This window comes from Oryx dammah, unplaced genomic scaffold (assembly GCF_014754425.2).
Source record: "Oryx dammah isolate SB20612 unplaced genomic scaffold, SCBI_Odam_1.1 HiC_scaffold_2, whole genome shotgun sequence".
Classification (NCBI taxonomy): Eukaryota; Metazoa; Chordata; class Mammalia; order Artiodactyla; family Bovidae; genus Oryx; species Oryx dammah.
Window position 1 is genome coordinate 55,520,627 of NW_024070186.1, and position 144,179 is coordinate 55,664,805.

Here is a 144,179-nt window from a genome sequence, read left to right on the forward strand (position 1 = left end):
TGTGACCCCGTAGACTGCAGCACACCAGGCTTCCCTGTCCATCACCAACTCCCAGAGCCTGTTCAGACTCATATCCATTGAGTCAGTGATGTCATCCAACCATCTCATCCTCTGGTATCCCATTCTCCTCCTGCCTTCAATCATTCTCAGCATCAGGGTATTTTCAAATGAGTCAGTTCTTCACTTCAGGTGGCCAAAGTACTGGAGTTTCAGCTTCAGCATCAGTCCTCCCAATGAATATTCAAGATTGATTTTCTTTAGGATGGACTGGTTGGATCTCCTTACAGTCCAAGGGACTCTCAAGACTCTTTTCCAACATCACAGTTCAAAAGCATCAATTCTTTGGCACTCAGCTTTCTTTATAGTCCAATACTCATGTTGATACATGACTACTGGAAAAACCATAGTTTGACTAGATGGATTTTGGTGGTAAAGTAATGTCTCTGCTATTTAACATGCTGTCTAGGTTGGTCATAAATTTTCTTTCAAGGAGCAAGCATCTTAATTTCATGGATATAGTAACCATCTGCAGTGATTTTGGAGCCCCAAAAATAAAGTCTGTCACTGTTTCCATTGTTTCCCCATCTATTTGCCATGAAGTGATGGGACCAGAGCTGTGATCTTAATTTTCTGTAATGTTGAGTTTTAAGCCAACATTTCCACTCTCCTCTTTCACTTTCATCAAGAGGCTCTTTATTTCTTCTTCACTTTTTACCATAAGGATGGTGTCATCTGCATATCTGAGGTTATTGATTTCTCCCACCAATCTTGATTACAGTTTGTGCTTCATCCAGCCTGGCATTTCACATGATGTACTCTGCTTATGAGTTAAATAAGCATGGTGACAATATTCAGCCTTGATGTACTCCTTCCCCTATTTGGAACCAGTCTGTTGTTCCATGTCCAGTTCTAACTGTTGTTTCTTGACCTGCATACAGATTTCTCAGGAGGCAGGTCAGGTGGTCTGGTATTTCCATGTCTTTAACAATTTTCCACAGTTTGTTGTGATTCATACAGTCAAAGGCTTTGGCATAGTTAATAAAGCAGATGTAGATGTTTTTCTGGAACTCTTGCTTTTTCGATGATCCATTGGATGTTGGCAGTTTGATCTCTGGCTCCTCTACCTTTTCTAAATCCATCTTGAACATCTGGAAGCTCACAGTTCATGTGCTGTTGAAGCCTCCGTTGGAGAATTTTGAGCATTACTTTACTAGCGTGTGAGATGTGTGCAATTGTGCGGTAGTGTGAACATTCTTTGGCTTTGCCTTTCTTTGGGACTGGAATGAAAACTGCCATTTTCTAATCCTGTGACCACTGCTGAGTTTTCCAAATTTGCTGGCATATTGAGTATAACACTTTCACAACATCATCTTTTAGGATTTGAAATAGCTCAACTGGTATTCCATCACCTCCTCTAGCTTTGTTTATAGTGATGCTTTCTAAAGCCCACTTGGCTTTGCATTTCAGGATGTCTGGCTCTAGGTGAATGATCACACCATTATATTATCTGGGTCATGGAGACCTTTTTTGTATAGTTCTTCTGTGTATTGTTGCCACCTCTTCTTAGTATCTTCTGTTTCTCTTAGGTCCATACCATTTCTGTTCTTTATTGTGCCCATGTTTGCATGAAATGTTCCCTTGGTATCTATAATTTTCTTGAAGAGATCTGTGATCTTTTCCTTTCTATTGTTTTCCTCTATTTCTTTGCATTTATCACTGTGGAAGGCTAAATGACTTGCTAAATGACGTGTTAAAAATAGTACATCATTAAATCATAGATGTTCATGGAATGTTCTCAGTTCTAACTCCTCACAAATCTAAACTCACAAAGAAAATATGAAGGCATTAAAGATCGATTAATTTAAACAATAGAGTAAAGAAAACAGATATTGCCTTAGGGTAGACAAATATTGATCAATAACTCCTTATTAACTGTCTACATTATCATTTCTTTATTTTAGTGCTTACTTCTTATCCTTTGGTCTGGTAATTACTTTCTACACTCTGGACCCTTATGTTATTTTCTGGCAAGCAAACTGATCTAGTAAAGATTCAACATAGTTCATTCACACTTAAAGGTTTTCACTAAATCTTTATTAATACTGAATTTTAAAGGTTAAAACAATTTTTCAGTGGTTTTCAAAATATGACTCTGATGTGCTTTGCTTTATATTTATGCTGATAGAGTTTATTTAACTCTTTCTATCTTTAGATTCACAGTTAGAATTCAAATTAAATATTTCTTGATCATTATCTCTTCAAATATTTTTTCTTCCACCTTCAGGTCTGATTCCCTCTGTGCTCCACTCTATTACTGTGTTTTCAAGTGCACTGATCTTTCTTCTGTGGCATCTAATCTGCTGTTCATATCATCCAGTGTACTGTTTATTTCAAATATTGTTTAACAACTCTAAAATTTTACCATCTTCTTTCTTAAAGTTTTGCTCTTTTTTGCTGTCTTCTAGTTCTCTCCTCCTCATATTCATAGTTTTGTTTTATTCTGAGCATTCAGGACATATACATTAGCTATTTTAATACAATGTCATCTTTGCCATTTCTGTATCTCTTTCTTTTGATTCATTTTCCTGCTGGTTATAGATCTTATTTTTCCTGCTTATTTACATATGTAGTAATTTTGTATTGAATTTTAGAAATTATGATATTTATGTTGGGTGAATAGATTTTATTTCTTTAATGAGCTTGGAGGTTTCTCTAGCATGTAGCTAAGCTGCTTAAAAGAAATTTGATCCTTTGGGGATGGCTATTAAGCCTTGTGAAGGAAAGCTCAGAGAAATCTTTAGTCTGTAGTTGATTTGGCTCAACTTCTAAAGTCGTGAACTATCCCTAAGGCCTCGTAAAGTATTTGACTTTGTATTTCTGCTTTTGGTATTTTTGAGCTCTAGGATTTGTTTAGACTGGTGTTACCCCAAGCGCTTCATGGAATGCTTCCCTATTCATGTACAGATAAATAATAAGGTAAATATTCAAGAAGACCTCGTTATAGTTATCTGACCTCTGTCTCTGTGCTGTCTTCTCCCCAGTCTCTTTTCCAACACATTGATCCTTCTCTACCTCCTTCCACCTGACTCTGGCTCTTCAGCTGGTTGAGATTACTCAGCTTTGTTTGGTTTCTCTTTCCCTGCACCATAACCCAGAAAACTAACTTCAGAAAGTAACGCATATCAAGCATAAGTCTGACTTACTTGTGTTCTTTCTCTCAAGAATCACAGTCCTATTCTGGCTGTTTTCTAATGTCTGGAACCTGTTGAGGTATATATAGTTTTTTAGTTGTTTATAGCAGCAGGGTCATTCTAAGAGCAGTGCTTTATGTCAGAAGTAGAAATACCCTTAAATTTATTAACTTTTTTTCCTATTTCTTTCCCTGAAAAGGGCCCAGAAAGAACGATGCATCATCAATACAAGTATATCCAGATCTTTGTTTTAAAATACTATTAGTAACTGAAATGAAACAAAGCTCCTTATGGCTGATTTCCAATTTCCCATTGACTGATTATAGATGTGGTACAGGGAAAAGAAGAGATGAGCCTGGAAATTCTTGTTATACTAGAAAGTAAAAGCGTACTTAAAAAAAAAAAAAGATGAATGTATATCAAAAATTTTAAAGTGTCTGAACAGCTCATATATCAAACAATTCAAGAATTCCAGTGAAATATAGATGGGCCAATGTTTTAGGAGTAAAAGTCTTTCTCAAAATATGGAGCTACATTTGTATAGGAAAAACTGAGTAAATGTAGATTCACCCTGCATGTGTGCATGCAATGTCAATTCTCACGTCCAACTCTTTGCAACCCTGTGGACTGTAGCCTGCCAGGCTCCTCTCTTCATGGGGCTCTCCAGTCAAGAATGCTGGAGTATGTTGTCATGCCCTCTTCCAGGGGATCTTCCAGACCCAGGGATCAAGCTGTGTCTCTTATGTCTATTGCATTGGCTGGTGGGTTCTTTACCACTAGTACTACCTGGGAAGCCCATAGATTCATCCTAATAAAGCCTAAAACAAGAGCCTTCACAAGATAAAGAGATTCACCAATAATGTAACTGCCAGGTAGAGAAAATTCAATAGTCTGATGAAGGTAACAAAGTCAAGATTTTCTTCAATATATCATCAATAGTGTTTTACATAGAGTTAAAACTTTTTTGACATATGAAGAGGCAAGAAAATTAAATTTATAATCAAAGTAGAAAGCAAGTGGATTGAAAAAGATACTCAGATGGTACATTTGTTTGAATTAGCAGCCAAATACATCAAAATTACTGTTGGAGATATGTTAAATAATTTATAGCCAAAGATGAATAGAATGTTAAAGAGATAAGGAGTTTCAGAACTGATTAAAATCTCTCTTAAAAGTACCAAATATAAATCTTAGAACTAAAAAGATACAATATTTGAAATAAAATTATTGGAGGGGAATAATGACAATATAGAGAAAGAATATGTACTTGAAGATCAGTAAATAGAAATTAATCTAATCTGAAGCACAGATATAAAAAGGAAAGCTTGAAAAAATAGAGCCATAGAGACTTAGGTGATGATAATAACAGTCTAAATACAAACCTCAACATATGAACCTTCTTGAAGTTGTGAGCACGCATCTTGTTCCAGCAAGGAACCAGAATCTGTGCCATCAGTGTCAGGCATAAGTGAAACTGCAGATTGTCCTCCATTTCCTATTGCTGAAAATCCTTCAGCTCTACCTTAGCACACCACCTCTCCCTCTTCCAGTCAATAACTCCTCTTGCCTATTCACTGGATGCCAGCTCTTGTAGTATACTTCTATGCTTTTCAAGGTACCATAGTGTAAGATTAAAAATGCTTTCTTTATTTTTTTATGTTTATTTTTGTGTATTATTTATGGGAAAATTATTACAAACCCTATTACAGTGCAATATTATAGCCAATAGTGGGGTACCTAGACTAATTTTGTTGGACTTAACCAATAAATTGGACTTACAAACGTCCTCTTGGAACAGAAGTGTTTGCATGCAGGGAACCTACTATACATGTAATTGGTGTCCCAGGAGAAGAAGCAAAAATGGGAAAGAAAAAATATTAACCCCAAATAAAATTTTTAAGCTTTTAAAAACATCAGTCCACAGAGCCAAGAAGAAAGAAATCCCAAGCAGGATAAATACAATAAAAACTACACCAGGTCTCAGCCAGGTGAAAATACTACTAATGACATATAAAGCAAATATCTCAAAAGCATCCAGTAAGAAAGAAAGAAGAGAGGTAGAAAAAAAGAAAAAAGAGAGAGAAGGAGAGAGAACAAGCAATGTATACAGTAGAAGATGAACAGGACAGCTAGTGGAAGAGAGATAGTGATGAAATGGTATCTTTAAAGTGCTTAACAAAATAAAGTACATTTGCCTGGAATGCTATATACAGTGAAGATATTCTTCAAAAAAGAAGGTAAAGTAAAGAAACTTTCAGGAAAACAAAACTTAAGAGAATCGGGGACTAACAGAGCAGAGTTGCAAGGGTCATCACAGGAAGTGGATCCAACAGAAGAAAATGAGACTAAAAATAATTCTTGCCTTGTGTGAATTAATTAGATATCAATTTCAGGGAGATGAAAAGTTAAGGGAGCATATCGTCATCTCTAAATTAACCAGTAGAAAACTAATTGAAATAGTGAAAAACAAAATTCTGCATAGGAGGTAGAGTGGAATAGTAAAAACAACCTATTACTATATTTTCATTAATTTAACAGAAAGTAAGGGAGGAGAGATGCAAGCTAGGGGCTTGAGGGTTCCTGGCTCCATCTTCTGCCTCCTTGACCTTGCTGGCCTCTTGCCAGGAAACTATGAAAGAAATAAATGGCATTCTACAGAAATTGAGGCAGAAGATCAAAATCTGAGTAATAGGTGGGTTGACTTTTGATGAAGTGCAAGAGAAGCTGGAAAATGATGTGGTTAAAAAGATACGATTATGTGTTTCCAGGAAATGGCTTGGTGGCATACAAAGATAGGTAATTCTCATACAAACAGAATATTCAAGGTCACCAGGGTGAGGCCCTAATCCAAGATTTAATCGACTGTCTGAGCTACATTGCAGAAGTGAAACTCCTGAAGAAAAGGGGTATTTTTAATGAAATTCTAAATGAGATGTGAATGTGTCCTCTATTGAAGCCCCAAAGAACACACAGAATTCTTTGTACACTATTAATGAAGAAAAGTTAAGACAAAAAACATGTAGCAGATCTGGAGAAAGAGTTTGCAAATAAAAACCTCATGTTTTCTGTTAGGAGGCCAGATCAGCTTTCATGTCTTTCCTGATAGCTAGAACAAGAGATGTTTCCTGGGATGTGTGGAAAATCATGATTATAAGACTGTTTCTCTCTTTGGAGAAATAACCGTGGCAAGTAGGAAATACCATGAGATATTCCAGATCTGAGAAACAAAGGCTACACCAAGTCTGCGCCTGAGGACACATGCAAGATCCTTAAAGAGTTCTTGTCCTAATGATCCTTTTCCCCATGGGAAGAAAAGGGTCATTCAGGGCTAACCCTGAGGTTTTCTCTTATGCTTATATGCCCCAGTCCAGGCCAGGCCCTCCACAGGGTCAGTCATCCCATGAGTCCTGATAGTGGTATCCCCAGTCAGCCAGGAGAACACTCTGTATCCTGAAACACATGATGCCCTCCATCTCCAAGGCGAGACAAGAGAAGAAAAGACTTGTCAAGAATGGAGCAAAGGAATAACCCCACTCATAGACTTTATCCCTCAATTCCATATTTTCAATCACAGTATACATGGGTTTGGGAGAAACTTCCTATCCTTCTAGAGGGAGAAAGAAGAAATATGCCTCTACCTTGCCTCTTCATTGGCCATACAATAAATGTAACAGATGTTCATGTTTGGACATTGTACATCAATAACAGAAAGGGGGATGTGACATGAGGAGGAAAGGACAGGACACTTCAAACAATCCAAGCCTTGGACAAAAGTGTAAAAACACTTTTTAAAATGGATCATCCTCCTGATTGTCAGCTAAATGAGGCTATGAAACTGAAACCACTCTGATCACAGGGGTAATATTAAGCTCAAGATTGCATGCAGTCTTTGTTTTTTGATCCTGCAAGCGGTTTGTGAGATGTAGACCTCAACATGGACTGGTGACAGAGGACACACCAAGTGACCACTGACCCCAACTAGTCTGCACTCAGCTCTCCTAGAAGGTGGATCAGTTCTATATTCACCACACCTTGAATAACCCGTCTGGATCTCGGTAACCATGGGAATGGGAGGAAATCCAAACCAACAACCTCTGCTAGAGAACTGGCACCAGCAGAATGGTCTTTCCCTTGGATGTACATTCTGATCCCAGGTCCAGAGAAACTACCTTGGAGTGCTAAATTTCACCAAAAGTGTCTTCTTATTGGACCTGGCTGGCTTCCCAAAATCATTATTCACCTCTGGCTTCTCAGATAAGAGTCTGAATAATCCACAACAATAGGAACTGCAATTTACCTCACTGAAGATTTTTCAAAAAAAGGTGTTCATCCAGGCCCTTGTTGTTGTTGTTGTTCAGTTGCTAACCCGTGTCTGACTCTTTGCAACCCTGTGGATTGCAACGCACCAGGTATCCCTGTCCTTCACTATCTCCTGGAGTTTGCTCAAACTCAAGTTCATTGAGTTCATTGATGGTATCCAACCATCTCATCCTCCGTCACCCTCTTCTCCTCTTGCCCTCAATCTTTCCCAGCATCAGGGTCTTTTCCAGTGAATTGGCTCTTCACATCAGGTGGCCAAAGTTTTGGAGCTTCAGCTTCAGCAGGCCCTCACTAGATTTTTCCTTAAGGGGTGAGAGCTGCTGTGATTGGGACCCTCTCTCTTTCCTTCCACATTCTACAAGTTCTTTGTGAGACTGGAAGGCAGTACAAGGTCCCAGTCTAGAAGACAGCTGAAGAGAACATTCAAGGTCATTGTTCACACATCACTTTTCAGTATTTGGAACAACTGAGACCCACTAACCATCTACAAATAGGTACTGAGGGCCAGCCTCAGTCCTTAGAGTAGACTCTTCTGGGGATCACCTACCTGAATCCTGGTCTGGGGGAGCCTGTGCTCTGTATCTTCTGCCTCCCAGGCCCCAGTCAGTTGCTTTATTGTGGATTAAACTGGTTCCTTCCAAACTTTCTGGCAACTCAGTCTTCTCTTAGCTTGGATTGGGTTGGGGGAAAGAAAGAAGACACATCGGACTGTGAAGTCTGCCTGGCTCAGCCACTCTGTTTACTCTACACGGGATTGTTGTTTCTCAGTGATTCCTAGGCACAACCATCCAGAGGCAACTTTCCTCATAGAATTTAGTAAATGATACTGCAATGACCCTTCAAAATGAAAAAAAGTGAAATGGAAAGCAGCAAACTAAAGGGATCCTAAAAACCAAAACAAACAAACAAAAAAAGGCAATGATGGCTAAACAGTGGACAAAGGACAGATGACAAAAAATAGGACAAATAGTAAAAAGGTACAATTGAACCCCCAAATATCACTAATTATACTAAATATAACTGTACTTAGTTCTCTTAAGAGTCAAAGATTGTCAAATTGGATAAATAAAGAAAATTCTGTCTATATACAGTATGTGTGTCTGCATTCTCAGTCATGTCTGACTGTTTATGACCCTATGAACTGTAGCCTGCCAGTTTCTCCTGTCTATGGAATTTTCCAGGCAAGAATACTGGAGTGGATTGCCATTTTCTCCTCTGGGGGATCTTCCCAAACCAGGGATTGAAAGCAGGTCTCCTGCATTGGCAGGCAGATTCTTTACCACTGAGCCACCTGGGAAGACTTCATATGCAGTATACATGAGATGAATTTTTAATATAGGAAAGTTGAAAGTGAAAACATCAGAAAAGATATACTATGTAAGCACAGTAAAATAAAATTGACATGATCATATTTTATCAGATAAAGTAGATGTTAGGACACAGGGTATTTCCAGGTATAATGAATATTTTTAATTGTAAGAGAATCAATTTAACAAAAGGATCTAAAAATATTAAATTGCTTGTACCTAATAACAGAGCTCAACAAATCATAAGTAATAACTGTTGGAGCTAAAGAGAGAACTAGACAAATCCATCATTATTATTGGGCATACATTAGAATTTTATTTACATACACAAAACACTAATTTAATTTGAGGCAAATCTCAGTAATGGTTGATCTTGGTGAACGCTTGATTGTAAAGGGGCAAATTATATTTTCTCAGGGTAATGAGATACCTTTTTTCTTGACTAGGATGGTGGTTTCACAGGAGTACATATTTGTCAGACTTCTCAAACTATACACCTGTGGTTTTTACTTCATGCAAATTCTTTTTCAAAAAACCTCAAATCAGTTCCCAGTATTTTCCATAATACCCCTTTTTCACTTACCACATTTAATATTGGATTTTCTACACATTTAAATGCATTATTTCTCCTTTTGGAAGTAATACATATATAGAGTCCAGCTTGAGTTATTTTGGGGGCTTCCCTCGTAGCTAAACTGGTGAAGAATCTGCCTGCAATGCAGGAGACCCTGGTTTGATTACTGGATTGGGAAGATACCCTGGAGAAGTGTTATTTATTTATCTTTGCAACTTTGCAGCACTTTTCCCAATTTGAATTGGGAAATCAATAAATACCAAATGATCAAATAAAAATGAACTCTGAATATTGAATCCAACATTGTAGACAGGATTAAATTTATTCTGTATTGTAGAGAAAGGAATGCCAAGTGATGCTAAATTTGGCACACTGCTTATTTTTGTATGGCCCTCAAGCTAGGAATGGGTTTTCCATTGTAACTGGATCAAAAGAAGAAAATATGTGAAAAAATGATATGAAATTCAAATGTTAGAAAGCAGAAATGAAGTTTTATTATAACATGGAAAGGTAAAAAGATGAGAAAAGACATACCATACAAACACTGAGGGTGATAAAACTGATATGGTACTAGTATCATGTAAAGGAGGCTTTGAGGGTACAGGGATTTCCAAATATAACTGAGGCAAATTCATGAAGATGAAATAGAAAGTTTTAACTGGGCTGATATAGAGCTCAGGAATCTGAATTGTCTTCCCTGATGGCTCAGCTGTAAAGAATTTGCCTGCCAATGATGTTCGATCTCTGGGTTGGGAAGATCCCCTGGAGAAGGGGATGGCAACCTGCTCCAGTATCTTGCCTGGAAAATCCCATGGACAGAGAAGCCTGGAAGGCTACAGTCCTTGAGGTCACAAAGAGTTGTACGCGATTTAGCGACTAAACATCAACAACGACAACAACAAATCTGAAATTGTACCATACCCTCTGTAAAAAAAAAAAAAAAAAAAATCCTGCTGTAGAGTAATTGGAATGACAAAACAATTCTTAGTTATAAGCCATGCAAATAATTAGCTACTTCACAAGATACAAAGTAACAGATGGGGGTCACACAGATTTAGTGAGAGGAGTGCAAGTGATTATGTAGGCTACAGAAGATACAATTTGGAAGGCTGTGAGATAAGGAGATAACTGGTTTCTGCCTACACAGTTTCAGCAGCTTTGCAAAAATGAGATTTATAAATACTTTATAAATTAAAGAAATTAACTACAGCACCACTAAACTGAAAGTACCACCTACACTACTTGCACAGTTTTCTATTAATAGTGACTGAAACATTAGCTGCCAAGGCCTTGGAATAAATTATTATGAAATTAGAGCTTGCAGAGATGAGTTATCGCCTCTCATATGCACATTACTTGCAGCAAGAAAATACCATATTTGGAGTCAATCTCTTGGAGTGTCCAAAAGCTACACTTAGTTACAATGACATAAGAGCTCAGACATACAGCCTTATTAATGTTTTATAGAAATGGGGTGGAGAAGATAAAACGGATAGTAATTTAAATGAAGATGAGATGGTTCTTTAATACTTCTCAATCCTTTTGCTCTCTCAGCTACTTCTAAGGGTACAAGAACGAATTCCCTGTTTTAAAAGAAACTCGTCATTCTATCGTGTCATTTATTAAGGAGGCAATAAATTCAGTATTAATTACATGTAAGGTTATAGTTAGAAATATTGAGTTCCACATTTAATAAATTGTCATATAACTGCAATGTGGGTGTAAAGGAGTTTCCTGATCAAAATTGTCTACCTATAGTTAATATGATTATTATAACTCTTACTGGCAAATAACAAGCTTGTTGGGAATTGTTCAATCAAAAAGAAAAAAAAATATTAGCAGAATAGAACATAAGGGTAACTTACAGGTCACAAGGGCCTCATGTGTCTAAACCTCAGAAAAAGAACTGGAACCACCAAAATGACTGTCATTAGAGCTTTTTTGTCATTAGTCACTTGGACTGTTTCCTGGTTCAGTCCTGCTGCTGAAACAACCTCTTCTCAGGCTGAAAAAGGCTGCTATTAGCTTTCGTTTTAGAATCCTTATAATAGATGTTGTCATAAAGGTTAAATGTTTGGATGCCTCATTAAAGAGCTGTTTGTTGTTAGCTGGTGTCAGTAAGTACTTCTCCTAGTCTAACCACAATGGGTCCTGCTACTGTGTCCAGAGGAAGTGATTTCACTGTTCCAATATAACAAATATTCACTAATCAAACCAGAAAATGTAATAGGGCCAAGTTGACAAAATATCATTTATCTAAAAAATTCCCTCATCCATAAAAACAATGATTTTCATTTATTACCCTCAACCCACCAATCTGGGAAGATATTGAGAAAATAACAAGAAAGAGAAGAGCTTAATATGAGCCCACACCCTTTTAAAATTATTAGCTAGATACATTTGTCAAAATTGAAAGAATACTAAGGGTTTAGGAATTCAACTGTATATAAATATATACCTCAACAACAATAACAAAAAAAACATTGTAAATAAATATTGAACTCTGATTAATAATGTGCATGTTAAAGTTTTTGTGAGGCTGTACTGTGTCTGTAATTTTGCTTGAAATGCATCAAAAAATAATATACATGAATCAATGGTTAGAGGGATGTGTAGATGGATATAGACAAACAGATATGTGATAAAACAAATAGAGTGAAATATCAATTTCTGCACTGATATAGTACATATATGCATTTTAACAGAAAAATTCTTTCAACTTATTTTTGTCTTGGAAATTATCCCAATGAAATATTGGAAAAAAATAAAAACCAAATCAAACAGAACTTGCTCACATTAAGCATGCATTCTCAGTTAGTATTTCTATGCACTTGAGAGTCTAGAAGAATCTCTATTCCTAGTATACTTCAGATAGTATTTTACATTGCTTTAAATTCATTCACCTTTCAACTTCTAAGTTCAATGTGTACCTTTCTCACTGATTACAATTGGTCATCTCAAACATTTCTTTGAAGTTTTCAATTTCATAATAAATAGCTATCCATTTTTAAATACAAAAGAGCAAAATCTGAAAATATAAATTATCTATATTCTTACTACTCAGAGATACTTGGTGTGTGTTCTTTAGAATTTGCTTTAATAAATGCCCTTTTAAAAGTGAGAGTGAGTAAAGCAAATAGATGGGAAGCACGTATTATCTTTGTCATCTAACAGATTTGGCCAGAAACCCTGCTTCTTAAAATTCGAATTTATCATTTCCCACCTGAATCTTATCATGACAAATATTGTTTTTATCCTTCGGATTTCTCATTGACCTATCCCATGGATATTTTATGTTCTATTGATTTTCTCAGCTAGTACAGTCTTCTACATGTACTTCATAATACAGTATTATCGGATTGTACTGTCTCAATAGCTTAAGGACTGAGATGTTTGTCAAGTACTGCGTAATAGGCACCACTATGAATTGTGCCACAAAATAATATAAAGGAAGTAAAACTATTTTAGAGAATATTAAACAGGTTATTTTGTTGAATGGTTAAGACAGGTAACTACTCTGAGCCCCAGTTATAGAACTTTAACAGCTTCAAGAGAAGCAAAATAAGATGCTTGTAGCGTTTCATCCAGTGCACATCACATGCTCAGGGTATATAAGTGTGAATTGATATTAGTATGTAACTTTAAATTTGCATATTATTCACATATTCACAGATCAAAATACGCTAAACATGTCTGTACTTAAAAGAGGTTTCAATATTTTTCCATAGATATTTTTTGCATTATTGATATTTTTAGTAAGACTGCTCCAATAATGCAGCCCAACTTCAGCTTAGACAAGATCTACTATCACAAAGTCTGAATTTTTTGAGTCTCAGCCATTGAGATTTTGTTATTTAAGAATCTAAGATAATGAACTTCACGAAATGTTTTAGATTCTTTGGGAAGACATCATTCTTTTATCTCTATACTGGACTATGACTCTGATACTTCATCTGTGTGTTTTTGTTGTTGTTGTTTAGTCACTAAGTCGTGTCCTGCTCTTTTAAGACCCCATGGACTATAGCATGCCAGGCTCCTCTGTCCATGAGAATTCCCAGGCAAGAATACTGGAGTGACTTGTCATTTCCTCCCCTAGGAGATCTTCCTGATCCAGGGATGGAACACCCATCTCCTGCTTGGCAGGATGATTCTTTGCCACCGAGCTACCAGAGAAGTCCTCATTTGTGTGTCTGTATTAGTTGCTCAGTCATATTCCAGTCTCTTGTGACCCCATGGACTGGGGCCTGCCAGGCTCCTCTGTCTATGGAACTCTCCAGGCAAGAATACTGGAGTGGGCTGCCATTCCCTTCTCCAGGGGATCTTACTGATCCAGGGATTGAACACGGGTATCCTGCATTGAAGGCTGATTCTTTACTATCTGAGCCACCAGGTGTGTGATATGAGGTATGTAATACATAAAGTAAAAGCTTTGTCCTCAAATGATACAATATTATTTATTTTTGCCTTTCAAATTGAAGTTTTTCCATTTGCCACGAAATAGCCATTACTAATCTCTTCCAATCATTTGTATAATTTCACTTTCCATCAATGTTCACTATATATTTTCAATCAAAAAGAATAAATGATTTATTAATTTTGCTGTCCTCCATATCTAATGGAAGTTCCCTTCCAACTCACCTCATATGAGTCAACTGAAATGTGGCAAATAATCATCCTCACAGATGGATTGGTAATGGCAATCACACAATTGCTGATTTTTGCAACACAGGTGCTTGGATTGGCTCTGCTTGCCTGCCAGCAATCTACAGATTTTTGGCTGTGCCCCGACAGTTGTAAAAAGAAGCAGAGGGAGAGCACATACTCATTCAGCTGGCACTCATCCTTTGCTGCACTGGGGCCCAAAGTTGAGCCAGATTCACTGCTTTCATTGCCTCTCAGCCCCTGAATCACTGTCAGATTCTTGACCCAAATCTGTGACTTGCAAGAAAACCATTTTGGTCTAATTACAAATGCACAAATTTAATATGAAAATAATGTGTTCCTTCATGTAATATTTACTACCAACGAAGGAGTAGGAATTGAGAAACTTGAAAATAATATTTTTCTTCCTAGTACAGAATAGAATGTTTCTGCAATAATAAAAAAACTGTTTAAGATGAGGTTTTCTTTAATAAAAAAGAGATCTTCTATCTGCTATTAGTTTTTAAATTAAACCTTTGATGTTCCAAACATACATACATACTTGAAGATGTATGTAGAGAGAGGGATTGCTATTTAGATATGTGCTGTGCTTAGTTACTCAGTCATGTCTGACTATTTGAGATATCATGGACAGTAGCCCACCAGGCCCCTCTGTCCATGGGGATTCTCCAGGCAAGAATACTGGAGTGGGTTGCCATGCCCTCCTCCAGGGGATCTTCCCAACCCAGGGACTGAACTCAGTTCTCCCACATTGAAGGCAGATGCTTTACCGTCTGAGCCACCACGGAAGTCCAAGAATACTAGAGTTAGATATGTGGGTGGATCTGAAATATTGTGAGCTATTTTTCAGCATTAAGTGTGTAAGAAAATTTGTCTGGAGTGAGAATTTATGCACTGGGCAAGTTTCCAGGAATCTTAATATGATTTAGAGATAGATTCATCATTGAATAACTCATAGTAGAGTTGATGGAAATGTCAATGCGATCCCTTCTCCTAAAAGGTCCAAATAAAATGAAGTGATAGTACTCAGGGGGAGGCAGTGTGCCTGATGAGGATCAAGGAAAACAATAGAAAGAAATTGACATATACTTGAGATTTATAGGATGTGTAATACTTCATTAGGAAAGTATCTGGATGTAGGTAGTTTGGACAAAGAAATATGGAACAGTAGGTTTGTTTTGGAAAGTGGAATTTACATATGTTTGTTAGGATCAACTAGAGATGTGGCTGGAGAGATTGTCTTGGATCAAAAATGAAGCTCTGCTACAAGTATTTTCTCATTTTCCTTGTTATGGCTTCTTATATCCACCCCTCATTTAAAAGTGGACATTTAATTTCCAAATACATGGGGTTTTTAAAATATGTTTGATGTTGATCTCTCATTTTGATATTAATTTTTCATTTAAATGCTTTCTTCTCTGCAATCACACTCTGTGTTTTTTGTCTTTTAACTTTATTGAGGCTTTAAAAAGCTAAATCAAGGATCTCTCTTGGTAAATGTCACATTGAGTTTGAAAATATGTGGATTATTTTCAAATATCTTTCGATATTGATTTCCAATGTAATTCCTAGATATGTTTCAGAGTCTCCTAGTTTACAGTCTATGGGAACTTAAAATGGAATTTATATTCTACTGTTGTGTGAAAATTGTATAAAGCTTAATTATGTTGAATTGGTTCATAGTGTTTTTCAGGTCTACTATATCCTTCTACTTTTCTATTTATGTTATTAATTTTTGAGAGTTTGATATTGAAACTCCAATGAAAAATCTTAATTTATATACTTTAAAATATTTGTAATATATAGTGGAACTATATGTAACTTTGTTCTGTTTTTTTTTTAAGTCTCCTGTAAATATGTCATCATACCTTCCCCTAATTTAAAAAATGAAAAGAAAAAAATTTTTAAATGAAGATCTAATAATTTTTCCTAAGGAGTATGAGATTTACTAAGTATAGGCAATGTGAATTGTGTGTCTTATTTGAGGGAACATTTGATTTACACCTTCAACTAATGAACTTGTTCCTCTTTCTGAGTTTCCTGATCTCAGCTGCCCCACCTCACTGCACCACAACACACTGAGTTAATCAAAACAAAAATTTTGGAGTCACTCTCAAGTCTTTCTTTCCTTCATACCCCATACTCAATCCATTAAAAAGCTCTGATGATTTCACTTTCAAAGCATATTCCACCTCCTCCATATTCCAAATTCAAACCTTTCAAGCCTTTATCTGCACTATTTTAATAGCTTCCTTATTGGTCTCCCTGCTTTGCTTGGACCACCTATCCTAAGAATCTTTGCACAGACATGTCAGAGTGACCTTTCAGTTTCTAAATTGGATCATGTCATTCCTTCACTTATTAACCTTCTAACTCTCTATTGAATTTATAATAAAATGAAAAATCCTAGAGCTCTTATAATTCAACTTTATCTCCTATGGCTCATGCTATTCTTTCTAAATTCTAGTCTTTTCCTCAAACACACAAAGCTTATTTTCACTTGGGGTCTTTGCACTAATATAGAATGCTCTTCCTCAGCCATCTATGTAATGTTATCATTCTTGTCATTTTCATCTCAGATTTACAACACGGACTTGGGGAATCATTTGTGACCATATCCCAGGCATATACTATCACCGTTCTCAAATAAGACCTTCTGAGTAGTTGGAAATATAAATAAGGAACTTGCAACAGAATGTAAATTAATGCACTGCTTTCTTTACTTGAGAAACTTGCTATGTAGCAAAAAATTGTCAACTATAGTATTTTATATGTAAGTGTCATAATTGCTTTTTTCAGAAACTACAGAAACCAGTATGGTGAACAGTCTAAGGAAAATCGTCTTTATCTTGATCAGAAAACAGACATGATATATGACAAAGAACCTACCTGGGCATGGAATTATGACTTTATGCCTTTGTTAACCTCCTCTTGTATCTTATCAACAAAGAGACAAAGGGAATGTGTATGGGTAATATGAAGATCCAAAGAAATTTTATGTGGGTGTGGTTGATACTCAAATCTAAGGGCTCATTCTCCTTTATCATATAAGAAGACAAAATGGCCTGGGTTTGGGGTAAGTCCTCATATCCATTTCATCTGTTCAAAAACCCAGGCTATATTAATAGATACATTTGATACTGATTGAAGCATACAGTAAGTACTCATTTTAACAGTTAATTGTGGAAATTAAGAACTGTAAATTGTATTTTCATTTAAAGAGTTCTATTGACTTTTTTTTGTTTTTCCTGTAAAAGAATCAATGCTTTGGTTGAGATCCCAGAGTTCCATACCACGGAGGATGGGAGAGCAATTTTGGCCTGGAAATGTTGAGGGCAGATGTTCCCAGCTATCCATAGACATTGGAGGACATTAGTAAATCTCTTTGCCAAACGTATAATTTTGAATAGCACTGCTTTCATGGATCTTCCAGGATGAACTGGCAGCAAAATACCATTCTACTTAGTTGAAAGTATTCACGTTGGATGGAATTGCATCATCTATTGTATTGTAGAACAATGCCTGTCGAAAACAATAGTGTGGGTATTCAGTTCTTATTGTTCTTATTGTATAATTTTTCTTTGCAAATAATTAAACAGGTTTCCCTGCTTTTTTACAATTACATGTTATTATTTGTTTTGAGTAGGTAATATATGCCCATGCTACAGTAAAAGGCACTTAAAGACAAAACATGAGCAATAACTCTTAGTCTGACATTTCTATCACAGGCCATCTAGTTCCTTCCCCAGAGGTATTCACTGCTATAGTTTTAAAACGTGTTTTCAGAGAGCATCTACATACATTAAAGCATAGGTACAAAACATAATGTTTTTAAATAGAAATCATAACTCATCTTTAATTTTATTCACATTATTTTCTTTCAAATTTGGTGAAAAAAAAAATCATGGCGATCTTTCTATATCAACTCATAAGGAGTTAGTTACCTCATCCAATAGCTACACAGTATTGTATCTTCTGAATAAACCAAATTAGCTTTAACACCTCCCTATTAGTGGACATTTATGTATCATTCTAACAAAGAATTTTTTTAAAGTCTTGGATAAGTCCTAAGATTTTGTACTACTCTGACATATTTTCCACCCTGAGAAATAGTGTCATTTTTCAATTTACAGATGAAAAGTTATATTTAACATTCTGAGTTACATCATCAATTCTGTTTTGACCTCCTATTTCAGTTTTCACTGTTAGCAAGCTGATTGTGTTGTATATCCTTTTGCAATTTCTTCTATTTTTTTACTCCTGCTTTTATTTTATCTTATTTATTTTTCAATCCTGTCACATCATCAGTGTCTTCTCAAACAGTATCATTCTCTTTTATGATGTTCTTAGTGTAAGCAGCATACCTGAGAGTTTATTTTTTCCTCCTTCTGTTTTGTCCTTTGCTAACTCATGTATTGTATATCTGTTACCTACCATTTCTTTCCTGAATTCTTTTATCTGTGCTTTGAATTATTGATTCTATAATTACTTGGTTTTTTTTTATTTAATGGTAATATATTTGCCTACAATTATTATCTGTTCCACGAATTTTTTTTCTGAATTAGGTCATTATTTCCTTCATTCATTATTGACAAATATTGTTATATTTAAAATACATTTTGATATTTAATTATGGCACCTACAATCTCTTAGCTTAGTGGTCCCTACTTGTTCATCTTGAGTGCTACGTTAAAGCAAGAAAAGGAAGAAGCATTTGGTGAATTTACTATACCTGAGTCCTGAGTTGATTTATTCCAACTCCGAGTTAGCAGCACAATGCCTCTTGACTCTTAATTGAAAATATCTCAGTGAAAAATGAAAGGAGTCTTCAAATGCTGCTGCATATTATAGAAGGTATATCTGACAGTTTTTGAGCTTCTATTACAAGCAAATAAAATTATTGGTGGAAGTGCTACTCAAAAAGAAAACTGTAGTACTCTGATCCAGTAAAAATAATTTTATAGTTCTTATGACTATTATTTGATACATTTTCAGTTGTCTTTTGTACAGAACAATTAATACCCAATATTGTGATTATCAGTTGATATCACTATAGCAGAGTTACTTGTTCTTGGATAATATATCTCTTTGAGTTTCTAATGAAAGATTTCTGACATACTGATTTACCAACAGATTTTAAGGATAAAGTTTTTTTCTTCTTCTTCTTCTTTTTCTACCATATGAATTTCTGCACAGATGTCACTCATAATTCCAGCCTATACCCTTTTATGGGCTTTCCTGGTGGCTCAAATGGTAAAGAATCTCTGCCAGCAATTTGGGAGCTCTAGATTCATTCCCTGCTTTGGGAAGATCCCCTGGAGAAGGGGAATAGCTGCCCTCTCCAGTATTCTTGGCTGGAGAATCCCATGCAGAGAGGAGCCTGGCAAGCTACAGTTCATGGGGTCACAAAGAGTTGGACATGACTGAGCATGACTGATACACACTATACACCTTTAATCTTTTAGGATCTTGAAAACTTTAAAAATACAGAGCAGCAGAATTTAGGCTCTTAACATTTTAATTAATCATATTTCTATTACTGACAACTGAGCCAGACAAAGACCAAAAGGACCTCTGAAGGTGAATTCTGGTATTTCCCATTACCAAGCAAAGCTGAAAAAAAATGTGAAATAAAGCCAACAAGAAAAGTGAAAAAATAGGACACCACTAAGTTGCTATCACACTTATCTTGGAGTAGAACCCAAGAAATATCCCTTCTGTGGCACGGCCCTCCACTAGAATTACCTCTTAGGTGGTTATAGATATTGGATTTACTCACTGATAAATAAAAATAATATTAAATATAAAGCCTCCTTTTCCTTTGCCTGTATCTGAAGGACTAGACCAGGAATCCCCACCTACTTCTGTCAAAATTTATTTCAATATTTATATCACATAGTACTATATTAGACCTATGAAAAGATGACTCATTTGAAAGGAATAACTATATCTAAATCTATACTGCTTTTGAAATTCTGCTAGTACAAAACTAAAGGAAATTTTCAGAAAATTTATGAATATATAAAAATTATTTTTGAAAGATTAAGGGAATTTTTACACTTATGAAATCATAACAATGGATGATGAGAGAAAAGGTTTAAATAAGTAAAAATATATGAGATGCAAAAAATTGTAACATTTAATAATAATAATTATGGTAATAAAAATAATGGATGAGTTATAGAAGACAAATCTTGGAGGAGGAGCAAACACTTGGAAATTTTCCCAAATTATAGTATTTCTAAGGAAAGGAATAAAGTAAAATTAAAATGAAGCTAAGGTGAGACAGATTCAGGTAATATGACTTGTATATAGTAGGACTACAAGTGGTGAGAACGAAGCATCCAGACCAGAAATAACAAATAGATACACATAAGAACTTTCACCAAATTAAGATACATATTAACTTGCAGCTTGAAAACATCTTTGAAAATCTAGGGGAAGTTATGTTAGATAAACGATATTTAGGTTCATCTTGGTGAAATTTAATCTCATGTATCAGTTTCTTATGGCTGCCATAATACACTAACACAAACTTGATGGTTTAAACTATGGAAATTAATTTTTTCCCAGTTCTGGAGGTTAGAAATTTGATGTTGGTTTCATTGTGTCAAAACCAAGTAGTAGGCAGAGCCACACTTCCCTCCATGGGTGCCAAGGAAGAATTTGTTCTTTGTCTCTTCTACCTCTGGTGGCTGCGGGCATTCTGTGGCTTGTGGCTGTGTCCCTCAGAACTCTCCCTCGGTGGTCACATTGCCTTCTCTTCTGTGTGTCACATCTCCCTCTGCGTCTCTCTTGTAAGAATATATGTGATTGCATTTATTGCTCACCTAGATAATACAACATTATCTGCCTCTCTCAAGGTCTTCAACTTGATCACTTCTACAAAATTATTTTATGAAATATAAGGCCACCTTTACAAATTCCAGGAATTAGGAAGTGGCTGTCATTTGTGGGGTCCATTATATAGCTTATGAATTAGATGTATGTTTGCATGCACATGCAAGTCTTGCAAAATACACAAACAGAAGAGACAGATTATAAGCATTAAAATAAGAATCTAGTTGCTCATAGACTTTCATTTTGTAGAGAATTCTATGGAGTTGAGGAAAATATATTTAAATGGTGATATTATAAATTCAACCAAATATTCATTTATTTTTGAGGACACCAAAAGATTTTCTCATCTATAAAAAGTCTTGGTTTACTTCTCCTGAAGAAAAAAATTTGTTGAACTACAGATGAATGGGAGATGAATCAAGGTTAGAAACTTAAGGATAGGGAAAGGTCTCGTAATAAGCAGAGAACTTTATAAAACTGACAGATTTGAACATCAAATTAAGTCTCAGTGCTGGAGTGCTGACTTGACTCAGTTCATATTTGCACTCAATTTCTAGGTAATCTTGAGTTCCATGGCTTTATATACCATCTTTATGCTAGAAACAACTTTACTCATGTCTCTAACTTAGACATCTCCCTTCTACTCTCCTTCAACAAAGTGTTTTCTCTTTTTCTTTCTTAGATACCTCATAAGCATCTGAAAGCCAGCATGCCCTGAAATGAACTGTTGTTTCTCTATTTAGACCTGTAGGACCTACAACTTTCCCAGTCTCAGAATATGATAGATTCACTCTACCAGTTACTTAAGCAGAAAATCTTATATTTATTGTTTACTCCTCTCTGTCTTTTGGTGAATCTTGTTGGCTATTGCTTACAAATATTATAAATATTTTACTTCTCAGTAGCTACTAACTACTACAAGCCATTCTTTTCTCTTATCTGGATAGTTAAACAGCTTCCTTTATGCCCACTCTTGCCTTTTTATAGTTTAGCCTGCAAAGAATGAGAGTGCTCCTTCTAAAAAAAAAGAATGATCATGACTGTGTTACTCAATCTGCTCAATGCCCTGTGATGACTTGTCATCTGCCTTTCTCATCAGTTCCCACCTCATTTCCTATCACCCTCCCTTATTTCTTTCAGCAGCTTAGACCTCCTACCTGTTCCCTAAACACAGTATGTGATATCTCCATAGGACCTTCTCATTTGTTCCCTCTGTCTGAACTTCAATGGGACGATGTCCTCAAATATTCTATTACTCCATTTCTTTAAATGGGATCCAAGACAGACTTATTTTACTGAAATTGACATGCCTTGGAGTGATAATGTAATATGATAAATAAAATATTTTTTATTAAGACATTAGCATATAATAGTTGAAATAATGGTTCTTCTGAGGGATAGTGATGGTCAAAAAGGTTGAAAAGATGATTGAAAGACATCCTAGAAAAAGTTTTTTTCAGGCATTGAAAAATATGCATTCATATGTAGAATTCTGTACAGCCGTGTCAACCATTAATCAAGAACCATGGATGCTCTGGAATTTAAGGCATTTTTTTTGTAGGCTTCAATCTACTCTAAGTAAATTGCTGCCTCTCACAACTGACTGTAACTCCAGGTGAGCTGAGAGGAAGGACATGGTATTCACTCTCTGTCTTTGAAAACTTCAATAATCTTATAAGAAAGAACTAGTGTTCAGTTCTTCTTCTCACTTAATATTTTGCACATGACTTCAAAGAGAAAACTCCAAGGGAGATTATTAAAATTTTATCTTTCATGGTTATGTGAAAATGTTAATTCACTTACCAAAGAGAATATTATACACACATTTGGTTTAAAATTGAAATGCCACAGCAGATGTTACCATTTGAGTTTTTACTCACTTATTACCTTGCACAAAGATAGTAACTTCAAAATTAGCATATTACAATGTTGTAAAACAATGATAGCACATTTCAACTAAAGAAAATTGGTGGAATGTCTTTAAAGGCAGTGGAGGGAGGCAGAGTCCTCTTGGACTAAAAATGTTGTTTTGTGCCTGAGGCTATAGACTAAAAACTCATTTCCATTGATGCAGTGAAAAACAGAAACTAAAGTTTTGCTCTTCCTGAAACTCCTGTATTTCTGGAAACTGTCTTTAGCAAAAATAAAATTACACACAGTGTCTTCAAAGGGGTCCTTGCAAGTATGATTCTTGAAGTTCATTATTCTTCATGATATCTTTTTTCTTGGAAAATATTACTTTTCATCCCAAAGGCCTAACAGTATAAGGAAAATTTGTATTAAAAATATATACACCGTCCTTTATGTCACCTGTGATTTCTAGACCACAACACAAGAATCTGTATCTGTTTTCTGCATTCATGGAAGAGACAAAAAAGATGAGAGGAAAGAAGAAAAAAGAAAGCCCACATGCAAAATGAGTGAATCCATATGTCCTCAGCCATTCTATGAGGAGATGAATAAAACCAAGAAAACTTAAATTTGATGTCAAGGAGAAAAAATGACCTATCATGAAACATTAAGAAATGCTAAAAACAAAAAATGCCAAAATATCAAGATTAACATGAGAATGAAAATTATCATATGTGACTAAAGTCTAAAAGATATCAGAAAAATTTAGTAAAAAGTAGATAGTCAAAACCTCATAAATTCAAATTTTACTCCCCTCTTCATTAGAGAATCACCCTTTCTGAAGAATATCTGCTGCAAGAAAATACTTGTATTTTCTAATATGGTAGTAGAATATTAATATAGATATGAATGTGCCCTAGGCACTTTAAGAAGTGTTGAATTTTGGTTTAGGCTGTGAAAGTAAATACTGCACTGAACAAAGTTTAACAGTCAATAAAAACTTCATTCAAGGTTTTTGCCATTGGAGAATTAAGATTGCTGGGAGAAATATCAATAACCTCAGATATGCAGATAACACCACCATTATGGCAGAAAGCAAAGAGGAACTGAACTAAAGAGCTTCTTGATGAAGGTCAAAGAGGAGAGTGGAAAAGCTGGCCTAAAACTCAACATTCGCAAAATAAAGTTCACCGACATCTTGTCCCATCACTTCATGACAAACAGATGAGGAAAGAATGGATACAGTGACAGATTTTATTTTCTTGGGCTTCAAAATCACTGTGGACAATGACTGCTGCCTTGAAATTAAAAGACGATTGTTCCTTGGAAGAAAAGTTATGACTAACCTAGACAGCATATTAAAAAGCAGAGGCATCATTTTGTCAACAAAGGTATATATAGGCAAAGTAATGGTTTTTCCAGTATTCATGTATGGATGTGAGAGTTGGACTATACAGGAAGCTGAGCACTGAAGAACTGATGCTTTTAAACTGTCGTGTTGGAGAAGACTCTTGAGAGTCCCTTGAACTGCAAGGAGATCCAACCAGTCCATCCTAAAGGAAATCAGTCCTGAATGTTCATTGGAAGGACTGATGCTGAAGCTGAAGCTTCAACACTTTGGCTACCTGATGCAAAAAGATGAACCATTGGAAAGACCCTGATGCTGGGAATGACTGAAGGTAGGAAAGGGGGGCAACAGAGGATGAGATGGTTGGATGGCATCATCAACTCAATGGATATGAGTTGAGCAAACTTCGGGAGATGGTGATGGACAGGGAAGACTGGCCTGCTGCAGTCCATGGTGTTGCAAAGACTCAGACTTGACTGAGCAACTGAACAACAATAACAACAGTTGCAAATGGGGAGAGAGACTGAACTCAACTTCTCTGAAATAAAAGATGTGAAGGTTTTTTCATGTTGAGGTGAGATAGTAGAAAAGTACTGGAAGACTTTGGGGGAGGGTTGACCAAAGGGATATGTTGAACGCATAGAGTTATTCTTGAGTTTGCAATGTTTTCTTCTGGGTTTAAGCCATCAGTGTTTGGTAATTGGCTCCCAAAGAAGTTAGGCTCCTGTCTTCCCATTAAGACTGAGTGATGGAGGCACTATCTCTTTTAATGTTTAGTTTCAAAGTAATAGTTCCCAGGTCCTTGAGAAAGAGATTTCATGGGTAGTAAAACTGACAAGAGGCTGAGAGATTTATATACATTTCAAAGGTACAGAGAAAGAATTTACAATGGCAAGATTTCTGAAGCAAATTCTCTAAGAAACTGGAAGTCAGAGGCCCACAGCCAGGAGGAAATTTGTCTAAAACTTTGTCAAGCTGAGGGGAACAGTAAGGCTATCTTGGTCAAGGCAATGATTTTGAATTTATATTTCAGGTTGTATTAGGTATACTAGTAATATTTCTCTGGCTTTTATCCCTCTCTTTGACTAAAATTGGGAGCGGTTATCCTTAATAGATGATAGATAGATAATAGATAGTTTGATACATCATTCTATCTCTCTTATTTTTAGATTATTCTCTTGATATATTTACTTCAAGGATTCTAGAAAGTTGTTTAACACTGTTAAATACATTTTTATAGTTTATTATCCAGAGACTTCTTTGATAAATCCCCTCTGCTCCTGCTTTTTCTTCCTAACCATTGAAGGAAATCAAAGCTAATTAGAATGTCTAACTCAGAAAAGCAAGGTAATATAGTAATTGCCTCAAGCAAAAGATTTCTGCAAATGCTTCTGAGGAGAAAAGCAAGTCTTTGTATTCACCTACCTAGTTTAATAATTGTTATGTAATTAATCCTAGTAGCATCTCTTTCTGAACCTGGCAAGAATGATTACTTGTCCATATTTTTGAGAGTTCACAAAACAGTCAATACTTTTAAAATGAAAAGTACAATGGGAAATAGAAATTAAAAGTCTGATTAGTCATCTTGCATCTGAATTGTTATTATTACTTAGTGTCAAGTAACAAATTATGTGTGTCGTGTTAGTCACTCAGTCATGTCAGACTTTGCGATGCCACAGACTGTATCCTGCCAAACTCCTCTATCTATGGAATTCTTCAGGTAAGAATACTAGAATGGGTCACCATTCCTTTCTCCAGGGGATCTTCCCGACCCAGGAATTGAACCTGGGTCTCCTGAATTGCAGGCAGATTCTTTACCCATTTGAGCCACCAGGGAAATGGAAGCAAATTTTGGGTTAGCTCAAACAAAAAGATGATCTTCAGTAATAACTGCAGTTAACGAACTGTAAAATATTCTATGTATTTCATGTACTCTTTCTTATTTTTCAGACATCCTCTCAGAGTATATATTTATAATAAAAATGACATCCTGAAAGGATACCTTTCTGGTGTGGAGGTCATTGAAAAAACTGTGTGTGCCAAATTTATTTTATGCATTCAGTAATATCTGCTATAGTTCCTTGTTCAGAGGGAAACAATTAGGTCCTCAGATATCAATAATAAATACATTTCTTTCTCATGTTAAATTCCAAGTTTTTATAGTTATCTGCTTGTGAGTACTAAAACAGTATGAATATTGCCCCTCCCCCCCTCCCCGCCCCCCCCACTTGCTGAAATCAGAATCACCTGAGAAACTTAAAAATACTGATGCGGAGATTCCACTCCAAGATTCTCAAATGTAGTCAAGGTTGAAATTTGAGAATCATTTAATTAAATACCCAAATATCAATGTGAGATTACCTACTATACATATCCACAATTCTATCTCATCACCTCTTCTGTGCTAAAACTCTCAAGTACATCAGTCCTGTTCAGTCACTCAGTCGTGTCTGACTCCTTGCGACCCCATGAGCCACACAGCACGCCAGGCCTCTCTGTCCATCACCAACTCCTGGAGTCCACCCAAACCCATGTCCATTGAGTCAGTGACGCCATCCAACCATCTCATCCTCTGTCATCCCCTTCTCCTGCCCTCAATCTTTCCCAGCATCAGAGTCTTTTCAGATGAGTCAGCTCTTCGCTTCAGGTGGCCAAAGGATATGAGTTTCAGCCTCAGCATCAGTCCTTCCAATGAACACCCAGGACTGATCTCCTTTAGGATGGGCTGGTTGGATCTCCTTGCAGTTCAAGGGACTCTCAAGAGTCTTCTCCAACACCATAGTTCAAAAGCATCAATTCTTCGGCAATCAGCTTTCTTCAGTCCAACTCTCACATCCATACATGACCACTGGAAAAACCATAGCCTTGACTAGATGGACTTTTTTTTTTTTTTAGATGGACTTTTGTTGACAAAGTAATGTCTCTGCTTTTTAATATCCTGTCTATGTTGGTCATAACTTTTCTTCCAAGGAGTAAGCGTCTTTTAATTTCATGGCTGCAATCACCATCTGCAGTGATTTTAGAGCCCAGAAAAATAAAGTCAGCCACTGTTTACACTGTTTCCCCATCTATTTCCCATGAAGTGATGGGACCAGATACCATGATCTTAGTTTTCTGAATGTTGAGCTTTAAGCCAACTTTTTCACTCTCCTCTTTCACTTTCATCAACAGGCTCTTTAGTTCCTCTTCACTTTCTGCCATAAGGGTGGTGTCATCTGCATATCTGAGGTTATTGATATTTCTCCCAGCAATCTTGATTCCAGCTTGTGCTTCCTCCAGCCCAACGTTTCTCATGATATACTCTGCATATAAATTAAATAAGCAGGGTGACAATATACAGCCTTGACGTACTCCTTTTCCTATTTGGAACCTGTCTGTTGTTCCATGTCCAGTTCTAACTGATGCTTCTTGACCTGCATACATAGGATAGTTTATTTGGATAAAGTCAGTGAAGGGTCTCCTCCTACACACACCTCCCTCAATCTTTTTCTTCTACTTTTGTCATGTTTCTTCCTGGGTATCAGAGGACTCACAATGTAATTTTCCTGCTACACAATGGAACTAAGCTTAGCTGTATCTCATCCTCCCATCCATTCACTCAGTCAGCAAGCATCCACCCAATGTAATGGTACTTGGCAAACAGTTCCCAGCTGGGAATCTAGAGATGGATCTGATAATATCAAGGCACTGGTAGTTAATTGCCATAGAAACTTGGATTTTTTCACCTTTCAGGGTAACCATAAAGAATTAAACTAGGCTAAGAAAATGGGTAATGTCTGGAAAATAAACCAGTCTTTTGTGGGCGGAGTTTTATGTGGTGTGTGCATGCATGGTTATTTGTGTTAACATTCACTTCTCAAATCATTCTTTCACTCCTGCTGCTTTATTATCTCATCAGTTGGTGACTCTAATGATGAGATTTTGCATCAGGTAAAAGACAGAGCAAGGCAAACTAAACTCATGGATAAAAGCTTCTGAATAAGTCAAGTGATATTCTAGGTAAAATTCAAGAATCAAGCAGTTGGTTGTCCAAGGTAAGACAAAGTGGACCATGGTATCTTTTCTTGACTGAGACAAGTCATATAAGAAATTACAGGTATTCTACAAATATCAGTTATGTTTTATTCATTGTTACTCTCATCAAGAGAACATTATTACTCTCCTCACTGCTGTTGAACAGGCATCATTTAGTTATTTCATAAATAAGAGGGTTCTACAACAAAATGACACTCAACTGATTCAGAAAAACATAATAGATCCTAGGAGAATGGCACCTGAAACCAAGATGATGGTCATATAATGGAAAACCAGGATACTTGGCTATCTTATGTGTGGCTTTTTTATTCATCTCAAGATGAGGGAAGGAATGTAAAATAAAACGTCCATTTATAGCACCACTGAAACGAATTAACTTGGCATGTATAACAACTCTTTTTGATCAGCTGAAGTTGATAAAATACCATGATCTTTGAGTGACACACTGAGTGAGGACTGCAGATCTATATTTATTGGATCTAACTATATACTTATGACCAATGAATAATGAGATTTGCTTCTGCTGACAGTCTACAGACTGATAGACTCACTTTATACTGAGTACTAGTTTTCGGTTCTTAATTAGCATAATCAACGATACTGCCCTGGGCTTCCCTGATAGTTCAGTGGTAAAGAATCCACCTGCCAATGCAGGAGATACGGGCCTGATCCAGGAATAACTCACATGCCTAAGAGCAACTAAGCCTGTGTACCACGACTACTGAGCCTGTGCTCCAGAGCCTGGGAACCACAACCACTGAGCCCATGTGCCACAACTACGGAAGTGCATGTGCCCTAGAGCCTCTGTTCCACAGGAGAAGCCATGACAATGAGAGGCCTGTGCACTGCAAAGAAGGGTAGCCCCCATATGCCATAACTAGAGGAAAGCCTGCACAGCAACGAAGACCCAGCACAGCTTGGAAAACAAATAAAATTGTAAAGAAAAAAAGAAAAAAGAGATAATGGCCACTTAAGATGAGGAAAACAACAAAACAAAACAAAAACAGTGCTGCTCTTTCCTGGGATTTAAAATCCCCTGACATCTTCCCTTTAATGAAAGACAATGAATTTATTCATGAGATGTGTTCCCTTATCATGAAAGTCAGTAAGTGCAAATTTGTAATTTTTTAAATTAGTAAAACAATATAATTTACCTGAAATATATAATCACTTCTTTTTTGAAACTGAACAATTTCTTTACTAAAATCCTGATATATCTGGGTCCAGTCAAGGGATATTTCCAATAGTACATAATTTTTGAATTACAGGAGTTTACATGTGGACATGTTTGGGAGAGTTGAGGAGTGAGGATGTGAGAAAGAAAAAAGTTGAAAGAACAGGAGTATAATTTGACGACTATAAACATATACATCTTTAAAAAATTCAAAATATATGTAATTATATTTTTTTACATTTTGTCTTTTGGTTGTGACATTTGGTTTCTATCATTAGGTGATTCCAACTGACCAAGCCTCTTATTTTAAGATTCTCTTAAATAAATTCTCTTGCCTTCATATAAAAGAAAAACCAAAGAAGCCAATTACTTTGTTTGTTTTAATATACCTTATTAATATTAAATGCATAAATTAGTTAAAAGGAAATAATATTGTAAATCACAGTATGTAATGTTTCAAGACCTCCCACCCATTTTTTAAAAATATCTTTTATCAGTGGTAATAAAAATAAATTGGAGATAGGAAACAGAACTCAGATACATTTTAGGGAAATAATTTCTTAAAGTTATTCAGGAAAGAAAGAGTTTGAAGCTGCAAATTGTTTTAATATGCATATAATTAATTGTCATACTTTATAATGTGAACTTTAATTAAACTTGTTCTAACCATTTGGGTTTTGAAATGCTAGGTACAATACTAAGTGAAAGAAAAGAGGAATCGATTTTATCCTTTTGACATTTTTGCTTTATACATAATAGCTTTCTTACCAGGAGTGTAAGAGAGCCAATGATAGTTTTGCCTTGATCTACAGGAAAACGAACGTTCTATAAAAGGTAAATCTATTAATTAGAGACCTGCACAGCTTTCTTTCTTGCTAGTGTAGTCGTTAAATTGATTTTTCCAATCCATCATGTAATTGTTCCAGCGATGGAATCCTGCTTTCCATTCTCGTTCTACTTCATCAATATTTCCTGTAAAACATGGAGTGAGTTGTGTTAATCTACATTTCAATTTCTGTTTATGTTAATTAAAGAATAATTTTGATTGCAGATACTATTTTCTCCTAGCACACTGCACAGTGATCTTTTAATTTATTATTTATTATCAACTTCCTTCACTACATGAAAAAACTGTAATACAATTTTAAATATATTATATGAAAATGAAAATAATATATACTTACAAGATGTATTCAACATAAAATGCAACACACATGAGTTTGTATATTATGTCAAATTATATTACATATTTTTTCTTTAGTTTCTGAGAAGATACATAAATATTATTTTCTAGACTCCCCTAAGCATAGCAAAAATCTTATTTAATGCATCTATTTTACATATATAATTATATAGCAGATTCTTATTTTTGATGAAAATATTTATATATAAATACTTATTATTAATGCTTTAGGAGAACTTTGTAGTCGGCATTCTACATAGATTTTACATTCTTTCTGTATCAATATATTTTAATTACACACAAAGCCTGATCATTGAAAAGAGTTTATTAAAAATAGTGTAATATGGAAGTTTATTTACTGCTTTGAAAATTAGAAAGATGACCAAGAAAATCTCTGTTTTCCAGCAGTCTGCAAAGTGTATGTATTTGTCAGGGGAGAGGAGTGTTTCTACCAGAAATAATATGAGACAATGAACCAAAAAGGAATTATGTAATACAAAAAACTTGAAATCTTGATTTATTTGAAAAGTATATTAAAGAATAAAGATTGTAAACAATATAAGCTCTTAAATTACAAGCTTTTAAAATCAAGTATTTAAGTTCCTAATATAAATAGATGTAATAAAGCCAAAAGATGGTTTATTCAAATCTATGGGTATTTAATATATTTGTAGTACTCTCATGTTTTAAGTTTTTAGGAGGTTTTGTCAGGAGAGAGCACTGGTGGTCATAGCAAACAACCTCTTCCAATAACACAAGAGAACATTCTACAAATGGACATCACCAGACAGTCAATACCAAAATCAGATTGATTATTTTCTTTGTAGCCATAAATGGAGAAGCTCCATATAATCTGCAAAAACAAGACTGTGAGCTGACTGGGGCTTAGACCATGAACTCCTTATTACCAAATTAAGACTTAAATTGAAGAAAGTAGGGGAAACCACTAAGCCATTCAAGTATGACTTAAATCAAATACCTTATGATTATACAGTGGAAGTGACAAAAAGATCCAAGGGATTAGATCTGATAGACAGAATGCCTGAAAAACTATGGACAGAGGTTCATGACTTTGTATAGGAGGCAGTGATCAAGACCATCTCCAAGAAAAAAAAATGCAAAAGGCAAAATATTTGTCTGAGGAGGGCTTACCAATAGGTGAGAAAAGAAGAGAAGTGAAAAGCAAAAGAGAAAAGGAAAGGTATACCCATTTGAATGCAGAGTTCCAAAGAATAGCAAGGAGAGACAAGAAAGCCTTCTTCAGTGATCAATGCAAAGAAATAGAGGAAAACAAAAGAATGAGAAAGACTAGAAATCTTTTCAAGAAAATTTGAGATACCAATAGAACATTTCATGAGAAGATAGGCACATAAAAAAGACAGAAATGATATGGACCTAACAGAAGCAGAACGTATTAAGAAAGGGTGGCAAGAATACACAGAACTATATAAAAAATATCTTCATGACCCAGATAACCACGATGGTGTGATCACTCACCTAGAGCCAGACATCCTGGAATGTGAAGTCAATTGGGCTTTAGGAAGCATCATTACAAGCAAAGCTAGTGAAGGTGATGGAATCCCAGTTGAGCTATTTCAAATCCTAAAAGATGATGCTATGAAATGGTTGCACTAAATATGTTAGCAAACTGGAAAGCTCAACAGTAGTCACAAGACTAGAAAAGGTCAGGTTTCATTCCAATCCCAAAGAAAGGCAATGCCAAAGACTGTTCAAACTATCGCACAATTGCACTCTTCTCACAGGCTAGCAAAGTAATGCTAAAAATTCTCCAAGTCAAGCTTCAACTGTATGTGAACTGTGATATTCCAGATGTTCAAGCTGGATTTAGAAAAGGCAGAGGAACCAATATCAAATTGCCCACATCTGTTGGATCATTGAAAAAACAAGACAGTTCCAGAAAAACATCAACTTCTGCTTTATTGACTATACTAAAGCCTTTGACTGTGTAGATCACAACAACCTGTGGAAAATTCTTAAAGAGATGGGAATACCAGACCACCTGATTTGCCTCCTGAGAAATCTGTATGCAAATCAAGAGGCAACAGTTAGGACTGGACATAGAACAACAGACTGGTTCCAAATAGGGAAAGGAGTACGTCAAGACTGAATATTGTCACCCTGCTTATTTAACTTATATGCATATCATGAGAAATGCTGGGCTGGATGAAGCACTAACTGGAATCAAGACTACCAGGAGAAATATCAATAACCTCAGATATGCAGATGACACTACCCTTATAGCAGAAAGTGAAAAGTGACTAAAGAGCCTCTTGATGAAAGTGAAAGAGGGGAATAAAGAAGTTGGCTTAAAACTCAACATTCAAAAAACTAAGATCATGGCATCTGGATCTATGGCAAACAGATGGAGAAACAATGCAAACAGTTACAGACTTTATTTTCTTGGGCTCCAAAATCACTGCAGATGGTGACTGTAGCCATGAAAGGAAAAGATGCTTACTCCTTAGAAAAAAAGCTGTGACCAACCCAGACAGCATATTAAAAACAGAAAACATTATTGTGCTGTCATAAGTCCATCCAGTCAAAGCTATGGTTTTCCAGTAGTCATGTATGGATGTGAGAACTGGACTATACAGAAAGCTGAGTGTAAAAGAATTGATGCTTTTGAACTGTGGTGTTTGAGAAGACCCTTGAGAGTCCCTTGAACTGCAAAGATATCCAACCAGTCCATCCTAAAGGAAATCAGTCCTGAATGTTCATTGAAAGGACTGATGCTGAATCTGAAACTCCAATACTTTGGGCACCTGAAACAAAGAACTGACTCATTGGAAAAGACACTGATACTTGGAAAGACTGAAGGCAGGAGGAGAAGGGGATGACAGAGGATGAGATGGTTGGATGGCATCACCGACTCGATGGACATGAGTTTGAGCAAGCTCTAGCGGTTGGTGATGGACAGAGAAACCTGGCGTACTGCAGTCCATGGGGTCACAAAGAGTCGGACATGACTGAGCAACTGAACTGAACTGAATAAAGCTAGAAGATGGTTTATTTAATTCTATAGGTATTTTATATATTTGTAGTTCTGTCACTTTTTAAGTCTTTAGGATGATGAGCTACAGTCATTAAATTAAAAACAAAATTTTAAGTTATTTCACCTATTGTGAAAATAAAAACTGACAATTTTTATTATATATTTTTCAGATAGGAATTTTTGAAATTAATTATAACTTTGTAAGGTGTTAATTAGGAGAAGAATGTTCATGTGATCTCATACTACATTATAATGTATACATAAAAACGTCTTCATATTATTAACAATGGAGCACATTCAGTGATTTGTTTTTTTGTTAAATGAAAATCAAAATATTTAATGCCATTAAGAGATCCCCTGTAATTTAAGATATATTTAGGTTTGAAATGTTCACAGTGCTTGGACATTGGACAAATATTTGTGAGTTTATATTTGAGTTTATAGGACAAAAATGTCCTATTTTATGTAAAATGCCTTTGAAAAGGTCAATGACTATAATTTTTTTGTGAATAAAAGAACTTTTCTAAAGAATCAAAAAACAGTAAATGTGGAAGAAAGATATTAAATATCCTACCAAATGATTCACTCTTCTGTTCTTTTTTATGATAATTAAATGCTGTTTTAAAATTATTTACACAAAATAAGGTTAGAAACAACAAAACTTTTCCTATAACAAATAAATGACTGGTTTAGAAATGACAAAACTTTTGGTATAACAAATAAATGACTGGTAATTTAGCATTTAGATGATGAATTTTAATGTTTATAGAAAAGGTCTTATATCTGATTTTCTTCATGGAATTATATAAAATCCATTGATTCATATAAATATAAATTTATTTCTTCTTGTGTCATAATCAAATATCTATACAATTTACTTACTAAAAGTTTACTTTCTAATGTCAAAATGCTCTATAAATCTGATTACATTTTCCCTTTAGAATTACTGAATATTGATTGAGACAACACAGTACAAAACATTTAATTATTTTCTAACAGAATTTAAAGGAACTGAACACACTCTAATGAAAAGACAATAAAAAAAAAAAAACAACCTTAGTCTTATGTCATAAATCGTAATGAAAATTAGAACTTCTTTCTCCTCTCCTCCTTCTTTTTCCTCCCAAACTGGAATGTTTGTACTTAAGTGGCTATAGATTTATCATCATCATTGTGATGTAGTTCTATCTGTTTTGCAGTTAACAGGGTACTGCACTGTGAAATAACAAAAAGAACATCAATATAGGCTTTGGAGTGACATGTGTTGAAATTCCAACTTGACCAATTATGATATTAGTATAAAATAAATTAACTTTTCAAATTAATTTTCCAACTGTAAATGGAGTTGGTAATCCCTATTTTGCAGTGTTGCCATGAGGGATAATTGAGATGGTGTGTACATTTTGAAATTAAACTATACACATCTTTGCGGAGCTCTGGAAATGAACTTACTGCCTTTGTTACAAAAATTCATTCCTAACTTTCTCTTTATTGAATCAGTGTAGAACTAGATTAATACCAGTAATTTTAAAACACACTTATACAACTTTTTCAGGATTTTTATGATCTTTGTTTTGCCCACATTGTGTTTCATTTGGGAGAAAGTCAGCAGTCTTCCCTACAGAAAGAAGGATAATAATTAAACTATTTTTTTGTCTTGTCAGTTAAAGAAGGGTGAACTAAGTCTAACTAGCCAAGTCTGAGGAGTTAGGACAGAACATAAGAGAAGTTACTGTTATTATTAACCCAGATGAAGGTAGAAGACATTAATTATATTGATACTGAATGATACTGAACATTAAAATAAAAAATAACATATTTCCTGTGCTTTAAGAGATCATAAAAATATCTTCTGTTCCCTTTACTTGCTTATCTTCCAGTTTTTCAATCAGTTATTAAAATTGCAAAGGAATTCATAATTCTTTATGGAGTAAATCATAAACTTACTAATTTCCCTGTTATAATTTGAGGTGTATATTGAGATAGAGTGAACTAAGATAAACTCGTGAGGAAGATCTACTGGAGAAGGGATAGGTACCCACTCTGGTATTCTTGGACATCCCTGGTGGCTCAGCTGGTAAAGAATTTATCTGCAGTGGGGGAGACCAGGGTTCAATCCGTGGGTTGGAAAAGCTATTCTGGCCTGGAGAATTCCATGTAGATTGTACAGTCTATGGAGTCACTAAGTGTCAGACACATTGAGCAATTTTCAGTTTCATGATGACTCAGGCTGGGTTTTGTGAAGACTTCTTATGCTATTACAGTGAAATAAATAGAATAGTTACTTTGATCATCAAATAACTCAAAGTCTTAAGAGGAGACTCTACACATGGACATCACCAGATGGTCAACACTGAAATCAGATTGATTATATTCTTTGCAGCCAAAGATGGAGAAGCTCTATACAGTCAGCAAAAACAAGACCAGGAGTTGACTGTGGCTTGGATCATGAACTCCTTATTGCCATATTCAAGACTGAAATTGAAGAAAGTGGAGAAACCCACTAGATCATTCAGGTATGACATAAATCAAATCCCTTATGATTATACAGTGGAAGTGAGAAATAGATTTAAGGGTCTAGATCTGAGAGACAGAGTGTCTGATGAACTGTGGATGGAGGTATGTGACATTATACAGGAGACAGAAATCAAAACCATCCTTAAGAAAAAGAAATGCAAAAAAAGCAAAATGGCTATCTGAGCCATTTTGAGGAGGCCTTACAAATAGCTGTAAAAAGAAAAGTCATGAAAAGCAAAGGAGAAAAGGAAAGATATACCCATCTGAATGCAGAGTTCCAAAGAATAGCAAGGAGAGATAAGAAAGACTTCCTCAGCAAACAATGCAAAGAAATAGAGGAAAACAATAGAATGGGAAAGACTAGAGATCTCTTCAAGAAAATTAGAGATACCAAGGGAACATTTCATGCAAAGATGGGCTCAATAAAGGACAGAAATTGTAGAGACCTAACAGAAGCAGAAGATATTAAGAAGAGGTGGCAAGAATACACAGAGAACTGTACAAAAAAGATCTTCACGACCCGGATAATCATTATGGTGTGATCACTCATCTAGAACCAGACATCCTAGAATGTGAAGTCAAGTGGGCCTTAGAAAGCATCACTATGAACAAAGCTAGTGGAGGTGATGGAATTACAGTTGAGCTATTTCAAATCCTGGAAGATGTTGCTGTGAAAGTGCAGGACTCAATATGCCAGCAAATTTGGAAAACTCAGCAGTGGCCACAGGACTGGAAAAGGGCAGTTTTCATTCCAATCCCAAAGAAAAGCAATGCCAAAGAATGCTCAAACTACCGCACAATTGCACTCATCTCACATGCTAGTAAAGTAAAAATTCTTTGCTCAAAATTCTCCAAGCCAGGCTTCAGCAATACGTGAACTGTGAACTTCCAGACATTCAAGCTGGTTTTAGATAAGGCAGAGAAACCAGAGATTAAATTGCCAACATCCGCTGAATCATCGAAAAAGCAAGAGAGTTCCAGAAAAACATCTTTTTTCTGCTTTATTGACTATGCCAAAGCCTTTTGACTGTGTGGATCACAGTAAACTGTGGAAAATTCTGAAAGAGATGGGAATACCAGACCACCTGACCTGCCACTTGAGAAACCTGCATGCAGGTCAGGAAGCAACAGTTAGAACTGGACATGAAACAACAGACTAGTTCCAATTAGGAAAAGGAGTATGTCAAGGCTGTATATTGTCACCCTGCTTATTTAACTTATATGCAGAGTACATCATGAGAAATGCTGGGCTGGAGGAAGCACATGCTGGAATCAAGATTGCCGGGGGAAATATCAATAACCTCAGATATGCAGATGACACCACCCTTATGGCAGAAAGTGAAGAAGAACTAAAGAGCCTGTTGATGAAAGTGAAAGAGGAGAGTGAAAAAGTTGGCTTAAAGCTCAACATTCAGAAAACGAAGATCATGGCATCTGGTCCCATCACTTCATGGGAAATAGATGGGGAAACAGTGGAAACCAGTGTCAGACTTTATTTTTCTGGGCTCCAAAATCACTGCAGATGGTGATTGCAGCCATGAAATTAAAAGACACTTGCTCCTTGGAAGGAAAGTTAGGACCAACCTAGACAGCATATTAAAAAGCAGAGGCGTTGCTTTGCCAGTAAAGGTGCATTTAGTCAAGGCTATGGTTTTTCCAGTGGTCATGTATGGATGTGAGAGTTGGACTGTGAAGAAAGCTGATTGCCGAAGAATTGATGCTTTTGAACTGTGGTGTTGGAGAAGACTCTTGAGAGTCCCTTGGACTGCAAGGAGATCCAACCAGTCCATCCTAAAGGAGATCAGTCCTGGGTGTTCATTGAAAGGACTGATGCTGAGGCTGAAACTCCAATCCTTTGGCCACCTGATGTGAAGAGTTGACTCATGGAAAAAGACCCTGATGCTGGGAAAGATTGAGGGCAGGAGGAGACGGGGATGATAGAAGATGAGCTGATTGGATGGCATCACCAACTTGATGGACGTGGGTTTGGTTAGACTCTGGGAGTTGGTGATGGACAGGGAGGCCTGGCGTGATGCGGTTCATGGGGCCACAAAGAGTTGGACACAACTGAGAGACTGAACTGAACTGAACTTGCTTTGTTTTGCTTTTAACAAGGCATGGAAAAGTCAAATATGAAAAATTGCTTGATATTTTTCCTTCAAACTACCTTTTCACTGTACCATTTTTGTTTGCATTCTTGCTAACTAATTAGCCAGTAGCAGAATATGAGATTCCAGTGTGACCAATCAGAATTTTTTTAGTTGTATCAAGCAATATTTCATGATTTATTCAAAGGCAAAAGGAGGAATAAATGAATCTGATATTTTTTTTTTAATCTGAGAAGATGCGAAGGTCAATTTTTTCCCTATGTATGAATTTATTTCCTCAATTTTAATGAAAAATATTGATATTTCATCAACATTGAATGGGTCATTTCTCTACTTCCATTTCTTGTGATTATGATATGTTGTAGTTATATTCTTAGCAAAAAAAAACTGAATTTGTTAACAGTTGAAACAAATAGTGTATTTTATTTCTTGCAGGTACTTGCAATAAGAGCATACGTGTGTGGTGAAATATAGTCTGAAGTTAAGTGTTAGAATTTGTGTGTTGAACATATCTTAAGGATCGTTTTTTGAGCATATTTACTACTCAGATGTAAATACCTGCTCAGAAGGTACTTATGCTTATTGTACTTCCATTGTGAGTGAAATAAACATTTCTTCTCTTAAGAAGTCCTGTTCAGTATTTATTTTTTTGAAATTTTCCCTTGCTTGTGAAGTTTACTTGCTTTTAAAAACCAAAAGGAGTATTTCCATAAAATCTTCAGCCCAGGTCATCTGAAGAACCCAATTTTCAGAATACTGAAGAGTAAAATGTTTGAAGTTTTATGAATTGAAAAATATAAAGTATAACAAGAACATATCTTCTTAATATTTAAATCCCTCTACATTATTTGCTTATAAAACCCAAAGACATGACATTTCAAACTAATTATGTTTATTTAAGTGTAAATATTATTATTACTAACGATTACATTGTTGACATTATAACAATTATGTCATACATTTACTTTAAAATTTATTAAATATATTTCATAAAACTACTTTTGGGTGATTATATGAAAAAATAGTGATAAATATAAAATATGTTTTCAAGACACATTGGAAGTATCCCAGAGTGAGATATGTATTTCCATACAGCTCAGTGTTCTTTACATTAGGAAGTTGTTCAGCCCTCTGTAGGAAAGAGCAGCATTTAGCCAAAAACATAGGAATTGGTTTATTCAACTGCTTTATAGAAGTTGGGTATTTAGAGATAGAGATTTTGAAGTACATCTTCAAAGTTTGCTGATATTAAAATTTTAATTTATCCACAAATACACTACAGTAGGGGTTTCCCAGGTGGCACTAGTGGCAAAGAGCCCACTAGCCAACAGAGGCTGGAGATTTAAGAGACACAGGTCTGATACGCAGGTTGGGAAGATCCCCTGAAGGAGGACATGGCAACCCACTCCAGTATTCTTGCCTGGAGAATCCCATGGACAGAGGAGCTTGGAAGGCTACAGTCCATAGGGTTGCAAAGAGTTGGACACAACTGAAACGACTTAGCACACACTCACGCACACTGCAATAGACCACATGTGCTTGAACCTGAATGACTAAGTTGATTTTATAATAAATTAGTCATTAAAAAATTTCCCTTACTCTCAGCTTATTTTGCTTCAAATTATGATCCTACCATTTCAAAATACTGATATTTTAAGTAAATATTGAGAATATATAATCTGTGATATGTTAAATGGTACCTCTTCTAGTCTCCCGGCAGATTATGCATGTTACCTCATTGCTATTCACACCCAAAAGACACAAGGGCAGCACTGTAGCTCTGCCAAGGGAATCTCTGCTGTATATTGTGTCACAGAACATTTGGGAGTACACAGAGCACTGGTCTATAAGTGGTGCTTCCCAAACAGGTGGAGTCTGTAATTATAATTTTGGTGAGTAATGTCTGAGAAAATAAAAAAGCATATTAAACAATCAAATACAACTCTGAAATGTCCTTATTTGCCAGAAACTAACCATTAACCTCTCTATAGAAGAAACTAAAACAACTACTATATAGTGATGTCTAAAATGTAGTTTGAAAATTGTGGAATATTATGAGAAACAGAAGGGTAAATTCTACAGGAACTGGTTAGCAGTGTGTCCAGTGGTTGAAAGTAAATTACTTTTATTTGAAAAATATAGAAAATAGATTTGAGGAGCCACATCAGTTATAAAGAACTGGGCATTAAAAACACAAAACAAACAAACAAACAAAAAACGGCAATGAATTGTATATGTATGTTTTTTCTCGGAGAATATGCAATCACTCAAGTTGATTGCTTGAGCTTAGTTAAATATTTTACTGGTGAATTTTGAAATAATATGATGATCTGAACCATTTTCCTAATATTTCCTTATATAAATCTAAGTAATCACTTTCTGAAGCATAGCTAACTAAATTACTACTTGTTTATTATGTTATATAATGTATGTCTCTGGTCTTAAATATTTCCAAGCTCAGAATATTTAGAAATATTTGGATAAAGTTTTTAAATATATAAATGCTAGAGATTTTCCCCCCTTAAAAATCAGTCAATGTATCACTAAATTTGTTTTTGCCTCTTTTGGATTATCAATTGTATTTAGTTTTACATCAGTTCAATTTTTCAGTTTTATAAGTTGTTTATTTTATATATTTACTTTTTTCAATTTCTATGAAATAATTCCACAAAAATTTGCGGAATAACAAGATCACCCTTAGTTAGGTTTCATTTTCTTCTAGAGAAAATGTCTGGTTTTACTTTGTTTAAATAATGTACACAGTGGAATCAATTAATGTAAAGTTGCAGATGAACATTATCACTCTGCCCTAGATTGTGTAACTTTTTCCTCTTTTACATAGCCCGCAACTAATTATTTAACCAAATACTAACAGAACAAAAAAATAACACATACCTGTAATTTCCAAAACTTTGGGAAAAAATAGTGTCCAGAATCGGCATTGTTGAGCACGTAGTTTGGTATTTACTTTTGGTGATTCTGTATTTAAGGTGAAATACTTTTGTTCATTGCTTTTGAAGACAGGCCATCTTGTACTATTGTTCTGGGTCCCATTCGGATTTCTAAAAAAAAAAAAAAGATATAGTTCTATTGAAGTCACTGATAGATTAATATATATATGTGTATGTGTGTGTGTATATACACACACATACATAATGTTCTCAGAAATCAATAAGAGCTTCTAAAAAGTCAGAAAATATGAATTTGCTTGATAATGTCAAGCATTAAAGAACTAGTTGAATATTTTCAGTACCTTGAAGCACTATGTTAGTTAAAATTGTAAGAATTAAAATTTAAAGAAGAAATTTTTACACATATTTCTGCTTAACATATAGGAAGAAAAATATATTCTATTTTAAAATACTAATACTTTCTTTGCTCTTGAACATATATATCTAAGTTTGGGACTGATTGCTTATTTCCTTAGTATGTAATAACCGTATTACTCTAGGTCTAACTTTTAAGTTGTTCTTTCATTCATATAAATTTGTTCACTGCTTAAAAATTCTTCAATAATCCCCCTGTGAGATCAGATAAATATTAGTGAACATGCCACCCACATTTCCAAGCTTACTTTCAGGTATTCTCTCTGCAGGCCAGCCAACACGAATTAGGGACACTTTCTTAGTGATTTGTTTCTCTATTTCACCTTCTGTCTTTGCCTAGCTATTACTTTTGCCTGGAATTGCTTCATTTCCTAATATCAGGTGGCAAAACCAATTCAGAACCTTCAGATACTGTTTTCATGCTTTTGCTTCCCATATTTTCAATTGTGATTTTTAAATCAATAGTGCTTGACTCAATTTTTCAGAAATTTATAATTTTTGGTTCATTTACACCTTGTAGGATTCAATAATATATTATTGCCTAGGTCACACAAACAGAAACTTAAAGAATAAACATTCTGGAAGTGACTATCTGGATAGTTACTGGTGATTCTAAAGATTTCCCTTTAATATATTTGTATGCTACTTTTATGAGTCTGACACTGCTCTAGGCTTTAGAAATACAAATACATATGGAAAACGTAGTTTCCCTCAGAGAATTACAAGAAAGGACATCCATGAAAACAAAGAACCAACAATATATTGTAGCCTAAATCAAGCATAAACATGACTTGTCAGAAGAGGGAATTACCTGAAGAAATGCAATTTTACATGAAGTAAGGAGAAAAAAATAAGAAACTGAACCAGAAAGAAAATTTTGGAAAACTAAAGAAAGGGAGCTGAAATAAAATAAGTAAAAAATTGTGTTCCTCCTAGTTCAAATAGCAATGAAAAAAAAAAAGTTGTTTTCTTGGACTGTAAGAGGAGATTCTATTAGAATTATAGCTTTAGGATATTAGTGTTATAGCAATAAGATTTCACAATCTAGGAAAATGGTTTATTTTTTTTTTACTTTTTTTTTTGATTTATTTTTTTATTTTACTTTACAATTCTGTATTGGTTTTGCCATACATTGACATGAATCTACCACGGGTGTACACGCGTTCCCAAACATGAAGCCCCCTCCCACCCCCCCCCCCACAACATCTCTCTGGGTCATCCCCATGTACCAGCCCCAAGCGTGCCGTATCCTGCATCGGACATAGACTGGCAATTCGATTCTTACATGATGTTATACATGTTTCAATGCCATTCTCCCAAATCATCTCACCCTCTCCCTCTCCCTCTGAGTCCAAAAGTCCGCTATACACATCTGTGTCTTTTTTGCTGTCCTGCATACAGGGTCATCATTGCCATCTTTCTAAATTCCATATATATGTGTTAGTATAGTGTATTGGTATTTTTCTTTCTGGCTTACTTCACTCTGTATAATTGGCTCCAGTTTCATCCATCTCATCAGAACTGATTCAAATGTATTCTTTTTAACGGCTGAGTAATACTCCATTGTGTATATGTACCACTGCTTTCTTATCCATTCATCTGCTGATGGACATCTAGGTTGTTTCCATGTCCTGGCTATTATAAACAGTGCTGCGATGAACATTGGGGTACATGTGTCTCTTTCAATTCTGGTTTCCTCAGTGTGTATGCCCAGCAGTGGGATTGCTGGGTCATAAGGCAGTTCTATTTGCAATTTTTTAAGGAATCTCCACACTGTTCTCCATAGTGGCTGTACTAGTTTGCATTCCCACCAACAGTGTAGGAGGGTTCCCTTCTCTCCACACCCTCTCCAGCATTTATTGCTTGCAGATTTTTGGATCGCAGACATTCTGACTGGTGTGAAGTGGTACCTCATTGTGGTTTTGATTTGCATTTCTCTAATAATGAGTGATGCTGAGCATCTTTTCATGTGTTTGTTAGCCATCCATATGTCTTCTTTGGAGAAATGTCTATTTAGTTCTTTGGCCCATTTTTTGATTGGGTCATTTATTTTTCTGGAATTGAGCTGCAGGAGTTGCTTGTATATTTTTGAGATTAGTTGTTTGTCAGTTGCTTCATTTGCTATTATTTTCTCCCATTCGGAAGGCTGTCTTTTCACTTTGCTTATATTTTCCTTTGTTGTGCAGAAGCTTTTAATTTTAATTAGGTCCCATTTGTTTATTTTTGCTTTTATTTCCAGAATTCTGGGAGGTGGATCATAGAAGATCCTGCTGTGGTTTATGTTGGAGAGTGTTTTGCCTATGTTCTCCTCTAGGAGTTAATGGTTTAGACTTTAGTTTGTAGGCATTTACGATTCTTGAAGGATTCTTGCCCTGATGGTTTACTGTAAACATAATAGTTTAGAATTACTAACCTAGAGGTGGTATCTAGAATAACCAAGAAACCTAGAAAGTAGTCACTGAGACTTGTATTAAAAAAAAAGATTAAAGTGACAGGCAAATGCAAGTCATCACTTTCTAACTTAAGCACAACCATATAAGAAAATCTCCAGCAAAAGTATACCACACAAAATTCTTCATCATTAACAACATAGGAGGTAAGGTGAAGTCGCTCAGTCGTGTCCGACTCTTTGCGACCCCATGGACTATAACCTACTAGGCTTCTCCATCCATGGGGTTCTCCAGGCAAGAATACTGGAGTGGATTGCCATTTCCTTCTCCAGGGGATCTTCCTGACCCAGGGATCAAACGTGGGTCTCCCGCATTGGAGGCAGACACTTTAACCTCTGAGCCACCAGGGAAGATCTTCATTAACAACATACCTTCTATATATTATTGACAGAAACTTGGAAGTACTGATAGGACATACATTTTTTTTCTTGCCAAAAGCCTGTGAACCCCTAGAATTTGGAAAGAAAAGCAGGCATTCATCAGCATGGTTATCTGAGGCAGATTTTGCAATCAAGAACTTGTGTTGAATAAGTACCATAAGTTCCTATTTTATCACAGATGCAGACATATTCAACCATGAGTCAAGAGCTATAGAGATAAATAGCTTCGTGATGAACTGGTTGATTTTATATAAGAATTATTAAAAACCAGAGCTATTCAAGCTAAACCAATATCATAACAGGATTGAACCCTCTTGCTTTAGGGTATTATTTGAAAGAGGTCAGGAAGAAAATTTCTCCAGATCACAGATGGCACACTTGTCTAGGTGAATTATGTAGTCTTTTTCTTTTATTTTAAAGCTTTAGAAACTAACAAGTACAGCTGCTGGAGGCTGGATATTAAACCAGGAGAACCACTGGTCTGATTCGGTACAGCAATTCTTATGTTCCTAAATAGCCTACTTTCCTTCTAATTCTATTCTAATTAACTTATGGCACCATTTTAACTGCACATTCATTTCTGGCTTCTGCAAATGGTGACTTAAAACAGAGCTGACTTTTACTTGAGTTCAAGAGCGAAGCACTAATGGCACTGCCAGTGTTAATTTAACAAACTTTGTCCTATGAAATAACTCATGACATTCCAAATTGTAGTTCAGAGATAATAAAATTCCTTTGCCTATGGATGCAGATATTGTTTTCAAAAAGTGATTGAAATAGCTATTGAAGTGATGAAACATTTTATTCTATAATTTGAAAAAAACCTCCAAAGACTAAAACTTAATGAGAGAAACAATTCTATTCTTATTTGTATAAATTAAACACTTTGTAAAATGCAATATATTTTCCAGATACAAAATTCTGAAACACTGTGTTTTGCATGTTCAGTCCTTCCACTGTGTCTGACTTTGCAACCCATGACCTGTAGCACACCAGACTCCTCTGTCCAAGGAATTTTCCCAGCAAGAATAATGAAGTGGGTTGCCATTTCCTCCTCCATCTTCCCAACCCAGGGACTGAATCCATATTTCTTGCATCTCCTGCATTGGCAGGCAGATGTTTTTACCACTGAGCCACCTGGGAAACCCTCTAAACACTATATAATTTTAATTTCAAAATTATAAAATAAATTTAAACATCCTGACTTTGCCATTAAAAAAAATATTTTATATTCCAATTACAAAATAAAGACTTCAAAGTGAAAATATGCAACACTTTCCATCATATAAAGAAACCTCTTCTCTTTATGTTATCAGGTTTTTTTTTTCTAATTTGTGTTATACAAAAGTAGTCTAAAGATCATTCATTGCACTTTTCCTCTAATGTAAGATTGAAATTTTTTAAGACATGGTTTATTTAACCAAAAATGCAGAATATCATTTGAACAATTGTATTACAGAAAATTGCTTGCTTGTCATTGGTGTTTGAACATTTTCTATTCATTTTATGAATAGAATCTTTAAAAAGAAATTAATTGACTCAGGGTGCCTGGTATGAAGAACTAGGATATACTCAACTTCATGTATCAAATTTTCTTAGGAATACAAATTCCAGTATTGCTTACCCAGTCCTAACACAGGAATTAAGATTCCTTTAAGAATTCAGAGATGGTTATTTCTAACTAAGATATATAGTTCCTTTTTAAGCATTTTATTTTATATTGAAGTGTAACCAATTAACAATATTGTGATAGTTTCAGGTGAACATTGAATGGACTCAGCCATACATATTCATGTATTCATTCTCCATCAAATCCATCCAGGCTGCCACACAACACTGAGCAGAGTTCCCTGTGCTATACAGTTATTTTAAAGTGAATATATTTTAGTGTGTTTTGTAATCTAGTAAAATGAAGTCATGATTAGTAGTTGTAAACTGAAAGGCCACCTGAGATATTCCACAATCATAAGCAGGCCACAAGGATATACCATATAGTGGATAATTTCTTATATGCAAATATCCATGGGTTTATATTCTGTCATGTCATGCTTAAATAAAACTATATTTTAATTTAAAGAATAGAAGGGTTATAAAATAACCTGAATTTAGAGATTAAACCTATTCTTTCATTAAACAATTATCAATTGAGAGCATACTTTGTCAAACTTGTTTGAATCACAGAAGAGTCAACAACAACAAAAACAGAAAAAAATTCCTACCTCATACAGTTTTCATTCTTGAGAAAGATATACAATGATGATAATAATAAAAGAAAAATATATAGTATGTTGAATAGTAATAGCTCCTAGAAATAATAGAGCAGAAGTAGGGATGATAGGAAATCATGAGTATGTTAAGTATGTGTGTGTGTGTGGAGGGCAGAGAATAGGGAGTATATAATAAGGAATTTGATTGACTTTGTCCAAATTTCCTTGTGAGATAACCTCTAAGTCTTGGAATTTTGCACCATACCTGATAGTTTATACTAACAGGGTGATTCATGTTGTGCACATGATGGCTTTTGCTAATGCAATGACTCAGGGTGGGGCTGCACACACTGATAGTCTTAGGGAAGGAACTGACCACACCTGAAAAACTGCTGCTGCTGCTGCTGCTAAGTCACTTCAGTCGTGTCCGACTCTGTGCAACGCCATAGATGGCAGCCCACTAGGCTCCTCTGTTCCTGGGATTCTCCAGGCAAGAATCCTGGAGTGGGTTGCCATTTCAGTGATTAGAGAGTTGGGACTTTGAGCCAACTGATAGCAGCCTGAGCTCCAGGAAGAGGATTGAGTTGAATCCTGAAGATTGAGTTGAACCACTTGGCCAATAATTGACTGTGCCATGACTTTCTAATGCAACCCAAATAAAACTAAACCTCAAGGTCAGGTGAGCTTTCTGGGTTGGCAGTTCTCCATGTGTGCATTACCACAGTTGACGCCATGAAGATGAAGGGTCTCTGAGGACGTTGAAGATTTCTGTTTGGAAGCTTGTTAGTTGTAGATCTTGCTCTCTGTATCTTTTCCTTTGGTTCTGAGCTATGTGTTCTTGCTATATTGTGTGTGTGTTAGTCACTCAGTTGTCTCTAACTCTGTGACTCCATGGATTGTAGCTCACCAGTCTCCTCTGTCCATGGAATTCTCTAGAAAAGAATACTAGAGTGAGTTCCCATATCCTTCTATAGGGGATCTTCATAACCCAGGTATTCCACATTGCAAGCAGAGTTTCTTTATCGTCTGAGCCACCAGGGAAGACCTTTGTTATATTAAAACTGAAAATTGTGATTTATGGCATTTTTCTAAGTCCAGTGAGTCATTCTAGTGAATTGTCAAATCTGAGGGAAGGGACGTGGACTCTGAACTCTCAAGTTAGATCTAAATTTTGGGACTAGTTGACAGTCTGAAGGGCTGTGCCTTAACCTTGACTTTGGAAGATTCTGGGTAGGGAAACTCTGCAATATTTAAAAAGAAACTAAAGTGAAGAGTTGACAGAGGATAAGAGACATTACTTTGCCAACAAAGGTCCATCTAGTCAAGGCTATGGTTTTTCCAGTGGTCATGTATGGATGTGAGAGTTGGACTGTGAAGAAAGCTGAGCACCGAAGAATTGATGCTTTTGAACTGTGGTGTTGGAGAAGACTCTTGAGAGTCCCTTGGACTGCAAGGAGATCCAACCAGTCCATTCTGAAGGAGATCAGCCCTGGGTGTTCATTGGAAGGAATGATGCTAAAGCTGAAACTCCAGTACTTTGGCCACCACATGCAAAGAGTTGACTCATTGGAAAAGACTCTGATGCTTGGAGGGATTGGGGGCAGGAGGGGAAGGGGACAACAGAGGATGAGATGGCTGGATGGCATCACCGACTCGATGGACCTGAGTTTGAATGAACTCCGAGAGTTGGTGATGGACAGGGAGGCCTGGCGTGCTGCGATTAATGGGGTTGCAAAGAGTCGGACACGACTGAGTGACTGAACTGAACTGAACTGAACTGAAGAGAGAGCCATGCAATTTATTTGAGTGAAGAGTATTTTAACAAAAGCAGAAAGCAAAGGCCAGTGAGACAGGTGTGTGCCTGGAGTTTTCCAAGAACCTGTGTAGGAGGGTGTGACTCAAGTGAAGCCAGTCAGGGAGGAAGGAGTAGAAGGGGATATTATTTATTTACCTGTAGGACCTTATAATCTTTTTACATCTGCTCTGAGGGAGAGAAGAAGCAATTGGAAGGTTTGCACAAATAAAGGACAAGAAAAGATTATCTCTGAGAATTGACTGCAGAGAATCCACAGGTAAAAGCAGGGAGATCAGTTAGGAGACCACAGGAATAATTTACGTGAGAGATGATGGCTGTGTGAACCACAGAAGTAGTAGCAGAAATTGAGAGAAGTGCTCAAAGCTTGCAAATATTTTGAAGGGTGAGTCCTTATAACTGGCCATAAATTAGAAGTGGAGAGAAATGAGAACAGTCAAAGATGACTCCAAGAATTCGAGGAATTGGGAGGATTAACAGAGCTGCTATCATTCAAATAGGAAATCCTATAAGAAAAGCATGTTGTTGCTATTGCTGTTCTGTCACCCAGTTGTGTCAGACTGTTTGTGACCCCTTGGACTGTAGCACACCAGGCCTCCCTGCCCCTCACCAACTCCTGAAGCTTTCTCAAGTTCATGTTCATTGCATTGGTGATGCCACCCAGCCATCTCATCCTCTGACACCCTCTTCTCCTTCTGCTCTCAGTCTTTCCCAGCATCAGGGACTTTTCCAATGAGTCATCTGTTCACATCAGCTGACCAGAAGTACTTGAGCTTAAGCTTCAGCTTCAGCATCAGCATCAGTCCTTCAAGGGAATATTCAGGGTTGATCTCCCTTAAGATAGACTGGTTTGATCTCCTTGCTGATCAAGGAACTTTTAAGTCTTCTCTAGCACCACAGTCTAAAGGCATCAATTCTTTGGCATTTTGCCTTCTTTACAGTCCAGCTCTCACAACCATACATGACCACTGGGAAGACCATAGCCTTGATTATATAGACCTTTGTCAGAAGAGTAACGTCTCTGCTTTTAAACAGACTTGTCATTGCTTTCCTGCCAAGAAGGAATCGTCTTCTGATTTCATGGCTAAAATCACCGTCCACAGTGATTTTGGAGCCCAAGAAGAAATCTGTCACTACTTCCACCTTTTCTCCTTTTATTTGCCATGCAGTAATGGGGCTGGGATGCCATGATCTTCGTTTTCTAATATTTAGTCTTATGCCGGCCCTTTCACTCTCCTCCTTCACCCTTATCAAGAGGTACCTCTTCACTTTCTTCCATTAGAGTGATATCATCTGCATATCTGAGATAGTTGATGTTTCTCATGCCTATCTTAATTCCAGCTTATAATTCATCCAGAAGAGCATAGTTGGAGGAAAATAACATGAGTTCAACTCTTTCCAGGTCTTTAGGAAGAATGTCAGATTTTCCCCTTCCTATGCAGGGGGAAAAACGCAGCTTTTCCTTACTGTATATTTCTTTCCTGTTAGTCTCCTTTTCTATCACATAGAACACTTCACCACTGATCCTTTTAGACATTAACTGTGGGAACACTTTTCTCAATACAATAAGCTAGTCTGACACCAGCTGAGTGTTCTACAATCTAATTCAGTTCTGACACTACCTGGACAGAGCATCAGATCCAACAGAAAAGGACTCAGTCCTACAAGACTTCCCCACCCTTTCACAACAATAAGCAAGTCTTTGACACCAGCTGAGTGTCCTACATGCTAAGCTAAATAATGTGAAACTCTGATCAAATAAATTTTCACTATGGCTATAAGACACCATACAACAGTTTTTACATGTCCCTTTCATGTACATTGTTCTTTTTTTTTTTACCATAGCAATTCAGCATTTAATAAAAACAATTGATAATATAGCATATAGCCTGTACCTAAAGGATCCATATTTTAAAAGTGAGATGTTCAGATTTAGTACCCTTAGGAAAAAAATCAGGAAGAAACTGAGCAAAATTGAGCTCAAAAAAGGAGACATTCAGTGAGTATCATGATTAGTAGTGGGAGCAGTACTTGAAACATTTCACATGTTGCTTCTATTATACTGACATATTTATATAAAGAACAGACAAAGCAATTTTCATATAGTAAACAAATTTACTCTTCATATTTAAGCATAAAAAAAGGAATGTGTATTCCTAACAGAATCTATTATTTTAAGTAAATATGGAGACACGGGTGAAACAGAAAATGATAATAAACAGAAAAGGGTAAATACCATCTTGTTTATTGCAAGGTCATATTCTCCATATCATTTTGCATATGGTAAACTTCTTAGGATAAAAATAAGCATCAAATATATTTTGAAGTAGTTTTTTAATTCCTTCCAGAATAATTTCTGTGACTGTAGTATTTGTAAAATTGATCAGATTGCACTACTAATTTTGTTTAATTGGGTGTTTGAAAATCTGAACAATTTTAAAACTCACCCAAAGATAGCTTTCTTAAATTAAATAAATTATAACATTTATATAACCAAATAAAATTAGTCTAATAACCACTGAATTCTATTAAAACAACTATTAATTCATAAATGCATTCCAGTAATTCAAGGATACTGATTGCATTTTAATTTATAAGGTTATAGCCTAAGTTAATTAGTTTTATAAAACTTCTTATCCTGAATCTCATGATTTTCTACAAGCTTCCATGATGAAGCTTCAGTGATGAATGAAATAATGTAAACTTTTCTTCAAAAATATACATGCAAATCTACACATTCTGGTTAATCTGGCTCCTGATTACTGTATATAACATGTATATATACATATATATATATATATATTGGAGATGGCAATGGCAGCCCACTCCAGTACTCTTGCCTGGAAAATCCCATGGACAGAAGAGCCTGGTCGGCTGCAGTCCATGGGGTCTCAAAGAGTTAGACACGACTGAGTGACTTCACTTTCACTTTTCACTTTCATGCATTGGAGAAGGAAATGGCAACCCACTCCAGTGTTCTTGTCTGGAGAATCCCAGGGATGGGGGAGCCTGGTGGGCTGCCGTCTATGGGGCTGCACAGAGTCGGACACGACTGAAGCGACTTAGGAGCAGCAGCATACATATATGTGTGTGTGTGTGTGTGTGTGTGTGTGTGTGTGTGTTACACAACTTAAATATTTAGGATGTATGTGTGTGTATGCGAAGTCTCTCCAGTCGTGTCTGACTCTTTGCAGCCCTATGGCCTGTAGCCCATCAGGCTCCTCTGTCCGTGGGATTCTCCAGGCAAGTTGCCGTGTTCTCCTCCAGGGGATCTTCCTGAGCGATGGATGGAACCCAGGTCTCCTGTCCTGCAGGCGGATTCTTTACTGCTGAGTCACTTGGAAAGCCCAAATATTAAGGAAGCCAAAAACAACTGAGCAAATATAATTTACATCAAGATTAAAATATATCATAGTAGCATATTATTGCAATTCACTGTAACAGTGCCAAATTACATAATAACAACTATATATTGAGTTCTGAAATAAATCATATCTTATTTATTTTTGTATGCTCAGTACCTGAAATAATTCTGAGCAAAAAGTATATGCTCAATAAATGCTTATTGAAATGAGAACTAAGTGAATAACCTTCATTACTTTGGATATATTTTGAATTAATTCAATATGAGCTACTAAATATTTTTCACAGTACTATATGAAAAGAGAAATTCACTTTATTCTCTTGGGTTAAGATGAATAAAAATGTATGGTAAACATTACTCTTTTAAGAATAAAAACCTGAAAACATACATTGATTCTTCAAGTGCCTAAAGCAATAATACATTTCACTTCAAAGTCCTACATGAGCTAATGGAAGGTCACAATGTGTATGAGTTACTCTTAAGCCTGTTCACAGACTGAATCTCAACTCTTTTTCAAGTCTTATTTCTTCCATCCAGGTGCACTGTACATTATCAGAAAGATTTTTATGACTGTACTGTTCTCTCCCTGGAGGTAATAAGGGGGGAAAAAATGTTACTAAAGCAATATAGAGTTTATAACAATTTACTTGGGCATGCAGAATTTTTTATAAGTGGATCACTTGCAATTTAGATTATATTTTAATACAAATGTCTTAATCTAGTTCACTTTTGGTACTTGTTTCCCCCATCTCCTGACATTTTCAATGAAAACTGTGGAAATGAAAGAAGTAATTACTGAAGAACCATTCCCTAGCTTCATGAATTTAAGTTTCCTCCTTACTTCGACAGGTTTGTTTTTCAAGGCAGGAATATGGGTACCCAGGGTGGCAGAATTGTACTAGTACACTGTAAAAGTTTGCAATAATTCAGCAATTCTCCAAAAATTATTTCTTCCATCTAAATATACTATGTAAACAGCATCCATGGTCAAGTTGGTTCTTAAATTTTTATTATCTCATTATTCTTAACTAGTGGATTGGGATATATTCTCAACTTCACAGAGAAATAAGAATTCAAAATTTTTATGAGAGAAAGAGAAGAGAAAAGAGAAGGCAAGATAAAAGAAGGAACTAAAGAGAAGAGTCCCATAGAAATATATAAATTAAATAATCCTGCTACCTAATTTGATCAAAAGGCAAAACACACCAATGATCTAAACTTTCCGGGGAGGGAAAAAAAGAAGAAGATTTATTTTCAGTCAGCACTAATAAAAAGGAGCAAATTACATTTCAGTTAAATAAATGCCATTAGGAAGATGAGATATATTTAGCTGCACATCATCTTCTAACTTTAAAAATAATTAGTAACTGTAGTAACTGGAGGCATTCAGAATATGGGATGAGGTTTCAGCTCTAGCAATAAGTAGAGGCCAATTATTATATAATATAGATAGATAGGCACTATGAAATGGGTGCCTGGGAAGTAAGAAAAAACATTCAGTCTAAAAGCTGAACATTTCATAAAAGGTAAGACTTCTTGGCTGTCAGAACCTTGTCTCATCTTTTCATTTTTATTTTTTACTAGCACTTAATAAAGAAATAGATGGGGAAACAGTGGAAACAGTGTCAGACTTTATTTTGGGGGGCTCCCAAATCACTGCAGATGGTGATTGCAGCCATGAAATTAAAAGACACTTACTCCTTGGAAGAAAAGTTATGACCAACCTAGATAGCATATTCAAAAGCAGAGACATTACTTTGCCAACAAAGGTCCATCTAGTCAAGGCTATAGTTTTTCCAGTGGTCATGTATGGATGTGAGTTGGACTCTAAAGAAAGCTGAGCACAGAAGAACTGATGCTTTTGAACTGTGGTCTTGGAGAAGACTTTTGAGAGTCCCTTGGACTGCAAGGAGATCCAACCAGTCCATTCTAAAGGAGATCAGTCCTGGGTGTTCTTTGGAAGGACTGATGCTAAAGCTGAAACTCCAATACTTCGGCCACCTCATGCAAAGAGTTGACTCATTGGAAAAGACCCTGATGCTGGGAAGGATTGGGAGCAGGAGGAGAAGGGGACGACAGAAGATGACGTGGCTGGATGGCATCACCGACTCTATGGACATGAGTTAGAGTGAACTCCGGGAGTTGGTGATGGACAGGGAGGCCTGGCGTACTGCAATTCATGGGGTCGCGAAGAGTCGGACACAACTGAGTGACTGAAATGAACTGAACTGAATAAAGAAATTGCCACAGATTTTTAATCAGTGTTGTTGAACTCGATCATATTGAAGGGGAAAATAAAGAGTTCAAAATATTTTAAAAACACACAAACATGCTACTCCTCTTAATCCAAATCTGTATGTTCCAACACATTTTCACCTTTGCTGAGACATGGTTTCTTTTTTTCTTCTCTCTAAATATATAACTAAAAGTCAGGTGCCCATTTTAAAGCACATTTTCTATTATTTTATAGGAACATTTAGATTGTAATTAGTATTTAAGAGAGGTTTTTGTACTTAACCCAGTCTCCTAAATGCTTGACTAAAGTACTTGGATAGAATCATGCAAACAAATTGATTCCCAGAACACAGTTTGCATTTAGCAATTAGGTTGCACAGCACAGCTTCAGTTGTTCATCAGTTGAAAGGGAAAAAGGTTGCCAGACAAAAGATCTCTAAGATTCTCACTAGATGGTTGATATGATGGATGAACAAAGCTTTCATGGTCTGGAGGATTATTCTTTCTTCTTTCCTCTGCATTGTTTGGACAGAAGGGTTGACTTAATTACCTAGAGAGTTACAGAGAAACACCAGCCAATGTTTAGCCTCCTCCAGCTCTCTAGAAAAATGAACTGCACTGAATACTAGATTGATTTTAAAAGAAGTAGAAATATTTCCTCTCTCCCTTTCTTCCCTCTCTCCTTCTCTTCCTCCCTTCCTCCTGCCTTCTTTCTTTTCTTTATTAGTTTGCAAATGCATCCAGATAATCTGCCTAATTTCTAATGTGAAAATGCACTGTATTTGTATCTATATCTGTCTTCCAGTGACATCAGAGCAACTGCTATCATTTGGAAGCAATCATATTAACCCCAGAAGGGCTATAGGGCAAGTCTGTATTAAGTTCAAATGCAATTTTACATAGTGTCAACAGAGCATTTCTTTTAATGAGTTCAGACTTAGTATTAATCATGGATGAGAAAATAACCCCAAACTTGAAACACATTGGCTTCTCTTTTGAGTATTCCAAATTTTACCATTTTTGTTCTTCATGTCAGTTTGCTCTAATCTGTGCCATAAAGTTGATGGCAGCAAGCCCACAGTTTCAAGAATAAGCCTAGGAAATGCCAAGAAAAAGTCCTGGAAACTGAGTTTTGTAGTAGCTATGCAATTCTTAAAATAGGTTGATTTTAAGGGAACACTTGAACATTAGAAGGGACTTGGGAAATCAAATGCTCTAAGAAAATTACATAAAAACTTAATTGCAATTTTTTTTATTTATGGGAGAATGTGAGTATATAAAATACTTCTTCTTGAATTCAAACATTTTTCATTGTATCACCATTTACTTGAGTTTCCTTTGTTTGAATTATCAACTCCATTAGGCTGGAAAACTCCATGAGAGTAGATAAACATGCCTGTTTTGTTCATTCTTGTAGCCTAGCACAGTCTGTACTCAATAAAAGCTGCTTGCTGAAGATTTTTCCTACAAGAGGGCTTGCTTAAGTAAGTAAACCATTAGATTGATTGTACCAAAACCCAATGTAATTTTGAATACAAAGCACAAGAACACACACAAAAAATTTAGGTAATATGATGAATGATGCATTGCAAACTAAAATGAAAATATCTATGTATATTTATTTACAGGACATTGATTATAAGGAAAGTAAGATGAAGGAAAAAATATGCCAAGTTAAGCTGCAGTGATAGCAGTGACATTATTTTTGAAGAAATAAATATTTTAAGTAAGCTTTATTGCAATACATATATATACACAATAGACCCAAATCATGATTAATGAATTTTTCAAACTGAGCACCAAAGCATACAGAATTTCTAATTATTAACATGGTTATATAAATAAAATAATCATATTTAAGATCAATTTTATATAATCTAACTAATTGGTAAAATCCTTTGATTCAACTGATATTAAATCTATATGTTTGCTATCTACCATATAAAAAACAATGCTCTTTTAATAATTCTTCTATCATATTAATTGACTAATAGTTAGTAAATTAAAATAATCATTTTCATAGTTTTAAATTATTTAAAACTTTTATGATGTCCCATGCAAGCATGCATACTAAGTCACCTCAGTTGTATCTGACTCTTTGTGACACCATGGACTGCAGCCCAACAGGCTCATCTGACTATGGAATTCTCTAGGCAAGAATACTGGAGAGGGTAGCCATTCCTTTCTCCAGGGTATCTTCCTGACCCAGGATCGAACCTGAGTCTCCCACATTGAAGGCAGATTCTTTACTGTCTGAGCCATCTGAGCCATGAGGAAAGCTCTTTATGTTATCCTTATCTCAATTATTTCTCTTGAAAGCCTTGTATTTTACTGGCATGAAGTTGGACATATTTTATAATCAAAGATTGTCTATTCTTAAATTGTTTTAGCTCTTTTCTGGATACTTTTCCTAGCTTTTCTATTAATTAAATAATTTTAACTTTTTTACTCAGAGATAAATATTATGATCTTTAAATATAAAGTTGAAATTTCCTTGAGGTAATGTTGTTTCATCTCCTATTCAGTATTTCATTCTGCATAAAATATCTGCTTAAAGGTCTTCTGCTTGTTTGTTCATTTTACATCATGGGGTGTGTGTCAGATTCTGGACAAGTTCATTCTAAATCCTGACAACTTTATTCATTATTAACTCTACTTGATAAAACCTATTTGTATTAAAGCCCTTCCAGAATTCCAGGCACTGCAGCTATTTTTCACTTTTTGTCAAAGAGTAGTTTGCTGTTTGTTTTTCTTTTTTAATGCTAAGCTAATTTGACATATCTATGAATTTTACCCAAAGATTCCCTGGTTTATGTCCACAAAGAATATATCCAAATTCTCTTTATGACAATTTGACATATTTTTGTTTTACTTGAAGCCAGATACATTCATCTCCTCACTCAAACACCTCTTTTTGTCCTGCAGACTAAAGAAAATCTCTTCCTTCATGAGACAATAAGGTTTTCTTATCTGGAGATGTGTCATATGATAGCCAATATTCTGTTGAATTTTCCTTAATCCACAATAAAATATCAAACCTATTTTTTTCAGGAAGTTGTTTGTCATTCACTTACTGAATTTTTTTGCCCAGTGTGCAACAGGAACTCCATGGGCAATGGATATAGCAGTGACAAGACTGATAAAGTTCCTGATCACAGAGATTGATCAATTTAATGAAGATGGACTAGCAGAAAGTAACATTATTAAAAATTCAGGTACTAAAATAAAATAAAAATTCAGGTACTTATATTTACTATGAAGAAAAGATAAGCAATATGGCCAAATGACTTTAAAGAGCATACAATAAGTCAGAACTGGCTACTGAGTCATGGAAAGGAGAAGTGAGACAAACAGGAAGGGTAATGAAAGCGAACCTTCCTTCCAGCACTGGTTCTTGGCTATAGCTTTCTGGCTTTTACCTAGAAAGAGAAACGTGAGAAGCAATGGACTGTGCAATTCTCGTGGATGCTAAATACAGCCCAGGCAATACCTTCTGGACTCTTCTCAGTGACAGTAATGCGTATGACTTCCGAATGACTTGAGAATTACAGTTAAGTCAGTCACAAGATTCTACTTATGTCCGAGGCAGATGGACAATAACAAAAACTACAAAGATAATTATTTTACTAAGGAAATATGATGTAATAATTTGTTAATTTAATACAGGTTTCCTTGGACACTATTTCATGAATTTTATGCAAAAATATTAAAGAAATGAAAGATTAAAAATACCTTTCCTATTAAATTGTATTCTGTATTATGATTAGAGCTACAGATATCTTTATCTTGTTATGATGAGACATATTGTCAACAATTTACATGACTATAGAACTATGAAACCTGAAATATAATTATGGTATATATATAATATTAGATAAATATTATTTTTGAAATTAAAGTTATTAAAATATCCTTAATCTGAGAGGTGAGATAAATGTTTATTTTCTGCATAGAAAATGGCAGATTTTTAAAGAAGATAAATATTTCTGCCAACAATATAATCTTATCTTTCAAAGGTGTTTTTTGTTTTTGCTTTGATACTAGTATTAAAGTGTTATTGCAGGTGTCATAATTTAAAGACAATTTTAATATCATAAAATGAGGTGGAAAAGTATTTGTTTAAAATGTTACTGGTTGTGTGGTTCATGAGCATACATGAATGATAAGTGACTTCACTGTCTGACTCCTTGCAACCCTAGGACTGTAGCCCACCAGGCTCCTCTGTCCATGGAATTTTCCAGGCAAGAATGCTGGAATGGGTTACCATTCCTTTCTCTAGGTCTTCAGGACCCAGGGCTCTAACCTGGGTCTCTTATGTCCCCTGCTTTAGCAGGCAGATTCTTTATTAGAAGCACCATCTGGGAAGCCCATGATCTTGAGCAATTTGCCTAAATTCTCCAATTGTTAGTTGATTGGTAATATAGGGATATTAATGCATTTTACATAGAGTAGTTGTAAATTAAATATGAAATATTTATACATAATTTCACAGAAATGCTTGAATCTGAATAAAATATCTAATGAATTGAATCTATGATGATGAAGAAGAAGATGGCAGCAGTGGCGAAGGCAAAACCCACACTATCCTGTAACCACCGGAGTCATTCTGGCTGCTGTTTGCAACTTCTCACAGTAGGATCCCAAGTTATTGGACAAGATTTGCCAATAAAGATGGAGATAGATTTTATTCAGGAAACAGAGACACAGAATTAATTACCTTGGCAACTCTGTGGTAAACATGGTTTTCAAAATTCAACTATGTGTTTGTCTAAAGGGCAGGCTATTTCTGATGCATCATTGTTAGAGGCCTAAAAAAAAAAAAAAGGCCTCTATAAAAATTTTTTGTGGAGGTGAAATAAGTTCATACTAAAGTATGTGTTTAGATTTTCAGCATCACTTATTTCAATATGTTCAGAATTGAAAAGTAATTAAAATAAAAGCACTGCATCTTTTAAATGTGTTTGTACTTTTAAATATTGTCATCACAACTTTTTTGGAAGGTACATTCTTTTAGACACTCACATACCATTAATTTACATTATCTGTGCAATGATGACTATTATCCATGATATAGCTTTTATTTTAAATATATATTTATTTTTTACTCTGTGTCTCTTTGGCTACTACCATCATTTTCTGTTATATTTTTAACCTTTCCTTATTGATGTAGTTTGAAAAATAATGTAAGGTATTTCTGCTTCTTATATCATAAATCAGTGATTCTCAATGGAAAGTGAAATAAGAGTAGAAGGAAATGGTGGTAATTAGGAGACACATCCATCTGGAATCATGCCAGACCCTATTTGCAGGACTTTTTAAAATTGCATGTGCCTATCTAGAAACTTTGATGAAGACGGATGTCCTATTCTCTATTGTTAAAAGCGCTATCATTGTGACTCAATATTCCAAAGGCAGATAAGACCTTGCTACTCAAAGGTTTGTAATAAATAAAAAATCAAATTGCCATTCAGATTCTGGGTTCCCCAGGTATAGCCTTTTATAAGGTTCATAGTCCCAAGCTTAAGTTTCCTTTCTGCCTCTATTCACTTCTTTAACAAATTTACCCACTCTCAGTTTTAATTGTTCCTGTATGTAGTGAACTCACCTGCCTCTCTCCACATTCTTCATCCACAGCACTTTGCTTGACCCTAGTGATGAAATCTCAGTCACTGTGTATAAAATATTTAGCATTCTACCTCTCCTTTCAACTCAGTGAGGCCACACTATGTTTAACCTCCACAAAAGTGCACACATTGTTTTATCTAATTCAGTGGATGTCCTCAACCTGGTCCCAGTGTCACATTACAATCCAAGGGAACACATAATATTTGATTTGTAACCACATGTTTTGTGACCAGAATCTACTACTAAAATGGGTTAAACTTATATGGAATTCTTCAACTTCTCAGAGACTAGTTATCCATACATTTTCAATAAATTGTATCAAGGAGACTGCATTGATGAGTATAGTGAGCAGGGAGAAAATTTTAACCAAGGTAGACAAAGAACATGTCATATAGGCTGTTTTAGACAATGACAAGAAATTTGGATCTTATTCTATATAAAGTAAGACGTCACTGGAGAGTTATTGTCTAGGCAGTGATAAAATTTAGCTTACATCTTAGAAAGATAACTACAACCACATTGAGGAGAATAAACAACAGAGAGACAGTGGAGGAACCAGGGAGGCTGGCTATTGTAGGAAACCCAGTCACACTCCTGACATAGATTAGGTTTTTAACTGAGAACAGTATTATCTGAGTTAGCTTCTGATATATTTTGAAGGTTGAGCTTGCAGAATTTGCTGATATGGAATGGAAGATGGAAGAATTCCTAGTGAGCAAAGGTTTTGGTTTTAAGTAACTTTTGTAAATATAGGAGATATTTACGGAGATATAAAGAAAAGTCACAAGAGTGTATATATGATGTTTAACATCATAGAAATAAGATAATCTTACTTAGGGAAGCACATAGGAAAAGAGGAGGGAAGAGATTTAAAGCTCTGGAAAGCTGTAAATATAGGGAAGATAAAAAGAATCCACTTAACTATTCAATTATTCACTTATTGAGCAATTATTTATTGCTTATTATGTGTGTAAGTTATGTTCCAGGTACTGGATTATATGGTTCTGAACAAAATAAATAAAACTCCTTTTTCTTCTGGAGCTAGTATTTTGGTGAGAGAAAGAAAGAGAGGGTATATAAGATCAACCAGTTAAATAGGACAAACTAAGGGGACAAAAGAAATTAAGAAGGAGATATTTAGTATGCAGAAATTTGAAAATGTGGTAAGGTGACCAGGAAAGTCTCTATTGAGAAGGTGATTTTGGATTGAACTGAAGAAAATGAAAGCTATATTCACATGCTTGTCTAGAGAAGGAGACAAAGAGACCACTACAGGAAACTCCATGCAAATATTCTGACTATAGCTAGCATGGGAGTTTGCCCAGGAAGTTCAAAACAGAAGGGAAACCAGTGTGGCTGATGTGGAATGGAGGTGGTAAAGGCAGGGGAGAAGAAGTCAGAGAAGAGATTATTCAAGGAGCCTATAAACCATTGTAAAATACTTCATTTTACTCTGAGTAAGATGAAAATAAATGAAGGACTTTGATCAAAAGACTTAACATGTCCTGAAAAACTTAACAGCTTCTTTTGACTGCTACATTGAGAACAGATAGGAGTTGAACAAACACAGAAAATAGATAACAGACAGGAGACTAGTGCAAAAACACATGTTCAGTTCAGTTCATTTCAGTCGCTCAGTCATGTCTGACTCTTTGTAACCCCACGAATTGCAGCACTCCAGGCCTCCCTGTCCATCACCAACTCCCAGAGTCCACCAAAACCCATGTCCATCGAGTTGGTGATGCCATCCAACCATCTCATCCTCTGTCGTCCCCTTCTCCTCCTGCTCTCAATCTTTCCCAGCATCAGGGTCTCTTCAAATGAGTCAGCTCTTCGCATCAGGTGGCCAAAGGATTGGGGTTTCAGCTTCAACATCAGTCCTACCAATGAACACCCAGGACTGATCTCCTTTAGGATGGACTGGTTGGATCTCCTTGCAGTCCAAGGGACTCTCAAGAGTCTTCTCCAACACCACAGTTCAATAGCATCAATTATTTGGCGCTCAGTCTTCTTTATAGTCCAACTCTCACATCCATACATGACCACTGGTAACCGTAGCCTTGACTAGACGAACCATTGTTGGCAAAGTAATGTCTCTGCTTTTTAATATGCTGTCTAGGTTGGTCATGGAGAAGGCAATGGCACCACACTCCAGTATTCTTGCCTGGAAAATCCCAAGGAGAGAGGAGCTTGGTAGGCTGCAGTTCATGGGGTTGTGAAGAGTCGGACGTGACTGAATGACTTCACTTTCACTTTCATGCATTCAAAAGGAAATGGCAACCCACTCCAGTGTTCTTGTCTTGGAGAATCCCAGGGACAGGGGAGCCTGGTGGGCCACAGTCTGTGGGGTTGCACAGAGCCGGAGACAACTGACTCGACTAGGCAGCAGCAGCAGCAGCTAGGTTGGTCATAAATTTTCTTCCAAGGAGCAAGCATCTTTTAATTTCATGTCTTCAGTCACCATCTGCAGTGATTTTGGAGCCCAGAAAAATAAAGTCAGCCACTGTGTCCACTGTTTCCCCATCTATTTCCTATGAAGTGATGGGACTATATGCCATGATCTCAGTTTTCTGAATGTTGAGGTTTAAGCCAACTTTTTCACTCTCCTCTTTCACTTTCATCAACAGGCTCTTTAGTTCTTCTTCACTGTCTGCCATAAGGGTGGTCATCTGCATATCTGAGGTTATTGTTATTTCTCCCGGCAATCTTGATTCCACCTTGTGCTTCTTCCAGCCCAGCGTTTCTCATGATGTACTCTGCATAGAAGTTAAATAAGCAGGGTGACAATATACAGCCTTGACGTACTCCTTTTCCTCTTTGGAATAAGTCTGTTGTTCCATGTCCAGTTCTAACTGTTGCTTCCTGACCTGCATATAGGTTTTTCAAGAGGCAGGTCAGGTGGTCTGGTATTCCCATCTCTTTCAGAATTTTCCACAGTTTATTGTGATCCACACAGTCAAAGGCTTTGGCATAGTCAATAAAACAGAAATAGATATTTTTCTGGACCTCTCTTGCTTTTTGCATGATCCAGCAGATGTTGGCAATTTGATCTCTGGTTCCTCTGCCTTTTCTAAAACCAGCTTGAACATCTGGAAGTTCACGGTTCACATATCGCTGAAGCCTGGCTTGGAGAATTTTAAGCATTACTTTACTAGCGTGTTAGATGAGTGCAATTGTGTGGTAGTTTGAGCGTTCTTTGGCATTGCCTTTCTTTGGAATTGGAATGAAAACTGCCCTTTTCCAGTCCTCTGGCCACTGCTGAGTTTTCCAAATTTGCTGGCATATTGAGTGCAGCACTTTCACGGCATCATCTTCCAGGATTTGAAATAGCTCAACTGGAATTCCATCACCTCCACTAGCTTTGTTCATAGTGATGTTTTCTAAGACCCACTTGACTTCACATTCCAGGATGTCTTGCTCTAGGTGAGTGATCACTCCATCGTGATTATCTGGATCATGAAGCTCTTTTTTTATACAGTTATTCTGTGTATTCTTGCCACCTCTTCTTAATATCTTCTGCTTCTGTTAGGTCCATACCATTTCTGTCTTTTATTGAGCCCATCTTTGCATGAAATTTTCCCTTGGTTTCTCTAATTTTCTTGAAGAGATCTTTAGTCTTTCCCATTCTATTGTTTTCCTCTATTTCTTTGCATTGATCGCTGAGGAAGGCTTTCTTATGTCTACTTGCTATTCTTTGGAACTCTGCATTCAAATGGATATATCTTTCCTTTTCTCCTTTGCTTTTCGCTTCCCTTCTTTTCACACCTATGGGATGATGTTGGTTTGAACCTGAGTAGTAGCAGTGGAAGTAGCCAAGACTGGTTAATTTATGAGTTTTTTCTAACTCTTTCTATTTATTTGTTTGTTTTATGCTATAGTAGAGACATCACATTCTTTACCTAATCAATTCAAGATGCATCTTCCTCCTCTCAAGAAAGACATTGTTTCTATTTATCCAAAACAATGTCATACCTAATAAATTTAATAATGATTTTTTAATCACCTAATGGCCAGACTGCTATTCCTCATAGCTCAGACATTAGAGTATCTGCCTGCAAAGAAGTAGACCTGGGTTCAATCACTGGGTTGGGAAGATCTCCAGGATAAAGAAATGGTAACCCACTCCAGTATTCTTGCCTGGGAAATCCCATAGACAGAATAGATTGGTGGGCCACAGTCCAGGTGGTCACAAAGAGTTGGACATGAGAAGCGATTAACAGACACTGGCCAGACTCTTTTTAAGACTATTTTAGAATAAAAAATATGTAATGGACATTAGCAGTTGTAAGCAGTGTGTACTCTTGATGAGAATTCTGATTGGCTGCACTTTTTTAAAAAAGATTTCTTTATTTATTTTTATTTTTTGACTATGGTGAGTCCTTGTTGCTATGCATAGGCTTTCTCTAGTTGGAGTGAGTGAGGGCTACTTTTCCCTGAGGTGCAAGGTTTTCCCATTGCTGTGGTTTTTAACTGAAATGGGAAAACCTTGGAAGGAAATATTAAAAGAAAACTATGGCTATAAAAAGTTTGTGATACTATATATTTAAGTGGATAGGTACATTATGTCCAGGGGTTCAGGCAAAGATCTGGGCTGCAGATATAACTTTGAAAGCCATCCACATGTAGATGGTGGGTACGAAATTGGGTGGTATCATCTATGGAATAAATATGTAGAGAAAAGACAACACGTCCAAGAGCTGAGTTTTGAAACACTAACGTTTACAGATGAGATGAAAGTGAAAGTGTTAGTTGCTTGGTCGTGTTCTACTCTTTGAGACTCCATGAACTGTAGCCCGCAAGACTCCTCTGTCCATGATATTTCCCAGTCAAGAATATTGGAGTGGGTTGTCATTCCCTTCTCCAGGAGATCTTCCTGACCAAGGGATCAAACCCATGTCTCCTGCATTGCAGGCAGATTCTTTACCACTGAGCCACCAGAGAAGCCCACAATTTTAGATTTAGACATAAAGTTTTGATTCTTGATAATGAGAAACATTGAGATAAAGGAGTCAAAACGTTGGATAGGTTATTAATATGAACACTAAAATGATTAAAAGTGCCTGTATGATTTACGGTGGACAGAAGGAAAGTAAGCTAGATGCTAAGAATCTCCAATGAATGAATAGGATTCACCAGAATTTAAGAGGATGATAAAGGGAAAATGGGGAGTGAATAGCATAGTGCAATATAGTCTGACAGAATCTGCTTCAAGTAAATTGAAATATTGTGAGAGATGAGGGAGAAGTAAAGTTTTAAAAATGGTAACCTCTAGTCAGGTGGATATAAATACAACTCTGTGGTACAAGAATAGTGAAGTAAAAACAGCCATCAGTTGAACAGACTGAATGTGAAATAGAATCTTTAGAATCAGCCAGACATCATTCAAAGCCAGAGTTAAGGAAATATTCAAGAAGTTAAAACTGCGGTGAATTTTGGAATCCCAAAACGAACAGTTGATAGGGTTTGAAGGTTTGGGAAAAATAGTAATATGAATAGTATATTTGTCAGTATAGATTACTAAAGGAACAAAAATATATTTTCAAAGAGATTATTAAACACAAGGTTACATTCCTTAGTGACATAATATGGCTTGTCATGTGTTTTGAATATTTAACTCGATGCTTGCACAGTCATATGTATATAGGCAGATGGGAGATATTCTATCTTCATATGATTCTGGAAGATCTAAGATACAGCACAGATGACCCCAATGACCTAAATTATTAACTATAAAGGTCATATTTTTAGCCCCTGCTCAACAATTGTTCACATTTCTCTTTGAAAACTAATTTTCATTGCCTTTATAAACATCACAAATTTCTTATTTTTTACTTCTAATTTTCTAGTCATTCCTTCTTACTCTGAATTGTAGACATCTTTACCTTTTCAGGCTTCCCTGGTGGCTCAGAGGTTAAAGCATCTGCCTGGAATGCTGGAGACCCAGGTTCAATCCCTGGGTCGGGAAGATCCCCTGGAGAAGGAAATGGCAACCCATTCCAGTACTCTTGCCTGGAGAATCCCATGGAGGGAGGAGCCTGGTAGGCTACAGTCCATGGGGTCGCAAAAAGTTGGACACGACTGAGCGACTTCACTTCACTTCATTTTACCTTTTCTTCCTCCCTAACATTGGAGATTGTCAGGTCCTACACCTAATAGGCTTCTCATCCTACATAAAACATCTTAGTGATCACATCCAGTTTAATTAATTAAATTATCATTTATATCCAAGTGCCTACTCAACATATCCCCATAGATGTGTCCTGAGCACTAATTAAGCATACGAATGACTGAGCTTATCAGTCTAACCCTGTCCTCTACATGCATCAAATTCAGTAAAAGACCCTGGCTAGTCAAGTCAGAAAACCAGGTAACATCCCTTGATTTACTTTACTTCTCTCTCCATACCTAAGTAATCACCAGACAATTTGACTGATGTCCACTGAAGCCCTCAAAGACATCTTCTACTTAGTCTTTTCATTTCCAATGAAACCCTGCTAACTGAGACCATTATTATGCTGCCTCTGCGCCAAGTGATTGTGACATGTTTCTAAATTATTCTCCCTTTCACCTTTCTGGCTCATTAGGTCATTCTCTCCTCTGCAGACAAAATGATCTTACTAAAATTCAAAGTCGATAAGCATTATTCCCTGATTTAAACAAACAAGATATTTCTACATGGTAATCTTAGAATATAATCCATAACTGTTGGAATTTGCAAAATTATAACCTGGTTCCTCCATACCTCTCTAGAGTCATATCTTTCTGTACCTGCTTTTGATAGCTTACTGTAAATGATGTTGGATTCGTGATCTCCAAAGATTTAGCTTCAGAATCAGTGATCAGGCTTGATCACTGAAGAGCATTTGTGTAGCAGTTTTATTTAAGTAAGAACAGTGACAGAGATGCTTCTGACAGAGACATCAGAAGGGGGACAGAGAGTGCTCCCTGCTTTTCCTAGTTATAGCAAGCTGTTTTATGTCTGTTAGAAAGCTATTAATCAAATAAGCGAGACAACTCAAGGCTGAAGGAGTTTCACCAGGCCCTTCTCCCACAATATGCATTTTTGAGATAGGATGGCATGAGGTGTGTCATCCCCCAGCCATGAAACAATTGATATGAATACTGGTTTGTTGAGTTATTATCAGCCCAAGGTTTGAGAAAAGAAAAAAAAAAAAACAAAAAACAGTTAGTCTTAGGTGGAACCATTTCAAAGAAAGGCAAATTCCAAAGCAAATACATAGTTTCATGAACATAGCTTAAGAAAAAACATTTCCATAGAGAGTTTGTTTCCTCCTGCCTCTTAAGAAAACAATGTCTGACACGTGCAGCCTATTTCTTCCATTTGGAGATGCCTGGCCTTCCTGCCTGTTACCCTCTCACTTTCTTACTTTCTCTCACTCTATCACTTGTTTAGTCGCTCAGTTGTGTCTGACAGTTTGCGAGCCCATGGACTCTGTAGCCCGCTAGACTCCTCTGTCTATGTGATTTCCCAGACAAGAATACTGGAGTGGGCTGCCATTCCTTCTCCAGGGTATCTTCTTCACCCAGGATCAAACCTGGGTCTCCTGCATTGCAGGTGATCCTTTACCACTGAGCCACTAGGGAAGCCCTCTATCACCTCTGTGTCTTCGCAAATACAAACTAACATTCCCAGGGACTTCCCTGGAAACCCACTGGTTAAGGCTCTGTGCTCCCAATGCAAGGGGCACAAGTTCCATCCCTGGCTGGTGATAGTCCACATATCATATAGCACAGCCTTAAAAGGGAAAACAAACAAACAAAAACCACTATCTGTCCCAAAGCCTTGTTTGTCTCCTTCAGGAAGGTTTCTAGGATTGGTCTGAGAACTTTGTAGTTAAGCATGGTATAGTCCTTATGGTACATTACTTATTTGCTGCTGTCTTCCAGCAGAAAGTGGTAACCTCCTGCTAGTAGGTCTGCAATTTCTTTACACTATATTCCTACTGACTCCACAGTATTTAGCATATTGCCTGGTTTGTAACTGTTGCTCAATAAATATATGTTCAATGAATGAGAGTATAAAATATTAAAAGAGGAAAGACATAAAATTTAACATAAAGCATTTGATTTTTTTATAATCATCACTTAAGTTCATAACACCGGATACAAAAAAAGGGGACCAGAACCAGATGCTGAAATAATGGTATAATCATATCTTTAGCATAATTATTATGTAATTTATTTTAATCTGCCTAAATAGTAGTCAAAGTGCATGAAATATTGTTCTGATTATTTTAATGACCAAATTGGGTGCTTTCCATGGTTGTGTTGGTTGATTCCGAAAAATTCAGATGTTAGAAAAAATAGCTTGATAGAATACTATAATCTTTGGGGAACAACTATAAATAAAGAATGATCCTATGTCTCTGAATAGATATTATCAAAACTTTAAGCAACTATGATCCATCATATTTTCCTGAAGAAAGTATTACTATATTTTTGGTTGGTGGAATGGATACAGAAACTCAAATAGCATATAAATTTAATTTCTACTTAATTTTTGAGGTACATACTACAGTGAAACTAAAATGTTTCTTTAGGTTCCTCACATTAACTTATTAAAAATTTCCAGCAATATTTTTTTTTACAAATAAATTCAGAATGAAAATCCTATGGATTAAGGTAAATTATAGTTGCATTACAGTGTTTTTCTACTTTTCTGACATCATATAAGACCTTTAAATTTTTTTTTGCTCTAATTTCTCATGATAAAGGCCACCTTTAAAGCAAAGTAATATTTTTTAGAAGCTTATTTGCCCAATAAGTTTCCTCAGGAAATAGAGTTGAAATTCCCCATGACTGAAACATTATAATATTTTCATAAAATACCTACAATTGTTTTCAATAACCAGTTATCACTGCAGAAGACACTGAGATATTCATTTTTAAAATGACTTATCAAAATGAAATTTGATTAGATTTTTAAAAGTATGTTACTCACAGAAAAATTTTTATGATTTAAGGGTTTTTTTTTTTTTTGAGTTGTATTTCATTAAGAAAAACTGACTACCAAGTAGTATAGTCCGCTTATTTTAAACAACATTAAGTATTCTGACACCAACTATTGGAAAAGGAATGATAGGTATGTCAGGTGTCCTTTAAGAATTCATAAACGCTGACAAAAAATTGATTTCAAGAAAAATTTTAGACTGTCAAATATATACCTAATCTCTCTATTCTAGTTACATACAGTATAAGGAAACAATGAAAGACATTTGTAATTTTTAAAGTAATTTTTGGTATGTTGAATTTCTAATATACCAGTGATATTTGATGAACAAATGCTATGTAATCAATCCATTATGACAAGATTGTCATGAGGAAATATATTCTATTTTAAATAAATATCCTTTTTTCTTATTTTATAAACATAATAAATATTTAATTTCAAAGACTATGACAATATTGTAGTTTATTTCTGCTACAACTCAAGAAGGCCATTTTGAAAGCACTTAGACTGCTATGAATATTCTTCCAAAGTGCCATTTATATCTACAAAACAGACATCTATACTACAGAAAAATCTTGACTATAAACTTATCTGTGGTTAAGAAAGTAAAATGTAGGAAAAAAAGAAAATTATCATCAATTATGGAGAGATGAATTAAAGTTATTTATTCCTCTTGACTTTACATGTATTATTTATTATTTCATCACTAAGAAAGTTAAAGACTATTTTTACCTTTAATATTAAATAATAGATAATTCACAAGTTTTCGCAAGTTGATATGAAATCATTTGTTATTATGATAAATTGGTGTCCATAATATTATTTAGTATTTAGCTTTTAGAAGACAAATCTGTTAAGAACTTTCATTTTTCTATATTATAAAAATGTTTATCCTTTATTTATCTGTGGACTATTCTGGAGGTTGGATGGATAAAATTGTCAATCAATTAAAATATTGAAGCCAAGGTTAAAAATTCCTTAACCAATTTCCATGTGGTTTCAATTTTAAAATTTTATGAGAATTTTTCAACTTTTATGTCAAGATATCAAACTATCATCAAATTTGAATGTTTGTAGGACTCTTGCGTGACATAACAACTTAAAACCATGGTACTTTTAGTTTATTGTTATATAATAAGAATTTGGGCTTCCCTGGTGGCTCAGGCAGTAAAAAAATCTATCTGCAATGCAGAAGACCTGGTTTTGACCTCTGGGTTGGGAAGATTCCTTGGAGAAGGGAATGGTAACCTGCTCCAGTATTCTTGCCTGGAGAATTCTATGGACAAGAGGAGCCTGTTTGGCTACAGTTCACGGAGTTGAAAAGAGTTGGACATGACTTAGGGATTAACACTTTCACTTCTTCAATAAGAAATTAGGATGAATGAGTAGATTTTAAAGATTTTTTTTGACATTCAAGGTGTATTAAAATATGTCACTTGCCATTTTGTATATATCTATACAATTGCAAATGAATAACTGTTTAAATCCATTGCTCATATTTAGCATGTTTATCAGTGATACCTTAAGACAATTATGTGTTAAATAAATTACCCTCTAAATAATTTAACTTATATAACTTCATTTTTATAATCTAAGAGTAACATATTTTCATATTTGCAGTATCTGCCAATGTAAAGCACATAATATAAAAATATACATAAATTACCTAAGAGAACTGGTATGGTTTTTATGATTAAACTTATTATAGCAAAATCTGACTTTAGCATGTTTAGTAGAGCATGGGCCTTAATTAAATTTCTTCACTGTCAAACTTTAAAAAAACAAAGGTGTTGTCTAGATAAGAATTATGTTGTTAACATAATTTATTGGAAATACTCCTATTTGTTTAGCGTTTTATAGTGGTCAATAGTACTGGGCATTCTTAAGAAGATTTTTAATGTTTATGATTATTAGTAATATTAAAAATGTCTATTATTAGTCATGCTTACTCAATGATAGACATTGTATTAGGTGATTTAAATTCATTCTGTACTTTCACACTAACTGTAGAAATTGAGATTTATTTTGGATACAAAAATAATGAGTTTTAGGTAGGCTGTATTCTTGCTAACTAAATTTTTAAAAACATATATCCATTAATGGATATATGGATAAAGAAGTATATATACATATGTGTGTATGCATACACACACACACACACACACACACACACGGGCTTCACTGGTGACTCAGTAGGTAGAAGAATCCGCCTGCAATGCAGGAGACACAGGTTAGATCCCTGGGTCAGGAAGATCCCCTGGAGAAGGAAATGGCAACCCACTCCAGTATTCTTGCCTGGGAAATCTCACTGACAGAGGAGCCTGGTGGGCTACTTTGCCATGGGGTTATGAGTCAAACATGGTTTAGCAACTAAACCACCACCATCACATATGTGTATATGTATATATATATATACATATACACACACACACATACACACACACTTATATATACACAATAAGATATCAGTCAGTCATAAAATAAGAGAAAATCTTACTATATGCAATGATATGGATGGACCTTGAAGGCATTATACAAAATAAGTTAGAGAAAGAAAAATGCTGTATGAGGTTACTTATACTTGGAATCCAAAAACAAAAACATACCAAACTCAGATAAAAAGAGATCAGATTTGTGGTCATCAGAGGCAAAGAATTGGGAGGGAGAATTGGAGCAAAGTGGTTAAAAGGAACAAATTTCTAGTTATAAGATATATTAGTAAAACATTACAACTGCTGTATGATATTATACATAGGAAAGTTAAGGGAATAGATCCCAAGATTTCTCATTACAAAGAGATATTTTCTTTTCTTTTTATTGCATCTATGTGAGATGATGGAAGTTGACTAAATCTGCTGTTGTAAAAATTTTACAAAATATATAAATAAAGCCATTAAGCTGTACATCTTAAACTTATACAGCGATATATGTAAAATTTTCCTCAATAAAACTTGGGGGAAATAATTAGGTTTTTTATTTATTCTTATAATCAATATGAGCTATAGATAACAATTTTTTTATGTTCAATTTGTGATTTTCTAGCAGCGAGTTCAATTTCATAGGCAAAATGTTTATGAAATTTTTCCATATTGTCTCTAGTAGGAAGATTATGCCCATGCCAAATATCTTTGCTGTTGTTTGTTCAGTCACTAAGTCATATCCAATTCTTTGCAACCCCATAGACTTCAGTATGCCAGGCTTCCCTGTCCTTCACTATCTCCCAGAGTTTGTGCAAACTCATGCCTATTGAGTTGGTGATACTATCAAACCATTTTATCCTCTATCACTTGCTTCTAATCCTGCCCTCAATCTTTCCCAGCATCAGGGTCTTTTCAAATGAGTCAACTGTTTGCATCAGGTGGCCAGAGTACTGAAGATTCAACTTCAGAATCAGTCCTTTCAATGAATATTCAGGGTTAATTTTCTTTAGGATTGACTGGTTTGATCTCCTTGAAGTCCAAGAGATTCTCAAGAGTCTTCTCCAGCCCCACAATTCAAAAGCATCAATTCTTCAGTGCTCAGCCTTCTTTATGGTCCAGCTCTCACATCTGTACTTGATTACTGGAAAAATCATATCAAAATATCTTGATATACACTATAGTTTTTCGTGGAAGAGTGTGGGTTTTCCAGGATATACACTTCTTCGTTTGTGGGCTAATGTATTTTAAGGGATTCACTGAATATTTGCATAGCTTTATCACTTCATAACATTTGTTCCCATTTTGCCCTTGGGGTATTATTTTGTTACCAGTTTATGGCTTAGAAGTTGGGCTGTGATACTAGGACAAACAGGACTAGTCACAATGCCATTGGGAATAACAATGCATTATGTTCATCAGCTCTATTTTGGTGGCCATTTGGAGAATCAAGTTTCTCCACTTGAAATTAATAGCAAGTTATTAGACATTGGCCTTCTTAGCAGATTTTGATGTAAGCTGTTATCTCTTTCAAATTTTTTGTTCTTCAGTATAAAATTAAATGAAGAACTTGTGTGGTACTTTCATCTCAAAGGGCAACCTGTGGCAAGATCAACATAAGACTGAGGGAAACTTCTGGACAAGCAGACATCTGATTCATGATTAATATTAAACCTCTGATTAAACACTAGTTGAATTACCTGCATATTTTTGTTTTACATTTTACTCGAGTTATAAGATAAATTGACTGTAATTTATTTCAGAGCAATGATAAAAATAAGCTGTAGTACTGGAAAAGGTCAGTTTTCATTCCAATCCCAAAGAAAGGCAATGCCGAACAATGTTCAAACTACTGCACAATTGTACTCATCTCACATGCTAGTAAAGTAATGCTCAAAATTCTCCAAGCCAGCCTTCAAGAGTACATGAACCATGAATTTCCAGATGATCAAGCTGGATTTAGAAAAGGCAGAGGAATCAAAGATCAAACTGCCAACATCTGCTGGATCATCGAAAAAACAAGAGAGTTCCAGAAAAATATCAACTTTTGCTTTATGGGTATGCCAAAGCTTTTGACTGTGTGAATCACAACAAACCATGGAAACTTCATCAAGAGATGGGAATACCAGATCACCTCACCTGCCTCTTGAGAAATCTGAATGCAGGTCAGGAAGCAACAGTAAGAGCTGGACATGGAACAACTGACTGGTTCCAAATAGAGAAAGAAGTAAGTCAAGGCTGTATATTGTCACCCTGCTTATTTAACTTCTATGCAGAGTACATCATGAGAAACACTGGACTGGAAGAAGCACAAGCTGGAATCAAGACTGCCAGGAGAAATATCAATAACCTCAGATATGCAGATGACACCACCCTTATGACAGAAAGTGAAGAAGAACTAAAGAGCCTCTTGATGAAAATGAAAGAAGTGAATGAGAAAAGTGGCTTAAAACTGAACGTTCAGAAAACTAAGATCATGGCATCTGGTCCCATCACTTCATGGCAAATAGATGGGAAAACAATGGAAATTGTGACGGACTTTATTTTTGGTGTCTCCAAAATCACTGCAGATGGTGACTGCAGCCATGAAATTAAAAGACATTTGCTCCTTGGAAGAAAAGTTATGACCAACCTAGAGAACATATTAAAAAGCAGAGACATTACTTTGCCAACAAAAGCCCTCTAATCAAAGTTATGGTTTTTCAATGTCATGTATGGATGTGAGAGTTGGACTATAAAGAAAACTGAGTGCTGACAAATTGACACTTTTGAACTGCGGTGTTGGAGAAGACTCTTGCAAGTCCCTTGGACTGCAAGGAGATCCACCCAGTCCATCCTAAAGGAAATCAGTCCTGAATATTCATTAGGAGGACTGATGCTGAAGCTGAAACTCTAATACTTTGGCACCCTGATGCAAAGAACTGACTAATTTGAAAAGACCCTGATGCTGGGAAAGATTGAAGGTGGGAGGTGAAGGGGATGACAGAGGATGAGATAGTTGCATGGCTTCATGGACTCAATGCACAAGAGTTTGAAAAAACTCAGGGAGTTAGTGACGGACAGGGAGGCCTGGTGTGCTGCAGTGCAGGGGGCTGCAAAGAGTCGGACACAGCTGAGTGACCTGAACTGAACACAATTGATAGATAGCCAAAGTAGATACAATAAATGTTTAATTTTTAATATCAGCCATGAATGATACTAGTGGTAAAGAACCTGCCTGCCATTGAAGGAAACAGGTTCAATCTCTGGGTTGGGAAGATGCCCTGGAGGAGGGCATGGCAACCCACTCCAGTATTGTTTCCTAGAGAACTCCATGGACAGAGAGGAGCCTAACTGGCTACAGTCCATTAGGTCACAAAGAGTTAGACACGACTTAGTGACTGAACCACAACAAAATCCTGCCTGTGGGGAACTGCAGAGATGGCATTTTAAAAAAGACTCAACCCAATGTTGCTGGCTTTGAAGATAGACTGAGGCCCACAGGCCAAGAAATGGGTGTGGCTTCTGGAATCTGGAAAAGGCAAGAAACTGATTCTTCCTTGGGGCCTCCAGAAGGGATGCCGCCTTGAAAACACTTTGAATTTAGGCCCAGTGTGGGCCAATAAAGCTTCCAAAGTGGCAATAGTGGTAAAGAACTCGCCTCCCAGTGCAGGAGACATGAGACACAGGTTCAATCCCTGTGTTGGGAAGATCCCCTGGATTAAGAAAATGACAACCCACTTCAATATTCACGCCTGGAGAATCCCACAGAAAGAGGCACCCGGTGGGCTACCATCCATGGGGTTGCAAAGAGCCAGACAGGACTGAAGCAACTTAGCACAAACATGAAAACAGCAGCAATGTTGAATTTAATTAGTATAATATAACCACTGAGAAATGAAACAATCTGGCTCAAAGACTCAAACTGCTAAAGAATCTAAAGAGGAGGGATTTAGATCTCTCCATTTAAGAGGCAGTTACAAACCTCACAGAAGAACTGACATAAAAAATTATTCTGCTCATGCCAGTGGAGGTCTAATTCTTCTTCTTTTTTAATATCAAAGGACATGAGTCTGAGAGAAAAGTGAAGACACACTGTTGCATTGAAAGGGGGAAAAAAAAGGTTTTGTTTTTTTTTTTCCCCCTGAGAAGAGTGAGCAGACCTGAACATTCCTAGCTTGCTTTTTTTTTTTAAAGGATCTGTAACTAAGTTTGGTTTTTCTGCCCCCTAACTCTATAGGAACTACACTTTGCACCTATTTTCCTTTGACTCTATGCAAAATATATCCCTTACCTGGTGTTTACCCTTACAACACTCTTCCCAGTATAGTTCTTCTTTTTACATATCAGAAAGAAGGCCTCAGAGCCATTGGACTGCCAGACTCAGTTACTGGGTTACTGATGCCAGCCTATAACGGTCTTTGAAACAATCAGGAGGAAGAAATCAAGATCTTAACACCTTTTTTCCTCATAGTCTCCTGACTGTGAGCCCTTATCTTATAAATCCCTAGACTCCTCATGGGGGATTGAGGGCAGGGACAGTTATTGAGGCATGAGCCTACTATATTCCCCTCTGCAGACTGAGAATTAAAGCCACGTTTCTATTTCCTCCATACTCTGTCCCCATAATTTTTATTTGACTTCAGTGAGCAGAGAAAGCCACGTTTTTGGCCAGCAACAACACCTATCTATTCATGAACAAATGTCCCATGTGTGTGTAAATAGAGGAGTGTAAATGCGGAGAGGGAATTCATGAATAAAGGATAAACTGAAAAGTAATAAAATTATTTTAAAAACATGAGAGGTTTAAAATAAAATGAAAAAACAATGGTAATTTCTGGGGTTAAATAAATTATCTGCGTCTGCCAAGAAACACAAAACTCAAATCACAAAAGAATCATTTTGATTTGCTGTTCAAAAATTCTGTTACTCTTTTCAGTATTAAAAAGTTAATTTCTAAATTTGAAATAAAGAATTGAATCTGATAACTTAGATTTCTTATTCCCTCAACAATATAGTAGGATACATGAATAATCATTGTTATCTTCCTAGTGCATGGAATTTCAGCTTAAACACAAAACTGTAAGTACTGGACACTATAGGCAGTAGGGGTTAAAAAATAATAGTAAACGTAGTAAAATATAGAGTGGCAAGTTGGCCATGAGACCAGATGGGAAAAAACGGCTTTGGTTTCAGAAATAATTTTTGTCAGAAGCCCACTTCATACCATATCTAGCATTTGATTTTGCCTAGTTTAATTCACCCTCCCTCTTCATCTAACTAGGAGAGATAATACCTTCTAAATGAATTTGTTATGAGAATTAAATTAAATGTGTTAATATATGTGAACACATTAGTCCAAAGATAGAAACTGGATAAATTTAAGTTTCCTATTTTTTTTTCTTTCTTTTCTCTTATTCTCACCTGTCATCCTCTAGAAATTTTTTTTTTTTTTAATTGAAGCTCAGTTCAAGAGTTCAAAATATCTGCAAGGTGGATCCTGAAGATTCTATGAATAGAGACTTTCAAGAACAAATAAAGGACCACATCATTCTATCAGGAACAAACAAATTTATATGAGTAAATATTTTTAGTCTTTATACATTCTTAACATTTTGGTACTAACTCTGGAATACACAATTTTATCAATAATCTGTTTGAGGAGAAAAAAATATACTGTAATATACTTGTTCAAAGATTTCTTAGACCTTTAAACAACATGGGTTTGAAATGCACAGCTCCACTTATAGGAATAATTTTTCCTAATGATAAATACTATAGTACTATAAGATCCTCCATTATTTGAATCCAAGGCTGTAGACCATGTATACAGAGGATACCTATAAATTATACTGGATTTTCAATTTCACAGGAAGTTGAGTCCCAGTAAGCCCAGCATTGTTCAAGTGTCAACTGTACATCCAGCTAGGCAATCCCCAAACATCAAGTCAGTTCTGGACCCCATATTTATTTCCTTGATCCTTGATCTTTCTAAGTAAGTTCATATGTAACTTCAGTCAGCCATGTTCTGTCCCCTCCTTATGGCTTCTAGAGTCTATAAAACTTGCTCTTGTCCACACATCCCTTGGAAAGAAGGCTCCACTGCTTGTAAGGCACTGTTCTCCCCCAGTCTATAGATTATTTTCCCTTGAATCTACATATAGTCTATATATTATTTCCCCTTGAACACCAAACTCATTACTAAATTGTTTTATTTTTGTCATTTGACAAAAATGAATATAAACAGGTTTTAAGCAAAATTTCTGTAAAAGTTTCCACATAAGAAAGGGCAACTGCAAAGATGAGGTTCAACTTCATATTTAGAAGTTAACTTTTCTCATTTTAAAGTTGCCTAGTCATTGCATATAAATAGGGCTTCCCAGTTGGCTCAGTGGTAAAGAATCTGCCGATCAATGCAGGAGACATAGGCTCAATCTCTGGGTTTGGAGGAACCCCTGAAGGAGGAAATGGCAACCCACTCCAGTATTCCTGCCCAGAAAAATCCCATGGACCAAGTAACCTGGTGGGCTACTGTCTATGGTGTCACAAAGAGTCAGACACAAATGAGTTACTGAGCATGCAGGCACATATAATAATGATCTCCATTGTACTAATGGTAGAAAAAGAATGTAATAAGGGAAAGGGATAAATCATCCAGTATGGCTCTATAATTTAGGTAGAGATCAAAAAAATCTACTTACATTATACATAGTAGAAGCCTGGATAACTAGTAGAATATCCCTACTACCAAGTTGATGGAGGAAATAAGATTTGGACTTCTACATCCTTGAATTTTAATTATTTTTATAATTATTAGGTTTCTTTAACTTCCACAATGATTACTTTGTAAGAAAACCTCTTATATTACAAGGTCTGAGTAGTTTATTTTCTAATAACACAAATTTATGAGTATATAGAGCATTGTAAATAATTCCTGGATGTAATAAAAATGAAATTTGAGATTGCAATCTAGTGTTATAAATAGAATTAGTTTGAAGAACCTACAAATAACATATTTTCTAGTTTATGCCATTTCCCCCTCATTCTTTATTACAGGGTTCATTAATACTATTCAAAAGTCTTTATGAATATATTTATGAAACATTCATTTCCCAGAGTTTATCTTTTCTTAAAGTAGAAAAGAAAACAAAAATCCAAAATTAAACAATGAAATAAACACAAGTAAATGCATATTCAGAGCTTTAGAGATTTAGTTTAAGGGGAAAAAAAAGTCTTGCTTCTATTATAAAGTTAATATTTAGACCAAATTTTTCCTTTATGATGTTGATCTTTACTTTCCTCAGCTCACTTATAATGGAAACTCTAAACATGCAGACTGAGGCCTCTCTTACCCCAGAGCCAACCTTGAGAAATACAACCAGGACAGAAATAAAGTGAGTCCCTTCAGAGCCCAGATTCCCTAATCCTGCTGGTCTGATCCAGTTTTGAGAATGAATTCTCACAACAGAATTCAGTATCTGTTTTTTTATTTTGTTCATCTTCTTACCAACCTGTGGCCCTGATACCAAGTAAAACGCCCTGTGGGGCTGCTGGGCACAAAAGTCTTTTTGTTTCCCGCCATTTCTTGGTTATAGGAAATAAGCTTCATTCAGCCTCCGTGGCCTTCCCTGAGTTCCAATGAGCAGGTTGAAACAGTTGCTAACTATTGAAAGGAGAAACATTGGGCTGGAAAAAGCATAAGCTGGAATCAAGATTGCCTGCCAGGAGAAATATCAATCACCTCAGATATGCAGATGACACCACCCTTAAGGCAGAAAGTGAAGAGGAACTAACAAGCTTCTTGATGAAAGTGAAAGAGGAGAGCGAAAAAGTTGGCTTAAAGCTCAACATTCAGAAAACAAAGATCATGGCATCTGGTCCCATCACTTCATGGGAAATAGATGGGGAAACAGTGGAAACAGCGTCAGACTTTATTTTGGGGGGCTCCAAAATCTCTGCAGATGGTGACTGCAGCCATGAAATTAAAAGATGCTTACTCCTTGGAAGAAAAGTTTTGACCAACCTAGATAGCATACTGAAAAGCAGAGTCATTACTTTGCCAACAAAGGTCCGTCTAGTCAAGGCTATGGTTTTTCCTGTGGTCATGTATGGATGTGAGAGTTGGACTGTGAAGAAGGCTGAGCTCCAAAGAATTGATGCTTTTGAACTGTGGTGTTGGAGAAGACTCTTGAGAGTCCCTTGGACTGCAAGGAGATCCAACCAGTCCATTCTGAAGGAGATCAGCCCTGGGATTTCTTTGGAAGGAATGATGTTAAAGCTGAAGCTCCAGTACTTTGGACACCTCATGCGAAGAGTTGACTCATTGGAAAAGACTCTGATGCTGGGAGGGATTGGGGGCAGGAGGAGAAGGGGACAGAGGATGAGATGGCTGGATGGCATCACTGACTCTATAGACTGAGTCTGAGTGAACTCCGGGAGCTGGCGATGGGCAGGGAGCCCTGGCGTGCTGCCATACATGGGGTCGCAAAGAGTCAGACACGACTGAGGGACTGAACTGAACTGAACTGAACTGAACTGAAGGGAGAGGATGTGGAAACAAAAGAGGAACAGTCAAAGAAACAATATAGCAGTCTTGGGGCAGAGTCCTGGTTATCCTTCAAGGGATACACATAGTAACATCCTTGAGCTGTTTTGCAGATGCTGAAATCCCCCTAGGTGGGAGAAGTTAAACGATGTTGCCCACTAGGATGTAGACCCCAGACCTGTCAGAACCAGGAAGTTGATGATGCTAACCTCCACTTGCCTCACCACCAACCAACTAGAAGAATGTCCACAAACTGATAATACCCTCTTTAACCATTACTATAAAACGTCTCACTAACCCTCCAGGTTAGGATACACAGTTTTGAGGGCTAGAGCCTACTGTGTCCCCCTTTGCCTGACAAAGCAATAAAGCTATTCTTTTCCACTTGACCCAAAACTCTGTCTCTGAGAATCAATTTGGTGTCAGGATACAGAGGCTAGATTTGGCTTCAGAACTTTCACTGAATTTCTGACACCTTTCTCAGCTTTACCAAACTTTGCTCCTTGGGGTTACTTCACAGTCTTTGTAAGCTATCTGACTTCTTGTTAGGATTACCAGATTCAGCACAAACAAAACTAAACAAAACAGAACACCAAATTAATTGTGAATTTTAGTTAAACAAGTACTCACTTTATTTTAGTATAAGTATGCCCCATGCGGATTTATGAGAAATCTTATATTAAAAAAAATATTTCTTGTTTAGCTGACCTAAACAATATGTACTAACTTAACTGAGTATCCTGTTTCTCATCCATTAATCCTACTTGCTCTGTGTGTCTAGAAATATGTTAGACATTTTACGTATAGTTTCTCAGATTTCCATGACAGCTAGGAGATAGTTATCAGCACTCCCATATCAAAGATAAGGAAACTAAGGGCAGAAAAGATTCAGTTATTTGCTCTTTCCCTTTCCCGCTCATCCATAAAAATTCGAATACAAAAGAAGCAAAGTGTGGAAAAGATAGACCTAGGTTCTTCCATCAGACCACAGGGCTCAAACTAGAGCTCTGGTTTTTACTAATACCTATGGAATTTTGAGCAGCTTAAGTTCTTTAAATACTCTCAGTATCCTTGTCACCACCTGTTGATAATGATCATTCTTTCTTAGAAAGCTGTCTGTCCTAATGAAAGTGAAGTCCCATGCAGAGAACAGACAGGAATCAGTGAAACAGTTTGTCATTTAGGGGGTTCTGGATAGCTCCAGCACCATAGTCCTTTAGGTCTCAATGCAGAGAAGAATTCAGTAAGAGCCTAGTGATAGATAAGAAGTGATTTATTAAAATAGGATGTTTGTGAGGCTTATAAGTAAGTGGGCAAGAAATGCCATACCACAGAAATTAGAGGGCAAAAGTTTTTAAAAATCAAAGGAAAAGAAAGATGGGGGGAGAAGAACTTATTTGTCTTTCTTAAGTAGGTGTCATGTTTCCATCATCAGTTACTCCTCCAGGATGAGCAGGAGAGTTTTCCTGTTTCTGCATGGTCAAGCTAAGTTTATAAATTATGGTCTTTTTGTGCTTTTTTTTTTGTGGATTATTAACTTACTGAGTTCACTGAGGTCATTTTAGGAATCAGCAAACTAAAATGGACTGGAATGGGTGAATTTAACTCAGATGACCATTATATCTACTATTGTGGGCAAGAATCCCTTAGAAGAAATGGAGTAGCCAACATAGTAAATAAAAGAGTCCAAAATGCAGTACTTGGATGCAATCTCAAAAACAACAGAATGGTCTCTGTTCATTTCCAAGGCAAACCATTCAATAACACAGTAATTCAAGTCTATGCCCCGACGAGTAATGCTGAAGAAGCGGAAGTTGAATAGTTCTATGAAGATCTACAAGACCTTCTAGAACTAACACCCAAAGAAGATGTCCTTTTCATTGTAGCGGACTGAAATGTAAAAGTAGGAAGCCAAGAGATACCTGGAGTAACAGGCAAATTTGCCCTTGGAGTACAGAACGAAGCAGGGCAAAGGCTAATAGAGATTTGCCAAGAGAATACATTGGTCATAGCCAACACCCTCTTCCAACAACACACTGTAAGATGCTACACATGGACATCACCAGATGCTCAACACCGAAATCAGACTGATTATATTCTTTGCAGCCAAAGGTGGAGAAATTCTACACAGTCAGCAAAAACAAGGATGTGAGCTGATTATGGCTCAGATCATGAACTCCTTACTGCCAAATTCAGACTTAAATTGAGAAAGTAGGGAAAACCACTAGACCATCCAGGTATGACTTAATTCAAATCCCTTATGATTATACAGTAGAAGTGAGAAATAGATTGAAGGGATTATATCTGATAGACAGAGTGCCTGAAGAACTATGGACAGACGTTTGTGACATTGTACAGGAGGCAGGGATAGAGACCATTCCCAAGAAAAAGAAATGCAAAAAGGCAAAATGGTTGCCTGACAAGGCCTTACAAATAGCTAAGAAAAGAAGAGAAGCAAAAGGCAAAGGAGAAAAGGAAAGATATACCTATTTGAATGCAAAGTTCCAAAGAATATCAAGGAAAGATAAGAAAGCCTTCCTCAGTGATCAATGCAGAGAAATAGAGGAAAACAATAGAATGGGAAGGACCAGAGATGTCTTCAAGAAAAATAGAGATACCAAGAGGACATTTCATGCGAAGATAGGCACAATACAGGACAGAAATAGTAGGGACCTAACAGAAAGAAGATATCAAGAAGAGGTGGCAAGAACACAGAAGAAGTATACAAAAAATCTTCATGACTTAGATAACCACGATGGTATAATCACTCACCTAGAGCATAGGTGAGTGCGAGTGGGCCTTAGGAAGCATCACTACGAACAAAGCTAGAGGAGGTGATGGAATTGCAGTTGAACTATTTCAATATCTAAAAGATCATGCTGTGAAAGTGCTGCACTCAATTTGTCAGCAAATCTCGAAAACTCAGCAGTGGCCACAGGACTGGAAAAGGTCAGTTTTCATTTCAATCCGAAAGAAAGGTAATGCCCAAGAATGTTAAACCTACTGCATAATTGCACTCATCTCACATGCTAGTAAAGTAATGCTCAAAATTCTCCAAGCCAGGCTACAGCAATATATGAAACAGAAACTTCCAGATGTTCAAGCTGGATTTAGATAAGGCAGAGGAACCAGAGATCAAATTGCCAACATCTGTCGGATCAACAACAACAAAAAAAAGCATTTCAGAAAACCGTCTATTTCTGGTTTATGACTATGCCAAAGCCTTTGACTGTGTGAATCACAGCAAACTGGAAAATTCTTCAAGAGATGGGAATACCAGACCACCTGACCTGCCTCTTGAGAAATCTGTATGCAGGTCAGGAAGCAACACTTAGACCTGGAGTTAGAACAACAGACTGGTTCCAAATAGGGAAAGGAGTATGTCAAGGCTATATATTATCACCCTGCTTATTTAACTTATATGCAGAGTACATCATGAGAAATGCTGGACTGGATGAAGCACAAGCTGGAATCAAGATTGCCAGGAGAAATATCAATAACCTCAGATACTCAGATGACACCACCCTTATGGCAGAAAGCAAAGAAGAACTAAATAGCCTCTTGATGAAAGTGAAAAAGGAGAGTGAAAAAGTTTGCTTAAAACTCAACGTTCAGAAAACTAAGATCATGGCATCTGGTCCCATCAGTTCATGGCAAATAGATGGGGAAACAATGAAAACAGTGACAGACGTTATTTTTGGGGTCTCCAAAATCACTGCAGATGGTGACTGCAGCCATGAAATTAAAAGACATTTCCTCCTTGGAAGAAAAGTTATGACCAACCTAGACAGCATATTAAATAGCAGAGACATTACTTTGCCTACAAAGGTCTGTCTAATCAAAGCTATATTTTTTCCAGTGGTCATGTATGGATGTGAGAGTTGGACTTAAAGAAAATTGAGCACTGAAGAATAGACGCTTTTGAACTGTAGTGTTGGAGAAGACTCTTGAGAGTCCCTTGGACTGCAAGGAGATCCAACCAGTCCATCCTAAAGAAAATTAATCCTGAATATTTATTGGAAGGACTGATGCTGAAACTGAAACTTAATACTTTGGCGCCCTGATGCAAAGAACTGACTCATTTGAAAAGACCCTGATGCTGGGAAAGATTGAAGGTGGGAGGAGAAGGGGATGACAGAGATGTTGGATGGCATCACCAACTCAATGGACATGAGTTTGAGTAAACTCCGGGAGTTGGTGATGGACAGGGAATCCTGGCGTGCTGCAGTCCATGGGGTCTCAAAGCGTCGGACACAACTGAGTGACTGAACTGAACTGAGTTCCCTGGGCAGAATGTGGGTCCCATGCCACCTTGTTTTATTGTCTGGGGGCATGTCTCATGCTTTTGTTGAATGTTTTTTTGCTAAGCATGCTTGCTTGGTTTTGTGGTTAAGAAAACTCACTTTCTTGAGTAATCATTAACTTTTAGGGGTCTCCTATATATTTTCTATTTACAATACCCTAGTGATATTAACTATTTAATCACTTACTTCGTCCCTTGTCTCTGTCCTTATCATTAGCAGTTAATAAATGTTTAACTAATGTTATTGTTAACATGAATATTACAATAGACTTAAATTTATTAATCCAAATAACTACTTGGTCAGTACCTTCTTAAGAATATCCAGACTATAACAGTAGGCTAAGTTATTATTATGTATAGGTCATGTGTGAGGCATATTCCTTAAGAGCTCAGTTACTTTTATTATAACCACATTAATTTTAACAAAGAAAATTTTCCTAATAGATATTGTATAATTCTTCCTTGAATGTTAAAGGACACATTAATGAAAGCATTACATAATTTTTTTTTTTTTTTGGTCTAAAGGCTAATATTTTGTCACTAGTTACAGGCACTTACATACCAGAGGTTATAGGCTCCCCACCCTGACAGCTGTTGGTCTGACTTAGTCTGTGACCTCTTAGTCTTGTTGTAAAGTTGCTTGCTTCCTTCCTTAGCTCTCAGAAATCTGCTGCTTTTGATTTGTCTCTCATCTTAAAAGATGAAGAAATAATTCTTCCAGAATTTAGGGCACATTATAAGTCCATAGGTTCTAAAGAATGAAATACAATCTTTTCTGTGAAATAAATATCAAAGAAGTATTTCATGACAGCCTTTTTTTCTGGATGTTCAGAATATTTGGGTTGTGGTTTTATTTTCACTTTGCTTCCCATCTCTTGAGTCCCTTAGTTTGTGTTCTGCAAAATCCAAGTTACTGATAGCCTGATTTCTATCCAAAGGGTGTGCATTGTATTTAACTGCATTGTTTTCTCAGAAGAAAATAAATAAAAGAGTAAAATTAGGTAGATGGTTATGATGCTGACATAAAACAAAATTAGTCACATTAATCACTATACCATTCCATCAACACAAAAACATGTTGCAATATTTACCACAAAAAAAGCAAAAACAATCAAAAACCCTCCTGTTCTCTCTTATTCTCATATCCCCAGATTCAGTTCCCCTTAAGAGTAAAGTTCTTAAAAAGGATGAGTCAAGTTTCAATTTCTGATCATTTTCCTCTCATTGTTTTTTGGCTTTCCACTAAGATTTTAGTTCTATGTTTTCATCAAAACATCAGGTATCTTTGTCACTCACCAATAACCTCCATAATTCCAAACCCACAAGCCTATATATACAGTTTCATATAGTTTCCCTTATACTTATCCTATATTTGATGCAGATATCTATACCCTCCTTGAAATTCTTTCTTTATTGGTCTTGGGAGATATCTTGTTCTCCTAGTTGTCTGTCTGACTCATTGGCTACTCATTCCCTCTGATGGTTACTCTTTTCCTCCAAATCTCTGAAGAGCTTAGATATCTGCCTCCATAAATGATATAATTCGGGAGCTCTAAATATCATTTTCATGTTATTATGTACAAAGTTTAGATCTCTAACTTCTACTGCTCCCTTGAATTTCAGACTTCAGTGTCAGAATAGCTTTTTTTTTTTTTTTTTTTTTTGCTCCAGGTGTCTACAGAATAGGCACCTTAAATTTAAAATGTTTAAATCAGCACTTTTGATCACACAATCTCAACCACTATCCTACACAGTCATCCCTATCTCACAAAACAGCAGCTCTGTTCTTCTGGTGACTCAGATCGAAAACCTTGGTTCATCCTCTTCTCCACTTGTTCTCTCATATGCACATCCAGTCAGCAAATCCTATCAGATCTTTCAAAATATGTCCTGACAGTCCTTCCCAGTTTTACTCAATTCAAGACATCACCTGGGTTGTCACAATAGGAGTCTCCTAGCTCCTCTCCCTGCTTCACCCTTATTTACTTACCTGTCAGAGAGGTGCTTATAAAGTTTGAGTCAAATTATGCCACTCAATTGCCCCAAATGTCCCATGGCTTATCATTTCATTCAGAGTAGATTCCAGAAAATCAGTCTAAGCACCAAATCTTATATATCTTGATCCTCTGTACTTCTCAGACTTTGCCTTTCACCATTTACCTTCACATAGACTTGCGTTCTTTCGAGCTTTTCCCATGTTAGCTTCTGTCCGTGTTCAGTCACTCAGCCATGTCTCTTTGTGACCCCACGGACTGTAGCCTGCCAGGTTCCTTTGTCTGTGAAATTTTCTAGGCAAGAATATGGAGGGGTTGCCACTTCCTGCTCCAGAGGATCTTCCCAACCCGGAGACTGAAACTGTGTCTCTGGCATCTCCTGCATTGGACCAGTAAATTCATTACTGAGCCACCTGGGAATTGCAACATCCTAAATATTTCAGTCTTAGGGCATGTCCTTGCTGCTTTTTCTCTGGAGAAAATTTATTCCCAAGATACTGACATCACATTTTTCTCCTGGAAACCCACATGATTAACTCTGTCATTTCACTCTAATATAACTTTGTGAGAGACTTTTCATGGCAATCTTACAAATATCATCACATTCCATTCACTTCAGGCTCTAGGTCCCTAATTATGCTTAATATTTTTTCAGAACTCTGGTCAATATAAAATTTTATTATATATTTGTCCTTCTATTAAATTGTATGGCCCCTGAAGGTAGAAACTTTCCCTGGGATTTTTTTTTTTCCCCTCCAATGTTTTGCTTTTCCTTTCTTTCTTTCCTTGGGTATATTTTGATGACTACTGTATTCATATCACCTAAGTAATATTTGGTTCATATAAGCTTTCAGATATGTTAATATTTGTTGAATGACTAAGTGGAAGAGAGAATAAACCAATCAATATAATGACCTATCTAAGCAAACAATATTAACTTGTGATTAGTAGGTCTATAAAAGATGCAAACTTTTATTATAAGGAGTTTCATAAAATGTGTAATTTTTCCTATTTCCATAAATACCAAACCAGCAAAACCATGTTTGGCATTATGGTTTTTAAGAAAAATATGAAATTCTAACACTTTTGATATAATTGTGTTATTGTTTTATAATGGTTTATCAGATAAAATATAATTTATAACTAGTATTTTAAAATCTTGTCATAAGACAGATATTATTGTGTATCAATTCATAAAGAATGATACATCAAAAGTAATTAAATTTAATTTGCATAAGATAAAGATTAAATTGCTTTTACATAACAGAGGTATTGGAAAAGTTAATATTAACATTTCATGTATAAAAAAATCTACAGACTATCCCATCAGGTTAATAGTATTTATCATGTTAATGTGAAGGTGTCCAAGACAGCTATTAACACACTGAAAATTTAAGAGAGTGGAGTTATGCTTGTTAACTCTGATCTTGAGTGTTATTGACTTGGGAGAAAAACTGCACCAAGAATAATTTTTTGGAACTTATCAATCTAACCAAACACATTTGAATAATTTCTGATTTTGGAACAGTCAGAAAAATATAGTATTTTAAACAACAAAATATTTAAAGCCACATTTTGTTTTTTTTGAAGTTGTTATTTTCTATCTGACACATCCTTTGAAGTACTGCATTTATATGCACATTCTTGAAAATATGACTGTGATTTTTAAAAAATGATTAATTCTAATTTCAGATTGAATTAAGATTTACAGGCAGATTGAATGTTATAATTTATACAAATACACAAAAATTTTGGGCAAACTCAGAGAACAAATCACATTCATCTATTTCTAAGTAAATTGATCCTATAATATAAATATGATTTTCCATGTTTTAATGAGCTCCCTTAAAATACCACAGTACTTCAAAACAGTCAAACATTTTTGTAGATGTAGTAGCTCTTTGGGGAATCTGGTTTCTCCTTTTCATTCCACTGTCACTGATGGTAAAATATGACTGCACTATGAACGGTTTGCAAGTCATCTTATGTACATTTTAAGTTGTCATGTGACATAATTCTTCCTTTTCAAATAGGTTACACTAATGCAAAAATGGGCTTCCCGTGTGGCTCAGCTGGTAAAGAATTCGCCTGCAATGTGGCAGACCTGGGTTTGATCACTGGGTTGGGAAGATCACCTGGAGAAGGGAAAGGCTACCCACTCCAGTATTCTGGCTTGGAGAATTCCATGGAATGCATAGTCCATGGGTCACAAAGAATCAGACACGACTGAGTGACCTTCACCTAATGCATATATATGTATATATATTTCACCTACATATATATTTGTTAAACTAAGGTATTTTTAGGAATATTGCAGACAACATTTATTGTTTTATTCCCAACTAATTCCTCAACTAATTCCTAAGGGGGAGAAAAGTATTTGAAGTGATACAACATTGATGGATTCATGATAACAATAAAATAAATCCCAAAGGATCTGAACCCTGACCTCTTTGTAAAGTCATCAAAATGTTTCAGTTAAGTTGATTACGATAAGGCACCACAAATAATTATAGAACTGGAGGGCAAAGACTTTTTCTCTCACTCTGGAAGCCACATGAACTATTATCTGTCAAAAAATCTAATTACAAGCCTGATAATAATTGGACTAGATGGCCAGATGAGTCTTTCACAAACTTAAACTTGTCTGTGCATGTCATGATGTTTAATTTTAGTTTATTCTCTGTCCTTACCTCTGTAACATTATCCAGGCAAGTATCAGCATGCTAACATGTTACAATTATAACATTGTAACCAAATGCATTTCGTAAGCATATTTAATGACTGCTTTCAATAATTCATGGTGAAGGCAGCCTGGTGAATGGATAATAGAAGGAAATGAAAGTTAATAGTCTTGAGTCATAGTTAATCTTTGTTCTGTCACCTATTAGCTCCAATTCACTATTCTTCTATGGACCACATTCTTCTCATCAGAAAATGTTAGATAGTGTCATCATTTCAACAAATTTTCATTCTAATAATAGCATACATATATTTCATACCTTGTCAATTTAATCATACTGTCCACTTTAAAACTATCTTCAACTGCTACCTTTTTAGTATATTTAAGAAATCACTTCTCAAGAGGTATATTGTAATTAAGGCCTAGAATATTCATTTCAAGTTGAAAAATATAATAAAAATAAATTCAAATGTAATTTTTACATTAATTTCTTGGTGACAGGATATGAAGTCTATCAAATGAGAAAACAGATACACGCTAAATCTCTATACAGAGAATTAGAATAAAGGGGCACCAGTTCTCCACTAACATTTTCTTTTTAACTTTTCTTCAGTTTTTCTATTACCTTTTAAAAATATAAAATGATTCTAGGAGATGAACAAGAGAACATACAGAGAAAACAGATTTGTTTGAAAATTAACTGGAATTGAAGTGTTGTTTCAATTACTTTATTTCTTGTGTCATATATATGTAAACACAAGAGAAATACACCTATTAAAAACTAAATATTATTAAATCAACTTTATATAAATATTAGAAAATAAGCATATTCCTACTAGTATAAGGAAGTTATGGAAGTACATGTGTAATATCCATCTTATATATATCTAGAATATAGCTATAAAGTTCATTATTTTAGAAATCTGGCAAATCTGTAAATTTCTGATGGTTGTAATTACAATTTTGTACACAGAAGCAAGCCTATTTTAAATTCTGACAATTATTCAGAATACTCTTGTGCACTAAAAAATTATGACTCAGCATTCATTTAATCTCACCTGCTTTCCAGGACGAATGTCATGAACTGTTCATATTTATTTTATACAGATCAGTAAACCAGGGGACTGAAAGTTTAGTAATATATTTTCATTCCTATGTAAAAAAGTTGAAGGGAATAAATAGTAAATAAATAAGACACATGAGGATAACATCAGTATACTGCTGTGAGATTACTAAAAATACTTTGCTAAGTAACCTTTTGGTTTCATGACATCAAAATAGGACAAAAAGTATTTGTGTCATACCATTTATCTCTGGAAAAAACGTATTAGGAAACATTAACCAATTTAGAGGATCCTGAATAAATGAATTCTCTCCAAAGAGAGAGAAGAAACTTAATTGCCTCAATTTTGTAGTTTACCTTTATTTGTTTGAAAACTTGACTAATGCTGAGCCAGGAAGTTAAACAATTGTACATTTGGGGGAGGAAGCCAAGTTTAAACTTAGATAAGAATAGATTGAAGTAGTTTATGCTTGGTAGGGGAAAAACAGAATTTTTTTAATGAAATAGAGGAATGCAGTTTCCTGTCAATGATAAGGTTTATTTCAACGTGTCAATAAGGGAGGTATATTTATAACCTCATTTTTTTCAGATAGGAAAACACAGTAAGGGATGTTAAGTAACTTGACTGAGGTTATACACAAAGGATCCCTAGTAAGATTAACACTGGACACATCAGGGCTACCACTTATGACGGGGAAGGCTATGTAACTGCACTGTGAATAGCTCTACTTGAGGCTGTGCCCTGGAGGAATTCTGAAAATAGCACCCAGAGAGGACACAGTAAACAAATGATGCTCTGCAGCCACAGGAGGCAATTGGAGGGGTCCAGCAGCAGCAGCAGGAATAACGATCCTCTATCTGACGTTATACTACTAATTGTATTTTGGCTTATATTCCTCCTTTAGCTGTTCTGGTCTGTTTGACAAATCAAGTTTGATTTCACCAATTTCCTGTATCACTGAGGTAGTGCTGAAGATACATCATTAAGTGCTGGTTAATCTAATCTATTGGTCATCAAGGTATTGACTAGATGAATAACTGATGGATATATATATGTTATATTGATATTTTAATATCTCCTATTATAGGATACTGGGTGTGATGCACATGCCTGCTATTTGGATCTAGATTTAAATTCATTTTTAGAGATGGGATTGAGGGAAAAGCAAAAGCAAGCAAAATGCATATAGGTAGTAATTCCAATTAGCTAAGGCTTAAGTTGTATACATTTTATAAGGAATTTCAAACCATGCAACTAAAGATACAAAATTCAAATACTATTTAGTGCTTTCACAGGATAACATTTTCTTTATTTTTGCAAAAAAATGAAATTTTAAAAGTTTTTTTTTTAGCCTATATCTTGGAAATTGACAAGTGTTTTTAAAGTAACTGGAAAAATGAATTTCATGGGACTGAATGAAATATATAAAGATAAAGGTTCTCTTGAATTACAAATGGGGTTGGGCTTTCATTGTCATCCATGATGGAATAATTGAAACTGGATTAACTGTCCCACCATAAACAAGTATATACTGGACCAAAAGCAAAAAACAAAACAATAAAATGACGAGTTTCAGGAACTGGATAACAGGCAACATAAGTCTATGTTATTTGAGAGAAGAGGAACTTCAAGGTGAGGCCATGTTTACTGTGGTTACACACATGAAGATAATTGGCTGTCCAAGATGCAGGGAGCTTGAACCTAAGCAGAGTACAGTAGCTTCACTGAGGCGAAAAAACAGAAATAAGAATTCTGGGGTATTGAAGTAGCTAGAATCTTTGGGACAGGTCTCCCTGAACATCTTTGGCTGAAGTCTGGGCTGAATATATTCAGAGCGAGAACATGAGAGGTTGGGAATAGAGAGAAGAGACTGCATGGCTGAGAGCAGAAGAGATGGGACAGCTGAAGAGTGAATAACTAGTATAATGTTGTCAACACTTTGCTTTTATCTCGTTAATATGCAGGCCAGCTGAGTGGAAGGCCATAACTTCAGAGTAAGGAGACCCAGTCTATCTCTACCATGGTGTGTGCGTGTACTCAGTCATGCCTGGCTCTTTGCGACCCCATGGACTGCAGCCTTCCAGGCTCCTCTGTCCATGGGACTCTCCAGGCAACAAGACTGGAATGGGTTGCCGTTTCTTATTCCAGGGGATCTTCCTGACCCAGAAGATTGAACTCGCGTATCTCGCGTCTCCTGCATTGGCAGGTGTATTCTTTACCACTGCACCACATGGGAAGCAGTATCTCCACTCTAGTAGACACAAAACAAGTAACTGTAACATCCTCAGTGAAAACAAACATTAGTTTAAGTTCTGTCAACTTAAAGAGTCTACAAAATATTTTGGATCTTTCATGGATTCACTCAAAATATAAAACCAAGTCTACACATACTTCAGACAAATTGAAGTATATACACATCCCTTAATTGAACTGTTTGGTAAAATTAAAAACAAACAACCATCATTCAGTGGAAGCATATATTCTTCAGAGAAGGCTAAAATAATATAGAATTTCTGTTGTATCATCCACAAAGTCTAGTACAAATGTAAAAATTTCTAGACATGCAAAGAAATAGGAAAACAGTACATGAACCCATCAACTAGATATTGAATGAACAACTTAAAGCAGCTATTTTAAATATGTTCAGGAACTTAAAGAATAATATCTAAATAGAAAACAGGAAGGAACTCAGCAAAATGATGAAACTACTGAAAAAATTCAATCTGAAAACTAAAATAAGTGAAATAAAAAATTCATTTGTTACTTTCAATCACAGATAGGAGATGATAGAAAAAGAGTCATTGAGCTTGTAGAGAAAATTTTAAAATGTATCTAATTTGGAAATGTGCAGAAAAGGCAACAGAAGCTTAGTGACCTGCGGGACAAAATTTATAATCTAGTGTATGTATAACTGGAGTTCTAGAAGATGAGAGTGAGAATGGGGCATAAATAATATTTGATGGAATACTGATACAAATTTTCTCAAACATGATATTAAAAATTACTGGGAAAAAGCTTAGCAAACATCAGACAAAAACAAAATAAGACAAAATCCCTAGACAAAGAAATCATTCTTGGAAATACCGTGGATAAACAATTGAAACCAAAGATAAAGAGGAAATTTTGAAATCGACCAGAGGAAAAAATTTTTTACATTGTATAGAGAAGACAATCATACAAATAAAAGCTCACTTTATATCAGAACTGAAGAGACAAGAAGATAATGCAACATATCTTTAAACTGATGAAAGAAAAAGAAAAAAATATTAAACCAGAAGTCTATCTTAAAAAAAAATTCAATTGAAGGAACATAAAGGTATCTTCAGATTTAAAAAAAAAATGCTGAGAGGATTTGTAACTATTCAAATTGCCAAAGAGAAATTCTAAAGGATGTTTTTTAGCACAAAGGAAAACAATTCCAGATGACAATTCTAGAATCCATAGGAAGGATCAGGAATACTGGAAATGGTATATGCCCATGGAAATTTCCAGGCAAAAATCCTGGAGTGGATTGCCATTTCATTCTCCAGATCTCCCCAACCCAGTGATGGAATACAGGTCTTCTAAATTGCAGGTAGATTCTTTACCATCTAAGCCACCAGGGAAACCCCACTAAAAACACAAGTAAACATAAAAGACTCTGCTTTTTATTTTATGAATTTACATTAATATAACTTGTAAAAAACAAATACAATTTTAAGAGATATTTTATATTATACATTGCATAAACATAGGACAATATAAAAATGAGGAGAGTACATGAAACTTTATTGTTAATTTCTTACAGTTGTGAAGTAGTTAAGAGTGAAATGGAAAATAGGAAGCATGAAATGTTCAGAAAGTGGGAAATGTCAGCAAAGTAGGTCAGTATTAACTCTAAGTAGATAGTTAAAAGTGAAACAATTTTAGTGTTAAAACAAACACTGGGGAAAAAATTAAAGACAAACAGCTGCTGCTGCTGCTGCTAAGTCGCTTCAGTCCTGTCCGACTCTGTGCAACCCCATAGACGGAAGGCCACCAGGCTCCTCCGTCCCTGGGATTCTCCAGGCAGGAACATTGGAGTGGATTGCCATTTCCTTCCCCAATGCAGGAAAGTGAAAAGTGAAAGTGAAAGTGAAGTCGTGCCCGACTCGTAGCGACCCCATGGACCACAGCCCATCAGGCTCCTCCGTCCATGGGATTTTCCAGGCAAGAGTATTGGAATGGGTTGCCATTGCCTTCTCCGTAAAGACAAACTAAACATCCATAAAAAAAAAAAATACAATAGCGTAAACATTAAAGAAGAAAGAGTTGCAAAGGAGCAATAAGAAGGATGGATTAAAAATAGCAAGATGGTAGATTTAAACAAAACACATTGATAATTATACTAAATGCCAACTGGGTTAATCATGCTAAATCTAAGAAAGGTTTCTTTCTCTTTTTTTTTTTTTAAATTAGGTGAGCTAGAGTAAAAGGATGGAACAAAATATATTGTGCAAACATAGCATGAGAAACTTGATGTATCTATCTTAATATTAGGCAAAGTCAATTTCAGGACAGAGACATTTCAAAATGATAAAAGTCAACTAATCAGGAATACATAATCCTAAATGTGCACAGAATTAATAATATAAATTTAAAATAGTAAAAGGAAAATTAGTAGAATTAAGTGGAGAAATAAACAGAATCACAATTATAGTGAAAGATGTTAATACCCTTCTCACAGTATTTAAAATAAGTAGACAAAAATATTAGAACACCTGAGAAATCATGGACTAATTAATTTACAGAACATATCATACCAAAAGAACATGCATTCTTTTCAAGAGCACATAAAGTAATCACCCATATGAAGCATATTCTGGGTCATAAAATAATTCTCAATATATTTCAAACCGGAAAATCTTGAGTAGAGTCTCTAACTAGAACTGAATTAAATTAAAAAGCCACAACAAACTATCTAAAAATTATCCAAATAGCTAAAAGTTAAATAAAAGACTACTAGACAACCCATTGGGAAAATAAAATATCACAAAGAAAAGTTCAAAATTATTTTGAACTTAGTCCTAATAAGAAACATAATGTATACTAAACATTCTTTAAGGAGAAAAATTCATTAAAACATTTTATGAACCATGTACTTGAAAATTCACTTTCCTGAATGATAATTACAATTCTTATTTCTACTTTTTACTTTCTTTATGTGTGATTTTGGGGTTATATGGGAGTAAAAATCTGTAGTTTCCCAATCTAGGCATTACTGACATTTGGAATGAATGATTTGTTGCTGGGGGACTATCCTGAGCATTGTAAGAAGTTTGGCAGAATCCCTGGCCTCTATATAGCTAGTAGCCCACCCCAGTTCCAGAAATGATACTCAAAAATAACTCCAGATATTGTTAAATGTCCTTGGTACTGAGAGTGGAGGCAAACCAAGGGGGAGCATCTCCCTGGGAAGAGAATATCAAACATCATGTTTGTGGGCAAATGAATGTGAGTGAATTTCCAAACCTGACACATAAACCAACTTTGTTATCATGGAGTTTATTTAATCATTCTAAGCTTCTGTATTTATTACATAGGTATACTTTTAAAAAATATAGTGCACACCAGGAGATTAACATTATGTTTGCCATCAAGTCAAATCTCAACACATATGACATATTATTATCTCTGTCTAACTGTGCAAGCATGGACTATAAAGAAACTCACTGGTTAAAATGGTATTTTGCTGAATGGTATCTATGGCTTAACTACATTAAAAAGTTTACTTTAATCTTTATGGTTTTTATCTTGTTCATGCGAATTTACTATTATAATCAAAATTTGTCAACATTCATTTATTTCCTATTAAAATATGCTAATCATATAAGTAAATTAGGATTATACAATCTTTTATTCTATTAAGTATCAAATATTCTCTTCTTTGACCTGTTGCACTCGTTTGCCATAGATATGACCATTACTTCCCCTGGTTCTCAGTGTTCTCCATTGTGAAATAAGAAAATATATATTTCTTGATGATTTAAACATGTAAGATATAAAGTCTTTTAAAAATTATAGGCATCAATAATTTGAAGAAACATTGATGTTTCCCTTAAATTCCCTTAATAGTCCCCTTAAAATATTTATAATTTCTAGAATTGTCAGACAGAATTAAAAACATATTCAAGTGATTTAATGTGGATTAAAGCCTTGAGGGAGAAAACAGAATGAAATATACATAATTCTAAAGCTGCTCTAGAAATAAGATGTTCCTTGTTAAGCAGAAATTTAGGCTGATGTTGAGAAGGTGTAACATATTGTACAGCTACAAAGAAAGTTTAACTTGTTCTTACTGAATCTAAATATTTGTTAAGTGGGACATACACCAATGTCAGTACTTCAATAAGTATACAATAAAACCATAACTTCTCTCTCAAGAAGTTAGTTCTTAGTCTAGTTTAGGAGGCTCAGAATACAATGAAAGATAGCATTTAGATACATGACTGTCAATGGTTTCTCTGAGAGTGTAAAACAGGTCTGAAGCAATTACAAATTTTAGAATTAAAGATACTCTGTATGAAACATGTAATTGGTCAAAACTTAACGCAATAGTAGGACTTGTGTCATTACAAAGGAGAGAGGTAAATTTTCTAAACAGGGCACACAGCAAGAACAGGCTCTAAGGTGTAGTTAAACTTGAAATCTTTGATATTCATGAGATATCTCCTCTACCAAGGAAACAGGTACTGAGGAGAATGGGTTGTAGCAAGGTTACAGAAGCATCTTAAGGCCAGATGGAAGAGTTTTAGCCTTATATACAGTGAATAAGTGTCAAAACATTTTGAGAGGAATTATAAAATACAGGTAATTTGTAGAAAAATACAGATAATAACATGAAGCATCAACATAATGAATTCTAAATGGAGGATGGAAAAGAAAATCAGAAAGAAAATCATTCCCAAAATTCTTTTTGATTATAAAGATAGGATGACAGATTAGATTAATGCATCAATCAGTTTGTGAGTTTCTATAAGCATTTTTCAAAAAAAGAGATGCGCCAATTTTTTTTTTTTTTTTTTGGTTAAACTCACTGATACAAACTGTTTCAGTGTATAAAATTCAATTTGAGGTTGAACACTATTACAAAATCCTTATTTTTTATACACATGAAGTATTTAAAAATAGAAAATATATTGATATTAAAAGAGCATTTTTCTCTATTGAAGAGATAATATCACAATATTTGTAACATATGAGGGAAAATATGTTCTTTTGTAGCATCTCTTATTATGTAATGTCACCCTTGTGACTACTCAAGTGCAAAACAGCTTAGCTAAACAAGATGAGCCTTGCAACTCTTGTTCAACAAAGGTTACCTAAAACCTCTGAACAAACACATTAAGGAATAAAAAAAATTGATAAAATGTCAAATTCTGTATTTTGAGTAATGTGAGGGCCAACCCTAACACCATCCTTCCCTTTGATTTTCCTGTGATGGTATGTCTTTCTTTGTGCATCAGGTAACAGTGTACCACTGCTTAAGAGCATGAGCAAAAGAGAGATATTCCTGCTCCTTCTTAAACATGTGAATGCTGTGAACTTTTACGCTGAAAAATACTTGACAAGGTGGACATCTTGTTCGCAAGGTGGACATCTAGTTCCATACAAACTTTGGTGAACGTTGTTAGAGTACTTTATGCTGCTATGGAAATGAAATCAGAAAATATTTTTCATAAAATTCTTTGATTATTTCTTTTAAGCACTCTGATGCAAGGAACTGAAATGTACTACATAATGAAAAACAAAACCAGCTTAAAGTGTGAAGAGAATAAATAATCAAAATGTTTCTGTACCTTGAATGAAGTCTACACAGGGGACCACGCAAAGCTAAGCAAAACCAAACAAACAAAAACAATTACAAAAATTGGCACTTACCCATATTTTGCAAAATTTGCCCAGCGTTTCATAATGGACCTACTAAAAATTTCCTCAGCTTTTGTGTAATTAACTCTTCTTTCCAGTGGTAAACCAAAGACAAATTCGATCTCATAACCATGCATCACTCCCATCCATTCTGGCCAAGGGAGTTTGGAGGATCGGTGCTCAAAATAGTAGAAAAATGCATTGTTTCCCATATCTGAGAACTTTTTGGTGAACTCCAAAGCAGGACATATGATATTATAATCACCAACAACATCATCCAAGGCCTCGCGGTAGTTTTCAGCTCTCTGATCATCTAACCAGTCCATGTAGTGGAAAAGGATTGATTCCTTTCCAAACTCACTCACTCCTGGAAAAAATATTTTTAAACCTTCTTGAAATTCCTTTCTAGTTATAATACTGTTGTTATCTTTGCTGAAACCAGGAGCACCATATACTAAAAATGCTGTCCCTTCGTCTTTATTAACACCCACCAAGATCTGGGTTTTTTTGAACTGTCCAAGTTGGAGTAGTGTGTCTGGCATGTCAGTGAGAAAATCGCCATCCACAGTGGGACCAAAATTTACTGATAAGAGCGTACCATAGGGGACAACAAACACTTCATGAAGAAGAATCTCCTGGGGCTCTTTATTTCGAAGACATTTGATTGTCTCAGTGTCATTTTCTCTAAAGCAACCAATAAATTTAGCTAAAGTCAATGTTCTGTTCCTAGCTTCATAAAGAGATGTCACTGCCCAAGGGGCATTAGAAGATCCACTTTGCAGAATAGCTCTAGTAAACAACGGGTGGCTTTTAGGAGAAAGTAAATGAAGGCTAACTGAAGCTGCTCCTGCACTTTCTCCAAAGAGAGTTACACTTTTAGGATTTCCACCAAAGGCTGCTATGTTTTTTTGGACCCACTGAAGAGCCAACTGTTGATCAAATAGACCCACATTCCCTGGTGCCTCAGGATTTCCTGGTAAAGCTAAGAATCCAAGGGCACCTACTCTATAGTTCATTGAAACCACAATAACTCTTTCAACCCGTGCCAGAAACTTGCCATCATAAACATGCAAAGATGATGTTCCAGTCTGAAAACTACCACCATAGATCCATATCATTACAGTAGCATTTTTTGGTTTAGGTGTTGGAATCCACACATTCAGATATAAACAGTCTTCACTGAGGTCAGTGTTTGGGTTCCACATCTCCGATCCAAGGAAGCCTGGAAAACTTTGATCTGTGTTCTGATAACAAGAATTTGCATATTTTGTGGCATTCCAAATATCAGGCCATTTGGTCAAGGATTGTGGCTTTTTGAATCGTAGTCTACCAAGAGGTGGCTGTGCATACGGGATTCCAAGAAAGGCTGTTACTGTGCCACCAAGTACTGGCAAGCGCATCCCCCTGACTTTTCCATTCTTGGTGGTAATTATGATGTCTTCTTCAGTGTGTGACTTCTCAAAGAGTACCCAGAGCAGAAGGAACCGTAAGACAAATCTGAGGTATATGACTGTACTCCGGCTCTGCATATTCGTTTCTGCAAGAAAGGTAAGCAGGAAGTTTCAACAGCTCCATGCATCTAATGTTATATTTTATTGATGATAATTAACTAAAATTTAGCAGTTCTTATTAATCCTGTCAATTATGAAAACTAATTAATCTCTTACTGTTACAAACAATAGAAAATGGTTGGACATATTTCAGTTTTCAATTTAGGAAAAAAATGAGTGAAATGGAAAAGGAAAAAGAAATGATTTCAATTTGAAGAGATTCATTTACAAACCTCTGTAAAAAAGAGAGATTTAGTATTTTAAGGAGAAAATTTGTCCAAGGCATAAGTGTGTGTGTGTGTGTGTGTGTGTGTGTGTGTGTGTGTGTGTGTATGACTTTACCAGGCATTAAGTGGCAGTCTATTTATGACCAGATATAGTAGATTAAATTTCTACCTTGGTTAAAGGAAGAAATACAAACTCACATATTCTCTGGAATATATACAGTTCTAATCATGGCTGACTGGCTCTTGACAGAGCTGTGAAGTAGGTTAAGAAACTCTAAGGATCTTCAGACTTCTATTACTGTCTTTTTCTGTTTCCACAGTCCCATCTGGGGTCCCTTTTGCCTTAGTGGTTTTTTCCTCTGTACAACTATAAGCATAGTGTAAGGTCAGAAGAGAATTTGGACAAGCAATTCATAAAATGTTAAGTAAAAAAAAAAAATACAATAGCTGCCATTAATCCTACAAATTGTGAAAACAAACAAATCTGCTACCACTATAAAGGTCTACCAGAAAAATTAGATAGAGAAGACTGAATGTATACCAATCCTTTGGAACTGAATAACCGTGAAGGATTTTTCTACCTAAATTATATTGTCAGTGAAGAGACTGGCTGATAATGTAATGTGTGGATGAAGAAATCAATTTAGAAGAAATTTTACAGTCAGAGATGACTCAATACATGTCTTAATCTATTAATTTATTAAAGCATATGCAACTAGGGAGGTTAAATGTGTTAGCATGATCAGATTTGCTTATATTTTGGTAGTGGACAGTGAAATCAGAGGATTAAAATTGAGGAATTACTGGGAAAAGCAGGGGAAGCAACAGTAATCTTTAATACCTACCAAATCATCACTATTTGACATTTCATGAAATAATATTTATTTAATAATATGAAAAGAACATTTGGGGAAATCAAATTTTTATTAAAAATTCATAATGCACAGTTGAGTTTCTTTTCAATAAAAAATTTAAATCACATTCTGAAACTCTAAGTGACAAAGGATAGAAAAATGTAATGCAGATATCATCTGAAAGAATTAATATCTTCATACCACTGAGAAAAAAAAGAAAATCTGATTAAAGTTGTCAAATACAAACACTGATTCTCATCCATAAAACAATAGCAAAGTTCCATACATGTACAAAATGTTTTCTTCATTATGTTTTGAGAGTGTAATAATAAATCCAAACTATGTGCCCAAGAAACTAATCCTGTGAGCACTGAGAATTTGTATTAGATTTTTTATATTTTTTCTTAAATTTTAAAATGTCCTAGAAGGCAGTGATTTAGGCACTACCTATTAAGATAACTGTCTTAGATCTATGATCCTTATAGTTAATGAGCCTCATTCACCACTGCTCACAGGACAGTTAGTAACCAACAGGTATACACTATTTTGTTCAGTGTACAGTACTTATAGATGTATATCCATTTCTACTGCTATCTCTGTCTCTTTGTCTATGATTATGGCTATGTCTATATTTATATATATTTATCTCTAATTCTACTTATATCTGCATGTTTATGCATATATACACATATATATTTATACATAATGATTGCTATAATAGTAAGGCTTTAAGAAAGCAAGCCATGAGATTTTTTTTATGCTCTCAATTTTGAAATAAATGACTCTGTGTTATTACCAATAAAATATATTATCAAAGTATATAATATTTTAACTGCATGTATACTATTATGAAATTTAGATATTATAGTCAAATTAAATATATTTTTTAATAAAAATAATAAATATAATGTCATGCTATATACTCTTGCCTGGAAAATCCCATGGACAAAGGAGCTTGGTAGGCTACGGTCCATGGGGTCGCTAAGAGTCAGACACAACTGAGCGACTTCACTTTCACTTTTCACTTTTTGCATTGGAGAAGGAAATGGCAACCCACTCCAGTGTTCTTGCCTGGAGAATCGCAGGGATGGGGGAGCCTGGTGGGCTGCATCTATGGGGTCACAGAGAGTCAGACATGACTGAAGCGACTTAGCAGCAGCAGCAGCAACAACATGGTAATATAAAGATGCCTGTAAACTTGACACTTGAGGCTTCCCTGATGGCTCAGTGGTAAAGAATTTGCCTGCCAATTCAGGAGCCCTGGTTCGATCCCTGGGTCAGGAATATCCCCCGTAGAAGGAAATGGCAACCTACTCCAATATTCTCACCTGTGAAATCCCAAGGACAGAGGAACCTGGGAGGCTACAGTCCACTGGGTCACAGAGTTGGACACAACTTAGTGACTAAATAGCAGCAGCAGTAGCAAATTTGACTCTAATAAAATTTTATATTTCAGAGAGTTAGGAGTTTTAGAGATACTGCTAACACATACTACAGTTTTATTTTTCCCCCTTCTGATAAATCCTAAGACATTTCTTCTAAATTGGAGGTAGGCATTTGGCCTAGCTCAATCAATCTCTACTGAGTCTAATAAAGATTATATTCGTTTTGTTTGGTTTATATAAACCATATAACAGATCCTGATAATTTTTGGTTTCTGACAGTTTTCAAACTTTCATTCTATTGTTTATTAATTTTATTCCATAGTGAATATAAAATTACTACCAACATATTTTGTTTTTGTATGTAATTAATAAATATAATAATTTTCATTGCATGTATTATGAAAGGCTGCTATAACATCTAAAAGGTTGTAATAACATTCCATGTCACTTAATTGATTTATATAAGTACTTGTATGCTTTTATTTATATTTTGTGCTAAGTAGAACTTAATGTTATATAATATGACTTTTATGAATTATTATCTTTCTTTTTCAACAGTGATATCCATGAGTCATCACCTTGGTATTAGTAATATAAGTACTTACACCTTGTAATTGTAAACAATGTAATTAGTAACATTCAATCATATAAGACTGTGTTTGTAGCAAGAATGGCAATATAATTCTAATTCACCTTGGTGTTAACCTGTTGGAGTACATTTTAAACACTATATTATTAAATCTAGGTGTTAACATGAACATATATTCTATTTGCATACTTATTATTAGTGTAGGCTAATATGTTTATTTTTATTTACATGCATGCTAAGTCACTTCAGTCATGTCCAACTCTTTGTGACCCTATGAATTGTAGCCTGCCAGGCTCCTCAGTCCATGGGGTTCTCCAGGCAAGAATACTGGAGTGGGTTGCCATGCCATCCTCCAGGGGATCTTCCCAACCCAGGGATCGAACTCTGGGTCTCCTGCATTGCAGGAGGATTCTTTACTGCTGAGCCATTGAAGTCCTTTATTTAAGTAAGAATGATTATTTTTTTCATAATCTAGTATTCTCTAGTCTAAATGCTGTACTGTAGTTTTACCATTAAGAGATGTTTATGTGTTTAATATACATTATCACAAGATTAAGCAATCAAAAAGTAGACAAAAGAGATTAAAAAATGTTATTGCTCTGTATCTCTAAGTGTTTGTTAATAATTAAAGTATTTAATAAAATTTCATTTATTTCATCCTATAAATTCTGTTGCAAATTGACTACTGGTACATTAAACAATTTAAATTCTGAGAACACATAACATGTTTATCACAAAGAATGGGGTAAATTTTCATACCAAGGACACAGGAGTAAATGAATTTAGAAATACTCAGTTTAGATCAACTAATTTATTGTAATAATATTTAATACTTGATTAAAGGCAGAAGTTTTGTTTGGAATTGCAAAAGAAAATTGATGGGAGTGGGGAAGGAGACAAATCTGGAAAATAATGAATACTATAGTGTTCCAATTTTATCAATGCTCCAGGATATCAAAATCTACTGGCAATTTTGGGAAATTATTCTCAATTAAAAAAAAAAAAAAACTTTCAAAATTAAAAATGTAAAAGTTTATTTTCTTCATTTTGCATTTTTAATTCAATTTTGAAAGTAGTATCAAAATTCCTTGACTAGTTTTAAAAGTATGCAATGGTATAAGATATGAGTATAATAAAATTATTAGTATAAAAAGCTGTTTATTTGCTATATATTTGTCATAATTGGATATCAACCAAATTTTCTAAATAATTGGGCAGTCAAGGACTTATTAAAGGATGGTCAAGCAAAACCTGTTAATAGTTTTCACTGAATGTAGTTTTCTTGTCATTTTAAAAAAGTTTTAGTAGAATATATACTTCTATATAAAAATAAAGACTGTTAAAATGGTAAGAAAAGAGCCATCTAGATAATATGGTCTAGAACAAGGGCCACTAAAATGTAGATAGTCCAATTAAAACAACTGAGCCTTTATATCAAACCTAAAAATCTTGTTTTGTTGTAAGCTAAGTGAAGCAGGAAATTAAGGAAGTCTGTTTATAAACTACACCATTGTCTTCGAGGGATCCTTCAGATACCCAATAGACACTAAAAGGATGTATAGATAGAAGACACTATATTAGGTATGAAACACAGATCTATAACTTTCCTCAATAAGGAAAAAATTTTACAAACTTTTTATTGTGTGAATAATTTGAACATTTAATATTAGATATCTTGGGTCTTCTTGCAAAGTTCAATCTGTTCTTAGGCTGACATCTATTCATTTATAATTCTTCATTTGGAACAGTTAAATTTTGATAAGAATGAGCAGATTTGGGCAAGAAAACATTAAAATGAAGACAACATATAATTTAAGCATGTATTATTCATTGTTACCATGAAATAAATCAAAGCAGAAATTAAATCTGTAAATAAGATATCATTTGCTTATATTTTAAAAGCTGAAATATAGAGTATATCCCTATATTTTCTTTTTTTAGCTTTCTTTTTTTTTTTTTTTAATCTGAAAATATACTAACACATTTACAGGAGACTTGGAAATTACAGAACAATGTTATGTATAGTTCCACTATTTATTACAAATTTTTGTTTCAAATAAATATATTTAGATTTTTAGTTGGAGTTCCACCAAATATTTTCTTATAATTAAAAAACTAAGGACAATAATATGTCTAGGAGAACAAAACAGAACTTTGAAAATTCAATTAGAAATATAATTTGCATCCAAAAGACCACTCTATTTCAAACACACAGAGAATTCTAAAGGTTGTCATTTAAAGTAAAAATCATTCTTTAAAACCTCATGCTTATCCTTAATAACTACATAAGTGACATATAATTATATTTATCATAGCTATGAGATAGCTCATATTATGGAAGGCATTATACAGACTAGTAACAGTAACTCCTGAGTTTATTATCATGCAATATATTCATAAATAGTTGGAAGGGATAACTTTATTTTTTTTAAAAAAATTACAAATAGAAATCATAAATAGAGAAATAATTTTGTTCACATTTCAGTTCACTTTTAATCATTCATATGGTTTTATAAAAACTCAATGCTTAATCCTCTGGTGAAATAAGAATTGATATCAAAATAAAGGTAGATTTAAAAAATTGTAGGATGAGCAGAAAGTGTGCATTTGCTATTATTTCTATGATAATAAAAATCACAAATGTAAGACTTTTCTATAAATACACATATTAAAAAAGAGAATAAACAGGGCAAACTAGACAAAAGTTTGTAAATCAAATCAAGAAATAGATCTTTCCTTTTATACAAAACAAACTTAGACCTTTCTTTTGCAAATTGATTTTGTTAAAGTTTCAAATGGCAAAATGTTAAGTACTCTGTAAAACCAAACAATAAGAGAACTATTCATTTCAGAAAAATAGAAAGAAAAATAGAAAAAAGAAAAGAAAAAATAGAGAGAGTAAGATTGGTCAAGAAACACTTCTGTTACTCTTTTAAGGTGATATTCACCAAACAGAGCATTTAAATGTAAAACACAGCATAAAATGTTTTCCCTTAGAGGGTGCATTAGGAACATACAGTACAGTGATACCATTAACTGCTACGGTCCTTTATACAAAGTGGAACAAATTCATTATTTCCTTAAGCAGTTAAATGAACTCAGTCTGTGTTCCCTGAAGAATCAGAAGACTTGATGTATGTGGCTGCTCCCTTCATCTGTCCCATTTCCAATGACTGCCTCCCACAGAGCACCAAAGGGGCACAACAAACATGTGAAGGGATCGCATTCCTCCTACAGAATGAGCTGCAGGGTAACTTCCATCTCTACAGGAAGACGTAAATTCAGAGCAACTTACCCGACTCACTGCAACAAAGATGATAAAGTTTGCAAGGAGTGGAAATCATATAATACTTCAGGGAAATGCAGTATGCAGCTGCTTCTCCAGCCTGTAAATTGGACTGCACTGACATTACAATCAACAGTTACTGACAAAGCTCGCGAGAGTTGGCAGCGGCAACTTGATCTAGAAGCAGCCGATCTTTACTTTCTGACATCTGTTCAGAGGCTAATTGTATGAATGCTGTAGTGATTCATTTACAAAAGTATTACCGGAGTCGTATTTTACGATTGCAGGCACTCATCTAGAGTGAAGAAAAAGAAAGCTACAGAGCAGATGCTGAAATTGAACAGAAAATACAGAGGGTTTTTTGTTTTGTTTTGTTTTTTTAATCGTTTGTTTTCATTTTCTTTTTAAACACCACCAGAACTTTTAAGGTTTTATTCTCCTTTATGGAATCTACATTTTTCTCATGCTGATTTTGATTTAAATATAATATGTTGCTTTAAAGAAATGTTGTTGAAATTGTTGTACCTTCAATCTGTGTCAAGCACGTAGCTATGTTATTACTGTTGTTTAGTCCCTCAGTTGGGTCCTACTCACTTTTGCCACCCCATGGACTGTAGGCTGCCAGGCCCCTTTGTCTATCGGATTCTTAGGCAAGAGTTCTGGGGTTGGTTGCCATTTCCTTCTTCACATATAAGTTATAAAGGAGTGTAAAAAATTAAATAGGAAACTAATTATTCTATAGATAAAACTATGAAAATCAAAAGACTAGTTTTATTAGTGAATGAATGTGATATTGTTGTAGCCACGCATTCCGGGAAACAATCTCACTCAGAAGGACAATGCAGATAATGGAGTGCAGTTTATTACACCGGCGGGCCCAAAGCAGAGTTTCCTCTTAGCCAAGGACCCTGACCAGTTTTTCTGAAAACTTCATATACCCTAAGTGTGTGTGCCCAAACCCATCCCCTCAAATTCCCTGAAACTAGTCTGAACAAAGGAAAAGAAAGATACAATCAAAGTTAACCCATGATTCATATGCCTTAAGCCTAGGTAGTTAACAGTGGACAATTATCAACAGGCCTGTGGTCATACCCCAACAAGCATAATAGAATTTATGATTCTATTCGGTTACACAGATAATTAGATTATTCTTTTAGGCAACAGAGAGTCTAGCTATGAGCCCTGGGGTTCCATCCAGGAGGCCTGTTTTTTCAGTTGGTATGTCGTTTCCATAGATACTGGGCATAGAGCTCAAAGTCCACAGTCTGGCCCAAGATGGACTCCTGCTTTCACGATGGAGCCTGGTCTGTTTCCTCCTTCAATATGTATGTCCTTCCAGCCCCTACAGCCCAACATCCATGTAAATCATACAGATCTCAGCTTTAATAATTTCCTAATTGGGGACCCTGCAGGCAGCCAAGTGTTATAAGAAGCCACAAATTTTCTGCTTGAAACAGGGAAAATGCAATACAATGAACATTCATCACTATACTTTGTAGAAAAACACACTTGTCAGCTGAAACTGTGTGAATTCTCAAGGATGTATATGCGTCTTTCAACCTTATCTTCCCTGACTTGGCTTTTCGGGCAAATGAAAAACTACATAAAAAAAATTTTTTTATGAACCATTTAATGCCTGACTTCTCAATGCAGTTATATTCTTTGTCTCCCACAAAAGACCACTTTCACTTTTAAATATCTCGCTATGGGGCTTGTCATGGACTAACCAGTAGGCATGTAATTGTGGATAAGCCTATTTTTTGTTTTTAAAACATAATGTTTAAGATTTTAAATATGCAAATATAAGAATTATCATCTGTTATTAATATTATCTTGTATCAGTCATCATAATTGACAGCTTACATAACTTGTTTTATTTTATTTCACCAAATATATAAGTTAACTATTACTAATTGCATTTCAGATGAGGACACTAAGGCTCTTAAATATCAGAAACTTGGCTATATATATTTTTTACCACTAGTAGGAATTGGCATCAGAATTTTAACTTAGATTTTTCTGATGTCATTCCATGTCAACTGTTTCCAAGATACTAACCAATTTGGCCTTTTAAAATAATCTTTTCTGGGAAATTTGCTCCTTAGGAGGTATTTATTAGACAATGAATTTCACAGTCACAATAAATACAATGATTTATATTGTATTTAGAATATAGTTTATGTAATGACAATCTAGTAACACAAAAGTTACAGAGTAAATGGTTTATCTAAAGGAATAAAGATTTTTTTCAAAAACAGTACACTGACAACGCAGAGAATAGTAACGTGATGGCATTTTGTTTAAAATATAGTCATTCTAGTAATCCATGTGGAACAGAGTTCATTAGTTTAATATATGTGCCTTTTTTTTTTTCATTGAAATGCCAAATTTCTTCTCTCCAACACAGCTGCACTGTTGTTCAGGGTTAGCATGTGGTTGATCTTATTTTCCTTCAATTATTGAGTGATGTTTCTGATATTAGCAAATATAGGAGAACATTCTGCATGTAATATCAACACATCACATGAAAATATATCAGATATTAATATATTTCATTTTCATCTTTAAACAGGAAAGTAAACAAAAAAATCTTTTATCCTTATATCTTTAACACATGTTTAAACTGGCTGACTAGCAATGTCAACTGATAACAAAATCTGGCAATTTTTTCTCTTTTTATTTCATTTACCCTCACCGTTCTTCAGACATGCCATCCTATTTAATGCATCATTTCAGTGCATTTCTTTTTCCTGTCTTATTGGAGGTTTTATTCATTTGTGGCTCAACATATAGCAGCTACTTTACTTCTGTGATGCCAATATTTTTTCACACTTATACAGCAAGAGGACTTGGTCACACAAAATGAATTTTGTTTCAAGGTTATTTGGCAAGGGTTGTTCTATTACCTGACAGAACCCTTGAGGGTTCATGATCATACTATTAAATGTTGAGACTGCCTCCTAAGTAATGCTGCTCAAATACCACAAGAGTGTTGAAATGGTGCTAATACCACTCAGGTTTTGCAACCATGTATGCTGAAGGTCTGGCAAGGCAACATTATGGTCTTAACTGAACATTTTCAGTTAGTCTATCACACAGACGTTTTACTTTTAAGGTTTTGTTGTTACTTAATTACCACTGATCTGGTTGTTTTCTAGATAGCAGCTCTGAAGGAGATTTGACATAGTGTGGGAAATAGTAATACCACATTATACATTAATCTTCATTAGACATACTCATGCTATGAAAATGCCCTAATCTTTCATTAATAGTTTCTTTTTCACAAGAACAATGTCTTCTCTAAAAAAATATGGGTTACCAAAAAATACCCAACGTTTTATGTATCACAGAGATGGAAAAGGTCATTTGATGTATTCCATTCTACTTTTTTCCATACTGTCCATGGGGTGATGTCCATGTGTGGAGTCTTCTCTTGCAACAACACAAGAAAAGACTCTACACATGGACATCACCAGATGGTCAACACCGAAATCAGATTGATTATATTCTTTGCAACCAAAGATGGAGAAGCTCTATACAGTCAACAAAAACAAGACCAGGAGCTGACTGTGGCTCAGATCATGAATGCCTTATTACCAAATTCAGACTGAAATTGAAGAAAGTAGGGAAAACCACTAGACCATTCAGGACCTAAATCAAATCCCTTATGATTATATAGTGGAAGTGAGAAATAGTTTTAAGGGACTAGGTCTGATAGATAGAGTGCCTGATGAACTATGGAAGGAGGTTCGTGACATTGTACAGGAGACAGGGATCAAGACCATCCCCATGGAAAAGAAATGAAAAAAGCAAAATGGCTGTCTGAGAAGGCCTTACAAATAGCTGTGAAAAGAAGAGAAGCGAAAAGCCAAGGAGAAAAGGAAAGATATAAGCATCTGAATGCAGAGTTCCAAAGAATAGCAAGAAGAGATAAGAAAGCCTTCTTCAGCGATCAATGCAAAGAAATAGAGGAAAACAACAGAATGGGAAAGACTAGAGATCTCTTCAAGAAAATTAGAGATACCAAGGGAACATTTCATGCAAAGATGGCCACAAAAAGGACAGAAATGGTATGGACCTAACAGAAGCAAAAGATAGTAAGAAGAGATGGCAAGAATACACAGAAGAACTGTACAAAAAAGATCTTCACTACCAAGATAATCATGATGGTGTGATCACTCACCTAGAGCCAGACATCCTGGATTGTGAAGTCAAGTGGGCCTTAGGAAGCATCACTACAAACAAAGCTAGTGGAGGTGATGGAATTCCAGTTGAGCTATTTCAAATTCTGAAAGATGATGCTGTGGAAATGCTGCACTCAATATGCCAGCCAATTTGGAAAACTCAGCAGTGGCCACAGGACTGGAAAAGGTCAGTTTTCATTCCAATCCCAAAGAAAGGCAATGCCAAAAAATGTTCAAACTATGACACAATTGCACTCATCTCACAGGCTAGTAAAGTAACGCTCAAAATTCTCCAAGCCAGGCTTCAGCAATAAGTAAACCATGAACTTCCAGATGTTCAAGCTGGTTTTAGAAAAGGCAGAAGAACCAGGGATCAAATGGCCAACATCTGCTGGATCATTGAAAAAGCAAGAGAGTTCTAGAAAAAAACATCTATTTCTGCTTTATTGACAATGCCAAAGCCTTTGACTGTGTCGATCACAATAAACTGTGGAAAATTCTGCAAGAGATGAGAATACCAGACCACCTAACCTGCCTCTTGAGAAACCTATATGCAGGTCAGGAAGCATCAGTTAGAACTGGACATGGAACAACAGACTAGTTCCAAATAGGAAAAGGAGTACATCAAGGCTGTATATAGTCACCCTGCTTATTTAAATTATATGCAGAGTACATCATGAGAAATATTGGGCTGGAAGAAGCACAAGCTGGAATCAAGATTGCAGGGAGAAATCTCAATAACGTCAGATATGCAGATGATACCATCCTTATGGCAGAAAGGGAAGAGAAACTAAAACGCCTCTTGATGAAAGTGAAAGAGGAGAGTGAAAAATTTGGCTTAAAGCTCAACATTCAGAAAACAAAGATCATGGCATCTGGTCCCATCACTTCATGGGAAATAGATGGGGAAACAGTGGAAACAGTGTCAGACTTTATTTTGGGGGGCTCCAAAGTCACTGCAGATGGCAGCCATGAAATTAAAAGAAGCTTACTCCCTGGAAGAAAAGTTATGACCAACCTAGATAGCATATTGAAAAGCAGAGACATTACTTTGCCAACAAAGGTCCGTCTAGTCAAGTCTATGGTTTTTCCAGTGGTCATGTATGGATGTGAGAGCTGGACTGTGAAGAAAACTGAGCACCGAAGAATTGATGCTTTTGAACTGTGGTGTTGGAGAAGACTCTTGAGAGTCCCTAGGACTACAAATAGATCCAACCTGTCCATTCTGAAGGAGATCAACCCTGGGATTTCTTTGGAAGGAATGATGCTAAAGCTGAAACTCCAATACTTTGGCCACCTCATTGGATGAGTTGACTCATTGGAAAAGACTCTGATGCTGGGAGGGTTTGGAGGCAGGAGGAGAAGTGGACGACAGAGGATGAGATGGCTGGATGGCATCACTGACTCGATGGACGTGAGTCTGAGTGAACTCCGGGAGTTGATGATGGACAGGGAGGCCTGGCGTGCTGTGATTCATGGGATCGCAAAGAGTCGGACAAAACTGATCGACTGAACTGAACTGAAGTGATTCTACTTTTTTAAAAAAAAAACTATGTACATAATTATAATCAGACATATATAAAACAATACTTAAGTTATTAAAATTTTCCTTATTTTAAAAATTTATTTCATGTTAATAATGTTTATTAAAATGTTTTAATGACTTAGTGATACATTATCAATGATTGTACTACAATTTCTTGCACCATTTGTTTCTTTTATGATGATAAAATAATTTGCAAGCACTACTACTTGCAGACATTGTTCTAAGGACTTTGAAGATTATTAAGTCATTCAAAACTCAAAACCGCCTTTTAAGTAAGTACTATGATTATCCCTATTTTTTGGTTAAAGAAATTTAGTCAGAAAGCATTTTAGTAACTTACCAAACATCATACAGGTAATGAAAGTATTATCTAATTTTTAAAATGTAAAACTCACAATTGGCATTTTTGCAACTTTTGTTTATTTTCTTAATCTATTTTCCCAGAAGTGGAATAAGTGAACATAACTAGTAGAATGTCGTTAGATTTTTTGTTATGTTTTGTTTTATTTTGTTTTTGGAATTTTCTGAGGCCCTCAATAGACTGTTGACTAAGAATAGCCTTTCAACAATTCTGGCAAAAGGAGAAATATTCTTGATAGGAATAAATCTGAACAAGTCTCTGAAGTTAGGAGACTAGACATTCATCTCTGGATGTGGCAAGGTGAGGTATTTAAAGGTAAATTTCTTGACAGATTTTAAAAGTTTCCAGTCCTACAAACAAAATAATTCTTTGAGTTTGGTGACACCTAATACTAGAAGTGCCTGCAGGCAGTTCCTGTTTTATCCTGCATGATAAAGCAAAGATCTCTTGGAATTAAGGGAGAGTGAATAATGGGAAGTCTGAACTAACTCTATGCTATTTAGACCAGGATACAGGTAGTTTGTGTAAAATGTTATGGAAAGAGGCTTATAAGCTCCCAACAATTTGATTACAATCTAGAAGGCTAGACTCTTAGAAGATAATTAAGATCAATAATAAGCCACAGCTTCTGAGGAAATACCAAGCCCAATTTCATGGAATTTGTAAACAAAAAGGATCAAAGTAAAGAAATAAGCTCTAAAACTAAATTACACAGGGCTTGAGCAAAGAAAGGAGATATTAATTTTTTAAACATGAAAAGAGAGAGAAGCAGTACCTTTCTTGTCTTATAATCTTATTTATTGAATAGGCCTAAATTTAGTCTTACCAAGCCCTTGATTAATCTTGGTTCTATGCTCAGACAAAAAAAAATGTACATTAGCAAGCCACTGGATCAATCTTGGTACTCTTTAAAAATCCTGGGTTCAGATTTTTAAACTAGCCTCCTATGTGAGACAGACTCAGGAAGTTCAAAGACCACACCAAGTGGCAGAGGCCGGGGTCCTGACTCCTTAGAAAATTGTTATCTTCTCATATTTATGGTTTATCTTTTTCTGTCTCAGTTTTGTTCAGTTCAGTCGCTCAGTCCTGTCTGACTCTTTGCGACCCCATGAATCGCAGCACGCCAGGCCTCCCTGTCCATCATCAACTTCACTCAGACTGGCGTCCATAGAGTCCGTGATGAGATCCAGCCATCTCATTCTCTGTCATCCCCTTCTTCTCCTGCCCCCAATCCCTCCCAGCATCAGTAATGAGTCAACTCTTCACATGAGGTGGCCAAAGTACTGGAATTTCAGCTTTAGCATCATTCCTTCCAAAGAAATCCCAGGGTTGATCTCCTTCAGAATGGACTATCTACTTGTATGTAATTACACCTTTTACTTTAGCTAATTTGGAAAAGCATCAAATGTAATATTGTATAGTCTACTTTCAAATAAATACTATTTGAAATATATCTATTTGAAATACTATTTGAAAGTCTATCAAATAAATACTCTTCACCTTAATTTCATTGCCTGTGTATTGTTTTTACAGTATACTATAATTTACTAACTCATTTTTTTTTGTTCTTGTAAAGTTAGATTTCTTTAAACTTATCATGGGAATAGTAACATAAAAATAGGCATAACCAATGTAGATATTTTTATACATTTCTTATTTTTCATGGAATAATTAAATCAGAATTCTCAAAAGGTACATGGACTTTTATAGCTAAGACACATATCACCAACTATGTCTACAAAAATATTATCAATTTATATTACCACTTGGAGAAGGCAATGGCACCCCAATCCAGTACTCTTGCCTGGAAAATCCCATGGACGGGGGAGCCTGGTAGGCTGCAGTCCATGGGGTCTTGAAGAGTCGGACACGACTGAGCGACTTCACTTTCACTTTTCACTTTCATGCATTGGAGAAAGAAATGGCAACCCGCTCCAGTGTTCTTGCCTGGAGAATCCCAGGGACGGGGGAGCCTAGTGGGCTGCCGTCTATGGGGTCACACAGAGTCGGACACGACTGAAGTGACTTAGCAGCAGTAGCAGCAGCATATTACCATTGGCAATCTAATATATCTGCTTTATGCTTAAAAGACAAATGATAATGTATTTTCCTGTTTCTCCATTTCACTTGATAAACTACAACTTTATATTTAACTATTTTGCTGTTACTGTGATCAGCCATGTGTTTATCAGTTTCCTGAAATATACTATTTTAATTTAGACATAATTTGAAAACACTGTAAAGAACTCTCATATACATTTACCCAGATTCACATGCATGCATACTAAGTCTGTTTAATCACGTCCAACACCCTGCGACCTTATGAACCGTAGCCTGCCAGGCTCCTGCGTCCTTGGGATTCTCCAGGCGAGAATACTGGAGTGAATTGCCATGCCCTTAGGGGCTTCCCTGGTGGCTCAGAGGTTAAAGTGTCTGCCTGCAATGCGGGGAGACCTGGGTTCAATCCCTGGGTCGGGAAGATCCCCTGGAGAAGGAAATGACAACCCACTCCAGTATTCTTGCCTGGAGAATCCCATGGACAGAGGAGCCTGGTGGGCTACAGTCTACCGGGTCCCAAAGAGTCGGACAGGACTGAGCGATTTCACTTTCCTCCAGGGGATCTTCCTGACTGTGGGATCTAATCCTTGTCTCTTACATCTGCTGAATTGGCAGGCAGGTTCTTTACCACTAAAGCCACCCGGGAAGCCCCCAGATTCACTGCATGCTACTATTTTGACATATTTTCAATATCATGCTCTTTCTTTATGTGAAATATATATGTATGTGTATATATTGACATATTTTTCCTGAGTTATTTCTGTGTTATTTGCAGGCATAATGCTCCTTTATCTTTGAATACTCCTTTAAGATATATGGAAATTCACCTGCTGCAGATACAAGTGAATTCGATCAGCAGTGTGATAAATATAATAAACTAAATAACCCTGCTATTGAGGGATGAATCCAATTTAGAGATGGACAACAAATATATGTAAAAGAAATAATATGTTAGAAACAAAGAGTTAACAAACTTTGGTGAAATTGGGTCAGCCAAGAATTAACAACTGGTATTAAAATTATTAAGTATATGATTGATGGAGAACTACATATTTGATATTCCTTAGAAATCACATATATTACATTTAGAATTTCATGACCTAAGCAGATGGTCAAATTTAAGGAATATTGAGAACCAAACAGGACCTAGTCCATCTAAAATTTTTTTAAATTGAATTGCATTTTTTATCATTAAGCTTGAAGATCTGGCAAGTAAGTAAGTAAAGTCACTCAGTCGTGTCCGACTCTTTGTGACCCCATGGACTGCAGCCCACCAGGCTCCTCAGTCCATGAGATTCTCCAGGCAAGAATACTGGAGTGGGTTGCCATTTCTTTCTCCAGGGGATCTTCCCGACCCAGGGATCGAACCTGGGTTTCCTGCATTGGTGGCAGACTCTTTAACCTCTGAAGATCTGGCAAAGTTTGTATGAAATAAAGAAAATAAATGAGCAAAATTAATTATATCATAATAAATAATCCAGGAACTTCTGAAAGTGGGACAGTCTATCGTGGTTATTTCAACAAAATGATAAAGAAAGTTTCTTTGTAAGACTGGGCCACATATAAGGGACATTATCAGATGCAGAGAGCATAGTTCAGGCTAGGAATGAGTTTGAATATCAGAAAGGATATTTGGGGGGTCAATTTTGGAAATCTAAATAATTCTGGCTATTAGATTAGATGAGAATAACTGTGGTAAAAGGTCTTGATTAAAAGAAGTAGGTAGTAGTATACTATGAAAAAATCAATTCCTTTGTGGTGTGTGTACACACAAATATACACAGAGAGAAAGATTTGGAAGGGTAAACGTTAGAATATTAATGTTGGTTATTACTGCCTAGTGAATGTATGCGATATTTCTAAACGTTTCATTGCTCTATTTTCCAGTTTTCAATAGTGCAAGTGTACTATTCTTATCATATATATATATATACAAAGTCAAATTTAAATAAATAGCAATCAAAAATTTCACTTTGCACTTCATTTTAAGGTGATCTAACAAGAGACTTTATTTTGTGCTAATTGTTCTAGAGTATTGGGAAGAGGCAAAGCCAGCCATGTGATACTGAAATATTGAAAAAATATAAACTTTATGAAAAACAGGGGCAATAAAAAAAAAAAAAGACAAGTTGTAGTTTGAAGAAGCTGGAGCAAAGAGATTTATGTTGAGGTTGGTTAAATAAGATGAGAGGCAGATGAAAGGTAAAGAAAAGGGAGTGATTTTGGGAGTCACCCTGAAGAGTAGAAAGGTGGGGGAGTTATGCACATAGGAAAGACTTAGGAAGGCAGATATTTGTGAAGTGTAAATCCCTCCTGAGAATCTTCAAATTGTTAGTAGGGACTAACATTGATTTTTTTAATGATCCTGGAGCAAATGTATGTGTGTGTAGAATAAGAGAAACACTGGCTACAAGATTATGCAGAGCTGGACTTGAAAAAAAAGAGAGAGATTTATATAGTATATAAAATAGTTATGCTGTGCTATCTGTGAAGTTGGAAATTGTAACACTTTGCTCTCTTTCTCTATTTCTATAGCTTGAAAAACTTCCTAATTTGCCGGTAACATGCTTAAATAAAAATAAGCTTTTTATTAAACAATTTTGATCATTCTAGTAGCACATTTTGGAGCCATCTGAGACCTCTGCAACAAGAGTGAAAAAAAGAGAGATGAGTGGCATCTTCCCCAGAATGGTCTTGCCTTCATCTCCAAGGTAATCTCTCCTCAGTCTTGTATTTTGTCTGAAAATCTTCTGTCTTCTATGATACCTCCTTTTCTGCTTTTTATTTGAAACTTATTTCTCTAGGATGACTTTGCAAAGGCCAAATTTCATCTTGTATTTACAGAGAAATAGAATCGAAAGCCAGAAGGCAAAATCTCTGGACTGCTAAGATGCACCTCTGTTTTTCAACTGCTGACATTCACCTCTGTTTTTCAACGAATGTAGTGCCAAATTGTCTGACTAATTAGCAAAGCACTGGATTGCCATTGCATTATGACAGTTACTAAATATAATCAGGCAACTAGTAATAAATCTTGCTACATTACATCAATACAATCTGTATCTTAATATTGCTTTTCGGTCTGTTCATATACGGTGATCACATTCACAGAATTATTTTATCATACAAAGGAATTTTATTCAGAGTATATGCCTAAGTATAGAGAATGTTGTTTTTCTGGCCAGTAGAAAGCTTATATTAAAATAATTTGTTGCCTCCAAGTAATGGTTCTACCTTTGACATTCTCCTTAAATCCATCAGACAGAACTTTAGTTCTCTGTATAATTATTCCAATGTCAAATTTCTGACTCTGTTGAAACAATCAACATGACACAAGTCGAAACATGACTTGAAAGGACAATATGTTTGTAGCCTTTACAGAGTATTCTTTTACAAATATATACAAACATCTAAATTATTTTTATACTAATTGTTAAAATTATGGATGTATAATCTTTTATACCAGAGGATGAGATGGTTGGATGGCATCACCAACTCAACAGACATGAGTCTGGCCATGCTCCAGGAGTTGGTGATGAACAGGGAAGCCTGGTGTGATGCAGCCCATGGGGTTGCAAAGAGTTGGACACAACTGAGCAACTGAACTGATAAGCTTTCATAAGCCATATAGGTGGATACAGTAAAGACAGTAAGAACTTTCAAGAGAGACTATATATTCCTGCTTTGTGTATCTCATTAAATGTATGGAAAAATCACAAAGAAATGTATGGAAAATCACATAATGAATTATATCATGGCATAGCTCTATTTTATAGTTTATAAATATGAATAACCAGAAAACATTTTGATTTCTGTTTTACTCATTCTTTGTTCCCCAACCAACAGTGATCAGAGTCTGGATCTTCTTACTTGGTCTTAGAGAAATAAGAAATGCCCCAACCTCTGTTATTATAGCCCATCAGTAGAGGATTTTCAAAAACAATATCAAACTATAAAAGGAAGCATAAGTACATTTACGGGCAGTCATGAGGAAGGTTGGCCGTATCCCAAGAATCTATTACTTTTGAAGTGACGATGTGTATAGGAGGATGGGTGATTAGTCCTCCCCTTATTCCTCTTTCTTTTGATCTATATCTCTCAAACAGTAATTTTAAAGTGACTATTATACTCAGTGATTACTTCAGTTAAACTCATCTGAATGAGCCGAGGTAAGTGGTCAGAGAAAAAAGAGAGGAAGTGCTTTTAGAGTAAATACCTTACTCTTGTTCTTTCCGTGTTAATTTTTTTGTGTCACTCTCCTCCTACATTTGTTTCTAAAATGCATAGTCATTTGTATATGTTTGTATTGGCAGTACTTTGTAAATTCCTTGGCACATAGTATTATTATTATATACTTTATAAAAATTTGGTAGTTGTTTGAATGTATAACTAAATGTATAAATGTACAAAATATTTAGACTGTTTTTTCTCAAAAAACATTTTAAATGTACAGTGTGCCTATTACTCTAAAAGTTTCATTGTTACAATCAGAAAGTACACTGCTTTAAAAAGAAGAAATGTTTCACATATTTGGGAATAACTTTTGAAGCCATTCATCGATTATTGATGGTTACCTCCTACAGGGATTTGCCTGTACCTTTCCCCATGGTATTTTCTAAACCAGTTGTTTTCCAGCCAGATATAGCCAATGGAGTGATTTATTTGAAAGTTAGGCATATATCTTTTGTCTAAGGAATAGAAAATCTGGAATGTCATATTCAGGGAGATTAACTTGAACTAATCACACACATTCCCACATCAGATTATGCTGATTTTGGTAACTATGAAACACGGTAATAGAGACTTCCTGGGCTGTACATCATGTGTATAGTTCATATGTTTTAGTGATTATAATTGAAATCAACACCTGACTATTCTTGCATCAAGGAAAATTGTGTACAATTTCACTACATCCAAGCTTAACAACAGCCAATTATCTGTGATATTTTGAAAGTAAACTATTATCAGTATTTTGAGAACATATTAGTAAGCACCTTTTTTTTTCTTGAATCTTACAATATTTATGGGACAGCTTTCTCAAATTGCAGACTTATACTTTGCCTGGGACACTTTTGGTATCAGCTTGCTTTCTCTGCATAATTATTAATAGTGCTGCCTTTTATGCTCAGAAATTTGAAGACAAGTTATGGAGGGCTCCGCTGAGAGATGAAATTGAGTCCATAAGAAATGTTGCACATATATCTAAGTGAGAAAGAACAAATATGAGCTCAGAGTTTTCAGTAATGTCACTTTATGTAATGACATATATATCCCATCCAAGTAAAGAACAGTATCCTTTTTTTTACGAGGTCACTCTGTAAATAAAGCAAGATCTTCAAAGTCTCATTAGAGTGATTATTTTTCATCCTATTTTCTCCCAGGCATTGCCAAGGCATTTCTTCACCATTAGGATAAGACCGGTATGTGAAGGATTTATTGACTGTATAGTCTGGATGGTGACATCGTGATGAACACAAACTCTGCTTCTTGCCACTCACACTTCACTTTACAGTGTTGCTGCTGTGCTTAGCAACAGAATGCCAGATGGCACGGAGACATCAATTGATTAGTGCTCAAGAACAATGTCACCTACCAAAACAGGCTACAGACAAATTGACGAAGACAATGCTATGTTTGCAGGCCTGAATGAAGAAGCACTTTAAATAGATTTATGGCTGCATTTTAAAAATGTGGGCAATTTGGAAGTTTGTCTTTGTAGGATAAGGCTGCAATCTTAATTATATAACCATGCATGTTTGCCGGGATCTTTTTTTTGGTGCTTTACCCTTTTTATTGGTCTATACATCTAGAAAGATAACATATAACATATTAAGGCTCTCTATTGTCTGCCATTGCAAATCCAAAATTATCCAAACTCTCTTTTTAAAATGCATCCTTAGCCACCTTTTTGTGGCAATCAGTGAACATTTTAAACTAGGGCCAGAAAGAATGGCCAATAGAAAAACTGCCTGAAGAATTCTGGAATTCACAAGCTGTCAGCATGAGTTATCTGTTAACAAAGAATGTTTTTTATGAGTAAGTTTGTTTTTATAGAAGGCATTCATTATCTCTTTTGGCATAATTTTATGTAGCATATCTTGACCTGTTTGCACTCAGACCTTGGCTACATGCTGCATTGGCCTTGGAAGTAGATGCCACTATTTGAAAAACACACAACCAGGTTACTCAGCTTAGTTACGATAAATAAGTCATACTGATTTTTCAAAATTTTTCCTGGGAAACTTCTTGACTGCTGTAGCCTTCCTCTCAAATTTATCTGAAGAGATGCTAGTCAGATAGTGAAAATCTTACTTCAACAAATGCAGTTTATTGCTGCTTTTATAGACACATAGATTACCCATAACTGTTGTTTCAGATAGTCTGCATTTACTTAAATGCCAGTATAACGTCTCTTTGGACACAAAATTGACCTACTTATCTAAGATGTTGCAAAAGTGCCTCACTTGCTGTGAGAGGCAGCTTCACTTGGAAGACCTGAGATTTCTGGAAAAGAGAAGCCCATGGATTCTGACTCCTTCTGTGTTTGGTTATGTATTTTGTGTTTAGTTGTTCAATCCTGTCTAATTCCTTGCAACCCCGTGGACTGTTGTCCCCAGGCTCCTCTGTCCATGGGGATTCTCCAGGCAAGAATGCTGGAGTGGGTTGTTGTGCCCTCTTCTAGGGGATCTTCCCAATCCAGGTATCAAATCCAGGTCTCCCTAATTGCAAGCAGTTTCTTTACCATCTGAGCCACCAGGTAAGCCCAAGAATACTGGAGTGGGTAGATGATCCCTTCTCCAGGGGAACTTCCTAACCCAGAAATTGAACCTGGGTCTCCTGCAGTGAAGATGGATATGTATTTTAACTCTGACAATATAACTTGGTTATCTATAGCTGACCTCATTGCCTCTTGGAACACACATACCTGCTGATGGTAGAGATAGAGTACTGGCCTCTGCATTTGTTTATTAAATTTGATTTCTTCTGGTTGACAATAGTTCCTTTTACTTAAATATTCTATCAATTTAAAGTTTGAGCACATTGTCAGAGCTACTTTGTGCTTCAAATGGTCTTCTCATGACTTTCCAGTTTGATCTTTTGGTTCAAAGTGAAGTTTTCTAATCTCTGCAGAAGGCATCATCCATAAGCATCTTCTTGTCCTCACTAAACACTGCCCTGGCAGTCACTCCTAAATGGATCCTCTCAGGAACACCAGGTCCATCCTGGTTTTAGACTATCAGCGTGGTCCTCATTCATGATGGCTAACCCAGATCATGAGATTCCTGGATTCTTCTGCTCCCTTATTCAAACTTGGGGTCTCTTGCAGATCTCAGATCCTCAGCCTGGCCACACACTCTAGTAGTGAAGAAGACCCTCTGTAGCTCATGCCTGCTTTAGGCAAGCTCTCAGTTAGATCCCTGTGCACCATCTCCAGCTCTTCTTCTGACTAGATATGTCTATGAATGTCTAACTGCTACTTCTCTTCTTACATGATGATAATGTGCTGGAGAGAGCAAGTCTTTTCTTTCGGTTTGCTCTTTGCCCTATCTTGCAATTGTTTTCTCTTCCCTCATCCTGAGTGGTGGTGGAGTGGCTTTTGTCCCTTATCAGAACCCTGGATGTGTGCTCAGTCACCTCAGTCATGTACGACTCTTTGCGACCCAGTGGACTGTAACCTGCCAGGCTCCTCAGCCCATGGAATCCTCCCAGGCAAGAATACCTAAGTGGGTTGCCATGCCCTCCTCCAGGGGTTCTTTCCAACCCAGGGATTGAACCGCATGTCCTGTGTCTCCAGCATGGCAGATGGATTCTTTACCCCTGAGCCAATGGGGAAGCCCTATTGAGGCCTTAATGAATATCTTAACAAGTCTTCTATTCTCTATATTTATGTTACAGCCAATACTCACATGTTTATATCTTTTCTAAGTCACAGAAAACTGTCCTTATGTCATTTATATACTATATTCACCCTACACTTGGCTTTGGCAAAAAGCTGTGCTTAGACTTCTCATTTTATCTTGATATTTGAAAAGAAGCTTCTAAAATGTGAGGGAAAAGGAATACCAAAGTCAATTATGTTCATTAGATTAAAAGATTATCTAATTTGAAACTCAAAATTGATCAATAAATATTTAGGCTATATTTGAACTTCCTCTGATACAATGTATGCCATTATTTTAATGGGTGTGGAAGCCAGCATACAGCTGAGATTACCAGAAATGAATTCCATTACTTTCATCTGGAAAATATTACCTTAATTTCATTCTATCCAAGTACACCACTGTTTCCTGAAAAAGACACTTACTCTTAGGCAAGGATACCATTTTGTCCTAGAGTTGAAAGCCAAATACTCTCAAACTTGATTTTTCTATGACTTGCCAACTCTCCAGAAATTGAATACTAGAGGATACTACATCTTAAGGTTTGCATGCTAGAATGCTTGTGTGCTATGTCATTTCAGTTGTGTCTAACTCTTTGTGACCCTGTGGCCAGGCTCTTCTCTCTGTGGTGATTCTCCAAGCAAGAATACTGGAGTGGATTGCTATGCTCTCTTCCCATGGATCTTCCCAACCTACTACTAGAACCCGAGTCTCTTATGTCTTCTGCATTGGCAGGTGGGTTGAGACTGAGACACTAATACGTCACTTCTTCAGCACCACCTAGGAAGCCCCTTAACCCAGAAAGTGCTCAGTTGATCAGTCGTGTCCAAGTCTTTGTGAACCCATGGACTGTAGCCTACCAGGCTCCTCTGTCCATGGGATTTTCCAGGCAAGAATACTAGAGTGGGTTGCCATTTCCTTCTTCAACCTGGAATAGTGATTCTCAAAATAACTGCATCAGAATCATCAGAGGAGCTTGTTAAATCTCTGCACCCAGAGTTTTCAATTCAGAAGGTCTGCAGTGGGTCCAAGAATGTTCGTGTCCTCCATTGGTAGCTTTGCCACTAGCATAGGCAAGGCTTTCTTTGAGCAGTTGTGCATCACTCTCCAGTGGAATCACAGCTGCATCTAATTCAAAAGGGATGCAGGCATCCTCACCCCCTAATAATGACAAGACTCTTCTGCCTGCTCACACACTTCAAAGTTCACATTACCAGCTACACATTCTTTCTGTCCTAGATATACAGACGAGTCTTTTTCTACAAATTCTAACCTCTTCAAATATTCTCTTGGCTATAACATTTAGGATTTTGCTGTGGAGATTCGTATTCTGTACTTGAAAAGAGTTTCCATATTTTGAAAGTTTAAAATCCAAGAAGGAAGCTTTAAAGGTTATTTTCTGTATTTTTCACTTCTTATTTTCTTGAAAAAGCTTTCTTTCTTGGTATATTTTTTTCCCTAAAGGGTCAGTTATGACCTTGGGTTCAAATGACTAGAATTCTCTCTCTTTTTCTTTTCCCCAAAGATTGGTATTGACTCTGTGGTATGGATATAAATCCTCATGAGTAATAGGTCTGTCTGATTTATACCTTTATAGCCCAGCAGTTAAGATCTATGTCCTGTGTATAATTATAATTTTGTAAATTCTCTGATGTTATTCAAAAGGTTTACAAGAGGTCTTGATATAAAACCTAGAGCACCCACATTAACCCTTTTGATTGGAGATCTGCAAAATCTTGTAGCATTGAGGAGAATCACTTCTGTGTGACTATTCATAAGCAACCTGTAGGAAATTGTTGATGAAGACCCTTACTAGAAATGATGAGATGCATAACCTACAAGACTCTTTAGCCTAGCACACATGAGGCACATGCTCACTTGGGAAATGATGAGACTCATGTATTGGTCTGGATCCCACATAGCTCTGTGATAACATGACCCAGACTGGCCAGACTTGTGATGCTGGGTTTGCTTCTCCTTGCATGGCCTCCATAAATCTCACCTCTGACTGCAGTTTTCAGTATCTTCTTCTAAATCCCATTCTTTGTCAGATGAACTACATCTTCCTTGGGTCAAGTGACTCTATCATCTAATCCTTATTATGACATAAGCTTATGTTTTGCTATAGGTGCCTTAAACATTTGCTTTTCCATGATATTTTATTCTCTTAACTAAGCCTTACTTTAGCCAATCAAGTGCTTTGACATTAAAAGACTCTCAGAACACTGTAAGGACATTGTAAGGATATTATTTTTTATATTCTTATCATGTAAACTGAAAAACTTTTGAGGCAATGTGCATAGCCCAGGTAAACTCTGAGCCTTGTGTAAAAAAGGGGCGCCACCACATTAGGTATAGGAAACAGGTAACTTAATTCAGTGCTGTAATTGCAGATAAAGAATAACTAAGGCATAATAATTAGCATAAAATGCACAAGTAGTATTTGGTGACCAGAGCTCCATATCAGATATAGAGTGCCATTTCCCAAGCAAATATCTCCCTTACAGTTGTAAGAATATGGTAATCTAGAATACTGCATCTTTCCGTGATAGACATAGGGGTTTACTGGTAATTTCCACCCTAGCACTTAGCACAGTGATTTAAATATGAAAAAAAATCTTTATTTTAATTGAATAGGTTAACAGAAGAGGGAGATGTACATATTAAGGCATTCTGATCAGTTTAGGTTTTTATATTTATATGGAAAGTGGCAATAATCCCAGCTATTGGTTACCAACTGAACTACCAGGGAAGCCTGAATTTACAGCAGAACATCTTAAAGTTTAGAAACTTTGAATTCTTTATACACTAAAGATTATTGAAGGTTCAAATAGCTTTTTAATGAGCTATATATATTAATATTTACAGTGTTAGAACTTAGAGCAGAATTTTTTTTTAATTTACTCAAAATAGTGATCTGTGGTTGTGGTTTACTCACTAAGCCATGTCTGACTCTTGTGACCCCATGGACTGTAGCCCACCAGGCTTCTCTGTCCATAGGATTTTCCAAGCAACAACACTGGAATGGGTTGCCATTACTTTCTCCAGGGGATCTTCCTGACCAAGGATTGAAACTGGGTCTCCTGCACTGCAGGCAGATTCTTTACCAAATGAGCCACCAGGGAAGCCCAAAATAGTAATCTACTACATGTTAAGTTAAATATGTTTTTAAGCAAAATAACTTGATTTTTGAAATCACAAAACAATTTTAGTCAGAAGAGGGACATTAACATAAAAAAAATTTTAATGTCTGTCAATAGCAAACAGTTGGATTCTCATACCTGCTTGCACATTCAATCCATTGTAATATCACATGTAATGTAGCCGCTGGAAAACTCCACTGTACACTCATGAGATAATGAGTGTGAAAAACACAAACGAGATATCTGTGTTATGAAGACTTGACTTTACTGATCCCCTAAAAGATTTCATAGAAATTCAGAGATCCCTAATTCATATTTTGAAAACTGTTGATTGGGTGTTTCTTGATAGTTTCCTTGTTTTGTTATAGCTGTTACAGCACCTCAACATTAAAAAAAAAGTAAAAGTAAAGAGTCCACATAGTAAAATGAAGAAAATACAGGAAAAAACTGATCTTTCTCTTTTCTGTTGTTGTTTAGTCACTTCAGTCATGTCTCACTCTTTTGTGACCCCATGCATGGACTGCAGCTCACCAGGCTCCTCTCTCCATGGGATTTTCCAGTTAAGGGAAGTGATTTATCTGCCTTCCTTGGGAATCATTGCTCAACATTTCAAATCACTAGTTTCATATTAGTATCATCTTAAAGTCCTTTGCAACTCAAGTTGATTAGCTTTGTGCCTTTGTAAGAAAATATTTTTCCTGAATGGTCCATTTTATCTGCTGCTCTGTAGCCTGTACTTCAAGGAGAATTAACATAGCAATACAATTTTTATATCTAGATATCAGCATTTTTTTTTACTTTAGATAATATTATTTTTATATATTAAGATGAAGATTTTCTCCTGACAGCTTGGAGAGATTTGTGGTTGAAATTTAAAATCTTATTGAGATCTAGAAATCTAGTTTTGCAAACACCTTTAAGTCCAGATTATTTTCAAATCTTTTTATGAAAGTGTATTAACTTGATCTTTCCAATTCAAATTTTTCTTAGAAATATTTTGCCTTAAGTAAATATAAGTAAATTTATTTCCTAGGTAATACATCATCCTTAAAGGAAAGCACCATCCCTAAACATTACTAAAGGAAACCTCACCGTGTAAATGTCTTTACAACAGAAGGCTTTGTCATTCTCTGAATGTGCAAGTGGTATGTGATCATGAAAGTCTCATTATAAGTGTCCTTGCAAAGTTTCCAGATTCACACCATAATTTCTATGCACTGGATAATTTATCATAGTGCCATCTGTTTATAAAACATAGTTGCCAACATGGTTGGATTATCAAGAAAATAAATTATTTTGTGTCTTTATGTAAATGCTTTTGATGATATATGTATGTGAATTCTGCACAGATCATTAGCTTTTAAAGGCAAAATAACATTGCAAAGATGGACTAACCATTGAAAATAAATATAATTGCAAGCAAAGCAATAGCTCTACTAAAATGTTAACAAAGTATTAGGTGTTTCCGTCAGTTCATAAAAAAAAAAAAGTGGTCATTTGGGAGGACAAATCTGTACTTCTAGATTTTTTTCTCTCCACCAATTTTGCTAGTAAAATATGGGCTTAAAACCTATTTCTTTATAAACAGACAGTGTTTACATGGTTATTACTTAGTACATAATTACAACTATTTTCTCTTAGCACTTACTAAAAGATTATATCATAAGTGATCAACAATGGAAATAGAATGCAGCTCATTCAAGCTCTCATATCTCTGAAAAAATGATGTTAAATTTTAACTCACAGAAATTCTGGCTACAAAGGAATTTAAAGTCAGTTGATCCAGTTCCTTTATTTTGTGCCTGGAAAAATTATTATTCAGAATGGATAAATATTCATGGGTAAGAGAGAGTTGTTACATCAAGGTTTTCCAGAGAAATAGGACCTTTAGAAGATGTGCACATATATGGAGAGAGAAATGGGGAATTTATTACAAGAACTGAGCTTGTGTGATTTTGGAGATGTAAATCTGCTACTCTTTTGCATTCAGGTGGCTTTATTTCTTCCATCCCTTTTCTGATTTTCAACTGATGCTTATTCTCCAAAACAAAACCATCTCCGGCTCTTCTAATTATTTTCTGCTGGTTCCTTCCTCATTCCCAGAGCAGGAAAAAAAAAAAATGTGTATTTCAATCTTGTCAATCTCCTGTGACATAATTTGCAAGTTTAAGTGAATCAATATTTATTTTCTACAACAAATATTCTAACCGGAATTCTAACTGAAACTATGAAAGAAAACCTTTCAACCCTTTAGGACAATCGTTGAAAATTTCACTAATTGAAAGAAATGAAATTCAATTTTCTGATGAGAATAAGTATAGATTTCACTATGACAATTATATTTGTCAATATTCCTTTCTTTACTAAAAAGAGCTATGTCTGCTCAATGTTACATTTTAAGAGGTAATGTAAAAAACTCTTTTAAAAATTTCTCATTTTAATAGTTGAAGGATGTAGCTACTGAGTTCAACATTAATTTTTAGCAGGAATGAATAAAATACATTTGGGCTATATAACACTTTTTCTCCAGTTATGAAATGTTTGATAAAAGATATTAATGTGTCTTATTTACCTCTATATCAGCAGTACATGTCATCCAATAAGGGCATTACCCAATACTTCTTATTTTAAAAACATGACTATGTGACTTATATTATGGAAACTTGATTTTGGATTTTTACCTAGAATTATAATCATAAAATTGCACATTATTTTTCTATGCCTTTAACACAGTTTGCAAACATTTATTTGCTATTAACAATTTTTTTATACTTCAACAAATTCAGGAACCTTATGCTGTCTTTATTTCTTCACATTAAAAACAGTTCTGATTAAAATATCTTACACTAGAGAATATTGTAAATTGGAAGTGGTCAGAAAAGAAATGGCAAGAGTGAACATGGACATTTGAGGACTCAGTGAACTAAAACGGACTGGAATGGATGAATTTAACTCAGATGACCATTATATCTACTATTGTGGGCAAGAATCCCTTAGAAGAAATGGAGTGGGCATCATAGTCAACAAAAGGCCTTAGGAATCATCACTATGAACAAAACTAGTGGAGGTGATGGAAGTCCAGTTAAGCTATTTCAGGTTCTAAAAGATGATGCTGTGAAAGTGTTGCACTCAATATGCCAGCAAATTTAAAAAACTCAGCAGTAGCCACAGGACTGGAAAAGGTCCATTTTCATTCCAATCCCAAAGAAAGACAATCCCAAATAATGTTCAAACTACCATATAATATACTCCTCTCCCATGCTAGTAAAGTAATGCTCAAAATTCTCCAAGCCAGGCTTCAACAGTACAAGAACCATGAACTTCAGATGTTCAAGGTGGATTTAGAAAAGGCAGAGGAACCAGAGATCAAATTGCCAACATCCTCTGAATCATCAAAACACAAGAGAATTTCAGAAAAAAAACATCTACTTCTGTTTTATGGACTACACCAAAGCCTTTGACTGTGTGGATCACAACAAACTGTGGAAAATTCTTAAAGAGGTGGGAATACCAGACCACTTGACTGGCTTCCATAGAAATCTCTATACAACTCAATAAGCTACAGTTAGAACTGGACATGGAACAACAGACTGGTTCCAAATTGGGAAAGGAGTACATCAAGGCTATATATCATCTCCTTGCTTATTTAGCTTATATGCAGTGTACATCATGAGAAAAGCTGGGCTGGATGAAGCACAGCTTGAATCAAGATTATAGGGAGAAATATAAATAACCTCAGATATGCACGTGACACCACCCTTATAGCAGAAAGTGAAGAAGAACTAAAGGGCCTCTTGATGAAAGTGAAAGAGAAGAGTGAAAAAATTGGTTAAAACTCAACATTCAGAAAACTAAGATCATGGTATCTGGTCCCATCACTTCATGGCAAATAGATGAGGAAACAATGGAAACAGTGACAGACTTTATTTTGGGGGCTCCAAAATCACTGCAGATGGTGACTGCAGCCATCAAAGTAAAACAGACATGCCCCTTGGAAGAGAGTTATGACCAACCTAGACAGTATATTAAAAAGTAGAGACATTACTTTGCCAAGAAAGGTCCATCTAGTCAAATCTATGGCTTTCCCAGTAGTCATGTATGGTTGTGAGCTGCTGTTGCTGCTGCTAAGTCACTTCAGTTGTGTCCGACTCTATGCTACACCATAGACGGCTACCCACCAGGCTCCCCCGTCCCTAGGATTCTCCAGGCAAGAATACTGGAGTGGGTTGCCATTTCCTTCTCCAATGCATGAAAGAGAAAATTGAAAGTGAAGTCGCTTAATAGTGTCTGACTCTTAGCGACCCCATGGACTGCAGCCTACCAGGCTCCTCTGTCCATGGGATTTTCCAGGCAAGAGTACTGGAGTGGGGTGCCATTACCTTCTCCAATGGATGTGAGAGTTGGGCTATAAAGAAAGCTGAGTGCAGATGAATTGATGCTTTTGAACTGTGGTGTTGGAGGACTCTTGAGAGTCCCTTGGACTGCAAGGAGATCCAACCAGTCCATCTGAAAGGAAATTAGTCCCGAATATTCATTGGAAGGACTGATGCTGAAGCTGAAACTCCAATACTTTGGCCACCTTATCCGAAGAACTGACTCACTGGAAAAGACTTTGTTGCTGGGAAAGATTGACGGTGGGAGGAGAAAGGGATGACAGAGGATAAGAAGGTTGGATGGCATCACTGACCTGATGGACATGAGTTTGAGTTAGCTCTGTTAATTGGTGATGGACAGGGAATCCTGGCTGTAGGCCATGTGGCCGCAAAGAGTTAGACACGACTGAGTGGCTGAAATGAACCAAATTGAACTGAGAGAATGTTGTATTACATAAATAAATTCATCACCAATTTTTTTTTAAATATACAGAGCATAGAAATAATAACACATCTTGGTAGGAGTGAATGTAATAAGTTTATATTGATTGTAAACTGCTATTTTGACATTTCATTATTGTTTAGTCATTTAGTCATGTCTGACTCTTTTGCCATTCCATGGACTGCAGCACACCAGGTTCCTCTGTCCCATGGGTTTATGCCAGCAAGAATGCTGGAATGGGTTGTTATTTTCTCCTCCAGGGGATCTTCCCCACCCAGGGGTTAAAACTGTCTCCTGTGGCTCCTTCCTTGGCAAGTAGATTCTTTACCTCTTGAGTTACTTAGGAAGCTCTGAAAAAGAGTAGATATGTGTGTGTGTATTTATGACTGGCACACTTTGCTGTACAGCAGAAAGCAGCACAATGTTGTAAATCAAACATACTCCAGTAAAAATTAAAAACATTAGGGTCTTTCAGTCCATCCTAAAGGAAATCAATCCTGAATTGGAAGGACTGATGCTGAAGCTGAAACTCCAATACTTTGTGCACCTGATGTGAAGAACTGACTCACTGGAAAAGCGCTGATCCTGGGAAAGATTGAAGGCGGGAGGAGAAGGGGATGACAGAGGATGAGATGGCTTGATGAGATGGCTTGATGGCATCACTGGACAAGAATTTGAGTAAGCTCTGGGAGTTGGTGATGGACAGGGAAGCCTGGCGTGCTGCAGTCCATGGTGTCACAAAGAGTCGAACTCGACTGAGCAACTGGACAGAACTGAACTTAAAGCTACAGTAAAGGTGAGTTGGGGCTCTTATCTGGTGGCTTGATTGAGAAACAATCTGCTTTCGAGTCCACTTGGATTTTTGGCAGAATTTATTTCTTTGTAGCTGGAGGATCAAGTGCCCCAGATTCTGATTGATTTGAAATCCAGGGTCGTTCTCAGCTCTTAGAGGCTGCCTAAGTTCCTGGAGGCTGTTGCACCTAGTAGGGGTTAGCTTTCCCAACATGTCACTGTACTTCATTGTGGCAAAGCATGCAGCATCTCTAGAGCAGGTCTGCCAGCAAAATGGAGACTTATTCAATGTAACAGAACGACAGGAGTGACATTCATCACCTTTGCCAAATTCTATTGATTAGAAGCCAGTCACTGGTCTTATTCACACACGTGGGAGAGTCCTACACAAAAGTGTTAACCTCCATTTTCTGGGATCACCACACAGCAGCAGAGGAACCTTAGATTCTGTCAGCCTTATTCAGTATAGACAGGTTTTATCAGCCCCAGATGAAAACTGCCAAAACAAAACTTTCTCTCAAGTCACCACTAGCAAAATGATGATGCTAAGGCTTAAAAATAAATCTTTCTTATTCTCAGAATTAAAACCTCAATATGATGAAATGTTTATATATTTTTTTCTTTTCTTTTTTTTTTTTTTTTTTTTTTGCTCTGTGCAGTATTCACCCCTTAGTATCCACCATGGCCCTTGTTGGAAGATGATGTGCTTTAGATGCCTGCACTTCACACTCTCTTCTGAAATTTAACATGCACAGAGTCCAGGCAGGAGAAATAGGACCCTAAGATGTAGTCTAGAAAGAGACAGCCCAAGGCAAGCAGAAAATAAAATAACTCAATAAAGACTAGAGGAAAATGGACTGAAGAACAGAGGAAATAATATGATTGAAATGAAGAAAAACAAGCAAACAAAAAAACCTCTCTTTCTTACACTTTGCATGTTATATCTCAAATTTTTTAAATTGCAGCCATAGCTATATAAATAAATTATAGGTGGCAAATTACTATCCTTAGTGCTGCATATTTTAATAATGTAAAAGTGAAGCAGGCAGCTATTTCCTCTCCTTTGGCCAGGATGACAGAAGTGATCCTGAATGGAGAGTAAGCAAGAATGTAATACAGAGACTTGGATGAAAAGGCAAGAAGTTCAACACAGCCCAAAGCACTCATCAACATGAAGGGACCAAAATCTAAGGTAGAGGCTTGAGGTATAAGGCCAGGGACCAGAGAGACAGGATCAGAGAGACAGCTAAACAGGAAGACCTTCGTAATTTTATTCTGGGAAAACACCTAACAGCTAGGTTGCACTTAAGGATAATTCCTTGCTGCTCATCTATCTGGAGCCTGTGTCACAAGGAGAGCAGACTGTGGCAGAAAGAGACACATATCTTGCAACATCAGGAAATCTTGAATGTTCTTTGCTTTAGTCATCTTCTGTAAGGCTTCTCATTCATTCATCATCTATAGCAGGGACTAACAGAGACAAAAATACCCTCTCTCCTAGACTTATATTCCAGTCAGGGGAATCAAACTCTAACATAATAAGCATTCATATTATACAGTGGTAAGTGAAAAGGACCATGGAAAATGAAAAGCAAACGAGGGGTCCAGAAGAGTTAATTATTGAATAGTCATAATTGAGACAAGGTAACATTTTTAAAACTCTTGAAGGAAGTAAAAGTATAAGCTAAACAATCTGATTCTGCTTTATTGACTATGCCAAAGCCTTTGATTGTTTGGATCACAATAAACTGTGGAGAATTCTGAAAAAGATGGGAATACCAGACCACCTGATCTGCCTCTTGAGAAACCTGTATGCAGGTCATGAAACAACCGTTAGAAATGGACATGGGACAATAAACTGGTTCCAAATAGGAAAAGGAGTATGTCAAGGCTGTTTATTGTCACTGTGCTTATTTAACTTATATGCAGAGTACATCATTAGAAATGCTGGGCTGGATGAAGCACAAGCTGGAATCAAGATTGCCGGGAGAAATACCAATAATCTCAAATATGCAGATAACACCACCCTTTCAGCAGAAAGTGAAGAACTAAAGAGACTCTTGATGAAAGTGAAAGAGCAGAGTGAAAAAATTGGCTTAAAGCTCAACATTCAGAAAACTAAGATCATGGCATCCAGTCCCATCAATTCATGGCAAATAGATAGGGAAACTGTGGAAACAGTGGCTGACTTTATTCTTCTGGGCTCCAAAATCACTGCAGATGGTGACTGCAGCCATGAAATTAAAAGATGCTTACTCCTTGGAAGGAAAGTTAGGACCAACCTAGACAGCATATTAAAAAGCAGAGACATTACCTTGTCAACAAAGATCTGTCTAGTCAAAGCTATGGTTTTTCCAATGGTCATGTATGGATGTGAGTTAGACTCTAAAGAAAGCTGAGCACAGAAGAACTGATGCTTTTGAATTGTGGTCTTGGAGAAGACTTTTGAGAGTTCCTTGGACTGCAAGGAGATCCAATCAGTCCATCCTAAAGGAGATCAGTCCTGAATATTCTTTGGAAGGACTGACACTGAAGCTGAAGCTCCAATACTTTGGCCACTTGATGTGAAGAGCTGACTCATTTGAAAAGACCCTGATGCTGGGAAAGATTGAGGGCAGGAGAAGAAGGGGACGACAGAGGATGAGATGGTTGGATGGCATCACCAACTTGATGGACATGGGTTTGGGTAGACTCCGGGAGTTGGTGATGGACAGGGAGGTCTGGTGTGCTGCAGTTCATGGGGTCACAAAGAGTCAGACACGACTGAGTGACTGAACTGAACTGAACTGAAAAACACTGAGATGAGATCCTATGTGTTATGCCTGTGGAATAACAAAGAGAAAAGTGCATCTCAAGTGGACTAAGCAAAAGTGTAGGTAGTTATAGATGATGACAGAAAGGTTCTATGGGAGGTTTATCACATAGAACTGTGTAGGACTTTAACAGGGTCTGGGTTTTACCCTGAGTGAAATGAGAAGCCATTGGCAAGTATAGACAGACACCAGAAAACCCTGGGGTTTCATTAGTCCCATGTTATACCTGCAAGGAGGCTTTCCTGTCTTCACCTGTGGCTGATTTTTATCTCTTCTCTTCCCTATCTCCAAGTACTAATAATCCTATCAGACTTACCAAAGTCTCCTGATTTTGTATTTGCCCTTATTTTCAGCCAGAGGTAGCCACTTGTGTTATTTTAACATGGTTTGGGAAATCATATATAGGGGTTGACAAATACCCTTGTAATAAACAATACCTGATGGATGTGCTTTATAATTTTATTTTTCATGTTGATGTTTTGGTATTGTAACAACATTAAAAAATCTGTCTACATCTGCAAAGAATTGTTTTGATGAATTTATGAACCACCAAATTCTGATAAGAGTGATCTATGTTACATTGGATCCAGGACTGAGGCCTATGATGCCTACAGTTCATGTTCTGATTTATCATATTTTCTGTATATGTCTTCAGACTCTGTTAAATAGGTGATGACCCTCCTTCACACTTCTGATTGTAATATTCCCTAAATACTACTTTCCTCTTCCTTCACCCCTTGCTTTTACTCTCACAAGGGTAGCCAATTTTGTTGCTGAGTAAAAGCCATTGTTATGCACTTTTCCCATCTAACTGAGCTAATCTACCAAAAGATATAAACAATGGGATTTTGTCTCTTCTTCCATTTCCATTTCAATCTAGTGTAAGACGGAAAACAAGTGAGTTTTTGCTCTACAGACTTAAACCCTTCCCCAGTCATGCTCTTGCAGGCTTGGCCTGGGAGTCACTCCACTGGACTCTTATTTAAGCTGTGCCCACCAAGGTAGTCATGGAAGGCTGACATTTTGGCCTATTTTATCTTTTTCTCAATTTGTTAGGGATGTTGAGAGTGGTGAGAGGTATTTCAAATCTTAGATATTCTTCATAGATAAAATTCTACATTGGTATCAAACTCAGCACATTTGTTTTCAACTTTGTATTGCAATTTTACTTGTAAATCTCATTCTTCCATTGGTAATGGGTTGCTACTTGGTGACAAAATTGCCACACATTCCAGTCCATTTGACTGAGCTCGAAGAATAGGTATATGATTTATGTCTCTCTGTTAAAAACAATAAAATATGACCAGTGTAAAATTATCTATCTCATACTGCAAGCAAAATACACCAACATAGATCATTCTATTTTTTACTGAGGAAAATTTATGTGTAAGGAGCTTATGCATAGATTTCACATATGTAATTAATTGTGTCCATCACTTCATGGGAAATAGATGGGAAAACAGTGGAAACAGTGTCAGACTTTATTTTTGGGGGCTCCAAAATCACTGCAGATGGTGACTGCAGCCATGAAATTAAAAGATGCTTACTCCTTGGAAGAAAAGTTATGACCAAGCTAGATAGCATATTCAAAAGCAGAGACATTACTTTGCTGACTAAGGTCTATCTAGACAAGGCTATGGTTTTTCCAGTAGTCGTGTATGGATGTGAGAGTTGGACTGTGAAGAAGGCTAAATGCCAAAGAATTGATGCTTTTGAACTGTGGTGTTGGAGAAGACTCTTGAGAGTCCCTTGGAGTGCAAGGAGATCCAACCAGTCCATTCTGAAGGAGATCAGCCCTGGGATTTCTTTGGAAGGAATGATGTTAAAGCTGAAACTCCAGTACTTCAGCCACCTCATGCGAAGAGTTGACTCATTGGAAAAGACTTTGATGCTGGGAGGGATTGGGGGCAGGAGGAGAAGGGGACGACCCAGGATGAGATGGCTGGATGGCATCACAGACTCGATGGATGTGAGTCTGAGTGAACTCCAGGAGTTGGTGATAGACAGGGAGGCCTGGCATGCTGCGATTCATGGGGTTGCAAAGAATCAGACACGACTGAGCAACTGAACTGAACTGAACTGAATGCATATTTCCACATAAGGCAACACCTTAATTGAGACAGAGGACACTTTCATCACTTTAGGAAGTTTCAGATCACTTTCACAGAATGATTCTTAAGAGAATGGAGTGGGTGGGGGAAAAATTGGGGAAAGATCCAATTTAGAGTTAACAGAATATCCAGGTATTAACATGGTTCATAAAGCATCAAGGCAGGGGGTGGAAGTGTGTGTCTTATCCCTGCCCAAAAAGTGTTACTTACAAGAGTGTTGTACAAGTGAAAGCTCCCAGGGTGAAAAAGAAAAAATGGGTGAGAAGACTGGAACACTTAAGGAAATAAGCCCCCAGAAAACTTCAGTGTTTCTCAATCAATATCGCTTTGTTGAAGCATTAATCTTAAACACAGCTTCACCTATTGTTGACTAGAAGGTAGACAGCTTCCTCAGGACCTTTAGCCTTATTCTTAACCAAACTAATGGCAGATACAGTTTAGCCAGGTGATCAAGGTGTCTTCTCATATTAACAGCTGTCTCTCAGGTGTGGCATCATGAGTGAGTAAAAAGCCGTGTATGTGGGTCCTCTCTGTGGAAAAGCCTCCACCACCCTTGGAACGCATGGGATGTTTGCTTTTTTCCTAATAATTGAGATATGTTATGTAAGTTTAAAACGTACAACTTGATTATTTGATACAAGTCTATGCTGTGAAATGATTACTACAAAATTAATTAACACATTCCATCATGTCACATAATTACCATGTTTATGTATGTGTTATTGTTTAGTCACTAAGTTGTATCTGACTCTCATGACCCAGGGGACTGTAGCCTCCAGGTATCCCTATCCGTGGGATTTCCCAGGCAAGAATAATGGAGTAGGTTGCCATTTCCTTCTCCAGGGGATCTTCCTGACCCAGAAATTGAACTGGAGTCCCCTGCATTTCTTGCATTGGTAGCCAGGTTCTTTACCACTGGGAAGCCTTATGTATGTTATGGTGAGAACAGTTAAGTTTTATTTTCTTAGCAACTTTCAAGTATATCATACAGTATTGTTAATTATACTCACCATACTGTACCTTAAGTCCTGAAATTTACTCATCTTAGAACTAGAAATTTAGAGTTTTTGACCAGTATCACCCCATTTTCTTCATCCCTAACCCCTGGCAACTATTATTTTACTCTCATAGAAAGAGAGTTTGTTTCCCTCAGCTTAGTTCACCTCAGTCACTCAGTCGTATCTGACTCTTCGTGAACCCATGGACTACAGTACGCCAGAATTCCCTGTCCATCACCAGTTCCAGGAGCTTACTCAAACTCATGTCCATTGAGTCAGAGATGCCATCCAACCATCTCATCCTCTGTCATCCACTTCTTCTCCCACCTTCAATCTTTCCCACATCAGAGTATTTTCCAATTAGTCAGTTCTTTATAACAGGTGACCAAAGGACTGGAGCTTCAGCTTCAGCATTAGAACTTCCAATGAATATTCAGGACCAGTTTTCTTTAGGATAGATTGTTTGGATCTCTTTGCTGTCCAAGGAACTCTCAAGAGGCTTCTCCAACACCACAGTTCAAAAGCATCAATTCTTCTGCGCTCAGCTTTCTTTATAGTCCAATTATCACATCCATACATGACTACTGGAAAAACCACAACTTTCACTAGATGGACTTTTGTTGGCAAAGTAATGTCTCTGCTTTTTAATATGCTATCTAGGTTGGTTATAACTTTTCTTCCAAGGATCAAATATATTTTAATTTCATATTGCAGTCACCATCTGCAGTGATTTTGGAGACCCTAAAATTAAAGGCTGTCACTGTTTCCATTGTTTCCCCATCTATTTGCCATGAAGTGATGGGACCAGAGGTCATGAGCTTAGTTTTCTGAATGTTGGGTTTTAAGCCACTTTTTTCACTCTCCTCTTTCACTTTCATCAAGAGGCTCTTTAGTTCTTCTGTGCTTTCTGCCATAAGGGTGGTGTCATCTGCATATCCGAGGTTATTTATATTTCTCCCCAGCAATCTTGATTCCAGTTTGTGCTTCATCCAGTCTGGCATTTTGCATGATGTACTCTGCATGTAAGTTAAATGAGCAGGGTGAAAATATACAGACTTGATGAACTCCTTTCCCTATTTGGAACCAGTTTGTTCTTTCATGTCCAGTTCTAACTGTAGCTTATTGAGTTGCATAGAGATTTCTCAGGAGGCATGCCAGTGATCTGGTATTCCTATTTCTTTAAGAATTTTCCACAGTTTGTTGTGATTTACACAGTCAAAGGCTTTGGCATAGTCAATAAAGCAGAAATAGATGTTTTTCTGAAACTCTCTTGTTTTTTTTTTGATAATCCAGAAGATGTTGGCAATTTGATCTCTGGTTCCTCTCCCTTTTCTAAATCCAGTTTGAACATCTTAAGTTCACGGTTCACATACTGTTGAAGTCTGGCTTGGAGACTTTTGAGCCTTACTTTGCTAGGGTGTGAGAAGAGTGCGATTGTGTGGAAGTTTAAGCATTCTTTGGCATTGCCTTTCTTTGGGATTGAAATGAAAACTGACCTTTTCCAGTCCTGTGGCCACTGCTGCTGAGTTTTCCAAATTTGCTGGTATACTGAGTGCAGCACTTTTACAGCATCATCTTTCAGGATTTGAAATAGCTCCACTGGAATTCCATCACCTCCACTAGCTTTGTTCGTAGTGATGCTTTCTAAGGCCCACTTGACTTCACATTCTAGGATGTCTGGCTCTAGGTGAGTGATCACACCATAATGATTATCCGGGTCATGAAGATCTTTTTTGTACAGTTCTTCTGTGTATTCTTGCCACCTCTTCTTAATATCTTCTGCTTCTGTTAGGTCCATACCATTTCTGTCCTTTATTGAGCCCATCTTTGCATGAAATGTTCCCTTTGTATATCTAATTTTCTTGAAGAGATCTCTAGTCTTTCCCTCTCTATTGTTTTCCTTTATTTCTTTGCAATGATCATGGAGGAAGGCTTTCTTATCTCTCCTTGCTGTTCTTTGGGAGTCCACTTTCAAATGGATATATCTTTCCTTTTCTCCTTTGTTTTTGGCTTCTCTTCTTTTCACAGCTATTTGTAAAGTCTCATCAGACAACCATTTTGCCTTTTTGCATTTGTTTTTCTTGGGGATGGTCTTGATCACTGCTTTCTCTGATCAATGCCACAAACCTCCATCCTTAATTCTTCAGGCACTCTATCAGATCTAATCCTTAGTGTTTCCTTAGACACCATATATAAGTGATATCACATAGTATTTGTCATTTCCTGACTTGTCACTTAGTCTAATGTTGAAATGGTTGCTTTTTTCATAGGAAACAAAATAAAAATGTACTCCTTAAAACTAACAAACTACTCTTTCTAGGCATCAGCTGGATTTTTCCAGCTAGGTGTAATTTGATATTTTAATTTTTACCCACCTAAAATGGCTTAGCAATTTCATTTTTGAAAAAAAAAATGTAAGAAAGATTTAAAAAGATACAAATTACTTTAGTAAAATATCTCTAAATATCTTATGACTTTGCAAACCAATCAACCAAACCAAAACAAAAGTTAAATGACAAGAAAGTAAATAAAATGGCATTTAAATTATATATTATCAAAGGAAATAGTAAAGGAAATTTCCTCTAAGTTTTTAATACTTAGAGTGCTATGTCTGTGAGATGATGATGAAGGTGATTACAGAGCTTAATTATTTTCTCCTAGTGTCAGCCTCTGAGCTATAGTGTCACCTATTAACATCTTCACCACAGTTCCAAGAAATAGACATCACTATTATCCCTGATTTGCAGGCAAGTAAATGGAGACTTAGCGACATTAAATGAGCAATGTCTGAAGTGGCCTAACTGAAAAGTGGCCAATCCAAGAGTCAAAATTAAATGGTATGACTCTTGAACTCAACCCCCATGACAATGTTTCTCCAAGTATGAGCCATGAAACATTTACATCAGTGTCAGTGGAAAATTCCAGGTCTTTGACTTCACACAAATCCTCCTAAGTTTATATCCAACTGTAATAATTAAAATTGACCAAGCTCACAGTAATTGTTAGTACAATTTCAGTGCATGTCTTCTAACAGTCCATGTAACTGCAAAGACAAAGGATAAATACAAGAAACCACTTTATCTATAAAATCAAGCCTGGAATGAGGTAGAAACAGTTTTGTCTACTTTCATTGTCTATGAAAATTGCCTAAATATCATAACAAAAAAAAGGATGATTTTTTTTCTTTTTTGCTAAAGAGGAAATATTTTTAATGTATTATATGCAAATGGTTCTCAAATATTTGGCTGTCCCTTCACACACCTAAGTAGTCAAATGTGCTCCTGTCTCTAAGAGTGGTGACTAAAGTGTTTGAAAAGGAGGAATGAATAGAGTGTGTATGAAAAAACAAAGCAAACCACTGTTGGTAAGGCACTATGATCTCTCCAGATCATTCTGTTATAACTCCTATTATTTTAATTTTTTACTTTCTGTTGAATATAGTTGACACACAACATTGGTTTTAGGTGGACGACATACAATATTGGTTTTAGGTGGACGACATACAATATTGGTTTTAGGTGGACAACATAGTGGCTCAACATTTATACACATTAGGAAATAATCACCAAGTCTGGCAACTGTAGCATACAAAACTCTTACCATACTGTTGATTATATTCTTATGCTGTATGTTACATCCTTGCAACTTAATTTTATGACTGGAAGCTATAACCTCTAGTTTATTTGAGAATTCTTGATGCCATTTTTGTAAACCACTTCTACTGCAAATTCAATAATGTGCTATTTTGAATCTTGTTAAAAAAAAAATCAGGGAATAAATTACTGACAATATTCACAACATATTTATAGATCAAAAATCACATATTATAGTAACTGAACCACAAAACTTACAGAAACTAGCCAAAGAAGGGTTCTTTTCATCTTGTTTTATTAAAGGGGGAATCAAAAATTAATTGCTATTCAATGAAGGGGAAACATATATTCTTTCAAGACAACATTCTGATTAATACATTTTATTTTATAGTTGATATTTATAAGCAAAAGGGAGTTATAGTATATTGCCCATGTTGACATAGAATATTCTTTTTGATATGTGCTGTGCTTAGTTGCTCAGTCATGTCTGACTCTTTAGTTTTCAGAAAATGATTCAGTTATTTCTGAGACTATTTTACATTCCATTGCTATAAGTTCTAAATATTTTGATGATGAAAAATCAATAATCAGATCTAGTTTAGACTGACAGATGTCCTCAAATTAGAATGTCAGATATTTGAGCTATTCATTCTGAATAAAATCACAATGCCAACTGTTACTACAAAGTGTGTAGGAAATTTCTCATAACAATTAAGATAAAATCAGTAATGATCCATATGCTAAAAAAACATAATTGTGAAGGAAGACTGAGCCATTACTTAGGAACTTGAGCTTTATATGTTCATAAATACATCATTGATATAATGACTGTTCTTTTTTATCTAAAGAAAATAGTGATATAGAAGAAAAAAACTATTTTTTCTTACCAAATTTCAAACATGTTTTGAATTTACAAAAGAGAATTTATTGTAAATGGGTGCACTGTAGACATGTCTCTATAATCATAGCTCTTCATATCCATGGGAGTGCAGGATTGTCACAATAGAGTGTCAGAAACCATCATTTTCTTTGTAATTTTTATATAGTTTATTGCCTCTTGAAATTTTGTCTGTATTGCAGCTCTCTGCAAGCATCTTTTATCAATCCTACTGAAATATAAGCTCTTTGAAGGTAGAGTCATGGTGTTCTTCTTTGCATCCCCACTTGTAGTGTGCAGGCTTGACAGTGGTAGATTTTGAATTAAAAAAATGTGCTTTCCTCTGTCTGGTCTTCCCATGAAGATCTAAGTAGAGAGGTTATGAAAACAGGTATTCCATTTCCTTGATATAAACCATGGGAGAGCCAGGCCCTGTGGTTTCTACAAGCCTTTGTCACAGAACTAGGCTATTACAGTTGTCATAAACATTCATCTCAATGACAGAAAGATATTTTAAAGCATTTTTCCATGTGGATATAACTGCAATAAGATTTTCCAGGTTTCTTCTCTCCAATACATTGTCAGAATAATTTAACATAATTATAATTAAGAGAAGGAGAAGAAACTTGAGAAGGAAATATAAGTCCCCGTCAGCTCTCCACATGCCTTGCTGAGTAAACATCCCAGAACTACAGCAAACAGGATTCAGTCTTAGGTTACCAAGTTGGAAGGAAGCATTGCAATTTACAGCAGAGGGAGGAAGAGGTGGAGGTGAGGAATATTAGGCCTGATTCTGTGTACCCCGTCAGGGCAGTGCATCGTGGACCCTGCACTGGGCAAGCAGTGCATTGTGCTGCTCTGTGTTCTAAGTCCATTGTGGGAAAGTGTTTGTTACCATAAGATTGTGGGTCATGCATGTTGCTGTGAAGTCAGCTCTCCTTCTAGAACATTTGCAAAGAAAGCCTGAATGGGATTTTTTAAAATTAAGGATCTCATAGAGGAAGTTTTATGATAAAGTCCTAATGTTGATGTTGAGGTTATGTGGAATGGGAAGTGAAAGGAAATTCATGTAGTGAAGTTTCTGATATTGCACTTGACCCTGCTTCTCTGTGTCTGGAATCAGGTTATGAAGTCAAAGTCAGGAACTCTGGGGAGGATTCAAATCCCTAAATCTAAGTCAGAGACAAAAAATATAGACTACAAAGATGGACTCAGTCAATTGCCAAAATTAACTAAAAACCTTCAAATAGTATTAAACTTTGTTAGTTCACTTATCAAACCCAAATAAAACTAAGATTTTATATATTAGTGATTACAAATTATACTTCTATGAAAGTAATTGATAACACAAATAATATCTTCTTATATTAATTGAAAATTGTGAATCAAATTATACCTTACATTTGTGTTAGCATTAATATTTTGATTTATTAAACCCCAACAGCTAGACCATTTACTCATATGGAATTTTTCTTTCCTTTTTTTCACTCAAAAGAAGCTGTCAAGGACACTAACTAATTTTTAATTCCAATCTACACAGTATTTTTGCATTTAACCACTCTACCCTGGTGGCTCAGATGATAAAGAATTCAGCTTAAATGCAAGAGACCTGGATTTGATTTCTGGATGGGGAAGATTCCCTAGAGAAGGGAATGGCTACACAACCCAGTATTTTTGCCTGGAGAATTCCATGGACTCCAGCCTGGCAGCTATAATTCATGGGGTGGTAAAGAGCTGAACACGACTGAGGGACTAACATTTTCACTGTCAAACATTATAGAGTGTGACCCTTAACAGTTGTTCAAAAATGTGAACCTAAGACACTTATATAACATGAATTATAATATTCAAATAAATTTTGTTAACTTTTAGGTACAAAGATACAAATAGAGTTTGAGAGAATTTAGAAATATGTTCAATGAAACAACAAAGAAAAATTCTGTTTTAAGATAATGTTTCCAGAGAGAAAAACATGGATTATTTCTTTCATCAAGAGAAACAATTTAGAGGATTTTCTAATGTTGATTCTTAAGTGGGCATCCACTTCGTTTGTACTATAGTTTTCTCTATCAGTTATCATATGGAATACATTTTTTTCTGAATACAAGAGTTATACTATGGAATTGCTAAATAAAATAATCATTTTTAAAGTTTCCCATACATCTTAACTATGATTCATTTTATTTTTTCCCTCCTATTTAGTGCAGTCAACACTTTAATACTTTCTGCCTTTTATTGTGATACTGTGATCCTCATATGCCCCCTTTTCCTGTCAATACTAGTACCTAAATATAATCATCGATATAGCATATAAAAGTCAGATTTGAAAAATCTATCTTATCCCCTCATATTTCCTACATAACTTATTTTGGACTCACAGAGACTATATAATTGTTAACACTAATCAAATGAATTCCCAATAGTTGACAAGTGTGAGGACAAGTGTGAGAGATAAAATATTCTCGTGCTTTGAATATTGTCATTATCTGAAATGATCCTCAATTTTCAAATAATTCAGGAATAAAATAGCCTCCTATAAAAAGAAATTGACTATAACTTTCTCTGTATCCAGATATAGAGCATTAGAATGAACTAAACAGAACCTCCTAATTCTTTTAATCTTGTATTAATCAGCAGGGTTACATTAGGGAAAAGTCACTGTGACTCAAGCAGTGAATTAGGCAATTTTCCCAATAAAGATTTAGTCATACTTTGGACTATTTTAAAATATTTGTCTTGTAAATGTATTTATTCACCATGAGTTACAGCAATATACCTCAAAAAGGCTAGAGTGAAAAAAATGTATTCAAGCTTTTAGTCACATTGAAAATATCTCTTTAAAATTTAAATGATAGAATCATCTTGCATTAGGTATCTATTTTCCAAATGACTGGCATGGCTATTAACATAAATCTGAATGTTGAATGCAAAATTATCTTCTAGTCAAGTTTGTGCCTGCGTGCTCAGTCACTCAGTGGTGTCCAACTATTTGTGACCCCATAGACTATAGATCACTAGGCTTCTCTGTCTTTGGGATTCTCCAGGCAAGAATACTGGAGTGGGTTGCCATTTCCTTCTCCAAGGGATCTTTCCCATCCAGGGATCAAACCCTCATCTCTTGCATCTCTTGCATCGCTGGTGGATTCTTTATCCACGGAGCCACCTAGGAAGCCCCAGAATCAAGTGGCAGACTCTCAATATCTGAGATCAAAGCAGAAGTATAATGAATCATCTTAAAGGGGATGGTTGGGTCAAAGTCTGGTTGACCAGATTAAGCTCTTTAAATACAGAATGAAGTGGAAGGCGGTTACTAAAGGAAGAACAGAATATGCCAAAGAAAATTAGTTGATTAATATACATATTCTACATGTTGATTAATACACATGTTAATACACAAAGTCTGTGCTAATTTTTGAGACTACAGCAATAAATCCTAATTTTAACCTTCAAAGGTCATAAAATTGAATGAATAAACAAGTATATAGTAAACAAATATATTCATAAAATAAGCATATACATATAAATATATATATATAGTACATAATACTGTATTCCTGTATGTAGGTATGTACGTATGTAGATACCAGAAGGCAAAGTGAGTTAGAATAACAGTGTTCTACTTTAGTCTGATATGTTAGGAAACTGCTCTCAGGAGTTAATATTCATGCTAATGTGTGAAGGATGAGCAAAAGTTGGCCAAAGGAAGTGGGGAAGCCAGATACATGTAAATATTTACTGTTATGATTCTTAA

General features: G+C 35.9%; 1 protein-coding gene and 1 non-coding gene across 2 annotated transcripts; one reads left to right on the plus strand and one right to left on the minus strand.

The window, feature by feature from the left end:
- Positions 1–29,668: 29,668 nt before the first annotated feature.
- BCHE (butyrylcholinesterase) lies at positions 29,669–105,509 on the minus strand. The gene is made up of 4 exons (XM_040248216.1): positions 105,267–105,509; positions 97,379–98,903; positions 41,019–41,185; positions 29,669–30,274 (listed from the first exon to the last, which is right to left on the minus strand). Exons 1-4 carry the CDS (start codon positions 105,379–105,381, stop codon positions 30,150–30,152), a joined length of 1,932 nt encoding a protein of 643 aa, XP_040104150.1. The 5' UTR covers positions 105,382–105,509; the 3' UTR covers positions 29,669–30,149.
- Positions 65,417–65,488, plus strand: TRNAS-GGA. The gene has a single exon. It is a non-coding gene; the product is annotated as a tRNA-Ser (tRNA).
- Positions 105,510–144,179: the final 38,670 nt, after the last annotated feature.

Bases quoted from the DNA above. Each gene is read 5' to 3' on its own strand.
- BCHE (XM_040248216.1), bottom strand. From the start codon at position 105,381: ATGTCAGTGCAGTCCAATTTACAGGCTGGAGAAGCAGCTGCATACTGC. The intron at 41,186-97,378 runs GTAAGTGCCAAT...TTTTTTTTTTAG, and splicing joins GCAAATTTTGCAAAATATGG to AAATCCGAATGGGACCCAGA. The intron at 30,275-41,018 runs GTATGTGTTATT...CATGTTTTACAG, and splicing joins CAAAGTTTTGGAAATTACAG to GAAATATTGATGAAGTAGAA.